General features: G+C 38.4%; 1 protein-coding gene across 1 annotated transcript; it reads left to right on the plus strand.

Moving 5' to 3' along the window:
• Positions 1-50,315: 50,315 nt before the first annotated feature.
• Ube2e3 (ubiquitin conjugating enzyme E2 E3) lies at positions 50,316-102,577 on the plus strand. The gene is given in 7 exon segments (XM_034495140.2): positions 50,316-50,676; positions 51,770-51,991; positions 53,728-53,778; positions 95,531-95,612; positions 95,614-95,664; positions 100,663-100,810; positions 101,952-102,577. Coding segments are annotated over 6 exon segments (624 nt in total). The 5' UTR covers positions 50,316-50,676; positions 51,770-51,797; the 3' UTR covers positions 102,050-102,577.
• Positions 102,578-129,215: the final 26,638 nt, after the last annotated feature.

The raw sequence follows: 129,215 nt of genomic DNA on the forward strand, positions 1-129,215 counted from the left end.
TTGTGATCTTTGGGTGGTCGTGATTTCTTGAGACTTGAGGAAGGGTCTCCCGAGTATGGGGGTCTTCAATGGGACAACACCAGGTTAGCACCATGGAGAGAATTTTACCTTGTTGCTTTCAAAAATGTTAATGCCAGAGCATCTACAAAAAGGTAGAACCCATTTCCAGACTGACCTAGAAAGACGAGATAATGAATACAGCCATAGACATTTTTTGCTATAAAGCACATTATTGGTAACATTGAGAAAATATACATAGTCCTCTAGAAGATCAGGTTATCAATTTCAATCCCTTAATTGTGACAAATATAGAAATTATACAATACAATAATGTTTTAGATTTTTTTGTAAATACAAAATGATAAATTACAGGATAAAGAAATGCCTTGTTAAAAAAAAAGCACAAAGAACAAGACAAATGTGATTAAATATTAATATTTAGAGAATCTGATTAGAAGAGTACTTGGGGTAATTTAAAAATTCCAACAATTTCAAATTAGACCAAACAATAGATTTTATAAATACATATAAACCTTTGTATCATTCTAAAGCTGTTACCACAAGAAGTGGAATTGACAGATCAAAGATACACAGTTTAGATTTTGAAAGACACTGTTTCCTCTTTTATCCTCATGAGCCTTGAAAATCAGGAATGACACAGGAGATGGTGTGTTTCCTGAAACCTTGGCATCACGCACAGGCTTGCTTTTGAATGTGGCTGTGATTATTTGAGAAATGAGATCTTGCTGTCATTCAGGTTCGCGTTCCTTTGATTCGTAGGGAGGTTGAACATAGATTTACAAAAGCAATAGCCATTTGAATTTCATTCCCTTTAAATTACCTGCTCCTACACTTGGCTATTCCAAACATATTTTTTTCTAAATATTGTAAGAGGTATTTTACTGAAGGCAGTAACCAATGTCACAGTGGTTCTGAGTATTGTTTTCAGCATCTTAGGTGTTGTCTTTAACTTTTGTTATATTTTATATATTCACAGACTCAAATACTTTTTCAGCCTGAGTCAGGATTCCATGTTATCCCTATATGCTCTGCCCCCTCCCAAGAGTATGAAAAAGGTTTTCTTATGATTTTTCTCCTGCCAAAGCTTTGATTATCTAATGCATAACATTTAATTCAACCAAAGCTACTCTGTTTTCAAGACAGTTAAGAAAACCCCTTCTACTGTTGAGAATGGTTTTTGCTATCCTGGGTTTTTTGTCATTCCAAATGAATTTGCAAATTGCTCTTTCTAACTCTATGAAGAATTGAATTGGAGTATTGATGAGGATTACATTGAATCTGTAGATTGCTTTCAGCAAGATGTCCATTTGTACTATATTAATCCTGCCAATCCATGAGCATGGGAGATCTTTCCATCTTCTGAGATCTTCTTCAGTTTCCTTCTTCAGAGACTTGAAGTTCTTGTCATACAGACCTTTCACTTGCTTGGTGAGAGTCACACCGAGGTATTTTATATTATTTGTGACTATTATGAAGGGTATCATTTCCTGATTTCTTTCTCAGCCTGTTTATCCTTTGAATAAAAGAAGGCTACTGATTTTTTTTTTTTTAGTTAATTTTATATCCAGCCATTTTGATGAAGTTGTTTATCAGGTTTAAGAGTTCGCTGGTGGAATTTTTGGGGTCCCTTAAAAGAACTTCTGGGGGAATCACCATCCCTGACCTCAAGCTGTATTACAGAGCAATGGTGATAAAAAACAGCATGGTATTGGTACAGAGACAGGCAGATAGGTCAATGGAATAGAATTGAAGACCCAGAAATGAACCCACACACCTATGGTCACTTGATCTTTGAGAAAGAAGCTAAAACCATCTAGTGGAAAAAAGACAGCATTTTCAACAAATGGCACTGGCTCAGCATGTAGAAGAATGCAAATCTATCCATTCTTATCTCCTTGTACAAAGCTCAAATCAAAGTAGATCAAGGACCTCCACATAAAACCAGAAACACTGGAACTAATAGAAGAGAAAGTGAGGAAGAGCTTTGAACACATGGCACAGGGGAATATTTTCTGAACAGAACACCAATGGCTTATGCTCTAAAATCAACAATAGACAAATGGAACCTCATAAAATTGCAAAGCTTCTGTAAGGCAAAGGACACTGTCAATAGGACAAAATGGCAACCAACAGATTGGTAAAAGATCTTTACAAATCCTACATCCAATAGAAGGTTAATATCCAACAAATACAAAGAACTCAAGAAGTAAAACTCCAGAGAATCAAATAACCTTATTAAAAATTGGGGAACAGAGCTAAACAAAGAATTCTCAACTGGGGAAACTCGAATGGCCAAGAAGCACTAAAGAAATGTTCAACATCCTTAGTCATCAGGGAAATGCAAATCAAAACAACCCTGAGATTCTACCTCACACCAGTCAGAATGGCTAAGATCAAAAACTCAGGTTACAGCAGATGCTGGCAAGAATGTAGAGAAAGAAAAACACTCCTCCATTGTTGGTGGGATTACAAGCTAGTACAACCACTCTGGAAATCAGTCTGGAGGTTCCTTAGAAAAGTGGAAATAGATCTACATGAACACCCAAAAATACCACCCTTGGGAATATACCCAAAAGATGCCCCACCATGCCACAGGGACACATGTTCCACTATGTTCATAGTAGCCTTATTTATAATAGCCAGAAGCTGGAAAGAACTCAGATGTCCTTCAACAGAAGAATGGATACAAAAAAAATGTGGTACATTTACACAATGGAGTACTACTCAGCTATTAAAAATAATGGCTTCATGAAATTCTTAGGCAAATGATTGGAACTAGAAAATATCATCCTGAGTGAGGTGACCCAGTCACAAAAGAACACATATGGTATGTACTCACTGATAAGTGGATTTTAGCCCAAAAGCTCAAAATACTCAAGATAGAATTCACAGACCACATGAAGCTCAAGAAGAAGGAGGACCAAAATGTGGATGCTTCAGTCCTTCTTAGAAGGAGGAACAAAATACTCATGGGAGCAAATATGGAAATAAAGTATGGAGCAGGGACTAAAGGAAAAGCTATCCACCTGGATGCCCCACCTGGAGATCCATCCCATACACATTCACCAAATCCAGACACTATTGTGGATGCCAAGAAGTGCTTGCTGACAGGAGCCTGATGTAGCTGTCTCTTGAGAGGCTCTGCCAGAGGCTGACAAATACAGAGGCGGATGCTTGACACTTGTAGCCAACCATTGGACTAAGCACAGGGTCCTAAATGGAGGAGTTAGAGAAAGAACTGAAGGAGTTGAAGGGATTTGCAGTCCCATAGGAAGAACAACAATACCAACCAACCAGACCACCCCAGAGCTCCCAGAGACTAAACCACCAACCAAACAGTACACATGGGGGGACCCATGGCTCCAGCTGCATATGTAGCAGAGGATAGCCTTGTAGGGAATCAATGGAAAAAGAGGCCCTTGATCCTGCAAAGGCTCAATGCCCCAGTGTAGAGGAATACCAGGACAGGGAGGTGGGAGTGTGTGGGTGTGGGGGGGAACAACATCATAGAAGCGGTGGGAGGGGACGAAGGAATGGGTGTTGGAGGGAAGAGGGAACTGGGAAAGGGGATAAAATTTCAAATGTAAATAAAGAAAATAATGAATTAAAAATAAAGAAAATCCCTTCTATCTAAGAAGTGATAAGACTGGTGTGTTTAAAACTTTACATAAAGTAAAATGATATAAGATAAACTGATATATGATAAACTATAATAGAGCTTGTGATATAAAATAATAACTTGTAAGGCAAATGCTTTGCACAGTCTAGGTTTCAAACACGTATGTTGCATGATATAGTTCAATGATTGTTATAAGTTTCTGACTTAGAATTTCTCAGAATGTGTTTGACTGATGTGAAATCTGAGAATAGGTTTGGAGATTCTTTCTCCATCCTGGTTCTCTTGTCTCAGATGACAGCAAGTGCAGAAAAATGATGCTGTCATCTTCCCAAATAAGCTGTCTTTTCTAGAAATAATATCTTAAAGTAGATATGTGCCTAGAGAAAAATGTGTCTGCTCCCCACGTAGATAGGACTATGACTGCGCCGTTCCCTTTGGTTCTTTGAAACACGTGGGCCTGTGGGTTGTCATCCTCTGGAAGGCTCTTGTCTCACTATTAGATAATAGTGTCATTTTATAACAATGTATCTCCTTCGAGATGATTTACTCGCTTTCTGCTAAGATTATTCTAGACGATGTCGATACTTTTGTCCTACTGATCTTGTTATTTTTATTGCTAGAGAATATTGTCACTTATTTTCACTAATACTTCATCTCTCTGGGGAAAATTGTATTAATGTTTTCATGCTGGGTAAAAGCTTCGGTTTAGAATTGAGGAACACAGATAGATGTAAGATTGCTGCCATAAATAAACAATCAATCCTAAGGAAAAAGGATGTCAAACCTAACACCATGTTGTACGTAAAATATTTTAAAAGAAAAATAGTTTAAGTACTCAATCACATGCAAATTAGCACTTCTGAGTCATAGAATATTGGATAAGAGGGACACTTTGGGCTCAGCCATTATCAGATGAATAGTATTGGATGTGTGTTATACACTCTTGAGTACATCCTCTCTCATTTCTAAAGCAGAAATAACAATACTACTGTATCCTAGTATTGTTCTTACTTATTTACATAAATTCCTGGAAACAAGCAGAATGCTATTAGACACAGTTGAAGAATTCAAGAGGTATTAACCATTGTCATCATTACCATCAAACAATAAGATTCTAAAATAAAACACCATCTTTAGTCCTGAAAGGTATCACATGTAATATACAAACACCCTTGAAAGATGTTAGTGGTACCAAAAGCTTAATCCTATTACAACGATGAAATCGTGTAATATTTATATAGTAAAATTCATTCAATATACAATTTCCCTCCATTCAAGTCACTCCAAAATATCTCTTCTACATTCAAATAATTAGACAAGATTTCTCAAAGTCAGATATTTCTGGATTACCTGTGTAAAGGGGTTTGTAATACACCTGCTTTAATTGAGGATTTTTCTCTCTTATCTCTTCTGACATTTTTAGCACCTTTGCAAAATGTGGCTGGCTCCCTGACCCATTATTGAGTCAGACCTCAGACAGCCCTTGACAGAGCCCCAAAATATCCCATCCCACGATGCCCTAACTCATCTTCTTCCCATACATAGCACACCCTCTTTCACACTTACTTATACCCATGCTATTCAAGTTAGAAGATTTGAACTTTACTCTCATTCTTTCCATATCTATAAACTATGCATTTAAAGTTTATGTAACAAAATCCAAGTTGCCAAGAAATAGAAGAAACTGTATAATTTTTCTGAGGGAGCTAAACAATATTACAATAAGCTAAATCAGTACAATACCAGATATAAAAACAATTGGGTAGAAAAATGAAGTACACATACATAGAGTGGCATGCACATACATAAGCACACACATAGACTCCCATGCACACACACACATAAATGCATGAGGAAAAAAGAATATTAAAAAGACCAAGAACAGAATGTTAAAACTTTAAAAAAAAAAACTGAGTTCCATGTCTAATTTCTTTAGTTACAGTTGAATTGTTGCAGCAACACATTGAAAACCATTATGACCCATCAAGGGTTTACATGGGTTATCAAACATGCACGGTATCCTTGTAGACCATGAGCAATACCAAGTCATGCATATATTCATGGGAAGTTCTATTTCACCAGACCTAATGTGCAATAATTGATGAATTGGTGAAGAGGAGGCTCTAATGAAGAATTAAAACTATATATTTTAAGATTTATTGATATATTATTTAAAAACAATAAAATGCACAGATAAAAGCACCATTCAATTTTAATGCATGTGTTCTTGTAACCCCAGAATTCCAATGTTTTAAGTGCCTCTTCTACTGATCAATCTCTCGCATCCAGTACCACTTTGATTTCTATTTTTATGGAATAATTTTGCATGATCTGGAACTTCATCTATGTGAAAAACCACATAATATGGGCTTTTGTCAGCTTCTTTCACCCTGTAACTCTTAAAAATATATTATGTTGCTATTTTTTTCTGTAATTCATTGATCAGTAATATTGATAGTATGAATATAGCAATAGTTGATTCATTCTTGTGTTGATTGGCTGGGACCCCTGGCGTTCTTCAGTTGTGTATGTCTGTGAGTATAGTCATTATTCTGTTAAGTTTCTTCTTATTTATGTTCCATTTCTCTTGGTTAGACAAAAAAAAAAGTACAGTTTGGGACAAATAAATGAATTATTTTTTCTCCACAAGAAACTGTCAAGCTACTTTTCAAATTGGTTTCACATTTCACTCCCCACTACCATAATGGGAATCTTGAAGTTTCACATCCTTGACACTCATGACAAAGCTTTTCTATTTTTCAACTCTCTAATTTGTGGTTGGAATCCTCTCATTGTGGATTTAACTTGTATTCTTTGTGCTTTGTGGTGGTGGATATTTTCATACTTTTCTTAGACCATTAACAACGGATATATTTTTCTTTCATCCACTTTAAATTGAGCTTTTTCTCTTTACTGAATAGTAAGCATTCTTCTGTAGTATGGATGTAAGTTCTTAGCAGGTAGGTATATCAAAAGTGTGTTAGCCCAATGTGATACTTGATTGTTTCCCATCAATGTCTTTGGGAAAAGAGACATTTTGTTTTGATTAATGACAGTTACTGATTTCACTTTTTGATTGTACATTTTGTGTTGTAGGTAGGAAATCTTCATTTTACCCAAGGTTGTAAAGCTGCCTCACTGAATTCTGAAGCTTTGTGTGTGTATGTCTTTTACATTTGAGTCCATGTGCCCTCCCTCAGACCTGCTGTGGAGAAGCAGTAGGGAGGTTCACCTTTCTTCCATACAGATATCCAAATGTTCCCACAGCATTGGGTATACATTTTCCTCTACAATAGAATTGCTTTGGTAATTTGATAAATTATTTGAACAAAAATGGATGTATTTTCAAGATTTTATTTTCCGTAATATGTACCCAGCTATACTTTGACCAATACCATACTGTTTGGATCACTGTGGTTTTATATTCTTGAAGTGAAACAGTGTAATCATTCCCCTTTCTAGGTTGTTGTTGTTGTTGTCCCTCTTTGAAATTTTCATGTCAGACTCTAAAATGACTTATTAGTTACTGACAATCCCCTACAGGTATCTTTCTTGAGCTAGATAGAGACACCTCTGATTAGAAAGCATTTCTATCCTTCATTGAGTTTTTTTTTATTTTATTTTTGTCCATTTTCTTTAGTTCTTAGCCACATTTGGCTGTTTTTCATGTACATGCCCTTCTGTGATTTCATTCCTAGGAATAGTATGTTTCCAGGATACTTATTAAAAGGATTCTTTTTGTAAAGTTTATTTTTCAGTTGTACATTGCTAATATAGAGAAAGTAGCTGCCTTTTATGCACTGGCTTGAGATTCTCAACAGATTAAATTACTTACTTATAGTATGTTTTAGAACTCTTTCAGAATTTTCTGTACACAATTATATAACATGAAACCAGGTTTTAAAATATGTTTCTTCCAACTGTAAATATAGATTCCTCATTTAAATTGGTTAAATATCTTCCTACAGCAATGCTGATCAGAAGGGGTGGTGGTAGAAGATCTACTTGCATCCCATTTATTTGGTATAGGCAGGGGCTCATATATGTGTAATCTTATTTCTCTAATTCTTGAAATTGTTGTGGGTTTTCCTTCTTAGTTGGTTGCAATGAAATCTAAATTGTTTATTATTTACAGTAAAGCTAGAAATTGAACCTATATATGATAGGCCAATATTGTATCCCTAAGCTATAGCCTCTGCACATCTTAATTTTTGATACTTGAAATGAATTTTTATGCATCTTAGAGCATGCCCGTGATCCCATCACTCTGAAAGCTGAGGCAAGAGAAGCTCACATACACTTCATGGTGCGACCCTGTCTCTACAAAACAAAACAATATCTTGCAGCTATATTCTAAATTTAATGTGATTGGGATATGGCATGGTTTTAATATATTGCTCAATGTGATGTGCCAATATTTTGTTAAGATTGTATCTGTGATTAGGAGATATAATTGGTTTGCAATTTTTCTTTGAAATAATGCTGTCTGGTTTGGGTAACAGCATTATGCTGATCTCATAAAATTAATTGTGACTTGTCTGTTCTCCCCTTCTGAAAGAGTTTCTCTAAGTCTAATTTTATTTCTTAATTAAATGTTTGATAGAACTTACCTGTGGAGCCATCTGGACTCCACGGTGTAGAATGTTTTTATTAAAAACTCAGTCTCTGTAACAGTATGGGGAGTATTAGATTTCTATTGCTGAATGGAAAATTATCTCAAAATATAACAGCTTAAGAGAACAAACATGTCTTGACTCTTAATTTCTGTGTGCTGGGAATCATGTAGCAGCTTACCAGATGCTGGATACCTTTAGCCAGAAGTGTCTCAGGAGGTTGTAGCCAAGCTGCCAGGAGAAGCTACAGCTCTTTAAAAGGTAAACTGGAAAGGAATACATTAGAAGCTCATACACACTGAATTTGGAAGATCTTAATACCTTGCTAGTTGTTGGCTAAAACTTTAATTCTTCTTCCATAAGTGATTGTCTGTATAATACAGCAAGTGGCTTTCAACAAAGTAGATGAGGGAAGAGAGAGAATACATTAGAAATTTCAATATCATCTCTAACATACTCTCCAAAGTGACCCAACCATAATTCCTGTTGTATTATCTTGATTATTCAGATGAGCTGTGATGACAAGAGACAGGACAACACAAAGGTGGTAATCCTGGCCTTGCTTAGGATGAAAATGCTGTGTGAAGCAATAAGCAAAGGTGAGGTAAACTTTTCTGAGCAAAGAAACAAAATACCAATACCAACAACATAGCCATGTGTATTAGGCTTATCGATACTCATAATAAAGGGATCCTAGGCAATGGAAACAGACTGGCAAAACCATTCACAGAATGGTGGCTGAATGGTAAGTGAGGAATGGCTGAGAATCCCAAAATCAACTCTACTGTTTGTCCTAAGCTTCTACCTTTAGACACTTATCCAAAATAAATAAATAAACAAATAAATAAATAAATGACATATGAGAAAGTTACATGTAATAAAACTCTTCAGTATGTTGCATGAAAAGATCTTATACTTCCTACTGAGACCAGTGTATAGTCCAGTGCTCATTAATAACTCTTTGACATACATTAAAGCCCTGTGTTGGGTCCCCAGCACCACAAAAAGATTAAAAAGAGAAAACTGTTCAATGAAATGGGTATTTTGTGTTGACCAAAATGACTTTCTAAAAGAATACTCATGAAAATGGAAAGATTTTTAATACTGGTTTTAAGTACATTGAAAAAAGTCACAGGGTATCTCTTGAAGAATAAAATCTATGCACGTAAAATAAATAAAAGTCAAAATATTGACAGATACTCAGGAGTTGGAATAAGGCTGAATTCAGGCATGAGACTGAAATTCAAGTTTCAAACATTTGTTTAGGTTAAACCTAGAGCTAAAATAGCCAGGTTGATAATACTCCAAAATCTCAGAGGTCTGATGATATCACTGGACACGCCTTTCCAAAGAGTCCTCAGAGGCCTCTCATCATTCTCTTTTATTTATATGCCTCTATCTTGTCTAGCTTCATTCTGTGCCGTTGAGACTGAACTACAAAAAAAAAAAAAAAAAAAAAAAAATGAAGAAAAAAAGAAGTGTTGAACTGATAGAAACAGATGAAGGTAAGCTTCATTTTTTTTTTTATTTTATGTTTTTAAAGATAGATAAGAGGGATGGGAAAAATGGCTCAGCAGACAAGAGTACTTTGCTATCCAAAGAGGGAGACCTGGATTAAATCCCCAGTACCAGCTTAGAAAGCTAGGTGCAGCCCATTAAGCCTGTGACTCTAGAGTTGGAGGTGAAGAGAGCAGAGATAGGAAGATTACTGGAGCTTTCTGGTTTCCAGTGAAGATCCAGGTTTTATGAGGTAGCCTGTCTCGAGAGAATAAGGTGCAGAGTTATGAAGCAGGGCACTCTAGGGGGCGGTTCTGATGTTAAGGTCCTGTTCTCCAATTGGGTTTTGATCTGTCAGTAGAGAAAGCCATGAGCCAATTGCTGGGCAGAAGGTACAGGCAGGACTTCCAGGTCCCTGGAGGAAAAAGAGACAAAGGGAGAAGAACGGGGTTCTGCCATGCTTTGGAGGGAGAAAAATGCAGCAGCCATGTGAGGTCTCAGGAGGAGCTAGTGCCTGTGGCCACTATTATAGGCTGGTGGTCAGGGATGTTTGGCAGGGACTAGATTTGATTAAACACTGAAGTTTGAGGCAGATGGGAGGTATGGAGCTAAGAGTATAGATAAGGGAGGTTTTCCAGGTGGGAGATAGCAGCACTCAGCAATTGTGCCAAGAAGGACAGTTGAAATTGAATAACTGTGTGTCTGTGTCTTTTTTCTGAAGATTCAAGGGAAGCTGGGAGGGGGCTGATAGCAGCTGCCACTTCCCAGAGCAAAGGCAAGTAGAGCAAAAGGGAAAGCCCGATGGGGGCTGGTAGCACAGTCACCTTCCAGAGCTAAAGGTGAGTAGAGAATAAAACTACAAACAAGAGGACACACATGTAAATATCACTCACACACATGTGCACATATGCATGCACACACACACACACACACACACATCATACATACACACAGACAATGGTGGATGGACTCTGCAGGATATTAAACTCTTAAGTCAACCAAAACATAAAAGGCAACTACCACTGTTTTCAGTAGGTTAAGAAGTCACCAAGAGAAACAATAAGTGAAATGTTTTACATTCAATAGTGTAAATTGTCAAAAGGCATGCTTTTCCCCAATATAAGAACACAGCCTATTAACAGCTCACAATGGATAAAAGTCAGACGAGACTCTTTGTGAGGTAGAGACCATTCTGGAAAGCAATCAGACAGAGCTGTAAGGCACTCATCAGCATGCGAGACAAGATTCATTCCCCATTAGAAGAGGCCGAACCAAACATCAATTAATTTCTTTAACTCGGATAGAGAGCTAATTGGGAATCCTAGGCTTTATACTATCATTTTATTTTCTCGTATGATAACTTGGTTTTCATACATAGTAGTCTTCTAATACAATTCACCAAATGTTCAAAAGAAAGGAAGGGGAAAGGTTTTATTACAACTTTCACTACCCAAAAAAATAATTAGCTTCTGATCTTTCTGTGACTCCGAATAATCCACAGTCAGTATTTCACATAAAAACAAGCTACCAGGACAAATAGTTCCCTCTTGACAAAGATACTTATTCTAAATCACACAGAAAAGAAAAACTCCCCATAGATAAAATTTAAAACATTGAAAAGTATAGCAAGAAAAGAAAAATACTGATTTTACCAGCATGAGACTTTTTTTTTTACAATGTAAAATAATTTACAAAATACAAATAAATTTCTAAAACTTGCCAAATTCAGCTAATGGAGTAAAGTCCTAAGTCTTGGTGGGGAAAAATACAGTTCTTAATTCCTTTAAATAACAAATGTTTACATTTGACACTTTCTTACCTTATTAAGCAGACACTATAAAAATGACATTTTTACTCACACAATTGTAATATGCTCAATTAAAGAGTCTTACAAACTTAAATGATAATCATTAGACACGGAAGCCCTATCGATGCCCTCGGTGTCTGGTGAAGCATGTACTCAATACAAGCACCATGTTGGTGTGTTTTGAACAGCAGCCTTCACTTGAGGTTTTTCTGTTTTGTTTTGTTTTTATAACTTCCACAACTTAAGATAAATTTTATCCTAATGCTAAGTTCGTTCTGTTGCTGTTTTCCACAGCATTATTAAGATATAATTGAAAAAATAAAATGTATGTAGTCAAAGTATGCAACATCATATGTGGATGTGAGTGTGTGTTACAAAACAAAGTCCAGTTCAGCAGGCTGTCTATCACTTCTCATTGTTTTCATTTGTTTGTTGTGGAGGGCACTTATGAGCTACTTCAGCAATCTTTGAGTATATTAAATTCACACACACACACACACACACACTTCAAAAAGAAATTTTAATATTTAAATATTATGTTAAATGAAATAAACTGGACGTGTTGCAGGATATTTGATCACATTGTGAACCCTGAAACTGTGAAGTAGAAAAACCTGATTCTTGTTGTGGTGTGGCTCAGCTCCAGCATACATACACCTTTAACAAAAGAGCTTTCTGTAAACAAGAAGTAAATGAAATCAAACAAAAGTCAAGCGGCTGAACAAGCAGCCAAATGACAGGGAGTGAACATAAGAAGACCCAGGAAAGAGAAAGGAGGGTCTTTGAGTTGAAGGGTATTTAAATCAGCACGGAGAAGGAGAAGGAACTGTTTCCTTCGGAGACATTGGTGGAGTAGCAAAGTCAGCTGGGTGCTTTCTCTGCCTCTCTGGACTAGCAGGCTTCCACCCCACCATCTGGCTCCTGTGTTTTCACTGGTAAAATTGAATGCTTGGGATTTTATTTAAAAACAAAAGAAACAAAAAAACAAAACAACAAACAAAAAGGGAACAAAAAACATGGACACAGAAAAACAGGTATGGCATGATGTCACTTATATGTAGAACCAAAGTTAAACTCATAGAACAGAGATTAAAATGTGTTTATGAGGAGTCAATGGGTCTAGAAAGGCTCATTTAGGATTTTGTTGTTTTGTTTATAATATAATGGTGTCATAGTTATTGTTTTTGTTGCTGTGATAAAACATCATAACCAACAAAGTAATAAATTTACTTTGCTTACACTTTCAGATTGTGTGCTTACACTTTCAGATTGTCCATTGTGGAAGAAAGTGAGGGTACAAATTCAAGGCAGGAATCTGAAAGCAGGAACTGAAACCATAAAAGTGGTTTCATCTGGGGTGAATTTGTATGGGAATTAGTGATTTGATTGCTCTTAGTGTGTAAAGTACTAGGGATACATTTAATTGCTACTGTAGTGCTTGGTGTTATTATTCTGTTTCCTTACTGCCATTATTTTCTCCGAAGTTGTTTTATTATTATTATTATTATTATTATTATTATTATTATTATTATTGTTGTTTTATTTATTTACATTCCAAATGTTGCCTCACTTCCTGGTCCCCGCTCCAAGAGTTTTTCACCCCCTCTAACCACCCCTTTGCCTCTGAGAGGGTACTCCCCTCCTCAACCCCCACCCACCCATTCCCTTACAAACCCACCTACCCAACTCTACCTCATCCCCCATCCCCCTTCCCTGGGGCATCAAGTCTTTGCAGGATTAGGTACATCTTCTCCCACTGAGGGCAATCCAGGCAGTCCTCTGCTACATATGTACTGGGGCCACGGACCAGCTCATGTATGCTCTTTGGTTGGTGGCTTAGTCTTCTGGATCTCTCAGGAGTCTGGGGTAGTTGATACTCTTGGTCTTTCTATGGGGTTGCCATCCCCTTCAGCTCCTTCAATCTTTCTCCTAACTTTTCCATAAGAGTCAACTATCTCAGTCCAATGGTTGAGTCAAAGTATCTGCGTCTGTCTTAGCCAGCTACTGGTAGTTTCTCAGAGAGGACAGTCATGCTAAGCTACTGTTTGCAAGCACAACATGGCATCAGTAATAGTGTCAGGGTTTGGTGCTTGCCCATGAGATGGATCCCAGGTTGGGCTGGGATGGCCATTCCTTCGGTCTTTGCTCCATTTTTGTTCCTGCATTTCTTTTATTCAGTAACAATTGTGGTTCAAAACCTTTGAAGGTAGTTTAATGACCCCATCCCTCCACCGTGGGCCCTGTCTATCTACTGGAGGTGGTCTCTTCAGGTTCCATCTCCCCAGTGTTGAACATTTTGGCTAATGTCATTCTCATTGAGTCCTGGGAGCCTCTCACATTCCAGTTCTCTGGGACTTTCTAGAGGTCCCTGCCCCCACCCCCTGCAGCTGCAGTTTTCCATTCATTCTCCTGATCCCTCTTGTCTTCTCTCCTCTTCCCCCCCACCCTCCCCGCCCCCACTACCTGCTCCTGCTCCTGCTCCTGCTCCTGCTCCTGCTCCTGCTCCTGCTCCTGCTCCTGCTCCTGCTCCTGCTCCTGCTCCTGCTCCTGCTCCTGCTCCTGCTCCTGCTCCTGCTCCTGCTCCTGCTCATCTCCCCTTCCCACCCAGGTTCCTCTCTCCTTCTGCCTCTTATGATTATTTTGTTACCCCTTTTGTGGGATTGACACGTCCTCACTTGGGTCTTTCTTCTTGTTAAACCTCTTATAGTCTATGGGTCATATCATAGGTATTCTGTGCTTTGTGGCTAATATCTACCTATCAGTGAATACATACTATGCATGTCCTTTTGGGTCTGGGTTACCACACTCAGGATGACATTTTCTAGTTACATCCATTTGCCTGCAAAATTCACCTCCTACGTTCTTTTAACTCTCTTCAATTAGTTGTAATTTTACCATTACTTTTTTTATTTAAAAATTCATTTTAAAATATTAAAAGGTTCATTTAAAAATTGAGCCCAGTGTGTTTAATCCCAGCACTGGAAAGGCAGAAGCAGGCAGATCTCTAATTTTGAGGCCAGCCTTGTCTACAAGTTCCAGGACAACCAGGACTACACAGAGAAACCTTGTCTGAAAACATTTATTATCTGACAGTTTCATTCATTTTTCTAATGACTTCCCATCATTTTCACCCAATCACTTCCTTTTCCCTCTGAATTCCTTCCTCCTTCTAAGAAACCCTCCTACTCTCGTCCTTCTTTGTGTGACCCAGTGATTATAATTATAACTCTTGCCCAAGCAAGGGTTCGTGGTGTTACTGAAGCAAGAATACCTTACTAAAGGCTCACCATCGAGGAAAATGACACCCTCCCCAAGCAACCATTAACAGCCAGTTAAGGTTTAAGATAATCTCTGACTTGAATGTCTTTTCTTTAATGTTTCTGCTTGTCATGATTTACTTATGACATCTTGTTTTCGTGTCCAGAATTGAGTTTATGATGTTTTTAAATATTTCCTCATAGTTGTGACCAGTGAGCTCAGGAAGCACTGAAGCCTCGGATCCTGAGGGCTGTTTGTCAAAGTTTCCCACCAGTCCTCTTCCTTCTTCAGCTCTCCTTTCCTGAGGGCCCCAGGAAGGAAGTCAGCTGCAGGGAGAAAGGCATCCAAAAAATTTGATAAAACTTCCTCAAGTGTCCATCACTAATGGGAGCAGGTACCCTACTTCATTCAGAGTGTCCAGGACAAATGCCTGACTCCATCATAAGCTTCTTCACAGACTAACTCACATTTCTGCCTGTTAATGGGCCATGGAGATGTTTATGTAAAACATTCTACGAGTATTGTCCCTGTTATGCCTGTAAATTTACACTAGATGAAGTACATTAAATATGAACTTATCACATGCTTGACCAGAATCCCATTATAGTTTAGCAAAGCATCTTATATTAAATCAGAAGTTCATATTATAAGTACATAGAAGGGGGTTAATCTCACTAGCCATTTGACAAATATAAGTTCAATTTATAATAAGAAACAGTCACGCAACTATAAGATTAGTCAAAATTCAAGGTGCTCTAGGAAGAGAAGATGTAACACGGAACAGTAAGAGATTATACACTGCTAGCAGAAATGAAAACCCACATGGTTTGGAAAATAGACTGGCTGTCTTCTCTAAAGTTAATAGGATACTGACAGTTTGAATCAGTAATTCCACTCAACAAAGAAAAATGAGTGCATTTGGTTATACAGATACTTGTCTATGAACTCTTATGATATCTTTATTTGTAATAGTTAACAATGGAAAACAACCAAAATATCTAACAATAGAGAAATGGAAGAGAAAACGATTGTATCAATACAATAGAATGCTGCATTGCAGTAGAAAAGGACACAGTAGTAAGTGTTCTCCAGCATGAATATGTCAGAAAAAGTTATGCTGAGAAGGAGACATCAGGCAAAAATGATGAACACTATATCCTCTGTTCATGCATTTTCTAAAATCCGTAAGCTATAGGAACAAATGATTGTTGAGCTGTGGTTACAGGAAATAGGGAGAGATCACAGTGTCATAGGTAACTTTTAGGGGTGATGTGACTGCTCATTATATGCGTGGTAGATAATACATATGTCTAAAACTTCCCAAGCAGAGTGCTTTAAATACACTGAGTTTATTAGATGCCAGTTATACCTCAGTTATGCTATTTAAAGAAATAATTTGATGCTAATACACACTTAAGAGCCAATTTCACTTCAACGTATCAGTTTCATTTAAAAGACAATTGTAATATTGATAAAATGTTAATGATGACAATTAACATTTAATTGTCACTTTGCAAAGCCAGTGATTATGCAAAGCATCATACTTAGGTCATCACATTTTATCCCCTTCAACAAGCACATCAATTTGGTACTACTAATGACCTCATTATATAGATAAATACATTGGAGTTTAGAAAATCTAAGTATAGCTTATCCAGTAGGCATATACATGGTCAGTGACAGAAATATGTTGTGGCTCTAGGATTCAGATTCTTAACATCCCTCTGAGTAAGGTGGAAATGGACATTTTGCCTTGCTGGCTTTCCTTCTTCATTCAAGTTCTGACCACCCCAATTTTTAACTGCTTCCTATGGCAAAAGTTATTAAGCCAGTCTCCGTAAAGCCGGTTACCAGCATGGAGATCAGAAAGGTACACTATTTTATGGCTATACTTTGCCAGGTTACACTTTGTAAGGTTACAGAGAGGGAAAAATTGTGAAAAACTTTGGAATGTACTGGCTATGTAAAAAGTCCAGTAACCATGTTTAGTATAGGAAACCAACAATAATGCGATACCTACTATCTACAAAATTATACATTACATTTGCTGGGGTGTAATTAATCATTTCCCTGTAAATAATGACATGACCCTCTATCCCTGCTCCTTTGACAGACATTCATCCATATGTCTTTTGATTTCACCTTCTCTCATCTGGCTATAAGCTGCCTTTTGAAATGATGGTAACATCTGCTTGCTCTCTCACTGATGAGCTTAAAGTGTTTGCAGGTATTCATTTTATATTTTATGAGTGCTATGATTTTATCTTTCATAGAAAATTCTGCTCTGTAACACATTAAAATATGATAGAAATACATTTTAATATCTCATTGTTGAAGAGAGCAGTTGATTGATTTAGTAAAGTCTTCTTAGCTTGTCCACCCATATAGCATTTCATTGATATAAGACAATGGTTTCTTTGTTGGATTTTATTAGGAAAAAAAAATCTGGGGTAAAATACAGGTGAAGCTTTTTTTTTTAAAGCAATTCTTTTTCTCTAACCATAAAAGCTTACAATGTTTAAACAGAAGAACAGGAAGAACAGTAACTGCAGGTCTTAGGTCTGCCTTCTCGGGACATCTAGGGAAAAAGGGAGGAAGTCAAATGTCTGTTCTTGTTTGAACTTATCATAGAAAGATCTATGTTAAAATAAGAGATACCTGCTCCATGATATAAGTGTATTATCCAGAGGCCTTTCCAGATCAAGTGTCCATGGTTCCGTCCCAAGTTAAGACAATGGTATACAAAACAGAAGGCTAGGGATTTCCTAATGGGCATGCTGGTCACTAGAGATAGGGCTTAAATAATTTTGGACCCCAAAACAACAACAACAAAAAAAAAGCATTGATGGTTTGTGGCACTTTTACTACATACTATAAAAGAATTTAAATTTGTGAATTTGTCTGTAAGAAAAAAGTAAGCATTAAATATGCAAAATATGCAGTCTATATTGCTACAGTTAAAATACATGAAAATGATGTTCACTTAAATAGATAGGGACAAGGCATTGTTAGGACTTGAGGTCACTACATAAGTTAGGAGCACAATAATAAAGAAAGAACAACAGCAAACTGCCATAGTAGTTTAAACGAGGCAGGTGTTTTGTGTCAAAGAAAACTCACTAGATGTGTGCAGTTCAGGGTTTATCCAACCACATAGTGACATCATCAAAGACCCAAGCACCTTCCATCTCTGTCCTACACCAATCAGTCATCTTTAGTATGCTTTTCATCCTTGAGTACCTGGCAATGCTTGCAATCCCTGCCCACATAATACAAATCTGAATTTGGTAAGAATGAGATAAAGAAGAAAGGAACATGTGGGCATTGTAGGATAAGTAAATATTCTGACACATCTGTGGTAGGCTTCCAGTTGCCTCCTTTGCAGACTGTGGCACATTGCTAACTCAAGTGGCAGGTGACATTAAGGAATAAGTATTTTCAGTAATACTTTTTTTTTTCTGAAGAAAATGTGAATTTGTAAGAATGAAAAAGATGTAAGAATTGCTTGGGTAAAAAGCTGTGAATATTTGTCAAATATGGTACATTTATGCCCCTATAAAAATATTTTGGGGATTATTTTACTCATTACTAGTGTGTGTGTGTGTGTGTGTGTGTGTGTGTGTGTGTGTGCGTGCGCGCGCACATGTGTCCATGTACGGGTGTGTATATGTCTGTTCATATGTGCTTGTGTATGTGTGAGTGAGCATGTGTATCTGTGTGCGTGTGTATGTGTGTGTGCGCATGTGCATGAATGAGTGAGTGTATGTGTGTATGTGTAGGCCTGCTGTGGAGGTCAGAGAATAACTTTCGAGAATTGGTTCTCTCCTTTCACATGGATGCTGGACATTGAATTCAGGTCATCAGGCTTTGTGACAACAGATTTTACTTGGGCCATCCTGTCATCTTGACACTCCTAAAATTTGTCGGGCTGTGAAAGGGTATCCTGGTTCTTGGGTTGTGGGTTCGGCCCCCAGAACCCAGGCTCCTGACACAAGGTCTGATCTCCATTCAACCTTTGCCTTTCAGTCACAGGTAGGACACAGGTGGAGGGCATGATAAACAGGCCACAGGCCCTAGAGAGATTTACATACTAATGAGGTACCTGAAGGCCAGAGGGTGGAGCCAAATAAGCATTCCTCCTCAGCCCCTACCCTCTCTTTCCCTCCCTTTTTAACTCAGGTTGGCCCTGGGTTTTGGGGGGGTTGCATCCAGATCCATCTACATCTGCCATGACATTAAAGCCTGTAAAAACCCATGGACTTTCTCGTGTGTGTTCGGACTACACCGTGAGGAACCGTGGAGAGGCCTTTAGTCAGCAGCAGGGCCTAACTTCCAGCTGGAGAAACCCAGAGCTTTCCCACCCAACTACCACAGACTGGCGTGAGGAACCCTGCGGTTCCCCAGCCACTTTTACCTACAAAAATTCTTACGTTAGAATTTACTTCTATTCTGATAACCTTGACATGGAACTTTCGGGAACTGCAATCAATGCATTTGTAAGAAGAGGCCAGGGAGCATGCTGTCTTTCTTCCATGAATGGGTCCAATGGGAAGACAACAGTCTGCAGCTTCGAAGAGGCTCGTGGGTAAAACCTTATCTTAGACTCACAGCATCCAAAACAGTGGGAATAAATATCTGTATTAGAAATCATCAATCGACAGTATTGCATTACAGCAGCCCAAACTGACTTTGACAATACCACACTCGGATTTGACTTTACCACTGAATGCTTAATCTTTACATTTTAAAAGAAATCAACAATTTTAAAAGAGCAAAATACAAGTTCAATCTGCTTTGGGTTAAAATCTAATGTATTGTGTCACACGGTAAATGTTATGTTTAAGTTCTGCATCTGTAAAGCTGCACATAATCACAACCTCATGTTTAGGAGGAAACCTTTGTGTTACTTGCAAACTGTTTCCAAACATGTATAACTAATAAAAATCTCTAAGCCAAATTTCTCCACCAATGAGAAAAAATGAAATAAAAACATTCCTCATTGATGGTCACATAAAGACTTTCCTGAAGGCATGAGTTTTTCAAAATCTAAAACTATTTTGATGAGGCAATCAAATACAAGGAGATTTTCAACTTAAAACTTGAATTTCAATTTCCTGTCACTTTGAGATCCTCTTTTTGTTCTTTCTGATTCTGAGTCTTTTCAAAGGTGGTCTTCACTTTTCCGCTGCCTCGCTTATTTTTAATTGTTGTTCCTTCTATTCACAACACTGATTTACTAAGGGCTGCAGAGAGGTTTTCCTCCAAACAGCTCTCTGTTCCAGATAACTATCCTAGAAGATGGGAATCTCATCTGTCTGCAAAGAGGCTTTTCATAAATTCCCACGAAGCAAATGCAAAGCAATGAATTCCATTCCATAGGGGAAAAAAAAAAACCAGCTGTGCTGAAATAACATGTAAGAGGTCACTGGGAAAATAACCTGTGCATGTAATGTTTGAGCAGTGGCTTGTTCAATCTGAATCTCAGGACTAGAAAAGAACCGTACATAGAACAGTTTCCTTCTGGTGACAGCTGCTGCTCAATCTCTTGTCTCAGCACTGCAGAGTGGAGGGGAACCAGGTAAGGACCACACAGGGTAGCACCCAGAGCATTCTAATGCCTCAACGAAAACAAAACTGTTCTCTGCGGAAGAAGGAAGGATAACAAGACAATTGTAGGGCAAATGAGAGTTCTATATTTAGGCACTGCATTTCAAATTAACTCCGTGTAAATGACTGGAATGCTTATTACACAAGTTTAAGTCCATTTACCCTACAATTTATGTCACTAATGACAGGTATGTGTTCGGTTGTGATCTCTTTTTCCTCTTTTCTCATAGCCATGACAAGTGCCTGTTTGGCACTGATCAGACCGGGCAAGTTACATATGTCTAACCAGAGAGAGCTTTAAATTTAGTCAAATTTGGCGATGGTATAAAATGCTATGTTTTGGTAATAAGAATATAAATTGTTTTAATGGTAAGAAAGATGATGTATTAAGAATCTTTAAAAGGCATAGAATTTCCAATTCATGCCCACATCTGATTATACCTTTGGAAAATGTAGTCATACATAGAGAGTGTTCATCATAGTATATTTATAAAAAAAATGAAAGCAATCTAATTAATATATTTTTGGATATAGCCCAGTACATGTTTAAGGTCAAAGATGAGGTTAAAGAGTAAATATAGTGTTATCTGAATTTTGAAATTATAAGACCCAACATAGAAAAATTACTGAAAGGAAATTCTCCCATGCAGTAGTCATAAATACATAAAGAGATTGCAGCTTCTAGGCAAACTCTGAGCACATCTCTGATTAAATCACTTTGAATGCATTCCTAATATGCATGATTCAGTACAAGGCATATTGTGATTCTAATGTTTTATATCACATTTCAAAGAGTCATCCAGCCAAGACCTGTGATATATGTGTAGTCCCAGACACTCAAAAGGCTGAGGCAGGAGATTTCCTCCAACCCACGAGTTCAAGGACAGCATAAGCCACTTACAGCATGACCCCACTTCAAAGAAACAGATTAAGCAAAGCAAAGTAAGGTAAAACAAATAGTCACCCAGGAGCAACTTCATGAATCTATCAAAGGCAAAGTAATTTCTCATCTATGTACACCTCATTTGCTGTCTTCTTTATGTTTTTATCCAAATACCTACATTATATGTAAGCATTATAACAATAAACATATATGATGAATGTCTGAATATAGAGCACCTGCAATGTTTGTCCATTAAGAGAAACATTCCTTTCCCCAACAGCAGCTACTGGAAGTCTCTAAAACCAATGTGAAATATATCCATACAGCAAAGGACTGTTGTGCTTCCTTTCTTCAGTTGATTGGAAGCCATTTCCAACCCAGCATCTACACCACATTAAAAGTGCCCCAAATCCTAATTCCACTCATTCTTCATTTCTACTGGGGGTGGTAATATCTTTCTTCACACTTCAGACTCTCGGCCCATCTTTTGAACAATGCTTCTTGACCTGTGCATTAGGTTGCCACACCCCCAAGTTCCCTCAGTATGTCCTCTGGTCTCATGTTTCCATATCTACTCCAACCCTACTGTGGAGTTTTTCATTTTGTTTTGTTTTGTTTTGTTTTTGTATCCTCTGTTTCGGATACATACAGAGCATCCATTTGTCTGCATGACATGTTATATTATGACCATGGTATTATAAAGATGATGTCTGCTCTCTATAGAGTTAGGAGTTGTTTAACAGGGCAGAGAAGGAGAGCAACTGACAGATTGTATGGCTCAACATGTAATCAACAGTTACCATGATGTTTCACAGTTGTAGGACTAAGAGCTGTGATCGCTCTGGTCTGGAGAGCTCAAGTAAAGAAGTGCACTTCCTTAGAGCTCAGCATCTGTGGCGTTAGCTTAACAGAACAGGTGGGGTTGGAGCATGGAAAACTGGGCATAAAGAGCCATGTGTTTAAAAAAACTGAAGATGGAAACAAACTGGGGTATTTCAAACACTGAGGCAAAGCCAGTTTGGATGCAAGGCAGAAAAGGATAATGGTTTTCTCCTGAGCCAGCAAGGCAGAGTGGTCTGACCAAGCTAATACTGGATTTGGACCCTTAGCTAATCTGAAATTGGCTTTTGAAGCTCTAGGTCATGCCTTCCCATCACTCTTACCTGATCCAACAGGATTTTTTTTTTTTTTCTGAAAGATCTGTTGATGCACATTGACTCCCTGACTAAAAGAAAATGGGTAATAGCAACAAAATCGAAAACTGATCTCATGATATTTACCTGATGCCTATGAACCCAAGGAGACTGCTTGGGCTTTGGGATAGACTGAATTACATTCTACACCTCCCCCAATTTTTATATTTCTAAGTTCATAATATATACTGATCTCAGAATGTGACCATTTTTAGAATACTTAGGTCTGGTGTGTGTGTGTGTGTGTGTGTGTGTGTGTGTGTGTGTGTTTAAAATACCTCTCAATATAAAATATAAATAATTCAAGTATCTGAGAGAGTTTTGTAACTCATGAAATACTTGAAGTTGAATATAGAGAAAATTTTCACCATACTTGCTGTGGTTGGAGTCCAACCATTAGTACACTGGTTTCTACTAATTGAGCTTCTGATTGTATGTCATAACATGAAGCATAAGCAAACAAGGAAATAACCCAGTGCAGAAGGGTCCAATATGCAAAATGTCCTTGTTTTGTAACAGCCCTCTTGGCTAGGCCTCATGGCTCGAGTCAGGCTGATTCAGCAGAATCATGATTTCAAGGCTAGTCTGGCTTGCATGGAATCCTATCTTTGAAAAATTAAATTAAACTAATAAATAAGTAAAAAGAGGTCTAGAGATATAACTCATTGCCAGGGCCCTTTATACTAACCTAAGTGGGGTCTTAGGACCTCAGTAAAGAAAAAGGAGAAGGAGCAGGAGGAAGTGGTAGAAAAGGAGGAAGAAGAGGAGGAGAATGAGGAGGATGAAGCAAGCTTTATTAAGAAAATGGATTGAGGTATAGAAGAGTCTCCACTCTCAGATAATCACCATCAAACTCTTCAAAGAAATGGCAGGACCAGCATGATTTCCTCATCTTCTAGTAGGCCCTCATTTCATGTTTCCATTATTTCAAAACTAGAAAAGTATTTAAAACCATGCAACAAATAATAGACATGTGCCTTTCCAATAACAGGTAAAGTCCTACTGGTAAGTTTGATGGAAGAACGTGAAGACCATGGCTTACATACATTTGCTTCTAAACAGTATTGAAATGCCTGCCATTATTGAAACCTGGGCCTTAATCTGGAACTTCATTCTGTGCCTATATGTGACACACAGAAAATATTTTTGAAAGCTTTAAGAGGCTCTCTGAGGAGCCCTATACCTTCTTTCTACACCCTGAATACCAGTCACTTCTTGATTTGTTTTTTAAGAAATATATTAGAACAAAAGTGATCTTGCATTGCTTCCAATAGTATAACACAAAAAGCCAATTTTTCTGTCTTGGGCACTCTTGTTCAGTTTCTTGTTCTTCCTTGCTTGAGTTGCTTTGGGGATGCCAGCAACCTCACTGGGAGGAAGTTCTGTGAAACTCATGTGAGTGGTGCTGAAGGTAGATCTTCTGAGGATGGCTAAGTCTTCTCCAAATGAAACTTCAGCTCTGCTTAGCATCTGGACAGACCTTCCTGAGTGACCTCCAGCTAGAGATCCAGCCAAGTCACTTCCATATTCCTACCCCACAGAAACTGTGTGAAGTGATAAATATTTTTAGTTTTAACCACAAAGTTTTGAGCTAATTTGTCACAATGTGATAAAGAAGTTTTATAGCATTATATTTATCACTTTTCTTTCCATATTAAATTTAGTCTAATTTTACTTTGGGGGCTGGGAATGGGATTACTAACTGTATTGAATTTGATCTTCTAAGGATAAAGCCATTATAAAATTAGATCTTGGTGGTGGTGGTGGTGGTTGTTTGTTTGTTTTTGGTGGAGATTTCCATAATCGACTTTAGTAAACTACCACACCCATTATGTTTCTGCGATATGTGTAAATTGTTTTTTTTTTCAAATCTTGGTGAAATTCCTAATAATGAAAACTAAGTATAACATTAAAAAGTACTTAGTAGGGATACTAGCCATGACATCAGGCCTAGATGCACATATTATAAAATGCCAAGAACTTCATGTGTTTGGAATATCTTATGAAGTTCATTCAATTTCTCATTAATTTATCTACAAAGCATCTGCTGAGCCCCTATTATGGCCAGGCATTACAGTAGGAAATGGATATCTCGTCAACTAGAGTTGATCTTGCCCTCCCAAACTTTAGTCTAGCAGGTCAGACAAGCCAATAACCATTTTGATAGACAGCAATAAATGACAGAAATAGCAGTTGACCCAGGGTACTATTAGTACCATAGGGAGACTCAGGAGGATGAGAGAAGGTTCTCCTTGAAGCCTTTAGAAGGATAAGTAAGATTTAGCCAAATATAAGAAAGCTTGATGAAAGTACTTCACACAGAAGGTAAATGCATGTCAAAGCACAGAGGAGAAAAGGAGTTCAAACCTTTGGGGGCACTTGGGGTCTTTTATTAAGTTGTAAGAGAATGGCAGGGGTATGGCTGTAAGATACGAAGCTGGGAAAGATAAGAGACAGATCTTCACAGGACAGCTGAGCCCATGGAAGATCCCCATTTGTTCCCAGCCCATGAGTTACATTTGAATCACCTGAAGCAGAAAAGGATAGATTCCTACATTCCACTAGAAACCGACTAAGTGACATGCTGGGACTGGAGATTCTAATAGGCATCTCAGATCAGTGTTTGTAAAATGTATGTTTATCCATAGAGCAGTTTAACAGGAGAACAAAATACAGCTAGTATGAAATATTTAAAAAAAATTTAGAAACCAGTGAAATTTAAATTTAATAACATTAATTTAAGGTGTGGCATAATTTAAGGTGTGCTGGGCTAAGCTTCTGCTTCCAAAGTGAATATAAACCCTCCTGCTGCTATAGAGCTTCAGTCTCAGAGTTTAGATGGTCCCTACACTGTGTAGGATAACTTGGCTCATCCACTAATTTTTCCCCACACACAAACTGCTGTGAAGTCTAATGTATATGGTCCATTTGTTGTCATTTGACCTTCAGTTAAGATCTTGGGGGTCTTAAGTCCATGCACTACTTAGAATTGGGTTCAGATAAAGCAACAGGAAGTCCAAACATGATTACACAGAACAGATACGTATGACTGTCTTCATAAAAGACTGGAAACGTGACACGGGCCTGGTGTAGCACACAGTCAGGCACTCAGGCTGCTCATTCACTTTCTTACTAAATTGCCTGACTACCCCCACTCCACGACTCTAAATATCTCATGAAATAAGAAGGCCACTGTTTACAGAAGCATAAGGCTGTGTTTCACAGGCCAAAGAACGTGCTTTTTAAAAAGTACCCTTTCTCTTTGTAAGGACATTCTCCTAAGACTGAAATGCTACAATTTTTTGAGACAAACTTTTATATAATCCAGGCTGACAACAAACTGTTCACTCTCCTGCTTTCCAGTGGTTGGCCTGCATCCAGGCTTGTGTCACAACATCTGGCAAGCCACCGTTATGTGTACCCATGACCACGTTAAGCTACAAGAGATGCTGGGAAATGCAGCCTTCATCATGAGAAACTGAATGCTAAAGTATAGACAGGTTACTTATTCCATTTCTAAAGTTTTGTCCTTAGAGCCCCAAAACACACACACACACACACACACACACACACACACACACACACACACACACCAAAATAATGGTCTATCACATTATAAACCTAGAATGACCACAGATATTGAGCAAGGTGGTTATGATGGTTCAGGACACTCCTATTTTAACTGTCTTAGATAATTTTTTTTTAATTGGGCATTTTATTTATTTACATTTCAGATGTCATCCCCTTTCCCCATTTCCCTTCCCTAGAACCCCCGTCCCATCCCCCCTCCTCCTTTATGCTTTTATACCATTTTAATTACATGCAAGAATTAAGGTCAGTTGTAGGTTGATGGTCTAGCAATACAATAGATGCAAATAGTCAAGGAACGAGCAAGACAGTAAACACAAATAGTCAAAGAACAAGCACGGCAATAAACAAAATTGCATGAATACTCCTGTGATCACTATTTCTAAGGGCTTATCAGGATGACCAAAATATCTGGGCCAACTTCCCTGTTTTAGCCCAATGTCATTTTCATGTCTGAAGCCTACTTCCTTGTTCTAGCCTAAAATTTAGATTCCTGTCCGAAATTACTTCTTTGTTCTAGCCTAATATTTAGATTCCTGCCTGAAATTACTTTTTTGTTCTAGCCTAAAATTTAGATTCCTGCCTGAAATTACTTCTTTGTTCTAGCTTAATGTCAGATTTCTGCCTGAAGCACATTTCCTTGTCCTTGCCCATGTAAGATTCTTGCCAAGCAGTCCCAAAGGCCTCTCCCCTTTTTTATTTCATTAACAAGACTGAGCCTGTCTTAGGTCGTTCTGACAAGTATGCCTTCCTTACCTGTCATGGAATATGCATTATCAAAAGCAATGCACTTCTGTCTTAAGTAAGGCTCTGGTAAGGCTCTGTGCAGAATCTTGGCTTGCCAGCCTATTAATTTAATAACTCTGTCTGGGGGTCCATTTTCAGGTTCAAGCTATGTACTTTGGCTGCCAACATGTTGGTGTTGTTAAAGACAAACTTTAACATGATGGGCAGGAATAAAAGTATTCCCAGGACAAAATGAATCAAGGGAATTATGAAAAACTGTCAATTTCAAGCAAACTTACGTAGGTGAGTGCACAGCATGCTGGGATTTGGAAAGCAATAATGGAAAATGTAGAACCATCATGCAACCTCCAAAGGCGTTTATATTAAGGACATTATTAGTTCTCAATGTGAAAGAGGCTATGCAAAGATTTTTAGAGAGTCTTTTTCGAAATGTAATGAGCAGAGAGCAAAGTTCGGTAAGTTCTTTCTGGGATGGAGCAGAAGGAATAGATAGAAAATACATTGCAAAGTATGAATTAAACTCCACATCCTACTTCAGAAATGCCATTGCTGACAGAACGATACTGTAGAGTTTTGAGTTTGTAACCAGAGCAGAGTCCATCAGGGCTGAAGCTCTGAGAACAGAAACAGGAATTCAGGGCCTGAGTTGAGTGCCTGAAGGAGCAAAGCCTGGTTGGTTTCTGTTTCCAAAAGCAGACCTTAGGAATGCCATTGGGCTTGTTCTGGCAAATTCCAGAACTCAGGAGGAGCTCCAGGTTTCACCTACTTTTGACTCCTTTCCTTGCTGAACTATAATTGTAGCCTTAAGTCACACATTGTTCTACATTCTAGGAAGTGACAGAAAGGAATCAATGTGATCCCTGCCCTGTTTTTACTAACTCTTTAGAGATGGAGAAAAATGTATGAGTCCATAAAAGACTGGATTATCAATTGCACTAAATTGGGCTGCAAATCATGACAAAGAGGATGAAGGGGAAAACCAGAGTGTGATGTATGAGATTTTAAAGAGATTTATTTGTATTACCAGAAGAAAAGAGTTTCATCTTAGACTTTTTAATAAGTCTGGTATTTCCTCTTAGAAAGGTAGCAGCAACACAGTTGTATAAAGAAAAAGGTGTCTGGAGAAGCTGGCATTACAGTTAAGAATTTGGGGTTCATCAGTATATAATTGATAGCTCCAACTATGTGCCTCCATTACGGCACAAAGAGAAAAATGTGTAAAGTCACCAAATTGTTAATTATGTCAGAATGCTTTTGAGGTGGATTCTCAAGGCATCAAGGCATCGACACTGATTAATTCTATTTCAAAAAAAATGTTGCATTTTAACATCAGGACAGGATTTAAAAATAATTTCAAGCAATTTTCTTTAGATCATAATATTAATAACCTCAAAAATTGTCTCTAATGGGGTCACGTGTGCTTTCAAAGGTTCTAATGGGAAGGTCTGAGAGCTAGAGCCCATGGTTGGGCTTAATGCCTACTGAACACTGTGGGTTACAATGGCTGTTTATTTCAAAGGTAGCTTTAGCACTTTCTGTAGTCAGAGGGTTGACGGATTTGCATTTTTCATTTAGTTTTCCTCTCTGTGAAACGGTAATAAGCCATGCATGTGTTCAGTAGTAGGGGAGTCACACACGGAAAGCATGTGATATTTTGTATGTGAGTTCAGGAAAAGATGGGGCTTCTCGCAGCAGGAATCTTATTTTTATTACCCTGAGAGTTACTGGTGGCCTGTAGTAGTCATTAATGTTCATGAAAACAAGGGGATCTTTTGGGATAGAATGATCAATAGTGTGATACTCTTCAATGACTGCTGTTTCTGCAAGAGAGAAAGCTGCCTTTTCCTCCTGTGTTGGATTGCAAGTACAAGGGAAGAAAAAGTGTAGAAATACACAACACACACACACAACACACACACAGAGAGAGAGAGAGAGAGAGAGAGAGAGAGAGAGAGAGAGAGAGAGATACAAACTCAAGCAATTTAAGAGATGATCTCGTTATAGAAAGACCAAAATCTGAAATTATCTAAGATCCTAGGCCTCTGATATTTGTTAATGCTAAGAAATATAAGAAATACAATCACTTCCCATTTAAAATGACTAATATTTTTTATTTTGTTGCATCATTTTAATACGAAAGTGTTCCTGAATTTGCTTAATTACTTGGGTTCAGTTGGTAAACTGAAGTAACAATTTCAACTCATGTTTATCTTTACACCTACTATTTAAATATTTCAAGCCTAAGCATATTATGCTGTTATGATTTTAAAATAAGTAGTGTAAAAATATTGAGTCACAACAGAAAGCCATGGGGCATACACAACACACACACACACACACACACACACACACACGATCTCACTACCTAACACATTTTTTACTGAATCAAGGAAATGTTATCTGCTGAAGGATCTGAGTAAGGACCTTAGCTGTTTTAACACAGGAGTAATATGATTTAAAAATGCGTCTATTGTTAAAATAACCTTTGCAGCATCAACTGAGCTAGCCCTTTGTAGCTTAGCTCATTATGAATTAAGTTACTGTCAGGTGTGATGGTGCACACAGCCTGTGACCCCAGTATTCCAAGAGTGAGACAAGAGGGTCAAACCGGTCAAAGCCAGCCTGAGCTAGAGGGAAACCTGGCCTCAAATAAACAAATAAACATTAAAGGAAGTAGCAAGTTGCCTAGATTATGTCTGGAGAGATGGCTCAGTTAAGGGTATGTGCTGTGCTGGCCTTGCAGAGGAGCCTATCTTGGTTCACAGTGCCCAGACCAGTTGCTTACAACCACCTGTAACTCTAGCTCCATGGGATCCTATGCCTCTAGCCTCCCAGGAGAACATCTGCACCCATGTACACATGAACAATGTAAAACAAATCTTTCTATTTTGTTTTTTTTTTTTTTAATTATTATTCTAAGGAAACTTGGCTATTGCAAATGCAGCAGGGTAGGCTAGAGACTGAGCAGAGCAATGCAACTCTTCAGAGTCTTTCATTAATGGCCTCTTTCTCATGGACTTCGGGCTAGCCACAGTGTAGGTACTTCTGATTTAGACAAGATTCACTCCTTTAAGACTAAAGATAAATATCAACTTCATTTCTGATGTGATGTAGACTAAAGTGGATTTGTAGAGAGCACTTTTAAGTCCTTACAATGTTTTCACATCTATTTCTTACTCTTTTTTCTGCATCTCTCTCGGAACAGGAAAAACAGGCTTGCTTGTACCATTTTTTTTCCCTTGGTGTGTTGTGTCCTTTAACTGACTTGATGGAAAGCCATGCTTCAGAGTTAATACCCACTGACCAGCTGTGTGACACGAATATAGCTGTCTGTGAGATGAATTTTTTTTCATTTATTTAGTAGGTCATCTTTCCTCCTCATGAATTGCTTGCTTTTATTTCCATCCACTTTCTATTGTGTTGTCTTTTCCTTGATGATCTCAGTGGAACTTAGATACTATAGGTATTAAAATGTTTTATAAATATTTTCTTCATGGCTTTGAGTCACGTGCTTAATTTTTGTGGTATCTTTTGATAAACAATGTTCATCCTATGAACAGAGTTCTAAATATTTTTTAACAAAAGTCAAAGCTTTCTTTCCCATATATTGTCTCTAATCTACTCAAAGCTTAGTTTTGCACAGAAGGGGAGGTGAGAATCTAATATTTTCCCCAGGTGTGAAATGCCAATGTTCTGAAATGCTCCTTTACAGCACAGGTGTCTGGCTGGCTGCTATGCTTGGGGCTAAGCCTATTTACTGAGTGGGATTTGGATGTATTTATTAAAGTCTGACTTTCCCCCACTGGTTTGAAGAGCGAGTTTGTTCTCCTTTGCTGTGTTTATGTCAAACAGGCCTGTTTGTCCCTTCCTATACCGGCACCATGCTGCCTTAGTATAGCTTTCTGTCTTCATCCTTAGTAGAATTCATTTTTTTCAATTTGTTCCTCTTCAAAATTGTTTTGGCTTCTTTTATCTTATTGCCTCTTCCAATGTATCTTGTAGTTAACATGTCAAATTGCATACCATGATTAAGTCATAATTTTTATTGGAACTGCAAGGAATTTATAGAATGATTTGGAGTGAGTTGATATTTCCATCTATTGAATCTATAATTCACAAATATGGTAAAGCTGTTTTATTTTAGATCTTATTTGTTATTTCTAAAATAAGTAACATTTCCATAAATACCTTGTACATATCTTGTATTTATTTCTAATATTGTTTTGTAATTCATGCATTTTAGAATTGTTAAATCATTGCTTTTGATTCATAGGAGCATGGACCATTAATTATTTTAATTTTCCATCCTGAACTCTAATAATGTAGTTGAAAAGCTAATAATTGAGACAAACACACAATGCTTATACTACATGGATACGTACACTCTTCATAACCACTTGGTGTCTGCAATGTGGCTGCCACTGTTATTCTTATTTTAAATGTGAGAGCTGAGGCATAGCAAATATTTTTAAACAAACTTGTCCCACACAAGGAGAGTCAGTATTTGAGCTGAATTAACTGGCTGTGTGCTCTGTAGAGGTTTGTGGCATTTTCGTGTTAATAACTACCTATGAGTAATGATAGTGTTTATCCTCCCGTCCTTATCTCAGTGCCTCTTACAGCCTATACTCATGCTGCGATATTGTCCAACCCAATATGGAGCACGAGCCACAGCAGCATGTCACCTTGTCTTGCTCCTGATTTTAAGAGAGCCATGATTTTACTATATTTCAATTTAAAAAAAACTAAAAAACAAAACATATGAGAAATCAGTCAATTATTACAATCATCATTACACAAATGCAGGACCCAGTCTATCTGTACCTGAGAGTTGAAATCAACAAGCTCAGAATCACATGTCACAAGTTTTAGAGACGGTGTTTTCCATCTGGTTTGATTGATTCCAAAGCCTGAATTCCTATCCGCAGTATATACAATATGCTGTTGCTGCATACCTGAGTGCATGTGTTTAAAGACCAAGAGTTAACATAATTCATGTTCCTTTAGAATTGTTTTTACTTCAAAAAAAAAAATAGTTGAGCCACTCACTGTTAAAGATAAAAATTCCCACAGACTATGTCTTAATTACTGTTCTACTGCTGCGATGAAACACAATTGACTGAAGGAACTTATGAAAGGATGCATTGAATTGTGATCCTGCCTACAGTTTCAAAGTTAGTCCATGATCAGCACGGCAGAGTGCGGTGGCAGGCAGGCATGGTGTTGGAACAGTAGCTAAGGGCTTACAGCCTGATCTGCAGGTAGTAGGCAAGCAGAGACTGGGACTGTAGTGGGCTTTTGAAACCACAAAGGACATTTGTTGTGATGCACCTCCTCTGACAAGGACACACCTCCCAATCCTTCCAAAACAGTTCCACTAAACTGGGGAATCAAGCATTCAAATTTGTGAGTTTATGTGACATATCATCCAAACCATCACAGAACTTAATGGTTTATATAAAAGTAAGAGTTCTGTGAACACAGCTGGGTGAGTAGACCAGAGTGGGCCCTCCTAAGTATATTCCATCTGTCTTGGAAGCTCCTTGGGGTGCCTAGGAACACCATGGTGCCTGTAACAATATAAAGATAGATGTTACATCTTTTCAGAGTACACAGAGTGCCTTCTCTCATCTGCTAGGAACTGATGATTACAGACAACTTTTCTATTTACTCAAATACCTCAGCAGCTGAGGTGAGGCATTGGGTGAGTCAGGGCCACTCAGTCCAGGATGGCTGATGTCAGTCACAGAGACTGTTTTGTAATGTCTTTGTCCTCAGGACAAATGATCTTCCAGGTCTCTGATGACAGATCTATAGAAGGAGAAGCTCTTCCTAGCTCTCTTAAATTACATTTTCATGTCCTGGTGACAGCTGAGCTAAGGACTTAGCTGCTGGCCGAGGGAATGGCTGCACATTTGTTTAGAGAATCTCTCAATGGGTAGCTCTACACTAGCAGGGAGGAGTTATCACTTTTACAGCAGGGCTGTCAGAGAATATTTCATGGTAAATTTCCACACATTATTTCCTTTCTGGAAGAGGGTCTTTTGGTAAAAGATATTGCATGGTAAAATAGTTATTCTTCAAAACTGCTTAAATGTGTTGACACTTTTTTTTTTTTTTGGTAGTTAATGGCCTTCTAAATATTCAAGTCAGAATTCTAAGGAAGAAAACAACACTAAAATTTAAAATAAACATAACAGCAATATGATGAGAATATAAACCAAAATCAACAGAAGTGATAATGCTGAGAAATGCTGAGGAAACCTCGGTCCTGATGAATGCTACTGACATGACAAATGGGAGCCTGGAGAAGTCATTACACTGTGGATTTTGGAATCAGGAGATTATCATACATTAGCTGAGTGAACTCTGCTGTTGCCTCAGGTATCTGTGGAAGAGGGAGGCAGAGGTCGGACTCAGTAGAAAGCAAGCCCTGGAACAGTCATGTCAGAGAAATCTGAAGGTGCTATGCTCTTAGCTTTAAAAATTAAGGAAGGGGCCATGGCCTTGGTGGGCCACACTGCATATGTAGAGCTGGAACAGGCAGATGAGCAGTTCCTCAGCAGAACCTCTGTCCACTCCACAGTCCATAACTTGCCTTGACGTCATCCTATGTCAATGATTTTAGCCAGCATGTTTATAAAGGAATATGTTTGTTGCTTTCAGCTACAGTATTCATGGAGATTTGTTACTTACAGCAGCTATACAAAACTAATCACTCATGTTTAGGTAATTGGAAAAAAGGTAAGAGAAGTCAAAAATTGAAGGTACAGCAATAATTACAGCCAGTCATGGTGGTGCATGCATTTAATCCAGCTATTGGGAAGCTAAAGACAGAGTATTGCATGTTTGATATCAGCTAGGCTATACAGCAGGACCGTGCTTCAAAAAATAATTCAAAATATCATAGAATAAAATCCCAATCCCCTAAGAACACCATATTAACAATTTATAATTGGAAGAATTTGTTGCTGTTTCTATACCAATCTCTCTCTTTATAGGTGGCTCCAAAGCTCCCCTCCTAGAATCAATCAAATGTGTGACATAAATGAGCTGTTAAATGTTTGGTTATATCATGTAACTGGGACTGATAAAGTGAGACAATAAAAATAGTGTAACTTGTTTTCTCAAAAGTAATTTGAGTTTCTTCGTCTACCCTACGTTTACATTATCTTTCCTGTGGAAAACTATATGATAGTCTGCTGATTTTTTTCTTTAAAATTTTAAGTAGTAATTTTTATAAAGCAGGAAAATCTACAGCTAGCATTTAGCCCCAACACATTGCTTGGAAATTCTACTGGTCTATGAAATTCACAAGTTTACAAACTACTTAGACACACCAGTCACAAAACTCAACTGTGTTACATATTTAATGTTATTGTGTCACATTACCACACATTTAGAGTGATAATGTATTAATATCCTATCATTCTGTAGTATAATAGTCTGATGTGGGTCTCACTGAAGGACATATTTCTCTTTGTCTGGCATAGGGAGAAAGTCTCTTCTTGCCTTTTCCAGCTTCTGCATCCTCTGGTTTGTAGTCCAATAGCAAATTTGAGCTCCACTCATACTGTTATCTCCTCCTCTACCCTGAACTGTTTTCATTCCAGTGTTGAGCAAGTAGAATTTATCCACTGTAAAGGTTTTGAAGCACACTGTCAAACTCACACACACACACAAAATTTTCTCAAGCCATCATTGTTCAAGTCTTACTTTCCTAACTCTTCTGTATGTTCAAAAAGCAAAATGAAAATAAATAAGTACTCAACATTCCCTAGAAATTGACCGTAAAGTAGTAAACCAACAAACCAAGTCCCTGTCCACTGATGAACTTACAGTTACCAAGAAAGGCATTACTTTCACAACATGTTATGGCAAACTACCTTAGGTGATTATCTTTCTACAGAGCTCTTGTATTCTAACTCCATTATGGAATTAGTTTATTTTATTTTTATTATGTGTTTATTCTTATTTCTTCTCCTAAGACTTCGTTACTCTGGAGACGATGATGATCATTGGCCATTATGGCATCTTCAGCCAAGGGCACTAAGGTCAAATTACCTGAGGTTACAAATTACCTGAGGTTACATTCTGGTACCTGAGGTTACATTCTGGCTCCACAGTTACCATATCTCTGTGGTGTCCTGAACTATGTATTAGTGACCTTCTAGGGTTAAATGAGAGTCAACTTTCAGGATATAAAGAGAAGTAAAAAGAGTGCTTTATGTCTAGTAAGCACCTAATAATCAGTAGCTATAAATACTTTCTATAATCTCCTATTATATTGTTGTGCCTAAAACCCTGGCTACTAGACCAGCATTTAAACCCTTAGATGTATCAATGACTTTGAATCCTTTGATAATCATGTTCAGTAATTTGACAAGTGTGAGTAATCTTTATTGATCCCAAACTTTCATTTTTGTCACTGTGTGAACTTAAAACTTCAATTCAAAAACTATGTCATTATTTTATAAACCTATAAGAAAACTGACAACCAAACAACAGAATAAATGAAAGCACGAAATTCAAGATGCCATTCTAAAATTGTATTCTTATTTTGTGGTCCAGAATGGAAAGAAAAATCCCTGCTGATGACACTATAATACTTATAGTTACTTAAATTTTTATCTTAATGTTTCTTGAAAATTGTGCTCTTAAACTTACTTGGGCTTGGGTCTTTATCACATGTGACCACAGTGTATAGAGCAACAGACAGGTTCATGCAGTCCAGGGTAATGACTGCATCATGAATGGTGCCCAGCTCAGACTTCCTAAAGATAGAAGGTACATTTAGCTAGAAGGTACATTTGGATCTCAGAGATGTTAGCAGCTCCAGGTTAGAGTCAGTGAATGATACATATAAGTACTAGGGAGACTATCTGAATACGGCCATGTGGACTTCTGGCCCTCGGTGGTTGATGAACAGGGTTGTGATGGGAGAGGGCTTGTGTTTTTCTGCAGCACATATTGCACACGTCTCAGGTCTACTGCACAGGATATGGTTGCTCAGTTACCTAATGAGCCTGGTGGGTTAAGCACTCAGCTCGCACAGCCTTGAGAGTACCCATGCAGAAACTCAAACTCTGCTTGTCATTCTATGCCAAAGTTTAAGATTATGTAAAAGCTCTCTGTAGTTTTCAGCAGTGTCGACCTCATACATTATGCAAACAAATACTGTTTGAACAATTAAAGAGACACCTACCACTTATTCAGGACCTACTATGTACAAGTGCTATAATAAGGGCTTTCTAAAGACTTCTCTACTTTGCCTCCCAGTATAACAACTCTACATAGGATATTGCATCAAGTACTTCACATGTCACTGTGACAGAATACCTGATAACTTGAGGGAGAGAAGTCTATTTTGACTCTCAGGCAGGAAAAGGATAGAGAGGGAGCCCAAAGCAGCTGCTGGTGTTGCCTCTGCACTCAGGAAACAGGGTGCGAGGGACACTGGCAGTCAGCAGGTTCCTCCTGCCCTCCTTCTTATTCAATGTAGGCTCCCTGTCCAGGGCGTGGTGCTGCCTGTGTTCAGGGTGTGTCTTCCCTCCTCAGTTAAGCTTCTTTGGAAATGCTTTCACAAATGTGTCCAGAGGTAGATCTGGTGGGCCAGTCCAAATCCAGTGAAACTGACAAGGAAGATTAATAATTGCAAAGATATAAAAAGGAGAGTCCCTGAGCTAGGTAAAGGGATGGTCTAGGAATCGTGGCTTCGAAAAGCCAAGCCTGGTTTTAAACCCTGATTTATTTGACTCTAATTACTATACCAGATTGGCCTCTATATAATTACATGGGTTATACCTAAGCAAATAAATAACTGCATCCAGTTAACTGAAACTAAGTCAGAGGGATTTATACTGATTACATGTGTTCCTTGACAATAGTAGGCATGTACGTGCTTCGTGCGCTTGTCCTCACCGCCGTCTTCCTCCACCTTTTTTCACATTGCTACCCTGCCTGTTCGCCTCCCTCTCTCTTACATGTCATCTCCCACATTCATGGCTTCTGGTTTGCTTTGTGAGTCTCCTCAGAGGAAATTTTGTGTGTGTTCTATAATCTATATTCTTGCTGGATAATTCTCATGAAGAAACTATATTAACACGATAATAATTTAAAGAGTAATACCGCAAAATACAGAGTCACCATTTTTCTCTAAATGGCTAAAATCAGCTTCAGTTGGAGGCCTGTCCGTAAACCACCCCCCCAACAACCATGTGTTATTCATTCTGTGTTGTAGCTAAACGGGATGTGTACATTAAAAAAAAATTAACTTTTTTTTTTTGAAAAAAGGCTCATGAAGTAAAAAATAGTTGTTTACATAGCTCTACAAATTTAAACTAATTATTATAGATTGAAATGCCACAGTAACTTATTCACTGGAATATTTCAATGTCAATAAATACATATTTATATAATCTAAAAATGTGCTCTTATGTAATAGGTAAAATTGAAGTTATGATTTTCCAATAATTCAGGACAAACAGCCCAACAATCTGTCTCTATACATCACCAGTCTATAACAATTTGAACAGTCTCTAATATTCTCTCCTTCATGCAGTAACCGGACAGTCAGTTCTTACTGCTTTTTCTTTTACAGATTGTTGGCGCTTGTACCAGGAAGCTGGATTAAGCAGCAGTCCTCAAAACTGACCATCTTATTGAATCACCTGGAAGAGTTTTAACAAAGGAACACCAAGCAAACTGCTGGCTGGCTTCCCCACAAGGATTTAAGATACAGAGACTGTGGCCTGGGCATCAGGAGTTTTAAAAAAAGCTTCCAAATCGTCCCCAGATGATTATCCTGTGCAGCCAAAGTGGGGGAGCACTGACTAAAGAGTTAGATAATAGAAAACACATCCTTGAGTCTGAGAAAGAAGGCTGACTCAAATAGCCTAACAGTAATACTTCTGAATTAGCTACAGATTTTGAGTATACGTTCTATGTGTTCTCAAAACACCATAGAAAATGAAGACTTAGATATGCTACTAGCGACACTAGTATCTTATGAACCAAAATTATAACCATACCATTATCTCATTAAAACCCTGCTCTTAAAATTATCTTATTTGTTTCTGGAAATCTGTTACAAATGTGGGTTTGGATTGCAGCACCCGAAAACCCAGAGGTTCTCCCACTGTCCTGAAGGAGGGGGATAGGAGTGAACAGTAACAAATTTATAACTTGCCATCTTGGGCAGTTATCCCAACGCTCTTAAAAGACAATTTGACACTAATACAACTTCTGCCAAAATAATCCTTTGCAAAGCCAAAGTAACTTTAGGTATGATAAACTGTCTGCGATACATGGACCTTGTGAAACAAATAATTGTAACAGGCTATCTGAATTTCTGACATTACTGTCTGCTGGAAAAACACACATACAAGACAGCAAGACTTTGTCCACCAAGTGGAAGTGATGTGTCTAGCTATCCAAATAATAGTGAAAATAATTTCTATCCATGAGAATTTAATAATTAAAAAAACTCTTCACAATAAAATTTCATATTTGATTTCTATGGTGATTTAAAGTCGCTTCAGTTCCTGGTAAAGTTCTTTCTTAAATATACAGTTTTAGAGCTCCAACAGTGTACTAAAAAGGTAATTTAGAAGAAAATTCAAACTTGGTTGACAGGTGATTGGGGTACTGTCAAGGCAGATGAGGGAAGTCGCTGTGATGTTTATATCTGGCATTATAGCTGTTTCTAATTAACATATTTACCTCTGGTTCGAGTCTACATCATCACCCATCAATGCTTCACTTTAAACAGCCCCTTAATGTTATGTCTTCTAAACAGACAATTGGCAACTGCAAGAGCAAACACTGTATAAGAGGAAAATATGACCTCTTAAGAGGAGAGTGTCATCTACTAAGACTTGATGGCGGGGAATGAATATTCATTCAAATCAACATCTGTTACTTCCACAAGCCACAGCAGTAAATCAGTCTTAAGGAGCTGAACAGAGATGGGTATCATATCCCTTCCCTCACCTCAAATCAATCTCTTTACAATGGCATCGTTTGGTTTAGGTTTTACATCGCACATAGGATGCTGAGCCATACTGTGGTTACGTGATGCAGGCTACAGAACTCCTGGTGTCAGACTTTCGCACTGGCTTTAGTTCTTATATATCCACCGTTCTCTGCTCATATTTACGAAGTGATATGGCTGGGAGGGTTGCAATGCTGATCGTCCTTTGAAGGGCCTTTAACAGACACATGCCTACGCTTGTAGCATTGATTAGCTGTATATATACATACGTGTGTGCACGAACATAATATAAGTACGTCTTATATATGTGTATGTATCTAAGCCCAGTTTTACTAGAATAAGTATACTCAGATCTAGTCATCAGTCCAAATCCTGTTTGTACTAGTCTGGGCACAAGCTACCTAACAATGTTGGGGATTTCCTCCAGATAACAGCTTCAAGGACCATTATCTCCATGTGCTCACATAGTTCAATTCACAAGCAGTGTTTTAGTTTTCTTTACAGAAAATAAGACACTTCAGTATTCTATAGTTTCTCAGCACATATCAGATATATGTGCACTTCTCGATCTCTTTGTGGAAATCTAGGTTCTACTTAATATTACGATGTTCCTAAATCTGATTTGGGGGATATTTTTAAAGCACTGAAGAAACCATTACATTTCAGCAATGCATGCTTTGTTGTTAACATTTCTCTATGTCTTCTAATATTAATGTGACAAAGCACTAAAATTTAATCTATTACAATAAACACTCTGTAATCAGCACAGGGGGGACTTGGTTGTTGTTGTTAAAAGTCATTGACCTACATGTACCACCCCAGAAAGTCATGTGTTTGAAGTAACTTCAGCTGTTTTCCCTCAATGTCAGTGGAGAAGAGAGTGGTATTTGTTCATTTGATTTAACAAACAGAATGATCTACAATTTAGGTCAACATTATCACAGGATAAAGGGAATAGTGTGTATGTGTTGGGGGGAAGGGAGACAAAGAGATAACATAAAGAAAGAATAAATTGCAGAGGCATTGGTAGAAAATGTGCCCAGGACCACAATTGTTTCTGATTTTTACAAGCGCTTACTTATACCTTTCTTTCTCACTGAACAATCTTTACCAACCTTGAGTGGCTCAAAGACCATCCAAATGCAACCCCTCGCTCCTTGGATTCCTGAAACCACAACACTTTACTCTCTTGACTGGTTTTCAGCATTCCCAGTGGGTCCTAAGAGACCTCAGCATTTTACTGTTAGTTGTTGGGCCAAGAACTACTGTTTCTTCGCCATCTTGTGGGTCCGCCCTCACTTGCAATATTATTTCTCTCTTCAGAAGTGGTAGGTCATAGAAGGCAAAAGTATGGCTTCTGGAGTCAGAAGCCACTGGGTAATGGCCATGTGACCAGAGCGCTCTCTCTCTCTCTCTCTCTCTCTCTCTCTCTCTCTCTCTCTCTCTCTTCTCTCTCTCTCTCTCTCTCTCTCTCTCTCTCTCTCTCTCTCTCTCTCTCTCTCTCTCTCTCTCGTGTGTGTGTGTTGGTTTCCTCATCTGCAGCACTAATCTGTTCAAGTACTGGCCTCACTGAGAGTATTTCACAAGTCAGTATGTAGAACTGGCAATGGAAAGGTAGTCCTTAGGACACACGTTTGCTGCATTTATTCAAGAAATGCTTACTGAGAACCAACAGAATGCACAGTGCTGGTGATGGAATTGTGACAGCAGGGAGTGGATGAGAGCTAGAAAGAAGGTTGCTTTCTCTCCTTTAAAAGGAAGGTTAACTTACCACAATGATAAATAAATAAATAAATACATAAATACATAAATAAATATTCAACAGCTGCTTTTTTAACCATATAATTATTCTAAGATAGAACTCGTTTTTCATCTACCTCACCAATGCTCAGTTCATTGGTGTCTGTTCTCTCTCTGTGTAGTGTGTGTGTGTGTGTGTGTGTGTGTGTGTGTGTTTTGGAAGGACTTGTCACCTGCATACAAAAATATTCTTTTCTCATTTGGTGAACACTCAGTCTCTGTTGGATAAGCGTGTAAAATTGCCTTTTCCATTTTATGCACTTCAGGGCGGTGAAAGCGGAGGCCTTGGAGGCTGCTTATCTTGTACCACACAGATAAATGAAACTGCCACGGTTTATGATGCAAGAAGCTCTTGTTTGGGGACGCTGAGGACCTCCTTTTGAAATCACCCCCTTAGATTATAAACCCTTTGGAGCAGAGATGACAGTGTTGTTTTTGTTTGGTGCATATTTAGTGTTGTGCTTTGTGCTAGGCTTGTTAAATGAATCCAGTCTTAGATATGCTAATAATTATATTTTCCAACTACACTTTATAGGGATTTCTGTGTGTGTAAGCAAAGGCTGTAAGGTAAGTCAGAGACTTCTTGTGTGTTTTGTTTTTGAGATGAGGTGTCACGATGTCGCTAGACTCTTCCTCAGATGCTGAGCAAGTTGTTTTATCTCTTTATCTCCACAGGGGTGAATCATCCTGCCTGGCCATCACAGGCTTTTTAAAAGATAAATTTCTAATAACAAGAAATATCAAATCATGTAGATAGATATGTTCTTAAATCATAGGTCTAATTTTTAAAAGCACTGTTGTGTGTGTGTGTGTGTGTGTGTGTTTAAGTGTGCAGATGCCAACCATGGAGGTTAAAGTGAGGAACCACTTGCTCCCTAAGTCTCTCAGGAGCCCATGGCATCATACAGAAGACAGGAGGAAGGCTCAGAGATTTCTTAGGAACATCTGAGATGAGGCCAGTGACTAAGTGTGTTGCGCACACCTTAAGACTACAAACCATGTGGATTAATTCAGTTTGTTCAACATGGCTTTATCCCCTCATTCTCTGTACCTCAATTTTGGGTAGAGCACTTACAAAGAAGGGCTGGCTAAGGGGCTCAGGCTTTTGAACTTCCAATGTCAAGCCTTGAGCTCAGCTTCTGGTGTCAGATGCCCTTAAAAGCGGACCCTTTCCCCAACCCACTTAGTCACTGGCCTCATCCCAGACGTTCCCAAGAGATCTCTGAGCCTTCCTCCTGTCTTTTGTTATGATGTGATGGGCTCCTGAGAGACTTAGGGAGCAAATGGTTCCTCTCTTTTACCTACATGGTTGGCATCTGCACACTTACTAACCAGACCCAGAATCTATGCCTCTGCTTTCTGTGAGGGAGCATGATGCTAGTAATGGGTGGAGATACTCTGGCCAAATAAATACAAGTTCTGTTTCCACTTATCTTTTAAAAATCCTCTTCAATGAGCCTGAGATTGATCAGGGTAGATGGATTTTAACTTTAATTGTCAGTAGTTAAGCCTTATGATACACAAAACTTAATCTCATTCATGCAGACATTTTATTAAGCAGAGTTAAGGGAAGTTTTGCTGCCTTAGTGTTTTTAGAAACAAAAGGAAATCTATAGTTGAATACTCATGTACTGACTATGGCTCTGTTAGAAGTGTTGTGAGAAAGGGGATCACAAGCACTATTTAGGAGACTGTGAGGTCACATGCTGAGCACCCTTAGTTTATCTGGGTGTACAAACCCACCTTCCTTTAATTTATCAACTTGTTCTTATCCCTTGAGTGCTTGGCCTATGCTACTTTTATGGAAATTATTTTGGGTTGTGGAAAAATACTGTTTTCTTTATTATTCTGTAGTATTTCCTTCAGTTGGCTTCGAGTGTGAAGGTAACCTGCTAACTATTATATTCCAAGTACATACATGGGTCTTATCCTTAATTTAGTAGGGAAATAAGTAAAGATAATCATACAAATAACTTATGATTAAATTAGGAAAATAGCATGTTTTAAACATCTCTCGTGTTACGGATGGAGGTGACTATAAACAGTTAGAAGAAATTGATGAGGCCGTGGGGGCTATGGGAAGTGAAACAGAATGGGATAGCGGACTCGATGACGCTGTGGGTACTATGGAAAGTAGAATCAAATCTGAAGTTTTGATTTTGAAACATTTATCATTTTTTATATCAGGCTAGTCTGGAACTTATTATGTCACCCAAGCTATTCTCCTGCCTCAGCATCCTAAGGGCTCAAATTACTGCCATGGACCACCATGCCTGGCTTCTTACATTCTGGCTACTGTTCTGCTAGAAGCTACCTTAATGGATCTAGGGAAGTCATTTAGAGTCTCAGATCCTTAACTTCGCTGGCTGAAACATCCTCATTTCAATGATATTCTTGCTATTCTGCCTCAGTTACAAAGATGTTCGTGAGGACGTAAATATGCTCACCGTGGCAGATTACAAATGAAAGCTTCACAGAGTCTTTTCCTAGTAGACATCATTTGTGCAAGACAGACAGGTAGGCAGAACAAGTGAACAAGTTCCTTAATCCAAAATGATTCCGTGCACATTTCCTTCTGAGTCTCTTTTATACACTTTCCCAGGTGACCACTGCACACACACGTGTTTACTGAATTAATTCCAATTTTACAGGTGCGATTAACTATACTAGACCAAAATATATGCAATCTACATGATACTGTTAAGATAGCCATTTAAAAATGATGCCTGACATCTCTGGCTAGTCTTAGTAAGTGAATAGTCAATGAGCAGACCTTGGCGAAACTGGTTTAGGCACAGCAGACAGGAGTTGGTAGTAATCAGACATTCCTTACCATCTTTTACTCACGAATCATTTTCCATCAAGTGAGTGAGCTGTATTTTACTAAAGCCTAGCCCTTATGTTGGACAGTTGGACTGGTTTTCATTTTTATAGAAAACAGATTACATGGGAACCAGCATTGTCAGGCATATGGCATTTAAAAATATTTTGTATTATTTCCTTAGGATTGATTCCCAGAAGCAAAATCACTAGGTTAAAGGGTATGTAGGTTTCTTATGGCTTTGAAACCTACTGCCAAATGGCTTTCCAAAAAGGTTCTGTCCATTTACCAGGCCATCAGTAACACAGGGAAGGGCACTACCCATGGTATTATCACAGGTAGCTGGAGTTATGGTTTTTAGATTTAGTATGCAAAAATGTGCAACCTCATTTGAACATACATTTCAAATATTTAAGGCAAATATGAGTCTTTTTTTTTTTTTTTTTTTGGCTTTTCGAGACAGGGTTTCTCTGTGTAGTCCTGGCTGTCCTGGAACTCACTCTGTAGACCAGGCTGGCCTCGAACTCAGAAATCCACCTGCCTCTGCCTCCCAAGTGCTGGGATTAAAGGCGTGTGCCACCACTGCCAGGCAATAGGAGTCATTTTTAATATGCAGACAAATATACCTTTTTTCTAGTTTTCCTTTAATTATATAATGTTCTCATATTTTTATAAAGCTATGCAGAACTGTGTGAAGAATGTATGAATCCCTTTTCACAGTAAAAAAAGCCATTTCCGTAATTTACTGTTTAAATTTTGTTGCATGTGCACAGGAAGGCACATAGAGGATTCAACATTTGCCTGGCTGCATACATTTTCTCCTGAGCTGTTCGTTGTTCTGTTGTTCCGTGTGTCACAAGTCCTCTCTGCCCATATTAGGAACCCAATTATCCTGATTTGTCCTAGAAGTGAAGTCTTAGGAACTGTTTCAGCTTTTGTGTTTGGAGATAAAGTCTTACTTTGTAGCCCATGCTGGCCTGGAGCTCATGGGGATGATCTAGCTTCAGCATCCAATTATATACTTAATTTTAGAGATATATCTAGATCATGCATATATGAACATCCATTACAGATATATGATACAGACAGATCTCTAAATAATCTGCTTCCTGTTGGTAATTATCTGAACTCACATTTAGTTAATTACATGAACCTTTTTGCTATGATTTAGACAGTCTCCTATATTAATTTACTTATTGGGTTTTTCATGATTAAAAATCATTCTTTAATATTCTTATCAACTTTTATTATGACAAGCTCTAAAACAGCCTGCCTGAATCCTCTCATTTTTAATTTACATAAGAACAGAACTACAAACTTGTTACAACAGCCTCTGTTTTTACTAAGTTCATGCCTGTGTATTTATTCATCCCTGCCCCTTCCTCCTGCAAAGATATCACTTGCTCAGTAAAGTAGAACAGTAATGAACACAGTGGGGCAAGTTTATCTACCTCCATCACAAAACGCTCAACTTTGTGGAATCCTCTTAGATGCTTTAGTCTTGGAAGCTGTAAAAATACAGTCCATACGCACTGAAAAGTAGTTGTTTTTGTGCAAGTGTGCCACTATGGTGTATGGGATAGCCCGAATCCTACCTTTATTAGCATTGGTTGGAAATCTGTTTCTGTATGTATGCACACTAGTCATGTGCAGCACTGACAGCAGGAAGCTTTGTGGTGTGGGCGAATCTTTTGTGTAGTTGTGTTCCTAAACTGGATCTTCCCACTTTGCAGTGATATTTTCCACTCACATTTATTAATTGATGTAATGACTGTTCCTGGTTGACAACTTGACTATATCTGGAATAAACTACAATCCAGAATTGGAAGGCTCACCTGTGATCCAGATCTTGAGGCTGGGAGATACAAGTTTCTGACCTGGATGTTGGCATGGAGATCTTGAGTCATAGTGGCTATGAAAAGCTTAGGCCCAGGCAAGGCAGTACACGCCTTTAATCTCAGGAGACTAAGGCAAGGAGATCTCCGAGTTCAAGGTCAGCCTGGGTCAAAACAAGTCCCAGATCCAGGCGTGCTGGTACACACACCTTGAATCTGGGCCACACCTTCTGCTGGAGACCTGCTTAAGGACATTGGAAGAAGATTCGCTCTTCTTTGCCCGCTTGCACTTACTCGCCAGCACATCTGTTAGCATCTACTTCTACAGAAGACCAGCTGAAACCACTAGCCTCATGGGACTGATCAGCTACTAGATCCTTGGACTTCCCATTCACAGCTGACCATTGTTGGAGACTGTAAGTCATCATAACAAATTCCCTTACTATATAGAGACTATCCATAAGTTCTGTGACTCTAGAGAACCCCAACTAAGACAACAGATCTGTCCTTTACTTCTCCTTCTCCCTCTTCTTTCTCCTCCTCCCTCTCCTCCTCTCCTTGCTCAGGCTAGCCATGAACTTTCATGAGTCACCATGTCTGGCAAGATGCCTTTCTTAAAATGGAGAGATCTGGTTGAAAGGTATGAGTATAGTTAAGGTTTCTGTTAAAACCCCCAAACTGAGCTGGACGTGGTGGTGGTACAGACCTCACTCAGCTCTCAGGCGGCAGAATCAGGTAGAGCTTTGTGAGTTCCAGGCCAGCCAGGGCTGTACACAAAGACCCAGAAAAACTACACCCCTGCCCAACTGTTTTTCTAAACAACTTTTATGACCTCTGAAAATGGACAAAGGGAACTTTAAAAAAAAAATCAGCTTGCTAGGATTTAATCAGAAACATTTTTTTTTTAAAGAGGTATCTCAGTTTAGGGTTTTTGTCTGTTTTGCAGGGTGTCTACTAGGCTGTCCTGGTTCCTGAATCTGCACCACTGCCTGGAATAGTTTCCTCCCCTTCCTAATCCTTTACTTTCCCCATCCTTTTTCCTTTCTCATCCTTTTCTTTCCCGTCCTGGTTTTCTTCCCCTTTCTCCTCCATCTCACCCGCTTTCTCCGACTAGCACACTCCATTTTCCCCTGAGAAGTAAAACACATTTCCTTACAGCTGCTCCTCTTCCTGTCAGTTTGCTCCTTGAGGTGCTCACTGTTTTGAGGATTTGAATTCCTTAAAAAGTTCTTTCTGCAAGAAACAGTCCTCAGTTATCTCAAAGAAACAAAGCAAGAACTGAGCACCCTGTTCTAAGGCCTGTGAGGCCAAGCCCAGGCTTACAGACATCCCCACCCTTTGATCTCAGCCCTGCAGTGGGGTCTGCACAGGATGTCCTGGAGAGACCCCAAAATGCTAAGCAGCTCTGCTGGACTTCAGGAGGCCAGATAATCGGGCAGATAGAGCCTGGTACAGTATAGCCAGGCCTGACTTGATTTCCCAAGACACAAATCCAGCTCACTGAATAGGAACAGAAAGAGAAAAGCTTAGGGCCTGAAGGTACAAGTGATTGTAAATTACCAGCAATAGCCAAAAGAAAAAAAAAAAAAAAAAAAAAAAAAAAAAAAAGAGAGTAAAAGAGAAAGAGGTGAAAAAAAGTACATTGAGACAAGTTACAGGATAAAAAGAAACAACAAACCCACCCCCAAATCCACAGAATACATTAGTTAGTTTGTATTTTATTTCTGTTGTGTGTATGTGTGGCTATGAGTTTAGCTTTGTAAGTGTCACCTTAGGTTACACAATAACACAACTCAGAAACTTTTCTTTTTTCTTTTTTTTTTTCTTTCTTTCTTTTTTGTTTTTTTTGAGACAGGGTTTCTTCGTGTAGTCCTGGCTGTCCTGGAACTCACTCTGTAGACCAGGCTGGACTCGAACTCAGAAATCCGCCTGCTTCTGCCTCCCAAGTGCTGGGATTAAAGGCGTGCGCCACCACCGCCAGGCCCAGAAACTTCTTAAGCAACTAAAAAATAAATAACAAACAAATAAAAACAATGGGTGTGTAACTAGAAAACACTAAGATCCACGGGAAGGCCTCTGGAAAAGCATCTCCCAAACTAAGGAGATGTGATGTGAGCCTTACTTATTCTCCCAATTAAACATACTCTCATTGAGTCACAATGTTGATGATGGAAGAAGAGAGGGGTGCTTTCAATAACGGTAACAGCCACTGCACTTGGATTTGGAGTCTTTGCTCTTATATCTGATCCTCTTAGGATTCTGAGAGGTTGGCAGGACCCCATACTAATGAGAGAGGAGGAAGACAGAAAGAGGGGAGCAGGAGGATGGGAGGGAGCAAGGGAGGGAGGGGTCGTCAATCATCATGTAGCTGATGTCTGCTCCTTGGTCCTATTTTGTGGGCACCTTGTAGGGGAACTACTCTGTATTTTAGGGGACAATTAGCATCAGTTTAGACGTATATATCACCTGAAGTGGTTATTCATCATGGTGATCTCTATAGACACTGCAAAAATAAACAGAAAAAGCACAAAGCAGGGTGCCTCGTGAGGAAGAACGTATCCAAACAGTTCATAACTTAAGAGTCCGCTCCTCTGACAGGGAGGTGACATCATGGTACTTTGAAGGACAGCTAGAAAAAGCCCCTGACCAGCCAAGGTAGTAAACTCAATGGGAGGGCAGGGTGGTCTCTCTAGACTTACAATCCTTTCAGTGGTCTTCATAGCTTAACATCATGGAAAGTACTATTTGTACATGCCTCTTAAGTTCTATTTTTTTGCTTTCCCTTTGTCCTGTGCTAGGGATGAAGTCCAGGCCCCTGAGCGTGTGGGCAAACACTCTATTATTGAGCTATATATCCCCGACCGGCTTTCAGATATTTTGCCAAGCACGCTGTCTTTATTGTGTATTATTTTCTACAGGCCTACTGATCCCTCTAGGCTCCCTCTAATACTTCTTCTCTTGGTCCAAGCTGCATTAATAACTCCTTTAGTATTTCGACTTTAAAGAAACTTTTATTACATAAATGTTGTCACATAATTGGACACTTCTCTAGGTCCTGTGGACAGAGCACAAGACACTTCTCTATTTTGCATATAATTGTTCTCACTCTCCACATTAAGGCTGCTTCTGAACCAGTTGCTTTTTTAACTGGTAGTCAATACTGCTCCAATCCCATTTTCTTTCTCCTGTAATACAGCATTTCTCAGTCTTTATCTATTTTCTTTTTGCCCAACTACACACTGAGCATAACAAGTGCATTCCCAACTGCTTAAGAGTTTGGTGGTTCCCAAATATTCTGATGATCTGGACTCCATGAATCCAGACTCACCAAAGAGCCCTGGACTTTGTGTTAACAATTAGCCTTTGGGCCTTGACGTTATTTCTAGGGCACCGAATTTCCCTCAGAAGCTCAGCTTTTACACACCCACAGCCACGGCTGCATCCCCAACAATGCCCAAACTCCACTGGCTGGCTGCTGCTCTAGTATCTGTTACATACTGGGAATTTTCCTATTCAGACCCTGTCCATCCACACCCTCTCATTCTGTCAAATTGAAGTGTTGTGGGATTGGGGGATCACACACAGGTCACTATTCCTCTTCTTCCCATCCATGTGAATGTCAGTAATGGGGTCTCCTTCCAGATATGGAGCTCTTGGCAGGAAGTGAGACTTGGCTCTGGACACATGAATTTTGAAAGCACTTTATGTGCCTAGCATATACCAGCATATAGCCGGTTTGTGTAAGTTCACCGAGTGTGTCTTTGAAAAGTTACAGATGTGACTTATTTATAGTTTTGAGTAGCTTTTTTACCAAAGCTTTTCTATTTGGAGGAAATGCTGGCTCACTCCCTTTTTTCCCTTTCTCTTGAACATTGTCTCACTCATCTCTTAGGGCTGACCATTCTAGCTTCTTCTGTGAACTTGCTCTCCCAGCCCCCCTGCCCCTGGACACTTGTGGGAGAGGAATGCACAAATTCCTTCGAGGTTCCTTCACTGGAACATGGTCTCAGGAGCTGCAAACAGGAAGTTTCTGGACTTCTGTCTATTTTGTGCTTGGGGCAACACTGGCCTCCACTTGAAGTGTCTGCAAAAAGAAAGGCAGGAGTAAAGGAACCTTCATGATCCCTATCTAAAACTTTTAATGAAGGCACTGCAATAGATCCCTCCATGGCTTCTCCTGCTTCACCACCCAGAAGTTGTGTCTCTCTTGCAAAGCAGAAGCCCCGCCGCCGGGCAGGTCAGGTTATAGCCCCTAAACTTCCTTACTCCACTTTTTTACATCTCGAGCGGGACATTTAAAAGACAGTTTGGGATTGGTAAGTTTTCAAAGCGTCCAGAGGGGCAGTCCCCTTTGGCAGCGACATTGCACGATGGGAGCCTGAGATTAGCTGAGGCTGGTCCCCTGGTCTCAAAATCCTATCCACAAGGCTCAGAGCCCAGGACTCTTTACCTTGCCACTTCCTTCAGCTCAGAAGGGCCAGAAGCAGCTTTCCTTTGCCTGCGTGCCTGGCCTCCTCAATAACACCATTCATCTCCTGCCTCTCGGGGCACCGGGGAAGCCCCAGCCACGCGCCAGGATTCTCGCTCAGGTACGGGATTCCCGGGTAACCGCCGGCCCCTAACCTCAGGGGCGGGAAGTCCAATGGGCAGCGTCGGCCGGGAGGCGGGCTCAGGCCGGAAGCCACCCGCGGCCCCGCGAGACCGCGCCCCCGCCTCCTCCTCCTCCTCCTCCTCTTCCAGTTACGAGCTCGGCGGCCAAGGGCGCAGGGGCCAGCCCGCCGGGTCCCCGCCGCGCTCTTTGTCCCGGCCGCGCGCGGGCGGACGCGTGCGCATCTGCCCCCCACCTCCCCAACCCCCCGCGGCCACCCCCACCCCCACCCCCGGCCCCCGCCCGGTGAAAAGGAGGCGCGGCGGGAGCGCGCTCGCGCGGGGGCGCGCGGGAGCCGCTCGCGCCCCCTCCGCCCGGCAAGCGGCGAGCACGCGCGCCGCCGCGCCCGCCCCTCCCCCGCTCGCCCGCCCGCCCGCCCGCCCGCCCGCTCGCTCGGAACTTGCTGACTGCGCGACCGGGAGGAGCCGAGCCGAGCCGAGCGGGGCGGCGGGAGGCTGAGCGCGCGGGGGGCTCCCGCGTCCCTGCGCCTCGGCCGGCGGAGCGCCCACCCCACCGTGGCTCCCGGAGCGCGGGGCGGCGCCACCCTCCGGCCGCAGCGAGGCACTGCACGGCCGCCTGCGACTTTCGATGTTCCACACTCCCGGGCCGGAGCCTCGGCGGCGGCTTTTTTTCCCGCCCCCCCGGTCCCCCCCCCCAGGCTGCCTCCATTTCCTCAAGGAAGGTTCCTCGGCGCTCTCCCTCCCCCACAGCGTAGCGGCGCACGAGCGGGCCGGGCGGGCGGCCGAGGTAAGGCGGCGGGGCCGGGGCCCGCGTGGGGGGCGGCGGGGGCGGGGGCGGCAGCTTTGTTCGCGCCGGCCGGGCGCCGCGCTCCTCAGTCAGCCGCGCTCGTCAGTCCGCGGCGCGGGGCGGCGGGTCCCGCATCCCCCGGCGGGCGGGCGGGCGCAGTGGCGCGGTCCCCTGCGCGGCCCTCCCCACAAAGGACCGCGGAGCTGCGTGGCCCAGCGCTCGCCCCCCCCCCCCCCCCGGCGTGCCGCGCCAATTTGTTGCACTTCTGGGGGTGGGGGGTTGGGGGAGGGCTTTTGTTTGTTTGTTTGTTTTGCCCTCGGGCTTTTGGCCGCTTTGCGGATTTTTTTTTTTTTTTTTTTTTTTTTTTTTTTTTTTTTGGACAAAATGTCGGTCGGTGAGGGAGGAATTGAGCGGGGAACGTCGATGGCACCCGGAGCTTTGCAGAAGGTGCAGTTTGGATCCTGCCCTTCCCCGGGTGGCAGCTCGGGCTTGGCCCGGTGAATCCTCGCCGCCGGCCGAGGGGACGGCTGTGGGGCGGCTGCCAGTTGATTTCTATTTTTTTTTTTTTTTTTTTTTTAAATTCGAGTGCTGTGTTCAAAGGCTTTCGGTGCGCACGGGAGGACCCGCCACCGTAAATAAGCATATGGGCGACTAACAGGGTATGTTTCCCTCTGGGAAGGAGGATTTGGTAGCTCAGACCGGTGTCAGCCTGTAAATATTTAGACGGTATTAGTGACTTCTGAACATTCTCAGCGAGATCTGTTATTTACAGTTGTCATATGTTATTAATGCCCGTTGCCCAAGTTCCCTGGCAAATCTGTTTCATGCCTTCTGAGAAAGTAGACAATTGATAGATTGTCTGAGGGATGGGAAAAAATGTGAGTGGGTTTTCTAACTTGCATTTGGTAAATCCTTCAACGCCTGCCTTATAATACATATCAGGCTCCCTGTAACCTTGCTGTACCATAAGTACAGGGTCTTTCGAATCCTTTTCAATAAAATACTCTCAGAGGTGCTTATTGAGAGAGGGGCACGTTGCTGATTTTTTTTTTTTAAGATCTAATATTTCTTTATGGGTCCCTTCTCTCCTTAGAAGTTTTCCCAGAGATAACTTCACCAAGATGTCCAGTGATAGGCAAAGGTCGGATGATGAGAGCCCCAGTACCAGCAGTGGCAGTTCAGATGCAGACCAGCGAGACCCTGCTGCTCCAGAGCCTGAGGAACAGGAAGAAAGAAAACCTTCTGCCACCCAGCAGAAGAAAAACACCAAACTCTCTAGCAAAACGACTGCTAAGTTATCCACTAGTGCTAAAAGGTAACCCGTCTACAAGGGAGGACTCACATTGTCAGGTTCCCTTCCCATTGGTTGCTTTTGTTGGCTTAACTTCAGTGGCAGTGGTTCAGAAATACGTCTCCATCAAACGTGTATTTGAACTTGAATGAGCTGTCGATCTGTATGTGCTGTATACGCAGTTTCCCTACAACTATTGACTTTAAAGCAAGTGTTCCTTGTTCTGTACTGTGGTAACTGGAGGGTCGCCTCAAGAAGAGCTGGGGCTTATTCTGACAGATGAAGGGGTTGGCAAGGAAAATTTGGTGAACCCAAATTAGATGGTCCATTGGAGAGGTTTCCTTTTATGAGTCATGCTTGGGTGAAGTTGACAGTTCTAGAGATCAGCAATGCTTTCCATAAAATTGAATGGTCAGAAACGACAATAGTTACCAGAAAATTGGTAAACACTATAGCTTGGCTCTAGTGCGAAGCAGCCCTTAAAGTGTGCTTTAAATTGGCTTTACAATTTGTATGAAGAGGACTGCAAATCTTGAAGCACAGGTGTGACTGTGGGTAAGTTGTTGTTAGCCCACCTTCTTGTGAGGGCACATACAACTCAGAAGTAGCTGGTTACAGTTTAGGTGTCACCTGGTGACTAAAAACACCCTTGTCCTTCCTCCTCGTCACTCCAGCACTGTGGATCTGTGGATAATCGGGATAGGTTAACAACAGGGAAACATTGCTGAGTGCAAGTGGAAGATAAGGTTTTCTCTGATGACTCCTGTTCTCTGTGGTGACTGAAAAGATTCTGTCAGTGGGGCTCCAGGTGGTAGCAGTGTTGGGATATCTAGAGAAACTAGTGATTAAGGTGAAGTGTGCCCACCTCACCCAGGACAGGGGTTTCATTGATTTTTATTGGACATAAATGAAGAAAGAAAAATGTAAAAACTGATCAAATGTTACATTTTGATTGTGATTCAAACTTTTTGAATGGATCTTAACCATTGCTCAAATGTTAATAGCTTTAGAATATTTTATTCACCAGAAACAGTATTTTGAAATAATCTGAAGTGTCCAATTTGTTATAATCTCACGGAGGAATGTGTTAAATATGTTCTGAGTTTTGAAAAATGCCCTGAATTTGAAGAAAATTGGCCAGTTGCCTTTTGCTTATAACTTTAGCTTATATATTTATCTATCTTCTCCACTGCAGATTTATTGACCCTTAAAGGTGTATCTAAAATCAGAGAAGACACTCAGCTGATGCCAGTTTGAAATTTTCATTGGCAAAGATATTTATAAATTTTAAACTTTTCTGGCAGCTAAAATATTGCCAAAACCATTAATGTACTCTTGTAGCAGTCTATTAATTTTTAGCTCAGTAAAAAGTGACTTGAAGTCATTGTCAAATTCTCTGGTGTTTTCCCTCCTCCCTTTTTGTCTCATTTGCATATAAGCTTGAAAAGAGAATTTCTTTGGTAAAACAGGTTTTTTAATAGATTGTGTATCCTTCACTGAGTAGTCAGAAGGGGCTATTTCCCAAAGCAGCTGTAAATGACACACTTATTTACAGTTGCACCTGAGAAAAAGAGCTGCAAAGTTTCTGCTAAGGGATTTGGGTTATGCCTCTGAGAACAAAGAGGAAGCAGCCATGTTAGCATTACTGAAGGCAAAGCCAGCCTTGCATTTAACTGCATGGTGGTAGAGGGCAGTGTAATTCCCCGCTTATTCTGTAGACTACCTCAGATCCTTTTTGTTTGTTCTCATTTCACTGACAGAATTCAGAAGGAGCTAGCTGAGATCACCCTTGATCCTCCTCCTAACTGCAGGTAAGAAACAAATTTTGTTGTTTGGATTGTGAGTTGTGGAAAAATATTGAGAAATGAATGATCTTGCCTGAATATACGTGCAGCCCCAGAGGCTGGCTTCATTTGTTTGCTTTTACCTTTTGAAGTGCACAAACTAAAAGTGCACTAACTAGATTAATGAAATAAAAAGTGGAGAAAAGATACTCTAGCATGTATGTATGTACACATTGTGAGCTTGTGAGTACAGGATTGGGTGCTTCTGAAATTAGTGTGGTGGTGCTTACTTTTTGCCTGTATGTCTGTAGAGCATTTTTGTTCACAACCATATTTCAGTGATTTCTAAAATTTTCAGCTTTAAAGAACTGTTTGTGTGCAATCTGAGCTGACCTTCCAAATTTAGAAATTGCTGAATGCAGTGTTAGAAAATGTAAATGCGGTAAACAAGAGTATAGTTGGTTCTTTTTCATTTATTCAGTAACTTGCCTTAAGGGTAAATTTTATGTGCTAAACGATTGGTTTCAGTTGTTTTCTGGAGGATGCATTGTTGGAATTATTTACGTTTTAAGCAGTTGTCCTAATTACTTGAGAAAATTCTTAGTAAGTAGTAAGTTGTAATTGTAAAAAGAATTTCACTGGAACCCAAGAAGCTAGTGGGTGCATTTTTTTTTGTCTTTTTTTTTTTTTTTGGTTTGTTTGTTTTATCCTATATGTTACTTATAAAATTTTTGGAACAGTGATTATATGGCTTATGAGATGAATCAAATTTAGAGATAAATGTAAATAATTTGCAGAGAGAGTTGCTGTTACAGTTGAAGTGATGCTACAGTTTGGCAGGAAAATTCCTCAGTGTTTAATCCATTTCTGCTACAAATTCTGTAGTTGGCTTGTGTTAATTAGACAGATCTCTGAAGTTATCTATAAACACAAATGAGACCCATTGACCTCTTACTGTGTATGCTAATCAGATCTGTTGATAAGGTGATCTGATTCTGCATTTTCCAATGAATTAATAGTTTGCTTATTAAAAGTAGGTATGTCTAACCTTAAAGTATTAACTTATGAGCTATGCTATCCAGTAGCAGTTGCCACTAGCCACATGTCGCTATTGATGACTTTACTTGTGGCTAGTTCAAAATGACATGCTAAAAGTGTGATATATGCACCGGATTTTAAAAGCTTAGCAGAGCATAAAGTTTTGCTTTTACATGTTGAAGTGATAATATTGTGACTATGTTTAATAAAATAAAAATAAAATTAATTTTTTTATTTGTTAGAAAATTTAACAACTAATTGTGAATGACTAAAGTTACATTTTTTTTTTGCTGCTTTAAAAATAAGTAAATTGAGGCATTTCTGTTCACCCTCCTAAATGGTCTGTGGAATCTGTGTTCATTTAAGAAGGTCAAGTTGTTTGCTCTCAGAAAGAATAACTTAATTTACAACATATATACTTATTTCTCCCAGTATGAGAGATGTAAAGATCAGAGAAAAATCTCTGCTATTTAAAAATTGTGAGTAAGATCAAACATTTACAAAGGTAGTTGATTTTTCTGTAAATAGCAAAATCCAGGGGACAGGACTAAATCTACAGAGTGTGGTAGATGTGTTGAATGCCCTCTGAGCAGAGCTGTAGTGGTGATGAAAACAGCTTGTACATTAAACCAGGATGTTTCCACAAGGTCACCAAGGAGTATTTTAGAAGAAATAGAACCTTTCTGTGGTGCAGAGAGTTTGATTTGTCCTGAAGTTTTCTTTTGTGTATCAGTCCATGAGATAGTGTTTGGCATTTGGCCATTAGACTGTTAGACTGGAGAGAAAGTGAGGCTCTGTTCGTGCTTGTACACAGCAGTCGTGTCTGTTTTCTCTTGCGGGACTTGATAGCTGTCAGTATTACAGACGATGCCTTTCAGTTCTCCATTTCTTTACTACCTGACTTTCTTTTGCTGCTACATAAGGAATTAGAAAAAAGCGGGCATTATACATTGTTTGTTAGCACTTTGAAGTTAGGCTTTCCTCTCTTATATGCCTTATTTGTAAAAAGACCAGATACTTTGGTATGTCTGATTGTGTGGAAAGTCTACTCCTTACTAGGTAGGAACTTTGTAGATTGTTTTAATGCAGGCAATGTTGAATTTTGACAGAGAAGCCTACATTTGTATTATATTTTCTTGCCTTCATGTCAGATCTGGGAAAGAACAGCACTGTGTTCTCAAAATTCAAAGGTGTTTAATTGTAAGGTTTAATGGAGATTGTATGCTTTAAATTTACTTTTTATTTAGGCTACCATATATCTGTCTATTTCAGGAAACAAAAAGTTGTGTGAAATGCAGGAAAATTTGGGGGAAAAAGCCAAATTACTCAGACTAGGAAGATTTCTCTTTAATTTTCCCCCTTATTTAGCATTCTTTAGTTAGGTCTAGTCATCCAGAGTGATCAGGATTGATTTAATTGTTGAATTGTATGCCCTTAAGTAAGCTTGATGGTAGGTTGGTAGATTCTTCCTTTTTTTCCTGGTAATAAGAACACTGATAAAGATGTCATCTCCAGTGATTTGACTGTGTTTCCACTTTGGAATTATGAGATGCTTCTGCTCACAGACAGGATAGGACTGGACTCCCTTCTCAGTTCTCTTGGGAAACATCCTCACAGACATGGCCAGGGCGTGTCTCCTAGGTGATTTCAAACCAGGCAGGTTGCCCATGAAGATTTGTCCACTGATGCACTATTTACTTACTGGTTTACATTTATAGTTTTACTGTCCAGGCTTCAGATTATGCTATAAATAATCATATGCTAGTGATGTTGAAAGAAAATTGTGTGTGATTGCTCTGCTTTTAGAGAAACCTTTTGCTATGACTGTGGAGTGATTTGTAAAAGGGTGACCGTGTCTTACTGGCACAGCTTGTAGAAACTCTGAGTTTAGAAAGGTGCTATGCTTCTAATGTAGCCCCTAATTTCTCTCTATATAAACAAGTACAGATATATGCTTCTAAAATGTTCTTTAGCATATTTAGATAACATCTATTAGTATGCAAACATATAGGGTATTGGTGTAGTTTTTGGATGTGGGAAATGTCTAATTGGGGCAGAAATTTATAATATTTTTTGGTAAAACCTAAAAGCAGGTGTTTACAAATTTTGACAACTTATCCCTGAAGAAAAATAAAACTGGAAACCTGCATTTTGAATGAGAAGCTTGTATCTCCTCACTTACTCCTAAGTCAATCTGGGATTTTCTTCTACCATCTTCTAGAGGCTGCTTAAACTGCTTTTCATGGTAGATCAGACCTTTGTTAAGTGAGCTGCACGCCAGAAACCTGTGCATCTGTCACTGGTAGAACTGAGAAGTACAGAGTTCTGTCCTTCACCCCACCCCACCCCATCCCACTGTTTTCTCCTTCACCCTCTACCAGAGGTGTGGAGTCACAACCTTGAATTTAATAAGGTTTGAAGATTTGTGTGTTGAGGTTTGAAAAGTCCTAGTGTAGAAAGCAGTCTGGGTGCAGATCCTGCTCTGCTACTCAATAGCATGTTGCACTAACAAGTTATGCTTTATTTTTTTAATTCTATTTTCTCAGGTCTAAACAGCATGAAATTCCAGGAAAATAATTATTTTGGATTGAAGACAACATTAAAGAGTGCATATGCTTGTCCTTATTTCAGTAGTGGTGTTTAAGATGATTATTCTAATATAATTGTAAGCTATCATTTTTATTTGATTGTAAGAAGAAATTGAAATTCACAGTAATCTTACTTTTTGCATGTAAACCAGTACAGAAGGACTCGGATTGCTGTAAGACTAAAGACATTTCTGCCCCGAGAGTAGTGACTGAAAGAGTACCCCTGCAGAGGTCATAGCTCTATTGCTGTCTGATAATGCTCCCTTCAGATAATGGCAGGAAGTGGGAACAATAAGCACTTTTGAAAAGTTACATGCTGTAAATCATGTTTGCCACACTCAGCTGTTTGGTACTCTATACCATATTCTCATCTTGAATGTGACTTTATAACAGCAGATGCATTATGTTTGGTTATCAGAAAAATTAGATTTACTTGGGTGTTCAGATTTACAAAGTAGAACATGACCTTTATTATTATTACGGTAACTAGGCACAAGTTTAGAGACTAGAGTATGGTTATTTTCTGTCTACCGATGTCTTTCAACAGGAAAAATGCATTCAGGCATTTTTCTAGAGGCTTAGATTCTAGAGGATAAACTGTATTAAACTTCTAATATTTTTCTTTTGCCTCTTAATCAGTGGTTTTATATTGGGGCAGTTCCCTAGGGCCCCCCAACCCTTGTCTTGGGAACAGTTGCCAATGCCTAGAGATTGCATTGTTTTTGAGAATTGAGGAAGAAGACCACCAGATTTAGAGCGGATAGATGTCAGAGGTGCTGCTGTAGCCCCTGTAAAGCACAAGACCGCACCCCCACGCCCACCCCAAGAATGAACAGAAGAACATAAGCATCAGTAACCCTGGAAGGGAAATTGTAGATGCTTATTCCTCTAAGTATTGCCTCCTAAGTCAGGGGACTTTTGACTTTTTCACATATGATTCTGTCCTAACTGATGCCCCATCTCTTGCCAGTCCTGTGTTACCTTTTGTCTTATATTCCAGTGTATGATGAAGTCACAGGACCTGGTACCATGAGTACCTGCTAAATCACAGCTTTGGAGCTCAGAAATGCTTTCAGCAGTGTTTCTTTTAGGTCTCATAACTATTGATAATACCATTGGCGTGGTTTGGCTTTTTTTGGCTGATTGTATCAATAATATTTTAAGAAGTATTAAGGAAACATAAGGGAGAAGTATGCAGGGCCAGAGATAGTAGTCGGTGGTAGAGTGCTTGCTTAGCATGGATGAAGTCAAAACAAAACAAAAATACCATTGAAGAATCACCAAAGCTCAGTTTTAAACTAACTGATGTGTGGACAAGAAAGCCATGCTCTTCATTTACTTTTTATTTTCTATATTAAAATACTAGCCTGCCTTCCTGGCATCCTGTTGCCACAGTTTCATTCTTCTTTATTTCAGAATTTGGCCCAATTATGTTTCACGATGCATGAATTGTCAGGTTTTGGAAAGGTAGTATGATGTGATTACTATGGTTTATGTTTACATGAGGCAGCACTCCATAATCACAATATGGATATTTCTACACTAAAGACTTGTGCACATTTGTACTAAGTGGGATAAGTAGAAACGATAAGTAATTTAAGGCCAGCTCATAATTTGGCTTTGCTACCAAGTTATTTTGTACCAAGCTTACTAAAATCTTTTGGTGTTCAGAGTGCTTGGAACACAGCATGTGGATAAGTAGGTGCTGCCTAGTGCAGCTTCAGTTCTTAATGATGGTAATCACAGCCGCATTCCCTAGTGGTGGATGCCAGTTTCTATGTTGTTAGTTTTGGCAAGGTTTTTGTTGTTATTGTTTTATATCTTGTATGCTTACTAGAAAAAAAAATAGATTTAGAGTTCTTTTAACATGTAATTATTAGTGTATTTCTTTTAAAGCTCTTTATATTGGATTATTTTCTCACTTTGCTTTCAAAATAGTGTCTTAATTTTTCTATTCATTCTAGATATACAAAATATGTCCTTTAACACATACAAGATGTGTCATTTTCAAATATGTATTGTCTTGAAGCATTTTAGTTCAATTAGACTGTAAAGAGAAACACCAAATTCTGATAGTTGTGGTGCAATTACAGAGAACTTAGATGAGTTGCTGGCTCAGCACAGAAAGGTGCATTTCTTACTCAGCAGACATCTGGTATGGGCCCAGGGACACTTCCGTGTTGTTCTTCTCATGCAAACTGAGGTCCATGCGTTTATCCTGTGGCTCTGCCACTTGGAATATGTGTCTAATCAAGAGAATTGAAGGAGTCATGTGCCAGGTTTAAGTGCTTTGGTTTGGAAATAAGACAAAAATTGCTTTCACAGCTGTGCCTAACAAACTGTAAGGTGACTGAGAAATGTGAGAGAGCTCATGGGCATTCCATGAGACACCTATTTCTCTTCCACAAAAGCATGAATGCAGAGGACAGACGGATGACTGTCATTCTAAGAGGAATGAGTAAGTAGTTGAGTAGCAACCTGGCACTGTAGGACGCTTAGCAGTTCAATAACTTCTTAACACAGTGTTTCCTTTAAATCATAAGTGGATAACTTACTTCTTTTGGTTTAAATTTTAAAAAGTAAATATAAGAGTTGAGAAATCTAAAAGATGTAATACTATGTACGTGAGTCAGACATAGCTTACTTCAGATTTGAAAGTAAGCTTTTTCTCTTTAAAACAATATTGTTTGAAAACCTGATGAAAAGTATTCAGAGTTTGTGGATCTCTGGGTGTTTATTATAAGCCTATTCCTTTATCTTGTTCCTCTGTGAAAGTATCCAAAATGTTGGTACTGCATGGTTTTAGAATCTGGCCCAAAGTGAGGTTTAGAGGTTAAGTTTGGGGGGAAAAACTTCTTTCTCTAGCTTAGTAGTACTGGCTTTTGGGGGTGGGGGGTGAAGTATCATTCTGAAGGATTTTGTTCATAGGAAGCATTCCCAAGGTTGTCAGCTCTTTGTTCTTCTCTCCTTGTAAGGACAGAGGTTTGAATGTGTTCATAATGGAAAAAAAGTAAACTTTTGTTTTCTGCTTATGGCTTTCCTGTGCACAAATGATAGATCTACATTTTTCTCTGGGTTACTGTAAGAGCAGTCCATTTTTATGGGTTTTGAATTTGATTAGAGGCTTGTGCAGTTAAGAATTTCTGTGCTTCCTTGGGGAAAGCTATCAGCTTTTTTGCATGTATGATAGTCTTCTAATACTGGTGCTACCAGATCCAAGGTTTTGCAGATGTTGGCTTTATATTAGATTCCTCATAATTTTGTTTTGTTTTTAGTAATGCCACAGTTCATTTAAAAATTATTTCTTCTAAACATGATTTTTTTTTTCTTTTTTAACAAAAATTGCTCTCAGAAATTACTTACTAGGGTTTTTTTTGCCCCCTCTAATGTATCACTAGGAAGGAGGTTTTTTTTTTTTTTTTTTTTTTTTTTTTTTTTTTTTTTTTTTTTTTTTTTTTTTAGCAAAATTAATACAGTGTTCTCAGATCAAGAAGCTTATCACTCAGATTTGTACCTTACATTGTGTTTAGATGCTGACTTAGAATTACTTTGAGGTCTCATCTCTTAATGTAGAAGCAGTTTATAGGAGTCTGTAAGTAAAACAGTTTAGGCTTATTTATGACACCTGTGATGCTCAGTTTCGGTTAATGTAGCATCACTAATAATGGTTTAACATTATGGGTTGGTGGTTAAAGTTTCTAAACTTTAAAGATCTGGTCCTCTGTTTGGCCTTTACTGTGTATAGTTGTTTTACGTTTATGGCTTTTTGTAACAAACCTTTGGAAGGAATCCCAGTAGCAGTGCTCACTCACTGTCACAGGTTGCAGCCTGGTTGGAGGGATTTTGACCAGTTAATTCCATGTCATTCATAAAAGGTTTTTCTTTCCGTTTTTCTTTTTGCCCCTTCAGTGTCCCAGAGCAAATATACTTTGTCATCTGTTTAACATCCAGTTTGTCTGGGGGAAAATAAAGATGTAACTAGCCTGAAATTGCTTTTGGGAGTGTGACTGCATATCTTTTGGGCTGAATGAAAGGCCTAGGGAAACATGAATTTTGCTACCTCTTCATTTTATTTTCCTTTACTCACAAATCAACACGGTGATCCTCCCTTTACATTCATGCCCCAGTTTTTATAAACATTGTTATTTCCCTTCTCCAGGTCATTATTTCTAGAAAGTTTTGCTATATAAAATTATATAGGTTTCTTACAAATGTATCTTTTTTTCAATATTAAATTTTAAGTCGAGAATCCACAGTCCCCAAGAGAGTGAATTTCATAAGTGTGTGGCTGCATATCTTTATGGGTTTTGATGCTTCCTGTTTTAAGTTTTTTTTTATCTTAAAATGTAGTGGCAACAAAATGCACAGAACACAAGGAAACATTGGCTTAGTGATTTTATTCTTGCTTCATAGTAAAGCGTTTGACTGTTAGTTGGATTTGTGATCTATACCTGTATATGTGAGCTCCTTACCTGTTATCACAGTGAGGTAGACATCTCCCACTTGGACTGCAAACACAATTTGAGGCAAGTACGTGACTTATGAAATAGGTTTTCTTCATTTTATAACAGCATTTCTGTTAAAGGACTTTGTTTAACTTGTATCCATTTGGTTTTTCTTTTTTTTTTAAACCCTGAAATATGTTGTAAATGAACAGTTCCTTGCTAAAGCATTCTAATTTTTAAAAAATACCTTTTTCTGGAAAATATCAAACGTGTAGAAGAAAACCGAGCAGTATCCTAAACTCTTTATGTAGGTTTCATCTAGTTGCAGTAGTCACCATCTCTGGCTCTTTGTGTTTCGTGTCTATACAGTCCATTCTTTAAGTCTCCTTATCACTCAGAACAGATGTTAGCATTGTTTCATCTCTCCTCTGTTGGAATAGGACTCTTTTTTAAAACATAGACTACTTTTAACTTAACTACAGGGTTTTAGTTCTTTAGTCATTATTTAGAATTACAAATGTGCTATGAATGACTTTGCTCCTCCCATACTTAACTTGGGCCAGAATCCAAATAAAGCAGGTAGATGGAGATTGGTTGCTGAGACTTGAACGCAGTGGTTCTCAAGCTTCCTCTCCCTTGGGTTTGGATCTCTTTCACAGAGGTTTCTTTTCAGATATCCTGGATATAAGATATTTACATTACAATTCATAACAGTTATGAAGTAGCAGCTGAGTAGTTTTATGGTTGGGGGCTACCACAATATGAGAAACAGTGTTAAAGGGTCACAATGTTAAGGTTGAGAACCACAGCTTTAATGTCTGTTGAGCTCATTCTCCATTTCATTTCACTTTGCATATTACTTATTAGAGAAACTGAGCAGAATTTGCTGTAGATGTATTTTGCTTATTAGTCTCCTACTAAGTAATTTTTCTTTCCTTGGAGTGTCATTAAATTTGGGAGTTAGGTCAAGAGGCTTGATCAGAGACAAACTAAATTCATATTCTGTCTTTCTCTTTCCCTTTTCCCATTGGGCTGGCTAGTCATGTCAACCTTACAAAAGCTAGAGCTATCTGAACGGAGGGAACCTACATTGAGAAAATGTCTCCATAAGATCTGGCTGTAGGTGCATTTTTTATATTAGTGATTGATGGGGGAAGGCCCAGTGACCCTGTGTTCTATAAAGAAAACAGGATGAGCAAGCCTTGTGAAACAGGACAGTAAACAGCACCCCTCCATGGCTTTTGCATCAGCTCCTGCTTTAGGCTCCTGCCTTGTGTGAGTTTCTGTCCTGACTTCCTTCAGTGATGAACAGTAATAAGGAAGTGTAAGCTAAGTAGACCCTTTTCTCCTCATCTTACTTTTTGGTCATGGTCTGTCACAGCGATAGAAACCCTAAGACATTCATTGACCATTGACTCCCTCTTTTCTTTTTTCTTTTTAAAGCAAAACTGCTATACAGAATGCCTTTCTTTCAGGAGCCATTCAGCTGTGACAGCCTTTTTTGATGTTTCCTGACTGAACAGCTCGGTCTTAGGTGATACTGTTTAGGGAGGTTATGTAACTTACAGGAGGTAGGGCCTAGCTGACAGATGTTTTCCCTAAGGGGCCAGTCTTTGAGGATAGGTAGTCCAGCCCTACTTCTGCTCTGTTTTTTATTTTTTATTTTATTCTGCTTTCTAAGCAGAGACCTGTGTTGTGTGATCTCACCATTGGGGCAGTGATGTCTCCCACCCCACTACCCCTCAGTTAGAGTCTTTTGCTCTCATGGACTGAAACGTTCTAAAACAATGAGCTTAAGTTGCTTATATCAAGTGTTTTGCAACAGCTGTATGAGAAGTCATCATGTGAACACTAATGGTGATCCTAGTTAGCAGTGTGTTTCTCCTTTCTCTTCAGGTAAGTCAGTTTTCTACTGTCCTTTATGGAATCATTAATTCCTAGTTGTTGTCTTTCAGTGGATTGCACTGCTTTAGAATGCACTATTATCCTTTTAGAACTTAATCGACTTTTTTGTTTGTATATGCATATATGCATATATGTGTGTGGGATGTGCTTCCATTCATGTGCATGTGGAGGTCATATGTTGACTTAGATATCTTTTATTGCTCTCTTTTTTAATGTTTTAATTATAGTCTCAAACATAAAAAAATAATTTAAAAAATGTTATGTGTATTTACAGGTATTTGTGTGTATGTACATATACCTGTGTGTTATAACGTGCAAAGGCCAGAAGAAGGTGTCTTGTCCTCTGGAGCTGGAGTTACAGGCAGTTGTAAACTGTCCCCTGAGGGTGCTGGAACAAATTCAGGTCCTATATAAGAGCAGCAAATGCTCGTATTTGTTGAGTCCTCTCTATTTACTTAATTATTTTTATGACATTATATATTTTGGTCATATTGTCCTCTCCTCCTCCTGGCCACATAGTGGTTAGGTCCTTTTGCTGAAGATACCACTTAAAACCATTGAAAATGGAGAAATAGCTGGACAGTGGTGGCGCATGCCTTTAATCCCAACACTTGGGAGGCAGAGGCAGGTGGATTTCTGAGTTCGAGGCCAGCCTGGTCTACAGAGTGAGTTCCAGGACAGCCAGGGCTACACAGAGAAACCCTGTCTCGAAACCAACCCCCCCCCCCCCAAAAAAAAAAAAAAAAGAAAAAAAGAAAAAGAAAATGGAGAAATCTAGCTAGTGTCCAGCTGGAAGCTTGACCCTTACTGGTTTGCATTTGTGGCGTTGAAAGGTATTGTACTGGAGAAGAAAAATCAGTCTCATCTAGCTATGAACCTTGTGATCTACAACAGTGACCTACTTTACTTTTTTGAAACGGGATCTGGAACTTTTTGAGTAGAGCAGGTAGCTATTGAGCCACTAGGAGCCTAATGTCTAACCACTCTTTCTCTCCTTTCATCTCTGGGGTTATTGTTCACCATACATGTCTTATGTGATGTGAGTGCTGGGGATTTGAGCTCTGTCTCCATGCTTGAGCAGGAAGCACTTTACCTAGTGAGCTATCTCCCAAGACCTGTTACTTGTAAATAAGCACACTTCCGGCTAAATCACTGTGCCTTAGGAAAAATTAGCTGTTCCTTTAAACATGATGTCCTGGCCACTTGTAATTGTGGAGAAATGAACTCTTCTTATCAGTAGAAATCATATCTTTGTTGAGAATGGGGGTCTCTGTTTTAAAAGTTGGGTTTTTCTTTTTAATTTTTATTTTATGGGTATGGGTGCTTTGCTGGCATGTGTGTCTGCACCATGTTTGCACCTGGTACTTGTGGAGGTTGATATTGCGTGTCTTCCTGTATTACTCTGTACTGAGACAGTGTCTCTAGGTGAACCTGAGGCTTCCTAGTATGGCTAGCCTACCTAGTCTTCTTACCCATGGGAATTCTTTGTGTCGTTTTACAGAATGATAAGACTATGATAGGCTACTGAAGCTTCTTGGCTTTCTTTATTTGGGTCCTCGGATACAAACTCTTATTCTCATGCTTGAGTGCCATGTTCTTAGGCCCAATTTTATTGTGTCTCTGTATGAAAAAATACTTTCTTCCCTCAAAATTTCACTTTTTAGACCTCTTTCATTGTGAAATCTTGTAGTTAATTTGAGGGTTGTGGGGTTATTGTGTACTGCTGTGCACGTGTGTGAGTCTGCACACACAAACACAGATACACATTGCTGCTGCCCACCAACAATGCCACTTTGAATCCCTTTGGGTTTGTTGGCTTGTTTTTCTTACTAGTGAGTTTTATTTACAGGCAAACCTGTGTTAATAGGATTTTCATCTGTTACTTGAAAATGTGCCTTTCTATTCTATTAGCTTCTTTTGTATTCTAAGAAAACCTGTTTTTAATGCCTGTTAGTCTCTTGCTTTTCGTACTTTTATCACCTGAGGACCAAGTATTCAAGTGTATGAACCTATTTGGGGGGGGGGGGTGTTCTCTGAAATCACACACATACTGATATTGTGAGTGTGTACATTGGATGTTTGTGTGAGGTTGGGAGTGAGGCATGAAGGCTGAGTCATCAGTTTAACACAATCAGCAGGAGTGTGCTTTACAGTGTAGATATTTTTAAAATTTGTGCATTCATGATGTGACTCTGTGTGTGTGTGTGTGTGTGGTGGTGGTGGTGGTGGTGGTGATAGTGGTGATAGTGGTGATGGTGGTGATGGTGGTGATGGTGGTGATGGTGGTGATGGTGGTGATGGTGGTGATGGTGGTGATGGTGGTGATGGTGGTGATAGTGGTGATAGTGGTGATACCTGTGCCCCAGCTCCAGCATATTTGTGGAATGAGTTGTTTGCTTCCACCTTCACATGGGTTCTGGGGATTGAACTCATGTTGCCAGTCTTATGCAGCACGTGCTTTACCTTCCAGGCCATTTCACCGGCCCTTTCAAATGATTTTAAATAAAATCAAAGTTCATATTTGTGAGTAGTTGCATTCTGGAAGTTGATGAGACAAAATTAGCAGTATGTTTTTGTGTGAGTTGGCTTTTAAAAATAGCATGTTTGTATCAGAAGTTGGTGTTAAAGATATAGGAACTCAGAACAAATTGGCTCACAGGATTAAAAAGCTCAGGGTCTGTTTGGCTGTCAGTGTCTCATTGCCTTCAAATTGTACTGACTCCTTCCTCTCAGTTAACCTCAGTTTTAAACACCCCTTTTTATAAAATAACGGGTTCATAAAATAACGGGTAATCCTTCCAGCTTTCTCTTTCGGATTGAGTTACCTTTTCATATAATGTGACTTTCCACCCTAGGCTTTTTGTCAGAAGTATTTTCTTATTGCATAATTAGTATTGATTTATTTAGTATTATTTATTGTTGGTTATCTTTGTTAGCTAAATTGTATCACCATTATGTGTACATTGGAAAAGCACAGTGTGTGTAGGGCTCGGAGCAGCCAATTACTCACTAGCAGTCTTTAAATATTTTTATTTTAGGAAATGTTTTTGTTTTCATCTGGCTTTGCATGCTGTGGCCTGTCCTGCCGTTCTTTACATCCAGGGGTCACTTGACATGTGCTTTTTTTCTCCAATCCAGCTTCTCCCTCGAGAAGTCACTTTATTATTTTAGTTTATGTGTGTAGGTGTTTCACCTACATATTTATCTGTGTACCATGTGTGTGCCTAGTGCCTTTGGAGGACAGAAGAGGGCATCAAATCCCCTGGCACTGGAATTACAGATGGTTGTGAGCTGCCATGTAGGCTCTGGGAATTGAACCCAGGTCTTCTGGAAGAGAAGCAGGTTCTCTTAACTGCTGAGCCATTTCTCCAGCATGTTTTAATTTTTCAAAAGCATACTTTATATACAGCAATTCAGTTTATGTATTAAGTAACACTATAACAGAATGACTTAATAATTTAAACAGAAGAAAAAGATTTCAGATTACAGTACCTATCCCACCAAAACAATTTTTTAAAATCATTTTTTTTCTAAGTGAGTAAGTATGACAGATGTGTTTCATGATAGGTTATGTCTAATTCCTTTTTTTGTTAATAGTCAGTGTAAGTAAAAAGGCAGCCAAACGTTCATCATTACCACCTTAAAGGAATAACATGTTGGATTCATTTGGAATTCAGAAAAAAAGTTATTGCTACTTCAGAAAGTTGAGTTTGCATATCTTCAAGAAAAGAACCTATGGAATGAAAACTAAAAAAAAAATAATAATAAAAAATTGTATATCCTCCTTTATGACTCCATCCTCTTGCCTGTGGCCATCTGTCCTCATTATCCTTCCTTGGTCTTCTTTCCAATTGTAAGATTGTATCCACATTCCTGCTTTCATCTATACATGTATATGCATTATAGACTAGGCTACATGCACGAGAGGGAAGATGCACATGTATTTGCATTCTTAGCTTGGATCCGTTCTCTGGAGTATACTTTCCAACTGTCCTTTTTCCTGAAAATTTTATGATTTTTTTTTTCCAGCTGAGTAATACATTACTTTGAGTCTGTGCTACGTTTTCTTTATCCAGTTATTTGTTGATGCACATTCAGGCTGGTCCATTCTTTACTGTTGTGAATAGGGCAGGGACAAGCATGGTGTGCAAATACCTTGGTGGTAGGGCATGGAGCCTTGCTCACATTTGTCTAAGAGTGGCATAGCTGTATTGTACAGTAGTTACATTTCTGACTTTTAAGGAACCTTCTACCTGATTTCCGTAATGACTATGTTAATTTATATTCCTGTAAGCTGTGAGTTAGTTAAGGGTTGCTTTTCCCTCACATGCTCCCAACATGTGTTGTCAGATTTCTAGATGATGGCTATTCTGTTTGGGTTGAGGTGTTGTCTCAAAAATAGTTTTAAAATACGTTTTTCTGATTACTAAAAATGCTGAACATTTTCAACAGTAGTTACTTATTTTTTTAAAAACTGTTTATTATTGATTTGCTTCTTTGTTTTCTTGGTGATTTTAATTTTGAAGTTATTTTTAAATTTTGGGTATTATCTCTATCTGAAATATAACTGATAAAGATTTTTCCCACTCTGGCCTGCTAGTGTGCATTCAGCTAGTAGCTCTTTGCCTGTCTGCTCAGAACTTTAATTTTATGGTGTCCTACTCATTGACTCTTGGCTCTTTCCTGTGCCATTATACTTGTGCTTGGAAAGTTCTTGCATGACTCCAATATTCCCAGTGTTTTCCTCTGGTAGTTTCAGGGTTTTAATTCAGGTCTCAGGTCTAATTCTCCTTCCTTTTTGTATAAGGTGAAAGATGCGGACCTCTTTCATTCCCCTGAATGTGGATATCTAGTTTTGTCAGATGTAGTTGTTGGAATAGGCTGTGTTTTTTTGCAATACAGTTTTTGTTACTTTTGTCAAAGATTAGGTGACCATAGCTTTGTCTGTTTATTGCAAAACCCTCTTATTTTGCTCTAACAGTCTGTTTGATTTTATGCCAATTCCAGGCTATCTTATGGTAGTATAATTTGAGGTCAAATATCATGTCACCTCCAGCTGGATTCTTACTCCTCAGGATTGCTTTGGATGATGGTGGTTGTGTTGTTTTATTTTGTGGTTCCATATACATTTTTGAATTGAGTTTTCTGGACCCATCAAGTATGACATCAGAATTTAGAAGGTTATATCACTCAGTATATAGATTATATTTTGTAGTAAAGCTAATTTCACAATATTAATTCTGCTAGTTTAGGAGAATGGAAAGTTTTTTGTCATAGTGTCATCTTTGATTTTCTTTTTCAGTGTTTGGAGGTTTTCATTGTAGAGAACTTTTGCTTTGGCTAGGTATATTCTCGGGTTCATTTAGGTTTTTCCTCTTTTACTTTTTTTTGAGCTAATATGCATGAAATTCTGTGTTTTTTTTTTTTTATCTGAGGGGTCATTGCTATCTTTTAAATGTTTGTATCTTTTAGCTAATTTTTTAGTAGAATCTATAAAGTCTTTAAAAGATTCTAAAATCTTAAGTATAAGATCACATCTGCAAGTGAGACTAGTTTGACTTTTCTATTTTAAAAACCTTTTATGTCTTTTTAGCTCAGACTTAGACACTATATTGAATAAGAGAGGGCATAGAAAGCAGTTTTCTGAGTTTGTTTCTTTGTAGTGTGATGTTGGCTATAGGTTTGTTGTATATAATGTAGTCTTTATTATTGTGATTATGTTTCATCAGTTTCTAGTGTCACTAGTACTTGTGTTATGAAACAATGTGTTCTTAAACTTTGTCCAATGCTGTTTCAGTATGAGAATGATCATGTTGTTTCTGTTAAGTTGGTTTATATAGTGTTTTACTTTTATGTGCTAATTTTGTTTAGTTGTTCAGCCTATCAGTGATTCAGTTGCTGTGGGGTGAGATTAGTGAAGTGACATATGACTGGTTTGGGCTGCTGTTATTGCTTGTCCCTGAGGTTGAGGTGGCTCTTAGAAAGGGACGCACATTTGAAATGGCATGCCATAAGTTTAATGGATGAAATAGCATGGCAGAATAGTGCACGCAGGGGGGTGGGGGTGGGGAGAGGGAGAGAGAAAAAGAGAGAAAGGCCATGTGTGCGTGCGTGCGTGCGTGCGTGTGTGCGCACGCATGCACGCTAGTACGCATGTGTGCACCCAGGTATATATGAAGGCATAGGGCATAGTTATATACAAACTAAATATTCCTGGGTATTTAGGGTTTGGACTGGTTTTCTATATCTTTATGGTTCAAGTTTGTTTATTATATATGATGCGTCTTATGGTTACATACATTTTTTGTGTTAGCATTTAATTATTAATAGTAGCCCATAAGTTAACTTTTCATTTCTGTGGTGTATGTGCACTTGCTATGGCTTCAGTTGAATCTGAATAATACTTGCCCCATTTATCAGACTAGACCTGAAACTATAAAAATGATCATATTAGTTACTTGTCTTGTTGTTACATATCTGAGAAAAAGCAACTTAGGGAAGGAAAGAAAGGTTTAGATTCATTATTGGCTCACAGTTTGAGCATATAGTCCATTATGGTCGGGAAGCCATGACAGCAGGATCTTGAGGCCACTAGTCACATTGCATCAACATCAGGAAACAGAATGATGAATTCTCATGCTCAGCTTACTGTCTACTTCTTAATCAGTCCAGGTCCCCAGCCTGTAGAGTGGTGTCACATGTCATGTGCAGTGTTGCTACCTTAGTGAACCTAATCTAGATAATTCTTCCCAGTCATGCCCAGAAGATTGTTTCCTGGGTAATCTCAGATCCTGTCAAGTTCACAACCAATATTAGCGTTTATAATATCAAAATACAAATTCATTTATGACATTTATGTTTGTGTGTATGTGTGACACGATACATATGTGCACATGCATGTATGTGCATATACGGGGTGGATAGAGACAGTCTTGGTAACTATCCTAAAGAACACCTTGCAACTTATTATGAGATGGGTCCAACTGGTCTGGGATTTAACAATTGGTTGGCCAGGGAGTCTCACAGATCCATCTGTCTCCCAGTCCTTGGGATTACAAATGTGTGTACCATTATATCCCAATTTTTACTTGGTTTCTTGGGATTGAACTCAAGTTCATAGGCTTGGAGATGAGTACTTTACATTCTGAGTGATCTCCCAGCCCCTACAGATCTATTCAAGAGTAATCAATCAATGAAGAGTGAAAATATGTGTTAATTACACTGAAAGCATGTGGTTTATCCTGTAAAATGTTCTGTCAACTATGAGAATGTGTATTTTGAAGCACTTTGATGAAGTACTGTTGGATTCACTTTAATATTGTTTAACTGTTTCTTTGCTGATTTTTCTTTTGGTATGGGAGTCTGTGTTTTTTCAAGGATGAATCTGGGGTATTGAGCTTCTCAGTTACTTGAGTGTTTAGTGAGATCCCCTCTTTAGATCTTGCATATTTTGCAGCCAGAGTGAGCTCTGAGTTAGTGATCCTCTTTTCCTGCCCTCCCTCCTAAGGGCTGCAGTTACAGTTGTGCACAGCTAGCTCACTTTTAGCTTTTTGACATCTGGTTTAATATATATATATATTTTGTGTGTGTGTTTGTGTGTGTGTGTGTGTGTGTGTGTGTTTGTGTGTGTGTGTATTTGTACTTCTTGCTTTGGAATTGTGTATGCTATGTCTTTTTTTCATTCCTTTTCAGTTTGCATATGTCTTTAGTGGTAAGTGAATTTCTTGTAGATGGTATATCTTTTTATTTATTTATTTTTAGCTATTGAACCTATTTTTCTATATCTTCTAAGAAATGTTATATATTTATTTTCAGAGTTGTTAACTGATGGGAAAGGCACACTTGTATCATTCTGTTAATTTGTTTTCAAGCTTTGTGTGTATTTTCTTTGTTCTCTCTTGTTCATCTTTCTGGTTTGGGGATTTTTGCAACAGTAAGGTTGGATTTTTCTTTTTTGTGTGTGTTTGCTGTACTATTGTTTTGCACATCAGTTTTTGTGATGTTTTCTATCAGTCCTTTGTTCTAGTGTAAGTCTCCCTTAAGCATATCTTGGAGGGTCACTCTTGTGATAATTTCATCATCTTTTTTTCTTTGTTTTTGAAAGACGGCTTTCTTGAGTATGGTATTCTTAGACTACAGTGTGTAATAATTAAGTGAAGTAACAATCTCAGAAAAAAAAATTTTCTCTCTCATGTGGATCCTAGTCATTCAGAGTGATTTGTAAATTCTTTAATAAAGTTAAAGATTTTGATGACAATTTAGCTTTAACTTGGCATACAATAGGTAAGATCTTTACAAGCTAATTTAACTCAAGCTTCTCAGTAAAATTAAATAATATATATGTATATATATATATATATGCATTTGCTTATGTATATATAAACAAATGTAAATCTAGGCCCAGTGTAACATGTAGGAAGGAGAATAAGAAAGGGTAACTATTAAGTGATAAAGACTTAATAGTTAAATATTACACACTTAAATATTACACACTGTAGTCTAAGAATACCATACTCAAGAAAGCCGTCTTTCAAACATAAGAAAAAAAGATGATGAAATTATCACAAGAGTGACCCTCCAAGATATGCTTAAGGGAGACTTACACTAGAACAAAGGACTGATAGAAAACATCACAAAAACTGATAAAGTGGGAGTCATCACAAATGAGTTTATAAAACTGATTTTCTAGTTGTAACTGTTACAGCTTGCTGGTTTTTCTGGTCATGGATAAGTGCATACAAATATATTTGATAGTGAAAATGTAAATTAGAAGCTCCACAGACTAAGAATAGCTTTTCTAACTACAGAAGTTCATTGTAATATAGAGATTTGTTTCTGATTAATTTTGATACATGATTTTTTTATCTGTAAATTCTTTATAGTAAAGTTAAAACTTTTTGATGACTTGTCAGCTTCAAATTGGCATACAATAGGTAATATCTTTACAGGCTAATTTAATTCAAGCTTCTTAGTAAAATTACGCAGAGATTTTCTGACTTAGGTATGCAAACAGGTACCTTAATAAAATCTGGAAAAAAACTAGATTTCTGGATTCGAGTTATCTTACTCAGTTTTATTTCACTAAAACCAATACCTGAGATCAGGTTATTTATACCAAGTAGATTAATTGGGTGAATTTTGGAGGTAGGGAAGTCCTTATGGAAAGAGAAGGAAAAGGTGAGAAAGATAGAATGTAGTATGGAGCAAAGGAGAAAACTGATCCTTTGTTAGCCTGTCTGCACAGCAATAGCATTAATCCATTCATGGGGGTAGGGCTCTTACAGTTCATCAACTCTCATGGCACCTTCTGATGTGCTCACACTGGACGTTAAACTTAAACATGAGTTTTATAGGGGATATTCACACCATAGCAAGCCCAGTGATTTCTAAGGCATGTCACTATCAAATAAATAGGTAACATTTTCTTTTAGAAAATTAGCTCTGGTTTTCTAGGGAAGGGAAATGGGGAAAGGGGATGGCATCTGAAATGTAAATAAAATGTAAATAAAAGAAAATTAGCTCTGACTACAAAGGAGTTGTGGGATGAGAAATATTAATTAATTTCTAGCTCAAGTCCTTACATGTTTATCATCTTTTATCTCAATGGCAACTTTGGGAGCTGTAAAAGTTGGATCACTGAGGTCCTTTGGTAACTAGTGTTACAAAAATGGTCTACGCCATTACTTTCTGGTTTATTTTGGATTTTAAAACCAATCAGTCATTTCTTAGTTTAACTGTTAAAGGAGCAAATGCTGCGAAATCTTAACATGAGCAGTATTTTTATTTGATTTAAAGTTCTGTTTATGAGTTTTATTAGACAAAATATATTTTATAGAATATGTTATGTTTTCCATTGTCAGAATTAAATTGTCATTTTATGTAGAAGGGCAACTCTACTTGGTTGAACTGCAAAGTGGAAGAGTTAGTTACTAGTCTCCTGGGAAAACAAATATTGTCTTGCAGAGGAAGTTGCAGTGATTAGCTTGGTTTTATGGCACTTGGGATCAAGTCCAGGGCTGTGTTCTTACTAGACAACCTTGCTGCTACTGCTAGTTCCACACCTTGCACCTGCAGAAGCTGACAGTTTTGAATAGTACACGTTTCTTCTTGTCATGCAGCAACACAAGCTAGATTGGTAACTGTGATTTGGTTAGATTTAGTGATTTTGGTTAGTGATTTGGCTCAGCAGTGTTAAGAACACTTGTTGCTCATCAGGAAGATCCATGTTCAGTCTTCAGCACCCACATGATGGCTCACAGATAACTCCAGTTTCAGAGGATCTGATGTCTTAGCCTCTGCAGGCACCAAGCATGTACATGCATATGCATGTGTGTATGGATGTAAGACACCTTTATACATAAGAAGGCCCTAGGGTCCCAGAAACTGTTACATGTAATATATACTGTTTATTTTAAGAATAACTTAAATATTGTGTATTATATTGGAAGCACTGATTTGGTTAGTTTCAGTGACATGGTGGATACTGTAAATTTTTAATATACCTCATACATATATATTCAGTTGTCAGGGTACTTGTCAGCTGCAGTTAACATTTCAGTGTTATCTTGTTATTTTCATTATTTCCTTCTTAACTTTTTTATGTAGTTTGGTGTGTGTGTGGAGGGGCAGGGGGAGCATCTGTGGACAAGAGTCACTTATCTTCACTAAATGGGTTCCACACATAAAACTTATTTAGGTCATTGGGCTGAGGGTAGGCCCTAGTTCTAGTGTTTTAAAATAAATTACATTTTTAGAAATCAAGATGTGTCTGTGGGTGGGTATGTACATGAGAGTATGAGTGCTTTTACAAAATCAAGACTATGTGTGCAATCCTAAGTAATTTAACTGGCATCCACACAGAGGTTAAACATGTAATAATTGCATCTTTGACATTGTTACACCTGAAGCTAATTTTGAAAGCTTGTTACATGACTTTACTGTATTCTGTACTAACAGTTCGAGATATACCACCAACTTTGTTTGTCTATGGTTGTATTATGTAGTTTTGAAATTTAAAATCTGGAATTTGAAGTGAGGTATTAAGGCCCTTGATGGCATAGTATATTCAAGTTTCACCATTATTTGACATTTTTATAATGAATTTCAAGTTTTTCCTTCCATGTACATAGAGCCCTTGCTTATGTAATGAGAGTATAATTATGAATAAAACTGATAGAAACAAATGGATGGTATCAGTGTCACTCAAAGGGAAGTTAGCTCTGCTAAGCAGTTTGTTTGGTAAAAACAGTTCTACAAGACATAAACTAGTCTAGCAAGCACACTTGGCTAAGATATGTTCTGGGTAGAAGTATCTTTTTCTTATGAAGTCCGACTTATAGTGTTAGATTTAAGTGGAAAATAGTAATGAAACATTCCTGAGATACATTTGTTTAAAAATGGATGGTTTAGGGGCAGGAATAGACTTAGCTTAGTTGGCAGAGTGTTGGACAAAGGTCCTGGATTGGATCCCCTAGTAGCACATAAAACCAGGCAAAGTACTCTACATCTGTGATCTGAGCACTTAGATGGTGGAGACAGGAGGCTCAGAAGTTTAAAGTTATCTTTAGCTGTGTATTAAATTCAAAGGGGGGCCTAGCTATATGAGACCATGTCTGAAAAAGGGTGGGGGTACAAAAACAAAAGCAAAATATTAAAGGTTTATATCACTGTTTAAATCCTGAGGACAGGAAGTTCACTTGGGACTTCATTTTCCTAAACAGTAGAATAAGTAAGACACAGGAATAAAATGAAGTTCCTTCTCTCTCTCTCTCTCTCTCTCTCTCTCTCTCTCTCTCTCTCTCTCCCTCTCCCTCTCCCTCTCCCTCTCCCTCTCCCTTCCTTCCCTCCCTCCCTCCCTCCTTCCCTACCTCCCTTTTCTATCCCTCTCTCCCTCTGTCCTTCTTCATCCCTTTTTATCCTCTCCTCTCCCCCTCTCTCTCCCCTCCCCCTCCTTCTCTCCCTCCCTCCTTCCCTCTCTCTTTTACCTAGTGAAAACTAGACATAATATATGTAATAGAATGGCTATATAGCTACATTGAAATATGTTGATGATGTAGTTTATAGTAATATCAACAATAGTAAATGCCTAGTAGTCTGACAGAAGCTGAGGTGGTTTATTCTGGATTGTCATTGCGGCTATACTGAGCTCAGTAAAGCATAGCTCTGTGTGTTTCTGCTGTGGCATTCCCAGAGATGGTGAGATCCTGAATTTCTGACCTAATGAATGGTTTAATTCACTGATGTCTCTCCCCACCTCCCCGCAATAAAGATGAGAATAGTTTGGAAGTAGTAGAAGTAGGCAAAGTAGGGGCTGTTTGGAGAAAACAGGTTTCTGAGTTTTAGCTGAATGACTTGTGTTGTACAGGCTCTGCTTTCTGGCTGCATTGTGGAGGAGTGTGCCCACACCCCTGCTCTGCTGCACCACAGCATGTCAGCAGTTTTCCTTCTAAACCTATGAGATTTTCACTCAAATGCTTATTCACTGTTGCTATGTGAAGATAGGACTCTGGATGGTTATTAATAGCTAATACTATGATTTGACTCCAGAATAATGGTAATAGTCTTCCACTTCGCACTTCTATGATAGAGTTCAGTAATACAGAATGGTGGTCACCAAAATGCTGAAAAAAGTGACAACATTTAACAACTGTAATTAGATATATTCAAACAACAGTTAGAAAAAGGAACAGCCCAAATGGTTTATGTCCCAAGAAATTTTGTTTTGATAATAAGTGAAGAAGGAAAATCAGTTCTATAACAAATTTATTTTAATATCTCAAATTTGAAAATAGATAACATTTTCAGTGTCAAAATCAACATTAGACACTGCATGTCATATTTGCAAATAAAATACTGGAAAGCCATAAGAGCATTCTAGAAAGCAAGCCAAATATGTCACCGTTATCCTCCACATTGATCATTCTGAGTGCTTAAGAGTTCCATTTCCATTTAAGTATCTAATATATTGGTTAAAATATCTGCTTTCTGAACAAATTCCAGACCTACCCTAACTTACGGCCTGTGCCTCAGTGTAACATAGTACTGTTAGAAGTAACCTGATGTTTTTAATGTGACAGCACAGACAAGAACGTTTGATTAGGGAGGCATGGGGTATGTTCGTTCCAAATGTACAATCTAAAGATACAAATTCTAAATGTAACTATCTCAGAGGTGGAGATGTGGAGATGTGGAGATTTTGACTTGGAAACTCTACTGTTTTGAATTTTGGAATTCAAAAGTTTTGAATTTTGAAATTAATCAATTGTGGATTTTTCGATTAGTATCATTCAGCTTCTAGTTTTATCTCTGGCCACAGAATCTACCAAAAAGAACTTAAGCCACAGGAAGGTGATGCTGAATTCTAAAAATATTTATTAATAATTTCTTTTCAATTGGCTATCCTAATAAGAGATTTCTTATTTTTTTAAGTGAACCAGTAAGCTTTATTTGAGTTACTTCCAAGAATACAGATAATTCAAAGGCAACCTTGTTACCAAAGAGTTCATGGCAGCATGTATAACAAATCACAAAAGCTGCACCTCTGTATTTCTCTACATGACTTGCAGACAGCTTTGCAGGTCAGAGAATCTCTTTGTCATAGCAGTTGTTACTGTTTCTAAAACTTCAAGGAGGGAGGGTCTATGAATCTTAGGAAATTTCTTATTTAAGTCTCTTAAAAAAACCTAAAATGAGGCAGAATAATAATCATCACAAAGCATATTTACTACAGTCTAAATGCTATAATTCAAGATTACCTAATAACAAATTATGTTACTTAATTTCCTAGTGTGTATGGATTTATTAAAATTGAGATTTAGTAAACGGCCTTTATACAAATAATTATTAATGACAGAATATAACATACATAGGTTTACACTAAATTCCCTTCAGGTATTTAAATATGTTCACAGTAAGTTGTTCAAAAAATAAACCACAACAACAATTAAACATACATAGTAAGGCATCCCCAATACAACTATCATATATATCAGTTTTCAAAATTGAAAAAAAAATTAGAAAAACTTTCAACAAACAATGTATGACACTGTTAAAATATTTCATTAGAGCATTTTCTAATTTAGTTATTGCACATTTATTTTATGATGACTGGAAACTCCAAAATATTTAAAGCTTTGGAATTTTAAATTTTTCTGGATTGTTTTTCATGAGTAAAATAGGTGGTTACTAATCTAATTTATAGTCAAAGTTAGGCACATAATTCAGTCAGTTATGTTCTGATACTAGTCACAAGTCTAATTTAGGTGAACCCAATGAAAATACTAAATGACTGCATTTTTTTTAAAAATGAGGCTTTAGTGGCTCAACATTTTAACATCTGGTTCACAGACAAATAACTTACCTCCTTCCCTTCCTGTCCATTAACAACAGCAGTAGTAAGGGCAAAAAGGCAGCAGTGAAGAGCAAGAGCAAATGCAGGCGCTGAGTGAGTAACAAACATGGGAAGAATCACAGAAGTTTGTCAGTTATTCTGTTACTATCACAGGAAGAGGTAGGAAGAATCAGAGAAAGTACACATCAGATTAGACTTAAAATGATGAGTGACATTTCTTGAGCATCAACTTAAGTAGCAGATATTGCTTTAAGCACGTCTGCATAGTAATTTAATTCTCAACCAGACTAAAAAAGTAGACACTATTAGTATTAATATCGTCACTGTACAAAAGATATCAAGGAAAAGAGAATATAAGTAATGAACCTAAAGTCACACTTCTTGAAAGTGCTGGTACCAAGAGAAAGGTCGTCAGCCATTCTGCTACACTGGACAGTAGTCTGTGATTCTTTTATGTAGTTTTGTATCATCCTGTAATAAAAAGGCAAATGCATTAATTAATAAGCAGTTTGGGCACCCTATATCTTATAAGGAATCTGAAGACAGATGAAAAGGGTATACACTTCATTGTGAACACTAAGAAATTAAAATAAAAATGTAAAAATAAGAATGTAATGAATCAGTAGTATATAGTGAATAAGGTATCTGTACATAGAACAAAATTATGTGCTGATACCCTGACAAAATATTGAATATAGGTACAGTGAACCAAGCCTTCTTTTCTAGAAGTACTAGTTTAGTTTTCAGTAGTTCAAAGATTGTGAAAATTTTATGAAACAATTCTATCTAAACTATTTTCTTTATCTAACCATTCATGTATCTTCCTGAAGTGGATAGAGTTATCACTATAAATAACTTGAACATTCATAGAAAAATAGCACTTGACTTCTAGAACTATGGTAATTTATTATAACAATGTTAGTGACATCTGATGTTTCTATTTAAGTTCTAATTTTTTAATGGACCACACGTATATTTGTCCTGGATTTTATTAATTTCAGAACTGTTATACAAACTAGAGAGACGCCACAGTCTGTCTGTCATTCAAAGCGCTTGCCTTGTGAGCATGAGTATCTGAATTTGGAGCGGGCACTCACATAAAAGCCATGCACCAGCCACGTAATACATGCCTGTAGTTCTAGTGCTGCCAGATTGGGGACTGGAGGATCCCTGGGGCTCACTGGCCAGTCAGTCTGTCTTAATTGGTGAGCTCCAAGTTTGATGACACACCTTGTGTCAGTAAGTAAGGTAGAGAGCCAGGTGAAGGAAAACACATGAAGTGGACCTGTAGCCACCAAACATAGGGACACTCTTATGTATGTGCACCATGCAGACAAACAAAGCTGCATATCTATGTTTTTCTTCTTTGCACACTTTTTTCTTCAACAGTGACATCGAGCATCTGCCTCTGTATTTGTCAGCCTCTGCCAGAACCTCTCAGGAGACAACTATATCAGGCTCCTGTCATTTTGATACCCAATAGCTAAACCAGTAAATATTTTACATGGCTGTGTCAGTTTCCTCTACCCTCCCCTTGGTAACTAACTACCAGTGTGTTTCTGGCACTATAATTTTGTCTGCTCTAGGATGTTCTGTAGGTGGAGCACCCATGCCTGCCTGATTGCAGTGACTGGGTTTCCTCATTTAGCATAATGCCTTTTTAGACATATCTATATTATTATCTTGACATCTTTAATTTATATGGTAAAGTCAGGATAATGTTTTTAAAAACTTACCTTAGTAGAAAAATAAGCAATGCCTAACAGTCATGCATTCATAAACTTAAGTTTGTGGTGAGTCAGTGGTTTTCAACCTTCCTAGTGCTGGGACACTTTAATATAGTTCCTCATGTTAATTTTGCTACTGTTAAGGTAAATATCCATGTTTTCCAGTAGTCTTTGGTGAGTGACCCTTTGAAAGAAAGGGTCATTCAAACCAGCAAAGAAGTCACAACCCACAGGTTGAGAACTACTGTGCCAAGTAACAATGACATAACCATCTTCATATTCCAGTGAGATGTTTTAGCTGTCTTTGTGTGTGTGTGTGTGTGTGTGTGTGTGTGTGTGTGAATGAATGAATGAAACATTGTGCTTTTTCATTAGAGTCAGTTTTGGGTCATCTGGCATTTTTATCATGTTTGTTACTTATTCAACAGACATTTATTTAGTAACATGTTAAGTACCAAACATTTTATAAGCTGTTTGTGGATGTGTAATATATATACATTTAAGTTGAAGAGTAAAATGCAGTTCTTATTTAATACAAGTTGTAATATAAGGGACGTGAGTAGATGGTCACTAGAACTTTCAGGAAGCTCATAGATTAAAAGTAAAAATACTGTAAAGTCTCATTACAAAGTCACTGCTAATAAAAACAACCACCATTTAAAACATCACATAACAAAATGACTTGAGAGTTTAAAAAATAAAATCTTTCTCTTTTTGTCATAATGTTAGTGGAGTTATACAGTTAGTACACTGACTTTTGAGTTTTTTGTTTGCTTGTTTTTGTTTTGAGACTTCAGTTTTTATAAAGTATGCCTTGAAAGCTTTCCTCTGGTGCTTCAGCACATTTTCTCATGTCTAAAGGCATGTGATGAAGAGTAACACTTCTCAAGATTTTAGTTTTCATATGGAGTGTCAACACTTGAGCAAAAACCCCTTGTCTCTTCTCACAGAGAATGGGCAGTAACAAAAGCTTCAACTTTAACATTTTTTCAGATAATCACTGTGCTTCTTCTAGTTGTTAAAATAGGTGGTGAGATTCTAAAAATTCTGTGTCACAAAAGGGATAGCACGGATTGTAGAATTACATGGATGACTTGTGCTTTCATATGGTGGATCGGATGACAGCTAAGACCTCTTATAATAGAATGATTTGAAAGAGCATTGGAATATAAAAATTACTTATACCCATCACAAGGTAAAAGGTGATCTGAGAAAACCTTACATTTGCAGATCTACAGAGTGTAAATACTTTAGTGTTACTTGTCTAAGACATACAGGAAGCCATTACTTGAGGAAATAGTAGAGATGTTATTCCTGCTTTTAGATTTGTCCATAATAAGTTAATATTGGTAAATTATAATTAAAGTCTGGAGTATATTCAGATTTTTCTAAGGTTTTTGGTTGCTTTTATTAGATTCATTAACCATCTTCTGTCTTATTTCATTAGTGTAGCCCATCAATTTTCAGTCATATTCTAAGGTTTCAGGTTATATGGAAATTGATATATTTGCCTTACTAAACAAAGATTAACAAATATCGGATTGTTGGGTCTTCTTTTAGCCTTGAAGCTGCTGTGATATTTCTTTTTGTAATTTTTTAATTTTAATACATTTTTATATTTTTTCCTTTTTTACTGGATATTTTCTTTATTTACATTTCAAATGTTATCCCCTTTCCTGGTCCCCCCCCTCCACCCCCGAATCTCACAATCCCATCCCCCTCTCCCTGCTTCTATTCGAGTGTTCATTGACCCACCCACTCCTGCCTCCCCGCCCTAGCATTCCCCTACACTGGGGTATCGAGCCTTCACAGGACCAAGGGCCTGTCCTCCCATTGATGCCCTACAAGGACATCCTCTGCTACATAGACAACTGGAGCCATGAGTCGCTCCATGTGTACTCTTAGGTTGGTGGTTCAGTCTCTTGGAGCTCTGGGGGGGGTCTGGTTGGTTGATATTGTGGTTCTTCCTGTGGGATTGCAAACCCTTCAGCTCCTTCAGTCCTTTCTCTAACTCCTCCATTGGGGACCCCTGTGCTCAGTCCAATGGTTGACTGCAAGCATTGAGCCTCTGTATTTGTCAGCCTCTGGCAGAGCCTCTCAGGAGACAGCTATATCAGGCTCATGTCAGCAAGTACTTCTTGGCATCCCCAGTAATATCTAGGTTTGGTGACTGTTTATGGGATGGATCCCCAGGTGGGGCAGTCTGTGGATGGCCTTTCCTTCAGTCTCTGCTTTACACTTTGTCTCCATATTTCTTCCTCTGAGTATTTTGTTCCTCATTCTAAGAAGAACTGCAGCATCAACACTTTGGTCTTCCTTCTTCTTGGGCTTTATGTGGTCTGTGAATTGTATCTTGGGTACTCTGAGCTGATATTTCAATTGGTCCTTTGGGTCCTCAGCAGCTGTTTACACACTTCATGTTTTCTAACATGAGTGCACATTGTTGTGTTTTGGTTTTCCATCAATGAGGCCTAACTAAAAAGTCAGATGGTGAGATAGATAGATAGATAGATAGATAGATAGATAGATAGATAGATAGATAGATAGATAGATAGATAAATTCGGAACAAGGGTGAAGTCAATCTTGGCACTGTGCAGGACCTTCCATTTATCCCTTGAATTCAAATAAAGACCATTAAGAGGCAGGAATGATTGAAGAAGTAGGGAGAAAAAAATCTTGTGGCAAAGACCTAAGAAATCCCAAAAATGCTGATAAAGTAATACTGAACTTGGTTATAAAAAATGGTAGAATTCAGATTCTTCTACTGTTCTGTGACTTTAAGCAAGTCATTTATTTCAGTTTCTCCATTCATAAAATAAGTGGGCAATGTGGTCTGCAATCACCATTTAGGTCTACACATTTGTAAGTAGAACTTTTTATGTCATATGAACTATTCTTTCTTTTCTTAACACACTCTTTTTTTTTTTTTTACTATATGTTTGTAGATGATGAATTACTGAAGTACTTAAATAATTTTATCTTAACCAGTATGCTAACTGTTCATTACCTGCTCAGTGTCTAATACTATTTTGCTCTACGCTACACTTCAGCTCTTTGTTATGTTCCATCTAAAGTATTTTATAATATATCAGTTAATGTATTACCTGCTAGCTTATATTGGTTAATGTTTTACAATTAATTGTGCGTGATTAAGTTTTCCTCTATTTCCCCACTATGTGAATTTTCTAAGTATTAGAATTTAAAGTCAGGTGTTAAAGGTCCTTAACTGATGTTCTTATGTGAATCATCTAGTAGTTACACTTAGTACTTAAGCTTTTAAGTATGTGCTAGATATATAAGTAGAGGGAAACAGATTGTGTGAAACCAGAAAAGGCAAGGACCCTGAAATGTTCAACAAATAGGTACAATATCACTCATGTATCTCTTTAAAAAAAAAAGTCATAAGCTATTTCTCACCATAGCTTTTTGAGGTGATGACAGGATATCATAAGGCATGCCTGTGGCTGAGCCTTAATATTACCTTGATAAGTTCACCACAGTTCACAGATGAAATGAGTTTTGGCAAAAAAATTACCATAGCATATTACATTTATATATCTGTAGAGTAGGAGTAACAGTTACAAAGCTTGGGTAAATTTTTTCTGAGCAGTGAAATACTTTGATTTAGTTCATTTTCCATTCATTATGCGTATCAGATCTCCTTTCTTTAATGTTGAATGATACAGCTTCACTTTATATCACCTGATGAGATCTCTCTATATACTCAGATCCTTAAATCAGAATTGATGGAGCTTGGGAGGCAGGGATTGAGATTGGTGAATCTTAACATTTCCTATTGATTCCACCAAGTAGCCAAGGTGGAACCAATGTTAGTAACACTATCAATAAACTTAGTTCTGGGCTATTTCTGTGCTGATTTTTTTTTTTCTACTGTTGTTTCCTTATTACATGGATGAAATAAGAGTTGATGATGACAATACAGCCTTGCTTTGGACATGTCGGGAGAAAAAAAAAAGATCAGTTTGGCACTACTGTTCTTACTGCCCTCTTATTTGGGCAGATACCCTGCTTGTTACTCTCACCTTGTACATACCTAGCATTTTCTTACATTGATTATTTTATCTAGTCTATGTATATAGTCCCTGTGAGAATAGAGCATGGTCTGTTATGGTCATTACTTTTTTTTTTTTTAATTATCTAAAAGTATTTGTCACATGGTAGTTACACAGTAAATGTTACCGGGACTAGTTATTAACACTGAGTTTTCTGAGTATCATTGCTGATGCCTTATATATAATTGAATATTATTACAAATAAACTTTATTGTTGCAGTTCAACTTCCCATGGAGGAAGATGATGTTTAATAAAAGATACAATAAACAGGAAATACATTAAAATTTGAAAATCTTTTGTTTTTCAGGAGTTTTATTTAAGCACCATATTTTAGACCAAAGTTAGTATATGACCCAATTTTTGGTCAAACCCACATTTTCAGACTTAGTCTTCATAAGTCAAACAAGTTAAAAACAAGATAATGATCTAAAATAGAGTTTGTTTAGGCTTTTTAGTAGTAATTCTTCTGTTGCTGTGATAAGGCACCATGATGGAGGCAACTTATAGATGGAAGGGTTGATTCATTTCTGGTTCCAAAGTGCTAAGAGTTGATGGAGTGCAGCTGTGGCAGCACGGAGCAGCAGGGCTGCTGGGACACAGGCTGAGGGCTCATGTCTTAGTAGGATGGAAAGAAAGCAAACTTGAAATGGCTTGAGTCTTTAAACTCTCAGAACTTACCTCCAATGACATACTTTGTCCTAGACCTGCCAATAGTGCCGTGGGCTGGGGACTGAGTGTTCCAATGCTCAAGACAATGGGGGCATCTCTTTCACATCAGCATGCCTTTCATTATAAGCAAACACTAGAGGTTGGCGTGCTTACCAGCTGTTGGTTATATTTTATCCAACATAGCTGTCTCAGAATGGAAGCTGGAAAATACAAATGATACTACCTATCAAGTATGATTGCCTTTGTTAGAAATTATAGTTTAGAATGGACCCTTAGTGCAACAAATGGATAGGAGGAAGTTACATAAAAAGATGTCAGTGGTAGACAAACTCCTAGCTAGTGGTAGCTGAAAATTCCTAGCAACCTGTGGTATTTTATTAAGAGGGAGTTCTTCCTCAGATTTAGGACTAAGGATTATTGATGATGATGATGATGATGATGATGATGATGATGATGTTTTATTTTTTTTACAATCCAGCCATTGCCCTCCTCCTGGTTCTTCCCCCTCCCCCTCTCCCCCCAGTTCCTTATCCCATTTTTCCTCCCCTTTGTTTCTAAGAGGATGTTCTTCCTGCTGCCAGGCCTCCCCACTCCCTGGGGCCTCAAGCCTCGAGAGTTAGGCACATCTTCTCCCACTGAGGGTAGACCAGGCAGTCCTCTGCTGTATATGTGTTGGTGGCCTCAGACCGTGTCATGTATGCTGCCTGGTTGGTGGCCCAGTGTCTGAGAGATCTCAGGGGCCCAGGTTAGTTGAGACTGTTGCTCTTCCTATGGGGTCCAGCCTTTCCCTAATTCATTTACAGCAGTTCCAGACTTCAAGGACTAAGGGTTTTAAAGTATGCCATAGAAGTTAATTTTATTTGATATTTTTATGGCTTAGTCTTTTTGTCTTCAGTACTTTATCTAACCATATGAGACAATGCAGGGTAGCTAGGCAGGAAAAGTGTGTTTCCTTTTTTATTGTAGAATACCTGGTCCTTTGTAAAAACCCTGTATGAGTGTTTTCTGCTTTCCTCTTAAACTCTGTCTAGAAGATTTTACTGGAACACTTTTTTTTTTTTCACTCAGCTCTCCTTAATCTATAACACTTTTTTCTAACCCTCATGTAACTGAAATTCCCTTTGATTTGCTCTCATCTTTTTAGGATGGGTGGTGGCAGTAGTCCCTCTATTATACATCTGTCATGGGCCTGACATGTCTCTTATTTCTCTATAGTGTTTCCCAAGGCAGTCTCATTCCAACTTTAGGACTTTTACTTAATCCCTACCATGTTCCAGGTCTGAAACGATTTGATATATGATGCAGTCCAGGCTCCAGAGATGTATATTACCTACTTATATGTGTATATCTCCTTGACATACGAATTCCTTGGATATTTCAAAGGTTTCTTATTTAGCATATTATATCAAAATTAACTTATAGTGAGTGGCATTTATCATCTTTATTGTGTAATTTAATTAGTGAGTTGTATAAGTCATCTTATAAGTTATAAACTTTTTAATACTTTTTTCCTGTCACATCACACCTGACAAAAGTTCAATTGATTGGTGTTATGTGCAGATAACATGTGCCTGTGTACATGCAAGTAGAGCTTAAGGAGGCTGTGCTACGTCTTTGTCTAAGGCTCTTCCCCTTATTTCCTTTGACACCACTCCCTCCACCTTGAACCTGAAGCTTGCAGTTTTGAGTTAGGCTAACTCCCTGATGAATTCTTGGGATAAGAATTGCCTGTCTCTGCCCTGACATACAGTACACCCAAATCTGGGGCTATAGGCACACAGGGCCATAACTGGCATTTTTTTTTTTTTTTTTTATGTAGGTATGATCATTTGAATGTCTCAGTTGTCATGCTTGAATAGCCATCTTCCCAAATCTGTAAAACCTTAAATCCTTTCAATTTCATTGTTTTATCATAGTCCATCCTACTGTCATTTTTCTGTCATTTACTGTCACTTAGATTATTGCAGAAATCCACAGCACGTAGAAGGAAGGTACATAGTATTGCAGCTAGAGAGAGAACAGTGGGAGAACAGTTGGGTGGTCCCTGGGTGACTGGAAAATGGAGCTGTATGCCACTGGGAATGTGCCTTGTAAGAAAGTTGTGAAATTATCTTTTCTTTCTCGTGTGCCTGTTCCTTATGGCTTAGGTGAACCACACTGTGCCATGCTCTGCCACAGTTCTATGGCACCCACCTAGACTAAAGAAATTGAATCTCCAAATCTTGGACTGAAGTCTCCAAAACTGATCTGAAATTAACTATCTCTTCATAAGTTAATATATTAGATATCTTCTTGTGCTATGACGTGAAGCCTACCAGTACTCTTTTGTCTTCAGGATAAAGATGTAGGTTCGTTACTTTCTTGTAAGCTCAACTCATGTTTTCATGATTCTGCCACACTGTCCTGATTTCCAGTTGCCCCAGTGTATTTGCAAATACTGCTCAGTCTTCTGAAGGTTTACTGCTCACTAACTAATGCATGGAGGTCTTAATTACCTTTCCCATGCACTACTTCCTCCTGGTCCTCACTTCTGTTGATACTCCCCTGGCACTCATCAAGGAAAACTTCTCCTTTGTAATATATATCACATTTCTGCTTTGTTTGTTGTGGATCTGCTTAATTAAGGTCTTTATCCTCAGGTAGGCTATAGTCTTGATATTAGAAGTCTTTGTATTCTTGGTAAAGGTACCCATAATAAAATAGTAGAAGTCAGTAAATCTCTAATGAAATGATCCATTTATTTCTCTTTCCTCTAGTGAATCTAATTACTAAGTGCAATATTTTGTAATTATAAAGGTTAAATTCAGTGTGGATTCATTTTAACAAACTGCAGTTTGGGGGAATATGCAGTACCCTGGCCTGATTAGTTGTAGTAGAAACTGGTAACTCCCTTCACTAAAGTTTACAAGTTCATTCTTTTAAAGGCATGTTGTTGGAGGAGAGCAGGAATACAGAGCAGTTAGAAACAGTCAGCAAGTGTCTAGGTCTTCCTCTGTAGTGGGCTGATGGTCCTGTCATCCGACCATCTCCTCTGCCATTGTCTTCACTTATCCTTAATAAATCATGAAGATTTGATTCATTGTCAACCTAGAGAAAGTTTTTCCTACAGTTCCTTATAGTAGCAACTGTCCACTTAAAAACAAAGTTTGGGAAGAAATAAAAAACACATGGTTTTTCCTTAGGGAAATTTAGGAGGAAGTTTTCCTAGGCTTCCCATAGAGGTCATTCATGCTCACGTCAACATTTGATATAGTTAATGTCTTATATGCTAGGAATATTCCAAACCCCAGCCATCATTGATAACTGAAGTTTTTTTTTTCTCTCTTCCTGTTTTGGTAAAGTTAGAAATATATAGGCCTCAGCTTAAAAATAGAGGGATGATAGACAAGGGGAGACTTAAATGAAGGGATTTTTGTTATTTCCTTTAGTGAGAAAAGCTAAGGGTATCTTAGAGTAGTTTTTTTTTTTTTTTCAAATAAATAGTTCAGTTAAATTTACTATTACATATTGCAGTGAGCGTGAGAGACTTGAGAGTGTACTTACAGCTGCTGATAATTTGACTTTATTATCTTTGTCTTTCTAGCATCAGACACTGAAATATGATAGACCAACTGGAGTTGGTCTGGAAAAAAAGTGTTCACATCTTATGTACACTTAGTTTTAGAAATATTTCACCTAACTTATACAAGTGTGTTGTGTAGTAAGTTGTGTCTGACTGACATTCTTAACTATCTTCTAAGGCATTTGTCATTGCTATATACGATTGTTTGGATGATGAGTGTCAACACAGATAAAGCATGATCAAAGGCTCTGTGGTAACACTGGCTCAAGAAAGAAGGTTTGAATTATTTGGAATGTCTTTAGGGAGGTTCCATACGTACTTTTTGAGTCCATCGGTCTTTTTTTATGTGTACACCTGTCAGAAATATTAATTTTTTCATAAGCATAATCCTACAAATGGAACCTATCTCTGTGTGTTTAAAACAAGTTGAATACTTTAAGAAAAAACTATGAAAAATAAATACTACTTTTTCCTTTGTAAAACACTTATACAACATTGTCAGGGCTGGGAAGACAGAAGAAAGCAGTTTATAGGACTCACTCCCAATGTGACAGAAAGATTAAGTCTCCCCGAAAACATAACTATTCATGCGTCACAATAATTTACAAAAGAACCAGAAGATTACACAGCACTTTGCAGTAATTTGTGTAAAACATTTTGCTGGTACAGGGTGGTTCATAATTCCAGAAGGCCTGTGCTTTTGTGCTGACCTATAACAGTGTTTAGATGGTGCTTTGTGGGGAGCCGACAGAAGGCGGATATCATCCTTACAGCCATCTTGAGCCATATACCCTGATAAGAAATTTGATTACAATAGCCTACAACAGCTGAGCACACTCTGATACCATCTTGCTTTAGATACCCAGGATCTTCCCTTGGGTGTGTGAGACTTGAAGCTGTGATTTAGAGCCAAGACTTAAGGGTGTGACTTAGATCAGATTTAGAGACAAGGCCTAAGGACATGACTTAAAGGTGTGACTTAGAGGCGTAGCTTAGAAGTGAGACATATAAAAGGCAAGAGGCAGACAGAAGAGTTCAGTACAACTTGGAACTAGGAATTAAGTTAGAGAGTACAACTTAGAGTACAACTTGGAGTAGGAACTAGTCATTGAGGAAGAAGACACTTGGACTAGAGAACTCTGAAGAAGAATTATTAGACATTAGGCACTTAGCACTTGGAAAAAGAACTTGGAACTTGGAGGTACTAGGGACTAGGAACTCAAGACTTGGGACTTGGACTAAGAAGAAAGACTGAAGAATAAACGGGATTGAATCACACTCTGTCTGGTCTCCATTCCTCCGCATCCATCCTCTCTCTCTTGCTGAACCCTGACCCGAAGACCAGATCTGCTTGGGGCAGTAACAAGTTAATCCCCAAGGCTTTTTTGGCAGTGCGGGTCCCAACATTGACAGAACTGTCTGAGACATTTTGGCCCCCAAACGTGGGGTAGTGCAGCTCTCAACATTTCTGGCCCCCAAGCGTGGGGCAGCTCGGGCCGCAACAGTGCTTAACATAGATCTTACTGAAGAGTCCACTCTGTAGGGCAGTATATTAAGTTGCAGTTTCTGGAATTGAAAAACATGTTTTAGAAGAGTGTTCCATACAGTGTAGGTGGTGTGTGGCCTTAAAGTATAGATGAGTTACATTATTTTTGAAGGGTGTTGCTCTTTGAACTTTTTCAATTTATTGAAAAGTGAGTGCATGACTCTTGGGAAACACCATCAGCCCATGCCGCATAACTCCTTTTGGGAGGGTGTGGGGAGGGGCACACACACACACACACACACACACACACACAGAGAGAGAGAGAGAGAGAGACAGACAGACAGACAGACAGACAGACACAGACAGTCTGTGTGTGATTTTAAAAACTGTTTTCTCTGGCTTTTCAAATATTCTCAATGTTACTTCTTCCTTCCTCTCTCCCTGTGCTCCTCTTCCTACTCTTCCACAGTTTGAAGTCTTCCCTACGTTTTATTTTGCCCTTTGTGTCACCATTGCTAGAGCTCCTTCTGCCCTAAGTACTCGCCTCGCCTCACTGTGGACTCTTTCTTCTGTTCTGGCTTCTTTGGATATGTCAGGTTATGTACTCAAAATTTAAGGATTTGGAGGTAGATCCACAAGTGAGATCATGTGGCATTTGTTTTTCTGGGTCTGGGTTATCTCACCAGAGTTTTAATTTTAGTCCTCCTTGAAAACCTTATATTTTCTTTTTCGATAGCTGAATAGAATTCCATTATGCATTTTTATTTATATTTCTATTCCTTAGTTGAAAAAGATAGACAGTAACACACATGACTGAGCAAGTGTCTCAAGTATGATAATGAGTCCTTAGGGCAGATTCCAAGGAGTGATATAGCTGGGTCATATAGGAGATCTGTTTTTAGCTTTTTGAGATTTTTTCCACACTGATTTCCAGGTTTTTATCCTACCAACAGTGAGTGTGGGTTCCCTTTCCCTGCATCCTCACCAGGATTCATTGTCATTTCTTGTTACTCATCCATTCTGACTGAAGTAAGATGAAATCTCAGAACAGTTTCAATGTGCATTTCTTTAATTTCTAAGGATGCTGAACACCATTAAACAACTACCCAGATGCCATGCATGGGGATCCCCCTCTTATGGGGGGGGGGGGAGACACAAATCTCCCCAAACAGTATGAACTGTTTCTATTGCACATTTTTGCTCTCCAGAGCTTGAAGGCTAAGACCTTATTTCTGAAGACACTATACTCTTCAGACACAGGACTAGGAGGTATTGAGCTGGAATTGATCTGAAAGCTGCCTTCTTGAGGGCTGGTTCTCATAATATTGGTAGATAATATACGCTCTGCCAAAGGAGAGGAGCAATTGATAATCCTACCCAGATGAAAACCTTATAAGGCACAACAATGACCACATTGACAAGATATTCACAATGGTCCAGTAGTTGCAGTTTTATCTTGGCGATAACTAAAATCTGTGTACTTGCACTTAAGTAGGAAGGGATTCATGCCTGGTGCTGTAAACAAGCCAACTACCCATGAGCAGAGAGAACCAATTCTGAAGTGTTCTTTAAGGACAGATATATATCAATTCTGATATATAGTGGACTTTTTTGAAGTATTTTTCAGTGAACAGATGAGCTAGTTTTAGCACTTAGAAGTAAAAGTAGGGGTTTGCCTTGAGTTTGAGGCATTGACTAAACTGCTAGGATACTTGCTAACTTTTAATGGTCTGAGTGCTTTTAGAAGTAGTTATCAATGAGAATATATTTTATTCCCACACATTTTAATAACACTAACAATCACTGGCTTATCCTTTTTACTGGAAGGCTAATAGCTATAGATGTTTCCTTCCTTCCTGTTTATAAGCTAGATCTTGGTTTCCAGTCTTCCCAGGACCTGTCCTCATCATGTTTGCAGGGCATGTGCCCACTCTTAGGTCTGTTTCTTCTTTATCATCTTTGTCCTGATTCCTTTGTCTCTCCTGTCACAAAAGAAACTCCTCAATTTTATCTTTGCTGTTACATACTTGCTGGTCAGTATCCTAACTTATTGTCCCCCTTCATTGGATTCTTTCCTGTCTTAGGCTGATTGATAGGCTGTCCACTTCCGTCCATGTTCGTAGTTCACCTATCCATCGCTCTGACAGTACTACGTCCTCTGTCTTTCTTTTTCTTATCATTAAATAAGAATCTTTTGGCCTTCCATTATTTGTAACCAGAATCTTACTTTTTGTCTCTGTTGTCCTGGGGTGTCAAGTTGTGTTTGGAAGGATAGGAAAGAGGCCAGAGTGAATACCTGCCAACTACATGAACTTGAAGCCATGCTGGTTAAACTGAAGGTAGTATTGATATGCAGTTTTGAATGCTTAATCTGGTAGCATTTTTTTTGTATTGGTTACTTAATATATATATATATATATATATATATATATATATATATATATATATATATATACATATATACATATATACATATATGTATATATATATATATTCATTTATTGATATAGGGAAAAGTTGTTCATGTTAATATTGATGGGCAGGCGTGGAAAGTGTCGTTTATAGTTTATGGTTAGAATGCCATAAAGTTTAGAATACCTAGCTTTAGGATGTAACTTAAGGGTATATTTGTTTGTAATTCAGAACCCAAGACTTAAATAATATTTACTATGTTTTGCATTAGCATGCAAATTTTATATGTTCTATAGCTTCTCTTTTAAATAAATATATTTTACTTTATTCTTACAGGAATAATTTTTCATAGCAAAATTTAGTAGAAATTACAGTATTACCATGTATCTCTTTGTTTCCTTCCTCCCTCAAACTTACCTTCATTGGGATTCACACCAGTGGTGTGGGTGTAACTGGTAATATTTAGAAAACTGCACCCAGTCCGGCTTGTTCCCAGGCAGCTATCATTTTCCTGCTGATCCGGCTCTGGACCGCGGCTCAGGCTATCTAGAAACACAGGCCCTGGCATCCATGAGATGCCAGTGTGGTGGTTGGCTCTGCCAATCTACCACACTGTCTACAATGCTGGGCTGAGCCCAGACCATTCCTCCGCTATGCCCATGGTACCCAGTAGAATGAAGATTCTTAATGCTAAAGATTATCCAGTGGATTTATATATTTGGAAATGCTCAATTAACAAAATGCCCACACAATTAGAACTGTTACCCAATTATCTAACCTAGATAATATAACTACCTTAGACTGCTAGAGACAGCCGTCCATTGGCCTCCATCTTCTCTCCTTCTCCTCTTCTCTCCTTCTCTCCTCCCAAGTCCTCACTCCACCTACCTTTCATACAGCCCAATCACTGAGCCTTATTGCAAAGGAATATAGCAGCGAAAATATCCCGCTACATGTGGGTGTTGTGTTTTACAGTCCAGTAAAATTATGATAGTTGCTTTTCAATTACAACAATTATGAATATTCCTCCAGTGCACAGGTTTTTGTGTTGAGTTTTCTGTTTCCTGGTTAAATAGCTACAAATGTCACTGCTGGATCATATAGTAAGATGTACTTAGCCTCTCAGAAACTGTTAAAGTATCTTCCAAAGTGAATTATCCTCAGGGGAAATCTAGACATGTTGCATTGCCTATGTCATTTTGATTTACTAGTTCTCTGCCCTCTCTATCTTTGCTCCATTGTTACTTTTGTACTTACAAAGATTAACTGTAGCTGAGCGATTCTCAGGGTTCTCTCCATTCTGTTCTCTTGTTCTTCTTTTTCACTATACACACTGATGTCCTTTCTGTGGCTATGCAGTTGTGTTGCAAATCTTCAATTTAAGTAATACCTTTATTCTTTGTTCCTTCCTTCATGAGTAAATATTCTGAGTACTTTTTTACATAAACTTAAGAATCTATTTGTTGGCATCTACTGAATAATGTGTTGGGTTTTTTTTTTTTTTTTTTTTTTTTTTTTGGTGAGGGTTAGCATTACATAGATGAATAGTTTCTACATAGATGAAGTTAGAATTGACATTTTGACACTAGTTTTTCTATGAATTTGATATGCAGAGTATCTAATTAATTTTATTTTTTAACATTTATTTTTATTTTATGGGCAAGTGTTTTTCCTGCATATATGTATATGTACTATGTGCATGCAGTGCCTACTGAGGCCAGAAGAGGGCATTGGCACTTGTGAAACTGGAGTTACAGATGGTGGTGCTGCCATGCTGTGGGTTCTGGGAACTAAGCCTGGGTCCTCTACAGAGCAGCCAGTGCTGTCAATTGTCGAGTCATCACTCAAGCCACTTAATTTTATTAACATTTTACTTTATTTTTTAAATTAGCAGCAACTTTTCCATGTGGGATTTTTATACATACTTCATTTTGTTGACTATCCCCTCTTCTGGTTTCTTGAGTTTTATTTTTCTTTTCAGTTGATTTACTACTTTAAAATTTAGTTAGTTGATGCATGAGAAATTACCATTGGGTCCATCAGTGATGTCATTGCTGACCTTAGATAAAGAGTTGTTTCTTTAGAAAAATGAGGAAAGAAACCCATCTTGAAACTATTTTAAAAACAGGAGGAGAGAAATTAGAGATGACACATAAAGGGAATACTTTAAAGGAGTTTTTCTATAAAAGGTACAATAAATTGAGATAAAGGCTGGAAGGGATAGAGAAACCAGTTGGTATTTTCGTCAAGTTTGGGAAAATGCCTTTGCTGGGTTCTTGTGGATGTTGTTCACTTGAGAGAGAAAAGTGATGGTATAAGGCACAGTGGAAGGAAGGTTGTAGAGCTCTGCCCTGTGGAAAGTAGAGAAATAGAAAGCACGGAGGCCAGAGAAAAGGAACAGTGGACGGTTGGTTGGTTTCACCCATGGCTTTTCCACTCAGCTGTGAGACCTCAGTGGCAGGTCTGCTGCTATGAGATGCTTTGAGTTAATGGACTCAGTCCTGAGGGATGCTCTCCTTTCCCATGTCTCTTGGTGGGTCTGTCCCAGCCTCTCTATCTTCCAGTTGATGCTATAATGGAAATGAAAATAGACTCCATATAAGAGAAGCTAGATGCTTCTCTTATATTTAAAATCCTGATGTAATAGAGTTAAATAAACCTTTTTACATGCAGCATAAGAAGGGAGGGAAACACACTTTAGAATCAAGAATTTAGTTTCATGGTGGGAATCTCAGCTCTTCTACCATGTTGCAGGATTTAAGATGGATTCTTCACCCTCTCCATCTTTATTTCTTCAAGAGCTGGTAGATTTGTCTAAAGTATCATCTTTTCAGTCTACAGTTCTACAGTCCATTAAAATACATTGACCTCAACTTATCTTCTGTTCAGTCATCTGAATTTGGTTATTTGGAAGTTGGTTCTCTTTGGGTACTTACACAAGTAAATATTTGTAAAATCTGTTGGGAGAACAGAGATAGCCACAGTGAAATTAGAATAACAATAGAAATATTTGAGGACTATAAGAACAACCTTTGTTGACATGTCAGTTTTGCAGAATTAATAACATGTAGTCAAGCCCTATTATTAATAAGGTTATAGTACTGTTTTACACTTACTACTTAAATAGGTTTTCCAGATCATTTCTAAATTGATAGGTAGTTTAAAAGAATAAAAGCATATACATACTTACAGAAAGCCAGGATAATTTTCCCTGCCAATATCATAGGAGTGTTCAGAGGATTCCAAGTGAGTTTTAAATCTAATGGAGAATGTTGAATAAAAAGAAGGGTATTTACATGGTTATAATCTAACCAAAGAGTACTTATTGGATACAGAACAGATAGTAACTAATTTTTCTGTTCATTTGGAATACTTCAGAGTTTATACATGTGTGCAGGAGCACATTTTGTTGGTCTTACTGCTTTAGATTGCTTATTTATCTTCTAATTTTGCATTCTTCTTGGGATGTTTACCTCTATTATTTATAGATATGTGTATTGATTTTTAATTTCTTTTAAATAGTGCTGGGCCTAAAGGAGATAACATTTATGAATGGAGGTCAACTATACTCGGTCCACCAGGTTCTGTATATGAAGGTGGTGTTTTTTTTTCTGGATATCACATTTTCTTCAGATTATCCATTTAAGCCACCAAAGGTAAGAGCTTATGTGTATATTGTTAATATTTATCCTCTTCTAAAACCTATATGTATATTACTGTAATAATTTGTTTTTAATTGTTGTTCATGAATTAATATGGAAACTCAGAATCAAATTTCAATACCAAAAAGTTACTGACTTCTACCTTTTAAAAATAATTTTATATTCAATATAGTTTGTTAACAGTAAATTAAACTATGCATTGAAGAAAACATAAGCCGGGCAGTGGTGGCACACGCCTTTAATCCCAGCACTTGGGAGGCAGAGGCAGGCGGATTTCTGAGTTCGAGGCCAGCCTGGTCTACAGAGTGAGTTCCAGGACAGCCAGGGCTACACAGAGAAACCCTGTCTCGGACCCCCCCCCCATCCCCCCCCAAAAAAGAAAAAAACATATTATATGAACATGCAAAACTCCCTCTGAAATAAAACTCATTGATAGCTTTCAGAAATAGGTTGATAATAAGGATTTGTCTTTATTCTTAGATAAGCAAAAACTAGAAAAGTAACAGGGAAAACCAATGCTTACACACTCAGTTTGTACCTTCTGTGAATTAATACAGAATTGAAGAGTGGTAGCCTCACTTCTACTTTCATTCAAACAGATTGTTTACTTGGGTGACAAACAGAAAACTATAGTTATGCAAAGCTCAAACATGACACTTATTTGAAGGGCTTCTTCCTCTGATTTCTCATTATAAAGTAGTCAAGTCAAAACTTTAAAGCTTAGTCTGCTTAGCTGTATTTACTAAAGAGGAATCCAGTTCGCAACGTGTAAAATGCTTTTCTTATCTTTTTTTAAATTAGATAAAACTTTTTAATGCAATATATTCTGATTATGGTTTATCCTCCTCCAACTCCTCCCAGATCTACCCTACTTTCCCTCCCACCCAATCTACTCCCTTTTTTTCTCTTTCCTTAGGATGCAGGCATGTCAAAAATAAAATTGAATACAGTAAAAACAAATCAAAACAGGATAAAAACAACAAAAGAGCCAAAGATACTTTCTAATTTTTATGGGGTTCCTTGTGTGCAAAAATGCTTTTCATTTCAAATCCTGAAAATATTTTAGTATATTTGTGATTCAGTGTATATCTGTATGTATGTATCTATTTTCTTATCTATCTATACACCCCCCTCTTTCTCTCTCTCTCTCTCTCTCTCTCTCTCTCTCTCTCTCCCTCTCCCTCTCCCTCTCCCTCTCCCTCTCCCTCTCCCTCTCCCTCTCCCTCTCTCTCTCTCTCTCTCTCTCTCTCTCTCTTTCTCTCTCTCTCTCTCTGTGTGTGTGTGTGTGTGTGTGTGTGTGAGTGAAGTCTATAAAGGCTTACTTCATGATTTTTAGAAAGGACATTTTTTTGGACAGCATTCTCTAACACAGTGTAACAATAGTTCCACCTAGTGGTGTGTACCTCAAATTACAGACAAAATGATTTCTGTCTATCTCTGTGTCGCCTCCCCCACCCCCATCACTCACACACACACACACACACACACACACACACGTACACACGTACGTTTCCTCTCCCCCATATCCACTCCTCCCCTTTTTGTTTCCTCATCAGAAAAGAGCAGGGCTCCAAGAGAAGACAGCCAGAGAGGACAAAACAAGATACAAGACAAGGCAAAAGCCCTCATATTGAAGCTGGACAAGACAACTCAATTGGAGGAAAAGGGTCCCCAAAATAGGCTGAGCAAAGCACTTATTTGAGTATAGCAGAATATTATTGGGAATCATTTCACTGGTTTTTGTTTGTTTGTGTTTTGCCAAATGTGTTTGGTTCTGCCTTAGGTCTCTAGGCTATCTAGTCTCTGGTTCCTGGCCATCCAGGCAGTGTAGGGCATGGGCTCCCTCAGTGGGCCTCAAGTTAAACCAGATATTGGTTGGCCATCCCATAACTCTTTGCCACCATTGCCCCAGCACATCTGGAAGGCAGGACAGAGTGTAGGCCAAAGGTTTTGTGTCTGGGTTAGTGTCTAGGTTTGCCTTTCTGTATGTAGGCTATAAAGAATCATCCTGTGCCAAAGAAACTAGAATGTGGGGTGAAGGCTCTATGCAGGCATCAGTTTGACCTCTCTGCATTTAGTGTATTATATGAATGTTGCCTCAGCTATTGCCTACACACACACACACACACACACACACACACACACACACACACACTATGCAGAGAGCTCCCCTCTGTCCTTGTATCAGCCTGGGTTGTTTAGGGAATCTCTGTGGGACCCCCTTTGATCAACAACTCAACCAGATGCTACGCAATCCTACCACTTACCTGACTACAAAAGATGTCCAGTTCAAACTCTATATCCTCCATTACCTAGAGTCCTCACGAAGGTCACCTCCATAGCTTCCAGAAAGTTTCCACTGAACTGTTTCCACCCTCACCCAATGTCCTCAGTTCAAGCTGTCTCTCCCTGTACTCTCTCCCTTCATCCCTCCCTGCCCTACAGGATTCTTCTTGCTCCTGTCCCCACCTGTCCCTAAACAACCTGCAAAATCTATTCTATTTTCTCTTCCCGCTGAGATCCATGTGTCTTCCCTGGAGCTTTCTTTACTTAACCTCTTTGGTCTATGGGTTGTATCTTGATGATCATTTACTTAACAGTTAATATCCACTTATAAGTTGAGTACATACCGTATTTGATGGTATTGTCAAATTAAGACTGTGTTTGAGCAGTGTGGCCCATTAGAATCTAAGATCCTAAAAGTTATCTTTAGAAGCTCTTAAAGTCTACGTGCCTGCCTTGTTAAGTCAGAGTCAGCACCCTCATGCTACAGTGCTATAAACCGGATCCTCATTGAGGAGAATACGTATATGTCAGCTTATTACCCACTGCTCAATTTTCATTTTTTTGTTGTTTTCAGTATAATAAATGTTTAGTAAAACTTACATCTATTTATTAAATAGTGAAACTTCCACATGCATAGTTTTTCATATTGGAAATTGCTTTTAACACTTTTAACACTTTAGAAAATAGGGAGAAAGTTAACAGGATATAGTTGTATGATATTATTTTTGTATATGAGGAAGAAATAATGTAATTTAAAAGATACTTAACCTTTTTTCCTAGCACTATTAGTGGAAATGGAAATTGCCTAGCAGAAGGGCTTTGAACGTTAGTCCTTTATATGGCTCGTCAGTTTTATTAGGATATAGCTATTTATAGATTTAATATGCTATGAAGTTCCAATGTGTTACGTTTATAACTTTGTAATGTTGTTTCTCCTTGTTAAGGCAGATTTTTCCATTCTTAAGCCCTATTCCTAACATGAAACATAAATAAAATTTGTGGTATCTTGGTAATAAGACTTCTTTCTCTCCCTCCCTCTTCCCTCCCTCTCTCAAATATGTTTTTGTTTTTGTTCTTTGAGACTGGGTTTCTCTGTGTAGCTCTGGCTGTCTTAGAAAAGGCCAGGCTGGCCTGAAACTCACAGAAATCTATGTGTGCCACTTGCTCACAGCTTTTCTATAGTATTTTTGAAGTTCACTTAAGGTATTGAACTTCTAAAGAGTAACAAACATTTTGTTAATGGATATTAATTTTTTAGTTACTATTGCTAGTTAGGTAATTTCAGTATAACAATTATATTTGAAAATAATTTCTTTGTCTTTTAAGTAATCAGATCAGTTATTTGGACAAGCAACTATTCCATTTTCTTGAACAACATTGTCTACTAGAAGCACAGCCAAAGTACAATTTTAAGTTTCCATAGCCACATTAGATAAATAAGAGGAACTGTGAATTAATTTTAAAGGTATATTTAACCCTACATATTCAAAGTATTACTGTTTCATGCTATAAATAACATCCATAATAATATTATTAATGAGCTTTTTTATGTTTTTGGTACTAAGTCTTTGAAACATGGTTTGATTCCCTAGTTATAATTCAGACTGCTGTATTCACATATAACTGCTTTTCAGTGTATTGTGATATCTTCTATAATCCCTATAAACCCATCATTAGGTAGTGTGTTTATGTGTTTCTCCACTCTTTCTGCTTTTTTGTACTCCCATCCCCTGAAATAGCACTTTTGGGTATTCTTCCTGTTTCTAGATTCTCCTTCGAAACTCACAGTACACTGCTAATTCTAAGATAGAAAATTCTTTTTTTTATAAGTCCAAGTGATGTGTTTTTCTCTCAACTACTTTTGCATTTGCTTAGAAACATACAGGTATTTATTCCTGAAAAGGAGATATCAGTTTCTTTGATCCAGTAACTGAAAACCTTGCTTTTTTTAAAATGTCAGTGTCTATAGAAAAGTGACTAAGAGAAAGGAAGGTAACACAGATGATAACTGCAGCCTTCTTCTCCGGCCTTCATTTTATTCTGACATAGAAGTTTGTCTGGGTTGGTGATTCTTAATACTTTTACGAGAAGCTGACCTAACCTTTAAAGAATCATTCATCCTTTCTTCTTACCTTGGATGACAAAACATTTCTCCACTTTCCATGTTCATGTGTGTCCATAAAGATGTATATGATATATGGCCACACATGTACATGCATATATAATGCCATTCATGTAGGTTTAATTGATGAGTTATTCACCTATTCACTTTGTTCTTAAACTAGGGTAATGCCTGGTATTGTATGTAGTGCAGTAGCCCCACTACTCAAAAAACAGAGCAGAAGGATTGCTGTAAGTTTGAAGCTAATGCACTGTGCACAGCAAGTTCATGTCAGCCAGACTTACATACCTAAAGACCTTGTGTCAAAAACAAAATAACAGTAACAAAAATAAATGAGCGAAATGTAGTTCTTTCTACTCTAAGTAAACATAAAACCAAAAATCAATACTTTTAACTAAAATAAAACTAACTTTTAAAATACTTTAAAATCATTTTAAATAAAACTATATAACTCTGTTTCACATCCAAGGTAAGAATAGTACTGGTTGATTATTTACTGTCAGTGACATCTGTAATGTGGTACTGTTGAGATGAATGGGTAATAAGCCTTGTTTGCTTCCTGTTTCTACTGTGACTGTGTATAGGTTACCTTCCGTACCAGAATCTATCACTGCAACATCAACAGTCAGGGAGTCATCTGCCTGGATATTCTGAAAGACAACTGGAGTCCTGCTTTGACTATTTCAAAGGTTTTGCTCTCTATTTGTTCCCTTTTGACAGATTGCAACCCTGGTAAGCAAATCTTTATGAATCTACAAATAAATTGTGTTTGTTTAATGTTGGTCAAGACATAAATGTTACTGTTAGGGAGATCGGCATCCGAAATAACTAGAGTGTCCACTAAGAGAATAGGTATTAAAGAATGAAACAACTCTGAACTCACAGGGAGACAGGCTTTCATAGTATGTCAAGATACAGGGACCTGGAAACATATACACACTGGAAGTTGTAGATATAAGACATATATAGAATATCTGGAAAAAACGACTTAAAGGGATTAGATCCTGAGTGTTTGGCGTCCAGAAGGAAAACCTTTTACTGTGTCTGTATTGGCTTTGTTTGGTACACTTTCTATACCATGTGTACATACTTTGCTTGTAAAAGTTTTAACCTCAGATTCAACTTTTACTTCAAACTTCTATTTAAAATGAAATAACAGGTAAGTTTTTGGGCTGCTTACGTTTATAATTATAGATGTTAATGCATGACCAGCAGGGGACATTTCATTCTGAATAGCATTATAAGATAGAAGCTTTATGTGAAACTTATGTTAAGATGCATAACAAAACAAAAAATGTAGCCTCTCTCTACCAGACTTTCATAGTTGAATAAAATGTTAAGAATAACATGACAGGGAACTTGTGTCAATGACATCTCAACAGAGTATCCTAGGGTGCCTAAGCAAGACCCACACAGTGATATCAGCAATTTCACAAGTCCCTTACCCCTAAATGATGAGCCACAGATGATCAGTGGCTGCTGGGAGAACAAGACTGTCTTTTCTAGTGATGAGCCCCTGACAGTTTATGTCTTTATTCCTAAGCAGTCAGCCCTAAAGACATGGATTGAAGAGGGAGAGATGGAATGTTCCTATATCTGACATTAAAGAAAGCAGTCATGGCTTTGAAGAAAGATAGAAGTAAAAGTAATGTAAATATAGTAGTCATGCATGATTCTCAAAATAAAATTAAGTTTAAAATATTTATTTAATAAAATACATATATTTTCAAAATATTAAACTATATAGCTGTTTCTAGACTATTTTTTATGAAAAAGTAAAAACGTGCTGCTGAAATATAACATTTAATATAATGCCTTGTTAGAACTATATGTTTAAAACATACATGTTTTAATATCCTTCTTACTTTTCCAGCGGATCCTCTGGTTGGAAGCATAGCCACTCAGTATTTGACCAACAGAGCAGAACATGACAGGATAGCCAGACAGTGGACCAAGAGATACGCAACATAATTCACATAATTTGTATGCAGTGTGAAGGAGCAGAAGGCCTCTTCCACTGTGCTGCGGATCTTTATAGCCTTTACAATACGGACTTCTGTGTATATGTTATACTGATTCTACTCTTGCCTTTATCCTCTGGAGACTGGGAGACTCCCCCAAAAGGTAAACGCTACCAAGAGTAGAACTTTGTAGCTGTAGATTAGTTATGTTTCAAATGCCTACTTGCAAGTCTTGCTTCTTTGGGATATCAAAATGTATTTTGTGATGTACTAAGGATACTGGTCCTGAAGTCTACCAAATATTATAGTGCATTTTAGCCTAATTCATTATCTGTATGAAGTTATAAAAGTAGCTGTAGATGACTAGGAATTATGTCATTTGTATTAAGCCCAGATCTGTTTCTGAGTATGTGGTTCATGCTGTTGTGAAAATGTGTTACCTTTGTCAGTTTGTAATGAGAGGATTTCCTTCTACCCTTTGTAGCTCAGAGAGCACCGATGTATCATCTCAAACACAATAAACATGCTCCTGAAGGCATAGTTTCTTGTCATAATGTTGCAAGTCTTGTCAGATGGTATGTCTGAGATGATTGTTGATGAAATAAAGATGTGGTTATGAAGATTGATTATTAAGGATTAGTACAAATGAATGAATTATTAAATTGAAAACATTTAAAAATCATAAGTGTGTAGAGTTTTTTCCTTTAAGGAGAGAATACAGTGGGCTAAAATAAGAAACTGGATTTAAACCATTGGTCTTAAAGAAACAACACAAAAATTCTACATTGACAGTGTAGCATTTGAATTGAAAATGAAGTCCTGGGTTGTTATTCAGGACTCTCTCCATGTCTTAACAGAACATTTTGTTTCCAAATTGGTGATTTCTGTTCAACGCTGGGCAATAGTGTCCGATAATTGCTATGCTGTTATTGCTCTTCTATGGTGCTTTTCCTGTAATCCTGAGCTTGAATTTTTGTGGTGCATTGTTGTTACTGTGATACATGGCCGGCAAGTATAGTCAGAGGCTCAACAGTCCTGTTTGTCCTGAGGGTAGAATGTGTGCTAGTGTGCAGGCATGGCACTCTCAGTTGAAGACATACAAGTTGTAAGAATTTAGAGGTTAAATTACTTCTAAGTGTAATTATTAAGTATACTTTTAAGCTTGTAATTATTAAGCTTGCTTAAGAGAATTGTAAACAATATTATTGTACTATTTTTTCCCCTGTGCCTGGAATAAATTATCTGTGGTCAGTGTCTTTTCCGGTCCTAAGTATGGTAATACAGTACCATAATAAAATTTATGGAGATTAATTATTAGGATAAAAGCAAACATTGCTTTGGGCTGGGGAATGTTAGCCTAGTGGTAAAGACTAGCTTGGCATCTCCAGCACCAGGGTTTTTTTTTTTTTAGGAAAGTAAATCTTATAGTTATGTAGACTACCACTATAAAATGGGGGAATTCTGTTCAAGTATTTGATGATAGAAATTTTAAATCAGAGGAAAGCTTAAATTTAGCAGTTGTCTATTTTTCCTGCAAATCCTACACACACACACATACACACACACAGAAACTACCCTTTAAAAGAGAACAGCTAACAACATGTTAATATTTAGAAGATTTAAGCTTTATCTTTGAAAATTTCTGAGTCTTATTTTAAGTAGAAATTAAAAATTCACAGTTCAAGTCAATGTGATGAGGGTGGAGGTGTTATATGAAAGCCAAAATGATTTTAATGAACCACGGTGAGCTGTAGAAACGGATTTCTTCCGTTTGCTGAGATTAGCCATCCTGTACCCTAATGAGTTTCTCTTGGTGCTAGAAAGCTCACATTCTGAATGCTAGGTGTTGCAATGCCAGTCCAGTTGCAACTTGTAAGTATGAAAATGCCTGAGCCACTGTGTGTCCCATGAGACCTGTGGTATTCTAATGATCATGATCACACACCGTCCTGAGGAGCTGGGCAGTGTACAGAATTACAGTGAATATACATATTACCTGTAACTATTGCCTGTAAAAGAATTATTCATGGATTAATTACAACTTTTCCACTTCGATAAAGAATATTTGAGTAAATCTTTAAGAATCTATTTTAGTTTCAGACTTATTTCTAGGGTAATTTACTAATATTTATTTGTTATAGGAACACTTAGCATAGTTCCCCTTGTTTAAACACTTGAAAATGAGACAAGTAGTACTAAACACAAAAACGTCTTATAAAAACACATAAAATGTTTGTATTGATAAGCCTATTGAGTATGTTACTTTAATTATCTGGACATGAACTTTTCTTTTAAACTAGGAAATGTTAATTGTGGGCATCAGAATTTATAGTCTGACTCATACTACCTTTTCTCAGAAGAGTTTCACTCTCTGATATATAAAGAACTGGAGCCAGCTCACTGGTATTTAGTGGTATTCAAGTAATACAAGGACTACTAGTGTATAAGTGTGAGGCAGTTTGCATTATCATCACATTACTATGTACATTGGCACACTGTTAGTCCCATTTTATATTGTGGACTTTGAACAGATCATTTAAACATCAATTATTTTTTTGTCAAACCACTAATCTTACAATAATTACATCATGGTTATATTTTAGTTAATGTTCCTTATTCAGAGTAAGTAAATGTATAAGCCTCTTTGCTCTATATCTAATCACAGGTTTTGCAAGTAATACCCAAATAAAAATAATTACATTTTAGGAGCTATAAATTATTGAGTCAAATCTCACTAGCTATTCATCCCTTCCTTAGGAAGTTCTTCAGTGTTTTCTATGTTTACCTCCAGTGTGCCATGGGGCATTCCTGCACAGTAGACTGATAGTGCTTTCAAAATGGTCATAGGGTACATTGCTGAGTGGCGTATGTAATGCTTTACCAGTGGTAATGAGCAGTGGCAATAAAGCCTCCCTCACTGTCAGAGAGTGTCCACTTTGTTAAAACTAGAATTGCAAGGTGTTCCTCCTGATGGGCATATGCACATCTGTCAACGGCATATGCCTTTCTACTCTTGCTGCTCCCTCTTTCCTTGACTGCTCATCTCATAAGCAGCTCTGTAGGGAATAGCCTAGAACCAGCATCTTCCAGTTTGTAATCTTCTGTGCTTTCAACTGCTCATGTTTAGATTGGCAGTCCAGAGTGAATTTTAAGTAAGAACTTTCAATGTCAACATGCATATTACGAAGGAAGACTTTGTAGGGGGAAAACTTTAAGCAGCTTATGACCCAGATTTGGGTACAAGGATAGCTAGACATCCTTTAGTAGCCTCATTAAGTGTAGGTTAGACAGCAGAGCTTTGGAGCTTAGTCCTAGAAGTATTCTAACATAAGTCAGCAGTGCATACCTAAATAAATAGCGTGGCATGTAGACACAGTGATTACCTTATTTGTGGAGGTCTGTGGCATGCAAGTCACTGAAAAGTTTTCTTCTCAAATCCCCTCAGTTTATCTCCAATCCACCCCTTCAGTGAACATTTCTGTTGCACAGCTCTTGTTTGTCAGATTTGTTTTTCTGAGATAACATCTATACAAGCATCACAAAGAATTAAGCATGTGGTTATTTTCCATTATCAGCAGTAGAGCAGGTGTCCTCCCTAAAAGTCAAGAACTTGCTTTCCATTTCTTTTTGGAAACGATGGAGTGGGTGGGTGGATGGGTGGTGGCTAGAAGCTGTGGATATGTATAACCCCTTAACTTGTTTGCATTGTGGGTTTGTTCTGCACAGTTTAAGTGCTTGCTAATCGATTTGGTAATTTAGAGAGTAGGAAATAAACAGAGGTGAATACATTTTCACATCCTTATTGGGCAGTTTATCACTTTCCTGTCCAGATAGATTTTTCTCCCTATTAAAAGAAAACACATACTTGGTAAAAATGTATCTATTTTCTGCTGAAAGAGAAGTTTGAACAGATGAATCTGCTGATACAATAATAAAAATTTGTTGTTTAATTTTTAGTAAATTTACTCAATCTATATAATATTCAATATATGTAATACTGACATTTTGAAAATATTCTTGGACTAGCAAGATGGCTCATCAGAGAAATGTACTTGCCACACAAGCATGGAGACCAGAGGTAGCTCAGAGTCCACACAAGTGCAAGGAGAAAACACCCCGTGTCCTTGCCTCCTTTTAGTGTACATGCATACAAAAGGAAAAAAGATAGTCTTCTTTCCCACTTTTTATTGGTTATTTTATTTATTTACATCTCAAATGTTAGCCTCCTTTCCCATTTCCCTCAACAAGCCTCCCATCCTCTCCTCCCTCTTCCCTTCCTTTATGAGGGTACTCCCCCACCTACTCCTCAGTGGCCTAGTGTTCCCCTATCCTGCATCATCAAGCCTCCACAGGACCAAGGGGCTCCCTTCCCAGTGATACCAAATAAGGCAATCCTCTGCTACATATCCAGCTGGAGCCATGGGGTACCATACCCCTGTGTACTCTTTGGTTGGTGGTTTAGTCCCTGGGAGATTTGGAGGGTCTGGTTGATTGATACTCATGTTTTTCCTGTGAGGTCGCAAACCTCTTCAGCTCCTACAGTCCTTGCCCTAACTTCCCCATCAGGGTCCCCATGATCAGTCCAGTGTTTGGCTGTATACATTCACATCTGTATTGGTCTGGCTCTGGCACAGCCCCTCAGGACAGCTATACTGGGCTCCTGTCAGTAAAGTTACTCTTAATATTCAATATCTATGTCTTGTATTTTGGCATTTTACGTTTTTCAATTTAATGTCCTATTTGGATGTTTGATAGCCTTGGGAAGATACTACATACGGTTCTGTGTCTCAGTACCTAGCCTAGTTTCTAACATGTAGCTGACAACTGAGTGATTATCATGAAAGTAAACTTTCAACTTAAGGCTGACCCATACCACATGTTTGTTTGCATAAAGAAGCACGTCTTCTTTAATTCCTCAGCACACTGATGGCAGTGTTTTGTACACGTTAGATGCTGTTAGATGTTAATTATCATCTTAAAATTGTAAAAGTTCATCAGTACATCAGAAATCATTCTGTCTGTGACTGTACACAGTTTCCTGTTATTATTATCTTCTTAGTTCCCTTTTATTGGTAAAATGAAAAATGTTGCAAAGAAGCATATGTAGGCTTGTATACTGTGTGCCAGCATTTTGATGCGTGAAGTCTACCAATGGTGTTTCTTAGGCTCTAAGTAGCCTAGTGTAGCTGCCCACGTTTGTGTAAGTGTACTCTGATATTTGTACAGTGGTGAGCTGTCCTCGCAATCTGAGTATATTGCCTTTGTTAAGAGACTTGTGACTGTACCTGTATTTTAGGAAAGTAGGAAAAATGAAAAGGATGTTCTTCGGGGGAATTATTTTAACAAAAATACTTTAAGGGAAAGAATTACATAAAAGTCTATAATATGCGGTATGCTGCTATATATTAGGGAGCTGCCATAGAGTGTTGAAGGCCGTTAATGAAATTTCCTATTTACATGGTCTGTAAAAGAGGGAAGTGGAATAACATACAAATCAAAGGGCTTCTTTTTACTCTTGCTCAGTGTTCTTAAGTCTAACTGAAAGGTGACTCCCTAATTCTAGTTATCTCACTTGGGTGTCTAAATCAGCTGAGCAAACTGGGCCCACCATGATGCAGTATGGTCAGGAAGAAAACCCACCAAGAAGTGGATAGTTGAACAGTGCTGGCTGGCATCAGAAGCCTGACAGTCAGGACCCTCAAAATGTAAGGGAAGTTGAGCATTTTCTAGTGATTTGAGATTGGGAAAGTTATGTCAAGCTTTTTGTTATTTCCTATGAAGTGATGAAAAATAAGTTGTATGTAGTATAAAGGACTAAGGGAGAAAAGAGAGTGATCTGTCCCCTTAATCCACCTGCGTCACTCTCAGTGGAGCGCTGGCCTTCTGAGTGTCCTCACCAAACAGGGAAAGTTACAGTTTATCTCCAAACAGTAGTAATGGTTACTATCTAGTATACATAATAAGAAAGTTTTCTATAGGTTTTAAAATGGCACATTTAAAAATGTATATTACATTCTATTTGTGTGTATCATCTACATTAATGGGACTTCTAAAAAAATCAATTTTACTCAGTCACTACATTGTTATTTGTGTACTTGGAAAAATAAATATTGTCTTGGATTCTTAGAAGTATCGGAGACTACAGCAAAAAAAAAGTTCTAATGAAAAAAGTTATGTTTGTTAGGTAATAAGTGGTATGCAGAATGGAGGCAGGAAGAGAGGTCAGGGAGTGGGTGTGCGTGGAGGAAGGAGGGAAGTCGTTCTTTACTTATGAGACAGGTACTGTAGAAATCAGAGTTCCAAGTCTTCAAAGACATGGAGATAGGATTTTTTTCAGATCCTTGTACTACTTAGTTGTTTAAGATTGTGTATTATCTTCATTTCCCTGATAAAACTGCTTCTTTAGAAACCAAGGCTGAGTTGAGAGTAGCCAGGAAAGACATGGGCAGAAAAATAAGAGCAGGATAAGCTGGGTGAGAGTGTCCCGGGGGATTGGCAGGCGGAGAGACTACAGCATGAGAGCACGCAAGAAGTCAAGAAGAGTAAGTGTTCGAGGCTCTGGGGACGAGCAGGTAGGCGGACAGATTTTCAGGTCTTGAATAAGCTCTGGCTCTCATAAATGGAAAGCTCTTGGAGGGTGTTTTTACACTGAAAGACACAAGGTACGATTTAGGTGTGTTAGGCTGAGGGAGGGAGGCTCTAAAGGTGAGGACACATGCACCAAATTTGAGAGCAGGGTGATCAGTTAGGAGACTAATAGAGCAATTTAGATAAGTGTTACCTGGGTAACAGTGTTATTGATAAGAAATGCCTGGGTCTGGATTGAAGATAGAGCTAACAGTATTTGATGAAGCTTGGCTGATGTGGAAAAGAAACCAATGTGTGGGACTAGAGTAGACCAGAAGGATATGGTTGTGGGAATCCAGGGAACAGGGTTGGGAAGAAGGCTAAGAGCTTTGTTTTTGACAGTCTGGTTTTAAAGCGCCTGACTAAATGCAGTGGTGTGTCGGGACAGTGGATCTACAGATCTGGGTTGCACTCCTGTCTGGATTAGGCATGTACACTTGAGACCCGAATGTGAGGATGGAGCATCTGCACTATGGAAGTAGCCAAGCCTGTCTGCCAGGTGAGTGCAGCTCCATGTGAGAAAGAAGCTGAAGTAAGGAGCCCAGGAGCTGGAAAGACCTGGAAAGAAGCGAGTTTTAGGGATGTCACAATGGCCTCCTTGCATCAGATGGCATTCAGGAACCAAGTTAGGACTCAAGTGGCCACTTTCATTAGCTACCTAGGGGTGTTTTGCATAGCTGACTCTAACAGGTGTGGCTTTGTTCAAGTCTGTGATTAAGTCTAAGCTTGATTGTAGATGGCGTCAAAGGCAAAAAAGAAAGATACTATTTTCTGTAATTGTTCATGTTTAGGCCCATGTAGATGTTTGTCTGAACCTAAATAGGTGATGCCTATTTTCCTAAGTTAATTTTATTATTCTTTAGCATATTTCATATACAAGCAACTTGATAGTCGCCTATTTTCTTTATTTCCAAAGGACTTTGAGTCTTTATTTCCTTTCTAGCCCTATTTAAATCCAGTGCTTGGTTACCCCTTATCTACAAGGACCTCGTTGAAAGAATACCTTCTTGTCTGTACATACTCCAATCCATTCTTCACACCATATACCCCCACCCCATCCCCACCCCCATAAGCTCCATCTGGCAATTCTTACTCATGACTTCAGGGTTGCCTGTTATTGAACAGCTGAGGTCTACACTCTGCAAACGCCTTGCTTTCTCTCACTGTACCATTCTGTCATGAAGCACCGTCCATGAGCTCTGCAGCCCCAGATGTTTGTTTTGCAGTGAAATTCAAGGGTCATGCTTGCTATCTGCAACATTGCAAATATTTGCCCAGAAAAATAATGACAGTGATACATTGTGAATATTTCCTAATCTCCTGACTCTTCTTCAAGGCTTTCTGCTGTTAATAACATTGCAGTTCTCTGATCCTCTGACATCTTTGTGCTTTTTTGTTTTTGGAGTAAAGGTTGATACTTGTAACCCTGTAGACCCCAGCATGTTTAAGTTTAGGTTAAGCACCAACTCATGCATTGTTTAAGATCCTTTGCTAGGCACGTTCATATTTTAACTGCACTTGGTGCTTTGAAACAGATGGTGAGGTGGCACATTGCTGTCTGTACCTAAGAGCATTTGGCAGTGCTAAAATTGAGCTTTCTGTTTAGTTCAAAATAATTCAGTGATGAGTGGGCTACTTTGTACTTTTCTTCCCTCGGATTTTGAGTATTTGGAAGTCTTAGCTTCCAGTGACTCAAACTACATATAACCGTATTTAACTATATATAATCACCTTCAAAAAATGAGATTTTGTGAGTAGGCAAGTACCTAGTTGGTGGCTAAGTCCTGTGTATCACTTGGCATGTGTCACTAGTTCTGTCATGATGGTGTTTCTAGTAAGACTAGCAAGTGCTTGCTTCTGTTTAATTGTCCACACAAAACCTCCCAGGCTTAAAGGGAACCATTCATTAAACTCATGGTAAACTGAAATGTTCATATTTTACTGATGTGATTTAAAGGAACAGACTCATTCTCCCCCACCCCATTTCAGTTTATCCCCTTTTAGTACCTCTCAGATACTTTACTTAGACTCCACTCTCCATATATGCCTGAGCTGGAGGATCACAACTAACAGAATCTCTCAAGTCTGTATTTATAGAAGGGCATGTCACAAATCCATTAGCGTTTCTGAAGTCCTCCTGTAACTTGGTAACTAAAATTGGAGCTCCCTTTGTATTTTGACTTGCAGATTGTTACATTCTTCTCAATGTATTTTTTCCTCGTGTATTTTCAAAGTAGGATTAACATAACCTATTTATCATTCAGGAATACTAGCTATAAATTATCATGGGATTCCAAAAACCCACAGGAAGATAAAGTGCTCCAACAGAACTCCTGCAGAGAAAGTACAGACACATTCCAGTTGGCACTGGGGTGTGGGTGTTGCCTGTGGTGATGGTGGATCAGGAGGTATGATTTAGGGAGGCACCACACTGGGGAAACTAGCCAACTCATTTAAATTCTGGGGAGACAAAAAAAGCTGTACTGTTTTGAGCTTGGGTTAAAAGACTGTCTTGCTTGCTCTCATTGCTGGAAGCATAAAGAGATCAATAAAGTTTCCTCTGCTTCTCTAAGTCACACTTGTCTGTATTTTCTTAATGTTCCAGGGAAGCCAAGATCACAAAGGGTGCTGGGTTCTCCTGCTAGAAATGTTACTGATTCTGTGGTGTTACTGTAAATTCTTTTTTTCTGAAATTAAATACATTATACATGGGTGCTCTGACCATGTGTCTGTTCATCTCATATATAAGGTAGTCTCCTTTTAACAGTTGCCTTCTCTTTAGCATTTACAACTTTGAACACATTTGAAAAACTATCTCATAACAAAGTATCTGTTTATAATGGAGCTGGAAGACAAACTTAATGGGACATGAACACCTCCCCAGGGAAGCCAAGGTCACAAAGGATGGTGGGTTATCAACTCTGTGGTATTACTGTAAATTCTTTCTCTGAAATTAAGCACATTGTCTACGGGCGCTTTGACCATATATATACTCATCTTGCATAACATGCCATGGACTGGTCTTAATAAAGGTTGCCTCCTCTTCAGTATTTACAGTTTTGAACACATCTGGAAAGCTATTCCGTAGCAGCCTCAGCAAATGGAGCTAAAAGACCAGCTTATACAAGTGGTACTTGTGTACCTCCCACCCATCACCTGTTCCCAGGATGATGGATGGCTTCTGAAAATGACCAGAATCTGCTTATTTTACAAAGTAGGGATAGTAGCCTTAGTTCTAAAACTGGAGCCTGGCCCATGACTCTTATATTGATATCAAAACCTACCATCCAATAAAAAAAAATCACAGAATACATTTATGCAAACATTACTAAGATTACATCCTGTCACACATGAGAGTTTCCTTTGGAAGGAACAAACATGGAGATCATAATGTTTAAATTTCAATGTATGCTCAGTAAACTGTGGAAGTAATGTATTTATACCTAGTGACTAAAATAGTCTATGGGTAGCTAATATTTAAATTCTGATTTCTGGGTCAAACTGAACTTCAAGGACAAAACAGTTTGACCACCAGTTTTATTTACTGTCCTGTTCTATAACTAGGATATTTTCCTACTTCTTGGAATCTAATTTTCTTCTGTTAGGTAATTAAGCTAAAGCCAACGAACAGCAAAATGTAAAAAAATCTTTTCAGTGACAAAACAATGGACACTGTTAAGTTATTTGGAGAGCAAATGTAAGAGACTAACGTTGAATTGACACCCGCTGTAGAACATAGTTTTGCTTGGTCTCTGACAGACCTATGCTTTTGTTTGCTTCTTTTTGTCTCCGCTTGTAAGATTGGAATTCAGTATTAACTGCTGAGGACAGACATGAGTGTTATTTCTTTTACATTATAGAGTGCCAACAGTTATGTTTATTTAAGGATGGATAGTGTATATATAAGTAGTGGTCGCCTTAAGGTTCACTTACGAGTTTTACACTCCAGGGTTGGTCATGCCAATCATTTCTAGATAATTCAGATTCCCAGAAGCAATGGAAGAGGGGAAAAATTTTAGGAATTAGAATTATTTTGGATGTAGTGTCAACAAACTCATAACACGTTCTCAGGAGGAAATCATGCTGTGCCTAGTGTTCGAGCATTTATTTAGTTCTGTTCCTTCTAGACCAACTGGAAGGTTTTCTGTTTCTTTGTTTCTTGCTTGCTTTTTGTTCTGTTCCCCAGAAGTGATGTGATGGAAGGTCTTCCTTGAGCAGAAGCTAAGCACACAGCTGTGTATATACATTGTCTTTATTCCAGTTCCCAGAAATCCTCTTCAACTTTCCCTGTCCATTCAACAAGGACCCATCCTGTGGTTGGAACTAGCGGAGGACAATGAAGTAACCTGATGTGAATTGGACCATCTGGACTTTGAGTCCTTCCCACCTTCACCAAAGCAGTGGAAGGGACATGGTTTAAATTCATTTTGTAACGTATAAAATGTGATTATATATCAGTCTTTAGTGATTTTACTTGTTTGGAATACTTGTATATTAAATAAAATATGAAGGTGTTATATTGACTTTCTCCTGGACACTATGTTTTATTTCTTAGAAAAAAAAATGCCATGCTTTTATTGATGGTACTACACACTTTTGAAAGCTTGGGAAAATAGAATAAACATTCTACATATTTTATTTCAGAGAGTGTTAAGTAAATAGGTTAAGATAAATGCTAGTGACTTGAAAAACATACTACGGAAAATAGTATGCAATAAAAAATCTGAAAAGTGCTTCTTACCTCTCCCATTTTCTTTTACTTGTATTTTAAAGAAAATGTATTTACTTGTGTATTGAAAAGGATGAATATAGTCCTGTGTCCTTTATAACTGTATCCTTTAGTAGTTAAAGGGAGGTTTGGGGGACATACAGCATCACAATATTAAACATCTCTTCACCACTCACTCTTCCACCGTTCTCTGACTACTTTTTGCCTTGTGCACTGGCCAATATTAAAAGCAAGATTTAGAGAAGGTACACCTTTGATCAATCTTTTCATATCTTTTCTTGATGTTTTGGATAAAGGTGGCTTTACTTTTGACTGTCCCCATCAGAATAGGTTCTTTTAGAGCAGTGGTTCTCAACCTGTGGGTCATTGACCCTTTAGCAGGGCTAGCATATGAAAATGTTTACAATTAGTAGCAGCAAAATTACAGTTAGGAAGTAGCAATGAAAATAAATTTATGTTGGGGAAGGGGGTCACCACACATGAGAAATTGTATTAGATTGTTGCAGCATTTAAGAAGGTTGAGAACCACTGCTGGAGGATGTAAGGTATCCCACAGCTCACTATAAATCTCCACTAGATGTCAGTGTGTAACTAAGTGAATCCAGTCTAGCCTATAAGGGGTATATCCATTTATTCAGAATGATACAAAGACATCTTAGGTGCCCATTAATAAGAAGTTCTATTTTTCTAACAATTGTTACTCTATTTTCAAGTAAGGAATCCTCTGCCTTTATCTGAAAACTTCAGATGCTTACATACCTTCACTTTTTCCATACTAATACCATAAAAGCTGTAACTATGATGTTCAGTTTACAGTAGAGTTGTATGGAGACACTGACTAGCCTGAGGTTGCAAAGTTCCTGTACAGTAAAACCAGGCTGGTCCCCTAAGTCCTTCTGTATCTCTTGGTGACTGTATTGCTTCATGCCTAGTCATTTGAGCTGCCTTTCCTATTAAATGTTCAGGAAGACTGGTGTAAGAAGAATTAGTCAGAGGACACCATGGACATGCTTATACTAAAAGCTTAAAATTTTAACAATAACCACACAAAATGCGAAGCAACCATGAAAGTAATTTCTCAACACTGTTTCGTAGATGGTGAATTCGGACCAACAGGAATCTTAATCCATTTACTTAAAGGGAATATGAAAGGGAAATTTAGCCTGGGATGAAGGCTCAAACTGGTAGTTATTTAATAGATTATTGTGCTTATTTTATGTTGTATGTTTACACTAGCTTCCTAAAGGAGAATTTTTATTTCGAATGTTGCAACTTAAATAGTGATGCCTTTTCCTTGCTTGTATAACATGGCTTGCACCTGTGTAAAAATTTTGCTTGTAAAAAAATAATACACATAACAATGAAATTAGGTTGAAAAGGGGATTGGAAATTTTATTTCCTTTTTATGGATTAATAATGTTTTATAACATATATACAGATGAAAACATGTTCTTTTTGTGTGTATGTCATGGAAATATGGTCCAGCATCAGCCTTGGAAGGTCTTAATCGTATTGGGTTGCATTGAATAGGATTGTAGTGGAAGGAGTTGGGATTAATGTCCTTTGTCTATTTTAAATAATTGTCATCAAGAGTATGAAGGAGGAGGTACAGGGTCAGGTTTTCAAACAATGTAAATTTCAAATAGTCTGAATCCAATAATACATTGTGATGTTCAATGCCTTCTTGGGATTATGTAAATATTTGTAAGGAAGTGTTTTAAAGTGTAAGATGGTATATGGCTAAAAGAACTAAAGAGTTATCAAAATTGAAATCACTATTGGCTTTCACACACACAGAGACACAGATTCATTCAGAAGTTGTGTGTAGCAAATACTGCAGTTATCAAATTGAGGCATATAATTTTTTGCATACATAAAAGAAAATTTTGATGGTGTATCTGTTTACACATTAATGGTGTATTTAGTGATAGTGTAGCAACTATTGGATTTTACACATGTAAAATCTTTGTAGCTAATAAACCTTATCAGCTGGTTAGTGACTACCAGTTGAGGTTGGGCATGTGAATCAGAATTGGTTAGAAAATTTAGAAACCATATCTGTGGTCCTTAACCAGCACCTCTAACCTATAATGATGTTTGTAACCCTGGATTTCCAGGCCTGTAGGTGTGGGTATTGGAGTTACAATGGTACAATTTCAGAAGTTTGGGATGGAGGTCTGTGAGGTGTTATGTAACTATGACATCAACTCCTAACCCTAACTCCCCAAATATATACTCAGTTGATTTTTTACACAGCAAGCCATTGAAATATTCCTGACATCAACGAAAATCTGAATTCATGGTAGTCTGCAGGTGCAACATTGAAGCAAATTTAAGTGACAGGCCATCCTAGGTGAATTCTTTATCCAGTCAATTCTTGTTAAATCTGAAGGAAAAGAATTCTGTGCAAGACCAGACAAAACCAGTCAGTGCCATTTCTGATTTGTTACTACTCTAAACCTAAACCCACACAAACCTTTGTTCACGCCTTTCATTGTTTCTAGAATGTCATCATTAGAGACTCTGTAGCTTAAAAAAAAAAAAAAAAAAAAAAAAAACAGTATTGCCCAAAGTCTTTTTAATGTGACTGTGACAGGAATTGGTCACACTTGAATTTTATTAGTGACTATACAGCTCAGTAGCTCATAAAACTCACTGCCCACATCTGCTCAGAAGCAAGTCTTAGGGATTTTGACTGAGAGCATGAAAGATGCCCAAAGCATTCCAGCTACTGCCTGATACAGCAGGCCCCCAAGGAAGCCGATTGCTCATGGGAAAATCCTTGAGGAGAACAGGGGATGTCAGCATCTTTCAGCTTCCAACATCAATTTGTGAAGGGATCCCTGGGGACATTGATCTGTGAGCCTTGGACAGGAAAGTCTGCTTGTCCAATAAGCTACCTTGTGAGTCCACAATTCCACTGTGCAGGGACAGACATCTTTGTCTATAACATACCCTGTACTCATCACCTAGGGAACTTCAGAAGTACTAGTACATGGCTTGTTAAAACAGATACCAGTTTGGCATAGTTGGCAAATTTGTATTCCTAATGATGCTAGGTCCTGACTGAGTAACACCACTTTGGACAGCAAGCCATAGGCAGTTGCAGTCCTGACAGCACCCTGTTTGTGGCAGATACCTGTGTTTAGAATTTAGAGCTGCTAACAAGCTGCAAAGGTAAGCCAACATTTCCCCTTTGGCCAAAAGTATTATCCAGACAAGCTCCCCAGAGCTGTCAAGGTGGCTTCTTATCTTCACAAGCTTAGAAGCCTGGACTCTGGTGTCCATCACTTGTAATACTATCAAGAAGATTAAAAAAAATGTTCAGTAGGCATAGGGCTTCAAGCTTATTTGGATCATTTCCTTGCTGTAGTGAGTTGTATTATTAGAAACCCACACTTAAGGGTATACAGCAAGTGATAGAATTGATTCTAAATCTTGTAGGCTTTTCTTTCCAAAGTCTTCTCAAAGCTTTAAGATATCTTAAGAACTTGGAAATGTATTGGACAAACATTCAGAGACAGTGAGGAGAAACTCCTTCATACCTAAATAATACTCCATTGTATAAATGTGCCATATTTCATTTTTCATTCACCAGTTGATGGACACCTAGGCTGTTTCTAATTTATTTTGGTTTTGGTTTTGGTTTTGGTTTTGGTTTTGGTTTTGGGTTTTGTTTGTGGAAGGAGAGAAAAAGAAAATAAGATTGGGTGGGTGGAGAGATGGGAAGGATGGAGGGGGTTTCAGGAGGGGGAAGCATGGCCCAAATATATTTTATGAAAAAATAATATTAAAAATCAATAGGTTTGTTCATTTAAAACATAATAATGGATATCTTCTACAAACATTGTTAATGAGCCTGTGCCAAAAATGTTAAAGCCAATTTACCTTTCGAATTGAAAAAGAAAGAGAGAAAGAAAGAAACTGCAATATATTTAACCCACTATGCATCACTGGTGACTGGTAGGCATGTCGACACTATGGAGGAAATCTGCCCAAGCATGGGTCCTTTCATACTGCAGAATACTCTGTTGCCTCAGTCAAGTATTTCTCAGCTCACTAAGCTTTAGTAGTTTAGTGACAGGACATACTGTTCCGCCACTGCCATCACCACACTCAATTAGACCAATCTACTTAAAATCTAGCCAGGGATCTTGGTGTAATTGGGATGACCATCTGAATGGTTTTTCGCTTTTGACACCCAGAACTCTTTCAGGACTCATTAGGCCTTTGTATCAGGGGTTTCTCTATGTTCCTATATAACAGTAGCATTGTTCTAGCCTAACAGCCTAGGACAATCAGAAAATGCACTAATAGCTTTCAGTCCCTCAAAATTTCTCTCTCTTACCTAAGCAAAAAAGGGAATGGTTGCTTTAAAATCTCCCAACTCATATCTTCTTTCCATTGCATTTGTGGCTACTTTGACTGTCTCTCAGCTTCCCAGGTCGGCTTGAGATCCCGAAAGCTGCAGTTGTTGCCTCCCAGCTACACCTCATGACTTCCTCCCTGAACACAGGGGCTGCCCTGCTAGGAAGCTGAGTGCAGCCGAATGTTAGTGTGCAACTTCTCTGTCCACTGAAAGACATCTGCCTCCATTCTCCAGGACCCAGTAACCACTGTTCTCCTGGGACTGCCACAGACCCCTCCATTTGTTTACCATAATGTCAAGTCAAAAACAATTGTCATTTTCATGTGTCTAACCTGGTGGCTGACACACATGTCCTTCATAAATTCTGTTTGACAAAGTACATTTGAGGGATGCTATTTGGCTTTTGTGCCAAGAATTTGAGAATTCTTGAGGTCTTTCTGCACTCAAACTGCTTAGCTCTGTAGCTTACATTTTTATTTATAAAATGCAAATACCAATAGTACTTACTGTGTAGGATTGAGTGAGATGATAGTTGAACAAACATGAACGATTGCAAACCATTCCTTGAAGTCATTAATTTCAGGAGAATACCCTCCTTCCTAGACTGTCTAACCCTTGTAGCTCTTTGCATTGCTGTAGCCTCATGCTTAACTGAATCCACAGCTAGTGCCTTTTGTTTCTTTGGTCAATGGATTTCCAACCACAGATGGACTTTTGAAGAAACGCTGTGGAAAGTGCAAGAGAAAAGCAGGCGGAGTGTCACATTCATCACGAAAAGCCTACGTTCTGTTCCTCAACCAGGCCTGTGGCTGAACCTCAGAGATCATAGCTAATAAGTGAACTCAATATTAAGTCCTAAACACATATGACCTTTATTTCAGGGGTTAATTCTATTTTTAAATCAATTGGTTGTATAAATTTATTGTGCACGGTAATGGAGTTACACATGGATATTTTCATAGTAAGTACGTAGTGAATGGCGAGCATCACCTCCCCCCATTAGTCTTTTGAGAGCAGGCCTCTGTGCCATAAACAGAAGACCTGTTTGAGTCCTCAAGCCAGCTTTTTCTTTGCCACCAGCTTTAAGCTTACCACTCTTAGTTTGCACTGTATTCATAGTCATATTGACCAAACCTCTGGATTTTGTTCTTGGAACCAGCAACAGAAAAATAAGGCAACAAAGTTCATATTTATGATCATTATTTTAGGTTTCCCATAAAATTGTCCTCTCAATTTTAGGTCTGCTATTACCAAAAGGTCATGTAATTTTTGAAAATTATTTTAATAAGTATTACTAGTTTCCTAACAGGTAATCCTTGCTTATCTTTCAAAACTAATTTGGATGAATTGTTGTGAGAAGAAAGGGTAGCTGTTCCTTTTTAAAGTTTTAATTGTATTTTATGTATAATTGTTTTTCTGCATGGGTGGATGTGTACTTCATGTGCTTCTGGTGCTAAAAGGGGTATGAGAGCCTCAAGAACTGTAGTTATAAGTGGTAGATGGTTGTGAGGTATCACGTGGGTTCTGGGAGCCAAACCCGAGGTTCTCTGTAACAATAGCAAGTGCTCTTAACCACTCAGTCGTCTCTTCACTCCAAAGTAGCTGTTCTTAAAAGTGTATAATTTGAAAAACGTGTGTGTATGCATGTAATATATATATTTTGTGTGTCCTTTCTCAGCTCCCATTCATTTGGGGTGTGTTTTGTTTTTTTGTTTTGTTGTTTTGTTTTGTTGTTTTGTTTTGAAATGAGATCTCACTCTCTAACCTTAGCTGAGTCAGAACTCTAAGTAGGCCAGGCTGGCCTCAAATTCGAAAGATGCCTGGCTGCCTCTGTCTTGTGAGTGTTAGCATTTCTGGTCTGGAATTCCCTGGAAGGGATAAACTGCTTGACCAATGAGCAGCAGGGATCTGCCTGTCTGCCTCCCAGGACTGCAATTGGAAGCACTCGTCACTGTCACTGTTTGTCTTTTTCCCATGGGTCTTAGGGATCAAGCTTCTCTCCATTCATGCTTTCTAGGCGTTTTATTGAATGAGCCACCTCCACATTTCTTACTTTTTTTTTTTTTTAACTCTTTATTGGTTCTCTGTGAATTTTACATCATACACCCCGATCCCACTCATCACCCTCTGCCCTTGCAGCCCCCTCCCAAATTAAATAAAATAAGATAGAATTAAAAAAAAAAAAAAAAAAAAAAAACTTGCCATGAAAGCCATACTGTGTCACAGTGTGTCACACAGTGTACCCCTTTGTCCCTGCAACTTTACTTGCAAATGTTCACTGCAATGAGTCATTGGCCACATTTCTAACTAATATAGCTCCTATTTCTATCTGGATTATAGTTCTCTATGTGCTGAAATTCATTGAAACAATGACTATCTATGCATACTGTCTGTAAAAAAGATAATTGTGGTTTCTGAGGAGTCATCTGCAACAGGCTTTCGTTTACCCTTTATTTTATTTTCTTTCTCTCTTTCTTTCACTCTTTTCTTTCTTTCACTCTTTTCTTTCTTTCACTCTTTTCTTTCTTTCACTCTTTTCTTTCTTTCACTCTTTTCTTTCTTTCTTTCTTTCTTTCTTTCTTTCTTTCTTTCTTTCTTTCTTTCTTTCTTTCTTTTTCCTTTGTAAAAGAATATATGTGGTCTTAGTAGGCAAAGGGTTATTGATTCCCAGCCTAGAGTACAAGGGACATGAAGGAACAAGGTAATTTCTTGGATTTTCATATATATCAGTCAGCTAGTTTGTTCCCTTGGGGAAGTGTGTACAGTCAATGGCTTTGTGACATTCTGATACTGAAACCCCGTCAGATATATGGGGGGATGAGTGGATATTCTAACTCACGGAAACATCAAGCATACAGGCCAGATAAGGTCAACAGCGCCTAGTGAAGCTTGTAGGAACAGAGTATGTAGACTTGGTATTTAGTGAAATAAGGGACATAAAGATGGGGCTGAGTCTCAATATTATTCTGAACAACAAGTCCATGAGGAAATCATCACTGGGAGGTGAGCAAGAGACAGACAGAGGAAGAACTTGCTCCCACTGAGTCTTGCCATATGTAAGCGTGGTTGCCTTGAGTCCTTTCCAAAGTCCCAGTATGAAAGGTTACAACACTGTAAGTTATAAAAGTAAAGTAAAACCTGGAACTTAAAATCTGGACCATAACTGCTAAGGCCAGAAGCTAACCAGGCTCATAATGAACACCCTCTTAATTAGGACACTGTTTACACACTGCAGTGCTGTGCCCTGAAGGTAAAACCAGGCAGAATCTCTTAGTTGCAACTGCACCAGAATATGACAATTACTACAAGGATGCCCTGTCTGCAGCAGCCTGCCCAGATGCATTTGACCAAACACTGAATATTTAAAGAGGAACCTAGGCACATCATTCAATACGCACAGAAAATACAGCACTGAAATGATTTATTTTGTCTTGTTAATTTTAAGTTTGATCACATAGAAGCCAAAAAAACCACCTTTCCTAATATCATGGCAAGTGCAAGGCATAGCCCATTTTGCTGGAATTTTAAAATTATAAGTCACTTTTAACTTAGGCAGTTTCCTTTGAGGCCTGGCTGGCTCTACTTCTCACTGCCAACAGAATGGATCCTACATCATGTAAAACCAAAAGCAGTGTTTCTTAAAATGTGATCCAATGATTCATCATTTGAGTTGCTAGCTAATACAGCAATGGCCGGACCCTACTCAAAATATATTGGAACAGCATTATGAAATGACTTGTGAGTCTACTGTGTGTGTGTGTGTGTGTGTGTGGTTGTGCCTGCATACACATGTATTTCGTCTGTGAATGCAGGTGTGCACATGCTAAAGGCTGCATGTGGTGGTCAAAGGATAATCTCAGGTGTCCATTCACATTCCCCGCCTTGTCTGAGACAGTCTCTTTGTTGTTTTGCTGGTGCATTCACCAGACTAGCTGGTGCATGAATTTGCAGGGATTCTCCTGCCTCTATGTCCCATAAAAGTTCTGATATTATATATGCTCACACTGTATGTCCTTTATTTTGAGGATTCACATTCAGTTGCTCATTCTTGTGTGGCAAGTAATTTTTATACCCATGGCCTTCTCTTCTACCGCAGGAGTCTACTTTTAACATGCAAAATGATTTCCATACACATTCATCTTTAAAACAATTAGTTAATGTAAAGACAGGTCATTATATTTTGCCATACAATGCTACTCCACATCAAAGGTTTTCCTTCCAGAGTTACAAACCAGAACCACCCCCAGTGATTTTCTCCTACTGATAATGGTCTATTTAATGGATAATGGTTTTTTTTGTTTTGTTTTTTGTTTGTTTGTTTGTTTGTTTGTTTGTTTTTTGAGCCAGGGTTTCTCTGTGTAGCCCTGGCTATCCTGGAACTCACTCTGTAGACCAGGCTAGCCTCAAACTCAGAAATCCGCCTGCCTCTACCTCCCAAGTGCTGGGATTAAAGGCGTGCGTCACCACCGCCCCGGCTGGATAATGGTTTAATATAATGGTATATTATCATGGAGATGAGGATACAAAAAAAACCCATCATATTCATTTAATAAGAATCCAGCTGCAGTTAAAACATTGTTATTATAATGACAGCCTCATAATTGAATCCTCCTGGGGCTTAGAAGTCAGCAACAAGTTTTTTCAAAAAACAACAGGGTTCAAATCTCCACAGCTTTCCCTTTTTGAATTTCGGTAATGGCAATCTGCAGTAATTTCTGATGGAGTTAGCCAAGAACATTTTTCTCCTGAGCAGTGTACCATTCTACTACTGGTTAGTATCACTGCAATACAAGACTTAGTCAATGAAAACCACAAAGTGTCTTGTAGGAACCAGATGTGTAGTGGATGCTCTGGTTTCTTGTCCAGTGTCATAGGCAGCTGAAGGTGAGTGAGCAATACAAAGTAGGGCGAATTATTTGTAGGAATGGTTTGTTGGTTCCACTGCACTTACTGTTTGTAGAAATCAATAGGGTAATTGATTCATTTCATGTAGTTAAAGGGTTGGCTGTTGTTAATTGGAGAACCCATTAAAAATACGTTGTTTCCAGGAAACTGTGTGAGCAGGGACTCCTTGGGAAGTCATAGCCTTAATAAATAAACATAAAAGCTAGTTGTTCTCACTGGTGGAGATTACCTTAGTCCTCTAATATTAAATTGTTTGTGGTTTAAAATGAAATTGAATTAGTATTTATTATCCACTGTGGCTCACAATTAGGGTATGCTTTCAAAGAAATAACCATATTATATGATTTTCAGCAAAAATTGCTCTGCTTTAAATATAGAAAAGTGAACCCTCTGGACACATTCCTTGCTATTTATCTCTACCACATCAAGCAGCCATACTCATTTCATCATCAACTAGTAAATTACTGAATTAGTTGGTCTCTTCCCTGAAAAAAACTCATTTTAGAGGTCAAAGGTTGCATATCTTGTTTCACAGCCCTTCTTATGTAGATGCCCGCACTGGGTCTGCTCTCAAATATTCAGACATGCACAAAAGAGAAACTCAGAGGGCCTGTCCCTCACGCCCCACCACTGACCTATTTGCTACTCAAGAGTTTCAAGAATGGAAAAGTTACTGCCTTTAGTTGTGTGACTCCATTGGGTTCCAGTAGATACTTCTGATGAGCACACAGATGGCCCTGGTTAAACTCGATGGATCACAAAACCAAAACCAGGAGCCATGAAATTGGGAAAGAGATCAGTACGGGTTGGGGTGGCTGTGGGCTGACAGGGATGGTACAGGAATAAGAGAGTGTTAGGGAGGGAGCAATTATAACAAATTATTTACATGTGTAAGACTATCAGATACCACACTCAACACAATGGAGTCATATGAAAAAAATTTAAAATGCCATCAAATTAATGATATAGGTATATCTTAAGGATTAAAAAATGGGGTGAGGAGAGTAACTTTGGCCTAGAGTAATCAAAGATGACTTCCTGGGAGAAGGAGCCCTGAGTCAAACCTTGTATAAGAATTCATTAAAGAGCAGGTGGAATGAGATATATATATATATATATACATATATATCTCATTATATGTATATATATCATATATATGATATATATGTACATATATCATTATATATATATATATATATATATATATATATATATATATATATTCTTAGCTGAACAGTCATGGCACATGCCTTTAATCCCAGCACTAAGGAGGCAGAGACAAGCAGATCTCTGAGTTGGAGACAAACCTGGTCTACAAACCCAGGATAGCCAGAGCTACAGAGAGAAACCTTATCTTGAAAAAGCCAAAAGACAAGCAACCAACCAAAAATGTTCCTAAAAAGAAAGTCTACGTGTACATAGGAGAGCCTTTCAACGTGCACAGACTTGGTCAACTAAGATGACGTTTCAGAACTCCAATACCCTGTCCTCTGATCGCCTTGAAACCAGAGTGAACAATGGTACTTCATCTGACTTTTCTACAGTTAGCTTTTGTTTTTATTTTTTGTTTTTCTGTTTTCTCTCTCTTCTTTCCTCTCTTTCTTCTACCTTTACTCATTTATTCATCTTTTATCTAGAAGGTTCATAAAGGAGAGAGAGAGGGAGAGAGAGGGAGAGAGAGAGAGAGAGAGAGAGAGAGAGAGAGAGAGAGAGAGAGAGAGGACAAGAAGCCCTCCTTATGATGTTATGATGTTATGTTTGTCACTGGCCTCTGCTCTGCACCATGATGGGGCAAGTGGTCAAAGTGTGTTCATAAATGAAGATAATTCTCCTCCTCCTAAGACAAATTCTGGTGCTATTAAAATCTCAAACATTTAACCCCATTACCCATTCAGTGAAGAACACACATATTTTCCCAGCTTCCCCTATCTTCCTCCTGTAGATGGAGTTTGCACTAAAGAGAACCTTCCAGCTATGTTTTCTTCTCCCCTTGCCCACTGTGGTTGCTCTATTTCTCCGAGATCAATGCCTTGTCTTTCCTTCTCCTTCCTCCCCTTTCCCTCCTCTGAGATGGTGAGAGAGATATTAAACTCACTCTGTCAGGAAGAGTCACCTTAAAACCTGATGTTCTTTAAATTGCTCCCTGGAAGCAACTAATACTCATTACTCTTTAATGGCTTCCTGTCCGGTGTAATGTGGATTTTATATTCACATACATCCTCTTATTTAATTATCCTCATAGCCATATGAGAGGTATAATCGTCCCCATTGTGAAAGATGCAGGAATACAAGATTAGAGGGATGAAATAATACATCCACGACAAGACAGCAAATTCCAGACAGTAGGGATTTGAAGTTGTGTTTTCCAGTGTCTAAAAGTAGGTTAGTCTGATTCCTTCCTATTTTCTATAGCATTAGCTTCTTCTTAATGTTTTGATTTCAGTCTGTGACTCAACTAAAAGATTTACCACTAGATTATTGTGAAAAGTTTACCCATATAGCATCTCTTATGATCAAATTGAAATTTAAATCTTTCAACAAGCATGCCTTCTATCTGTGCTTATGGAAACCACCTTGCCAGATGATTTTTCTATTTTCTAAGGCCTTCTTACCAGCACACCTTAGTTCAAATCCAGATGCATTTTAGAATCCAAGTTAACTCTTTGTATGTCTTTACATAATATGGAAGAGAAATTGAACCCCATCCCCTCTCTATTTTTCCTTCTTCCTTCCACACCCAAGTGGGCATGTTTTATAATTTAATTTTAAGGTGTTGTCTTGTGTGATTATGGGGCTGGCAAGTCCAAACTGCAGCACATACTGGCAGGCTGGATAGCCAGAGAAGAATCATGGCTGGAGTTTGAGGATACTTTGGAAGCATCCTTCTTCCTCGAGGACACATTAGTCTCTGGTTGCTTACTGTGTTGAGCTGATGAGAGAGGCGTTTGATGCAGAGCAATCTGCCTTCCTCAGAATTTACTGATTTAAATGTTAATCCCATCACAAAATTACCTTCCCAGAACATCTAGACTTACTTATATGAGATCGAATTTTTGGTACCAGCAATCTGACCTTAGTTCTGCACCGACCATCATAGCTACTTATTGTTGAGTGTCTTCCTTTACGTAAGTGTCCACCGGTGTGTGCAGACAAATACCTGTAAGTATACATGTTAGACTTTTGACTAAATTTGTATCTCTATACACATAGATTAGTGCAGCATTCAGGCCTCAATGGAGACACTTCTTTGTGCAGTGAATGGTAGGTAGCTCAGAAACTCACAACTGGTCAAAGTGCAGAGAATAGCTGTCAGTGGAGATGAGCCATAAATGGAACATCTTTATCACAGCAATTTTCTGCAAGACCCAGGAACCATTTCACCAAGACAAGGCAGAAAGATTGTGAGAGCCTGAGGTTTGGGGAGGACCAGACCCAAACAGTGTCTTCTACACAAGACAGGATCACATATATGAAGAAACCTAAAATTCTGTATTTTAAAGAAAATTTCAATAGCTGGGAATATGAAATATACCTGTTATCTCAGCACTCCTGGACTAGATATTATAACTTCATAAAATAAATGTATGAGAAAATGGACAAGAGACATGAACCCATCTCAGTAGTGTAACCATTTGGAAAATGCAAATTAAGACTCCAAATATTACTACACATCTATTGGAAGAACACAAAACAAAAACACCAAATGGGACAACACCAAACGATGACAAGGATTCCAAGAAACTGAATCACCCAACATTGCTCGTGATACTGTAAGATGGTTCTGCAGCTCTGGAAAGCAGTCTAGCAGATGCTTCAAGGACTAAGCCTGTACTTTATCATACATTCCCGTGATCACAAGACTTGGTGTTTACCCTAAGGAAATGAAGACTTACTGCCACACAGAAACGTACACAGGAATGTTTTATGGAAACTTTACTCATAATTGCCAAATCTTGGAAGCAACCAAGATATCATTCAGTAGGAGAACGGATGAATAAACTGAGGTATATCTCGACAATGAATTATCATCCATCCCGAAAAAGAAATGAGCTATTAACTGTAGAAGACATGGTGAGAACGTAAACAACCATCACTAAGTGAAAGAGCAATCTGAAAGGGTTCAGGCTCTTTCTCAACTATATGACATCCCAAAAGCCAGAGACAAAAGCTATCCCGCTACTGTAAAGTATAACAACTGAGCTTCTAGGAACCCAGAAAACTGAGGAATTATCTTCTTTCAAAAACCTTTTCAAAGAAACCACATTTTCCTCACGCTAAAAAAAAAAAAAAAAAAAAAAAAAAAAAAAAGCCTTAGATGCCCTGCAATGTGTAAGAGGTTAAGCAAATTATGGTGCATCATGTGGTCTCTATGATGGAGAGGCATCACTACCTCACAGGGAGAAGGAATGAACTATGGGTACAGGCAACAACCCAAGTATTTCCCCCAGGAATTATGCTGTGAGTGAACATAACTAAACCTCAAGTTTATATTTAAATCGCTCTGTCTATACAAGACTCCTGAAGTTCTAAAATTATGGTACTGGTGAACAATTCATGGTCATGGAGTATTACAGGGTAGCTGAGATGGGTGAGAACTGAGTGAGGCTTTTAAAAGGGAAACTTGAATGATGGTTGTGATGCGGAACATCTGTATCTTGTCCTCTGCCTATACCCTAGTGGTAATGCTGCACTGTAATTTTGTTAAGCTGTTACTTTTTGAAAGAAAGTGGGTGTGGTATTTGCAGAATCTAATTTCCTAAAAATGCATGCAAATATATAAAAAGCTCTTGAAAAGTGAGAAGCTTGATTGAAAAAAAAAATCCTGTTGAACATAGTGTATAAATTTGATGAAGAAATGTGCCAGCTCTTCTGCTAGTGCGCGCCAGTGAAGTGCTGTGCAAAGCTATGCAGCTGGACCACCTCCTGCAAAGCTATCACTCCTCCTTACAGCTTTCCCCAGAGAGAACCTACTCACTTTAGTATATTCTACTCTTCGATGATTTGATGTTAGTTTTCAAAATTCCAAATATTATGTTCGTAACCTGTCCATGGATATGCTTACTTCTGATGCTAAGTCTCCAACAACTTGCCTTTTGTAGGTTCTGAGATTAGCTTACATATTTGTTTGAGAAATACTTTTACAGAAATTAGCACCTGAAAAAAATGTGTAGTATATAATGATCTTGATGATATAACAAAGTATCAAAAGAAATAAAAGGGGAAAATAGGTCTATTGGCAGCAGAATGTTTTTCATCAGATTAGTAAATAAACTCCAGATGCACCATGCATTTCTCCTTTCTTCAGTAGCTGAAGAAGGAGTGTCTGGCAGCCACCTGATTGGAGGCGAATATCTCTCCAGAGACTTTGTGAGGGGAAAGAGCTAGCTAACACCAAATGACTCCATCTATGCAGCACTCCTGAAGTGATAAAATCATAGTAGCAATCAACAGGTTAGTAGCTGCTCAGTGTTTTTGCGAACTCTCCCTAGTGCCATTACTTCACTTTCCAGAATCCCAGGAGCTAAGACTGGCGAATGGTTCTTTTTCTTCTGTTCAAACCCACTTCCAGCCTGCCCAGCTCTCACAGTCTCCTCTGGACTTTTCACAATCTTCATGGCATAAAGTTTGCATGATGATGACAGGAGCGCCTGGACCATATATAAAAGATATATACAGTTAAGCATTTCTACTTCATGACTGAAAACTGCATGAAGGTCTTCCATGGCTCTCCTCTTGCCACTGTCTATGGTTCACTGTGGCCGTGGAAGCACAGGCCTTTGGGAGACCTGAGCTCAAGTCCTTCAGGAAAGGCAAACCACATCCACGTTGATCCAATGTTGACTGCATCTTGACATCATTGAACACCTCCGTCTACATTTCTCTGCTGCTTCTGTCTCGTAAGGGATCCCACCCTTTCTGCCTATTCGCATTATTATTTTATATTATATTTATTTATGTGTATGAGTGTTAGTGTTTTGACTGTATGTAAGTGTACCATGAGATTCCTTGATATGTTAGAGGTAGAATATAAATATAACTATATATATAACTATATATAACTATATATATACATATATATATATATGTATATATATAGTGTTGTATTCCTTGTAGTTTGCTTGACCCATGGTTGTTAGCTGCCATGAGGGTTCTGGGAACTGAACCTAGGTTCTGCAAAAGCACAAGTGCTCTTAACAACTGGGCCATCTTTCCAGTCCCTTTTCATAATGTAGTTTGTGCATTTCTGCCTCACGTCCTCCTCCAATCCTCCTGTACCTTTCTACCCTCCACAGCCCCAGCAGGTCTTCCTCCCCACTCCATGGCTTCTTTTTATCATTTTAATTCATGAGTCCAATCCTACCTTTAGTCACCTGCTTGGCCCTCCCTTCCCTGTTCTAACCATTGTAGCCAGGAACTAGACGTCATAACATCTTGAATCTCCTCACACAAATGTGCCTCTGCCAGGCTCTCCAGAGCACATCAAGATGGAGGATAACATAGTTGGAAATTTTCATCATTTGGTTTTATGGCACTTACAAATAATCT

Source organism: Arvicanthis niloticus, chromosome 2, assembly GCF_011762505.2.
Source record: "Arvicanthis niloticus isolate mArvNil1 chromosome 2, mArvNil1.pat.X, whole genome shotgun sequence".
Classification (NCBI taxonomy): Eukaryota; Metazoa; Chordata; class Mammalia; order Rodentia; family Muridae; genus Arvicanthis; species Arvicanthis niloticus.